This window comes from Trachypithecus francoisi, unplaced genomic scaffold, assembly GCF_009764315.1.
Source record: "Trachypithecus francoisi isolate TF-2019V2 unplaced genomic scaffold, Tfra_2.0 Lachesis_group8, whole genome shotgun sequence".
NCBI classification, from domain to species: domain Eukaryota; kingdom Metazoa; phylum Chordata; class Mammalia; order Primates; family Cercopithecidae; genus Trachypithecus; species Trachypithecus francoisi.
In genome coordinates this window covers 49,399,852-49,544,030 of record NW_022681473.1, presented here as the reverse complement: position 1 = coordinate 49,544,030, position 144,179 = coordinate 49,399,852, and the positions used below count along the sequence as shown (strand labels likewise).

Here is a 144,179-nt window from a genome sequence, read left to right as displayed (position 1 = left end):
TGGAGTGGGCTGGTAGGCCTCAAGACTTCCTGCTCACAGGCAGTGAGAATGCAGCTCAGCCAGGAAGGAATGGTCAGCAGTAGAGAGCCGGTGTCTGTTTGGATTGCCCACATGTCTGCCTGGACAGCAGGTCTCCAGGTTTATACCTCCCTTAATGTCAAAAGGCTAATGCAGATCATGAAACAAATCTCACTCTCTATCCTGCTGAGCACAGTATAATGGCAGAGCTGTCAGAGAAGACACTTGGCAGACTGCATCCTTCTACTCGGCATGATATAATTTGCACCACCTCTACAAACTTTTCCTAACTCTTTCCTAAAAATAGTGCTTCAATTAGAAAGTGACACAACTTCTGTTGGGGAAAGTGTGAACAGCCACAAAATGCTCCATAAAGGAAGGAACAGGTGAGACCCCAGTAGATCATCAAATGCCAAATGATATACTATAATGTATGGTAATTGGTTATTATTAAAATAGTCTATTGCTTATCACACAGTAGCTAAATGGCCTTTCAGTTGCTCTATAATTACCTAGTGATGGGTGATCTGTTTTCTTCTTTGGGAGCTGAGTAGCAAGGATATCAGAGCAGCATCTGTCACAACACAGGAAGAGAGCACAGAGAGGGGAGGGTTTCTGCCAAGGTGGGGTTGCTCCGGGTTCTTTCAGAAATCCCCCACAGGGCCAAATGCTCTTAGGAGTTTTCACAGGGCCAGGGAGCAGAGAATGAGGCTCCGTCTCTGCAGGCCTTCCTCTACCTTGCATCACTTCTTCCTATCCTTGAAGCTACCTCTTTAGAAGTTTTCTAAAAGTTTTTGCTGCTGGTGGAGAAAAGACACATTTGTGTAGGGTGAGGCGGGGCTGGGAGATGCCGTTCCCTTATTCTGCTCCTTTAGTGAAGGCGTAGGGAAGCCTGGGCCTCATGGGACATTGCTAATGCTCAGACTCTGAGGCTAAGACGTGAGATTCAGTGATCTCAGGGAGACCTAGATCAGATCCCTAGGAAGGTGGAGAGAACAGTGGTATCTGAGACAAAGACTCAGCCCAGGAAAACATGAGGGAGAAGAAGGCAGGGCCAAAGGGATCCAAGAACTGGAAGGCACATAGCAATCTGTGGGGGGCTGATCTTCCATTCCTCAGATGGGGAAGAAGGGCTTAGAGAGGGAGCGGCCCCTCCAGAGCCACATACTGTGATGACAACCAGAGCTTGGGTGAGAGGTCTGGTCTTCCAAATTCATCCAGCAGGCCCTGAAGGGAGCACGCTGCTGAGGCCATTTGTGCTGAAGCTAGGAAAACAGGAAGATGGGGAAACGCAGGGCCCCAATTCCTCTTCTCCATCACCTCACTGTACTTCAAAGGGCCTCACTCCGGCCTTGGGGCAAGATGAGAGGAGGGGGCAGTTTTATAGAAAGATGAGGTATTCCAAAGTCCAGCTGGTTACAAGATACACAAGAAATACCTGTGACTTCTGGGCTGGTTTGTTTGCTCCTGAGTGGGTAACAGGAGCTATGGTTGGAGTGGAGTCTCACCTTAGCAAATGAGAAATACATGAATCAGGAGGGAATGTCTCAAGAAAAGCCTCTGTCACCTCTTACTTATGGTTCTCTCTTTTTTTTTTTTTAAGAGAAAGGGTCTTGCTGTTGCCCAGGCCAGAGTACAGTGACACAAACATTGCTCATTATAGCCTCGAATTCCTGGACTCAAATGATCCTCTCACCTCAGCCTCCCAAAATGCTAGGATTACCAACATGAGCTACCACACCCAATGATTGTCTTTTATGTCAATGGTATTTGTAGTTATTTTTTTCAACCCAACTAAATCCAAAGCTTTGTACACTCTAGGGTAGCTAATGAATGTTTGTTGAATGAATTAATGAATGAATGGAAAGATGTATGAATACTTACCATTACAAACAATCCATTTATATTTCCATTTTTTTAGAGCTTAAAGTTTTGGCTTTTGTTACTTCCTTGGGGAAATCTGGCTGGACCATATCAGAAAGGGGAGGGGTGTGTCCCCACAGCACTGTGTACATGGTACATTGCCATAGTGTATTGGAAGTTCTATTGGGGAACCTCTCTGCCCCATTACACAGTTTTTTTAACCATCGTATCTCCAGTAGTTAGCACAGGCCTGTCATAGAGATGTTCAGAAATGTTTGTTGAATGATTGAGTATTCAAACACACACACACACTCACACATCTGTTCTAAATTATGAAAACATAGATAGAGGATTTTTTTTTGTCTGAAAAGCTTTTATTTTCCATTTCAACCAGATCTCAATTTTTTTTGGAGAAATTAATTTTCCCCTGTTATTTGCAATCTTGGCGGAATGGTAAATCCATTCCTGCTCTCCCACCGTAGAAGTCGAAGGGGTCACTGAGGGCTTATCTGCCAGAACCAGGGGCCAGCTGGTGCTCTCTCTGAGGAGTCTGATTTCGGAGCAAATAATACAAAGATGAATAATACAAAGAGGTGATCAGAGTTCATTTATTCCCACAGCTCCATGATCTGACTACTCCTGCTATAAAAATATACCTGTAGCTCCTCATTCTGCATTATTTGGTTCCAGCCCACTTCTAAGCCTGGTTCTCCAACTCTTCCAATGATTCATTAAGCTCCTGTTATCTTTCCAATAAATTCCCTTATACTTACATCAGCCAGAGTTAATTTTGCTGCTCACAGTGAGAAACTTCTTACTGACATAGTCACAAATTAATCTCTGAGCATGAATACACACTCAGCTGAGGGCCTGGCCCTTCTGTGGAATAAATGAATTATGTCTAGTAGATCCTCACTTATGGCTGCCCCTCAGAAATGTTCACTGAAAATACTTATTTTTCACAAATATCATAGAAGCTCAAGGGTTTGAAAGCAAATCCAGATTTCTCTCTTGGCATCTCCCAGATTAGGAGGAATGAAATATAAGTTCTGCAACTTGCCAGAGATATTTGAGTGGACATTTCAACTCTGGGGTGCCTAGGCCCTGCCAACTTAGATGGCCTCTTCTGCCTTTGCTAAGGGAAGGATGCCAGGCTGCTCAAACAGACCTGCCTGTGATCAGCACCTCTTCCCCAGCATGGGTTTTGGTGACAAGGAAAGTGGTGAGTGAGGAGGTGCTCACCTCTATACATACCCAGGAAAAGAAAAGGAACCTGAGCCTAGAAATTTTCCTTAAGCCAGACACACTTAATTTTCCAGCCAAGCACTAACCATAAAGGAGCTTGGAAACATATCTTTTCCAAGAGAATATCTGCCGTGGCCTCCACTGTGGGTGTGGTATGGTGGCTGTTATCAGCACTAATAGAAGATCCAGGGAAACACATTTTTTGTTTGTTTTTAAAAATTTTAAATATGTTAGACAGAAGCATCTCATCCTTTCTGTGAAAAAGACAATACCCAAATCAGATGAGCATAGAGACAACATTGCTGAAGGGGCCAGCATGGTCTTTGTGCCACATGCTGTAACCCACAGGGCTGATGCTGGGATTTGGGTATCAAGTGCTGGATGATCACCAGGGCTCTGGGTGGAGGTTGGCTCTCCGTGCCCCCTCAAAGGCATTACTGGAAGCCAATTGTTCAGGGAAAAGCAAGTTAGCTTGGAACAGTGGAAGGAAATTATCTCATCTAGTATACCACAACCCTATGGAGTAATAACAATGATTATCCTGCTCTGTGCCATAAAATCTCTATTCAGCTCATTAAATATAACAGTCTGCAAGACATGTATTCTTATACTCTTTCAACAGAAGTAGAAGCCAAGGTCCAGAGAGCTTTAGGGATTTGCCCAAAGTCATAATTGGTTAGTAGGGTAGCTTAAATTTGAGGATTTCTTCTCTGAGTCCAAATCCTCTGCTCTAAGACATACCATGCTGATTCCCTGTGCTTTTGTTTTTGTTTCTGGACCTCCATAGCCTCCTCAGTACAATGCAGAAATTGGTTCAATCATCTCTAATATCCCTCTCTACTAAAGTTACATCTCTTTGGGGTTGAAGATCCAGGATCATTGTACCCATAAAATACAAAGCAATCACATCTGGAAAAGCCAGCCTTTGACTTACCAATGGACAAAAGGTGGTCTGTCTGTACTCCCCCAAGAAGTAGAAAGGTGCACAGATACTAGTCCAAAAGGCCCAGCAGTCTCTGATAGGTATTGCCACAAGGAATTTATGGGAGAAAGAAGATTAATTCTGGGAAGATTGCATGAGGGATAGAAATGAAATGTAGAATTTTAGCTGGCTCTTAAAATGATGGGTAGAAATTAGAAAAGGAAATTAAATTTAGCATTTTAGGCATTGATAATAATAACAACTAAAATTGAACAATCAATCATCTAAGACTTTTGCGTATGCTAATAACATTTAATTATCACAGCAGTCCTCTAAAAGATATAATACTATTGGCCGGGCACAGTGGCTGAAGCCTGTAATCCCAGCACTTTGGGAGGATGGGGTGGGCAGATCACAAGGTCAGGAGATCAAGACCATCCTGGCTAACACAGTGAAACCCTATCTCTACTAAAAATAAAAAACTTAGCCTGGCATGGTGGCACGCGCCTATAATCCCAGCTACTCAGGAGGCTGAGGCAGGAGAATTGCTTGAACACAGGAGGCAGAGGTTGCAATAAGCCAACATGGTACCACTGCACTCCAGCCTGGGTGACAGAGTGAGACTCCATCTCAAACAAAACAAAACAAAACAAAACAAAAGATATAATACTATTATTTCCATTTTACAGATGGAGAAACCAAGTCTTTGAAATCTTGAGAAACTTGCTCACAGTATATATAGATGTTAAGTGGCAAGTTTGGTGATTGAATCCACAATGATGTTCCAAGCTTATGCTCAATATTTGAATGATACAGGGGACAAGTGAAGAGGAGGGAGGCAGGTCATACACCCCAGGCCGTAAAGGAGGGGAGTGGAATCAAGGAAAGTGTAGCAGAAAAGATGACTTTGAAGGCACTTAAAAGTTAAGACTTTGAAGGAACTTAGGGAGCTTGGATGGTGGAACCATGAGAAGAGCACAGAGAAGTTGGTGAGGATAATTCCGCCCCTTCTCCATAGTCTAGAGCTGACAACTCCAGCTTGTGTCAGGGTTATCAAAAGAAGAGACAATTTAGTGCAGCTCCTACCATGTGCCAAACATGCACCTACCTAATACCCTAGGGGCGTTAACTCTTAATCTTTGCAACAGCCCTGTAAGGTAGCTACAGTTACAAGTCCCAGTTTAGAGGAGGAAACTGAGAAACATAGAGGGCAAGTAGCTTACCCAAGGTCTTCAAGCCAATTGAGTGGGTATCCAGCTCCAGGGTTTGTGGCATGAGCATGCTGTAAACTTCCTGGGCTGGCTGAGGAAGTGAAAGGGACATGAGCCTGTGTCCAAATTCAAGCTTCATTACTTCCTCCATGGGGGTCCTCTTTGAGTCTCAATTTCCTTGTCTGCAAAGTGGGGATGACACCATCTCCTGTCAAGGGTTTATGTGAGGATTACGTTAGATGACTAAAGGTAAGGCCAGTCGTGGGGGATTTGAGGTAAAATGCCTCCCAGCCTTCAATTCCTTCTTCTTACTCCCCAGATGGTCTCCTCCCTGAGGAATCTTTGGATTTCAAGAGTCTCCTTTCCCGGAAAGGAAACACCTTTCTTTCTGGGACTGTTGATATAGAGCTATGTGAGGCATTCCAACCTAAATTTCTCTTCCCCAAACAGGCCTGATTGACATTTTCTTTCCCCACTCAGCTCAAAGACAGAGCATTGAGCAAACATCTGGGATTTTTGCATGTTGCCATGTCTTTTAAAGAACATCCCTAAAATGTACTGGAGACTCCAAGGCTTAAAATAGGTCCCTGCAAATTCACCCATGCCTATAATTGAATAGCAGTTTGAGAGAAAAATAGCTTCAATAATGTTGCATTTTAAAATTATGGTACATATTAATTGCGCCTGCGTCTCCATTTTCATTTAAGAAAGTGGCCTCCTCATAAGTAAAGTGAGAAAGATACAAAAAAGAAAACCAAAAATAAGTCACTTTTTTTCTTCCCCCAAACCACTGAAGTGCAAGGCACAGTCTGTTCCCAGGCAGAGTTTCTGAGGGAGGGATACCTTCCCCCTTTTTGCCTAGGGAGAGGAAGAGATCTTATTGCAATTATTCTTATTTTATGTAGAACAGAAGCACAGAGGAAAAAAAAAGACCCTTCCAAGACCATAAATATACCCAATTGTCCTATGAGGCCCTCCAGCCCACTGATTTTAATTGTTCCAGCTCAGGTATCTCCTATTTTACAGATGAGGAAATTGAGGCCGAGGAAAGGAGTCACCCAGGATCCTCCTAACTAGATAAACTTGAGTTTGAGTTTGGGGGAATTGACGTGCCATGGGCTTGAAACCCTGCCTGTTGACCAAGGTCACTCTGGAAAATGGCCACAGGCTATCCTGAAGGCCACCTGTAGTCACCATCTGTTGCTAGTACTTAGGACTTCCCATTTATCCTGCTGGTATACAGTATGTTCACAGATATCTGGCTTACTGTCAGGTCCATGGTTAGACATGTGGGTAGCAGATGTGCACAGCATTGCATCCAGCTGTACTTTTGCCAGCTGCAAGATACTGTATGCCAATTTCTTACCCATCAGACATCTGGAGAATGGGGCCCACATGAGAAGAAGCTCCTAGACATGGTATCCCTCTGGGTGAGAGTCATAATGACTTCAACACTCATCATGAGCCTAAGAAAAAGCTTGAAACAGAATTCTGGCCAACACATTCAGGAAATAATTAATGAGTGCTAACTCTGTGAAAGGCACCATCCTAGATGCTAGAGAACTGGTGGAAACAAGACAGAAGAAAGGACTCCACTGTGGAGGAAGGGGGAAACTGTGATTCCCAAAGCAGCCAGGATGATCCTTTAGGAAACTCAATAGAGTCATGGAATTGCCCACTCAAAGTAAAAGCCACAGTCTCTACTATGGCTTTACATGAACTGCCTTCCTCTTCCTTTTTAACCTCAACTCCTAACACTCTTCCTCTTGCCCTACCCATTCCAGCCACACGGGCCATCTTGCATTCCTAGAACCCACTAAGCATATTTCTACCTCAGGGCCTTTGCACTTGCTATTTTTCTTTACTGTTGGGCACGCAACAGGGATTCTTAGTTCTTGGTGCCCTTTCTTTTCCTATTGTTCCCTTCCCTTCCTACCCCCACCAAATATTTAAAAAATTCAGGAGCTAGTCATCACAGGCGGTTAAAGAAGAAACCATGTTCTTCCACAGGCTGTCCTGGAATGCCCTACCAGTATCAATGACTAGGTCCTCTTCCCTGGCCCTGAAGGAGTGGGCCACTTTCCAGACACATCCCAGGCAGCAGGCCTGCTCCGTGACACTGTCAAGAAGTGAGGAGCCTCAGGAAAAGTCACAGACATAAACAAGATAAAGCCTGTGACCTTCTAGGACACTTTGGCCTGTGGACTAGAGAACTGTCAATGGCCCAGCCCTTGCTCTGATAAGGGAGGGCAGGAACATTCCAGGAGATGCATTTGTCTCAAGCCCTCAAAGGCTGAGCATCCTAGAGAATCTGGCAGGGAGAGAGGACGGGGGAGGCTGGTGGGAGGATCTCTCCAGGGCGTGGAGCCAGCCCCATTGCCCTTGCTAACCCTTCAGCCCAGATATGGAGCAAGAAATTCAGGCCAACTCAGCAAACATGTACCTGGAAGCTCTTTCCTGCCTGGCACTGCTAGGGTCAGAGTGCTAGAGGATGTGGAAGGGCAGGGATCCCAGGTTGCGGGAACTCAGAAAGGTAGAGGAGGATGTGGATATCAATTGCCTGTGTGGAAAATGAGAGAGGACAAAGGACAGGCTTTAGTGCTCTGAGGAAGGAGGCAGTCATTCTGTCTGAGGTTGTGGGAGTCAAGGAATATTTATTTCCTAGAGAACGAGGCCCCTAAGTAGGCCGTAAAGTCAACCATGACTTTGACAGGTGGAGGAGTCAGAGGAGAGCATTCCTGGTACAGATTGGTGTGTTCAAAAGCATGGAGGAAGACAATGCAGATGTGTTTCAGTTCATGCGAAGGCCCAGAAGGTTACAATGGAAGATGAAGCTAGAAAGACAGATCAGGGCTGCAGTAGGAGGGGCCGTGACTCCCTGGGAAAGGGTGTGGATCTATCCTATAGGAATAGAAGCCAGGGCTGCCTCTCTGGTAGGGCAGAAACAGGACCAGCTGGGCTTCACATGGAGGAAGGAGAGGTGGAAGGGGAGCAGACAGGGCCAGTAGAGGGGATGTAATATTCCAAGTAGGAGGTGGTGAGGCCTGAATTCTAGTAGCAACCATGGGATTTCTGGAAAAAGTTGCAGATTGTTTTCTTGTTCCTCTTTTAAGACAGTTATTAGCAGCTGTGGGCCACCTGACTGTGTACTGAGCACTTGGGAAACAGGTCCTGAGCCAGAAAGAGTGCCCAGGTACAAGTCTACATCCCATACCTCGTCAGGCAGAAGTTAGTAGGAAAGCCTGCAGCCCAGCCAGATAAAGGCCTGGCTTCCAGAATGCCCTGGAACTGCCTGGGTGATCCTTTTAAAACATTAATATAAACATGTCCTCATCCTCCTTAAAACCCTTCGCTGGTTCCACGTCACTCTCAGAATGAAGTCCAAGCTGTTTGGCTTGGTGTTTAAAGCTTCATCAAGCCTGTGCTTACACCTCTCTCATCCCATCTCTACAGTGTAGGTCAGTGGTCCAAAAACTTGTCTGTGCATTCAAATTCACCTGGAGATCTTTTAGAATGTCTAAAGCACAGCCCAGCACCCAGACCAATTAAATCACCATTTCTGGAATGGGACCTAATTGCTCAGGTGACACCAAACTAGAAACCCAGGTATAGGGCCTACATCCTAAGCTCCAGCCATACCAGATGTATTAGCTAGGTGTTTCCATCACAGACCACTTCAAATTCTTGGTGGCTTACAAAAAAATATTTATTACCATGCTCACAGAAATGCAGATCAACTGTGATTTGTCAGGTAAATGTTGGTGGCAGTTCTGCTTCCGGCTTCAGGGTCAGCTGGCTTTGTCTCTAGGCTGACTATAGACATTGCATTCTAGACATTGCATTGAGGGAATTCTACAAATTTCTCATATTTCTGGGAGCAAAATCTTTCCCTGCAATGAATTTTCAAGGTGTTGATAGAAGTGCAAGTGCCCCTTAAGATCTTAGATTTTAGCTGGCAACCCCTCACTTAACTCACATCCAATTGGTCAAAATAAGTCTCATAGTCAAGGCCAACAGTGATGGGGCAGGAAAACAGACTGTTCACACTCCTCTTCTGCAAGTCACATGGCAGGAAGGAGTGAGGAACTGAGAATAATCCACTCCATCTCACAGGTAATCTTGTGACCTCGGGTCACTTCTATGAACCCCAGTTTCCTTACCTGGAGAATGAAATAGTTGCCCTGGATGCCCACATACATGACCGCCCCTCCCAGCTCTTCTCATCCACAAAGACCTTTGCACATGTATGCACAGGCACCCTCTTGTGTCCATACTACATACTTTAATCATGACTATTATTTTTAAATACTTGATGATTTTCAAAATGCTTCACATACTCACATAGGCCATATACTCATCTGCAGATACACATCCTTGCATTCCCAGTCCTACACATACATATATACTTACTTTTCAAACACACGCTTTTATGTGCACATGTTCCCACATTTATACAAATGCACACAGTGGCACCTATGTGCCTGTGTGCACTCGCTCAGCCATACTCACACATGTCACATGAATTCTCAGACATGCTTCGTTACAAACAGTCTGCCCCACCCTGCTCACCCTCACACACTGGCTCACTCACACATATATTCTATACTTCTCTGCACAGCTGTTTAATCAGAATCAGGGCCTGCTGATGAGGCTGTTGTCTGGCGCTCAGGGAGCTGCTTTAACTCTTTGCTGCCCCCATAAAGGCTGGCTGTACTGTGTGCCCTCCATCTGAAGATCCCGGGGAAGAAAAGGGCCACAGAGGAGTCAGGCAGAGCTGCTTAATCTGTAGGCCTGGAGCTTATCTGGTGCCACAGGGCCAGGGAGAGGGTACAGGAGACACAAGGACAGCACTCTGGACCCTCTGATTTCACTCTCTGCTTTCTCCTCCTGGCTGCATCTCTCTCCTCATCTCCCAGGTATCTTCAATAGGATAACCAAAAAAAAAAAAAAAAAAAAAGAATCATCCAAACCAAGACAGTTCTGAGAGTGAAAGGGACATTAACAACAATTACACTGAATTACCTGAGATCGTCACAGGCAAGCAGCAATGCATGGTCCCTACTCATGAGAGACCAGATCTTGTGGACTTGCCCTGAGCTCCTGTTTCAGCCCAACTCAAGGACAGTCCCAGTTGAAAGGAACTTTCAGGTAGAATCGCCTCATTTTGCAGTTGAAGGCCCAGAGAGAAGCTGGGACTTGCCTAAGGACACACAACAAGCTAGTAACAAAACAGGGTGTAGAACAAAGTTTTTCAGTCTTCCAGGTCAGAGTTCTCCCTGGTCTTAGGTGCAGCTCCTGGGAAGCTGGCCGAGACTGAGATTAGCATGCAAGGGTTCACTGAGGAGTACTTGAGGAAAGAAAGCAGGACAGAGCAGAGGGACAGTGGCCTCAGCAGAGCTCATGGGGAGCTCTGGAGCTGAGAGGGTCCTTCAAGGTTGTCCCAAAAGAATACATGGGCCGACGCTTTGTGCCTCCAGCAAGAAGACATGATGTTGGGTGGGGCAGTACCCTGCAGCTGAGAGCAACCCCCAGGGAGGGATGCAGCAGCCTGTCAACTAAGGGAGACAGTGCCTTGGTCCTCCAGGGGAGGTGGGCAGCACACCGTGGCGTCCACCACATCCTGCGGCTCCAGCCCCCTGGAGACCTGCTTGTGCCTGGGAAGCAGTTGTATTGGCATTCATTTCACTGGCTCCACAGGCGGTCCTGGAAAGAAATTGCTGGGGAGGAGGCAGCCTGGCTGAGGCTGCTCCTGAGACTGACCAGTGAGTTCCTTGTGGAGCCCGAGCTTCCTACCAGCCCCAGCATGGCCATCTCTGCAGCTTTGCAGCTGCATTCTTCACACCCATCAGAAGTCACTGTTGCTTACTTTATTTTTCCACTTCTTCGATCCTTCTACATCTGGTCCAAGGGAGTTTCCTGTCTAACTCAGCCAGGGAACAGGGGCAGTTACTGGAGAGCCAAAAGGTGGCACCTGGGCATGAGTTAAGAGGACAACTGTGGCAAGCCCATTACACAGCTAAAGAGAACAATCTCAATGAGAAGTCAGGCTTCTCTATGAAGGAGGGACACATTTCCCATGGGCTGTGGAGTCCAGCAATCCTGACTTCCAGGCTTAGCTCTGCTGCCTACCTACAGAGGCACTTTACACACACTTCCAGGTGTGAAAAAAATTTTTTCAGCAAATTAAATATAACAAAGTTTAGTTGAGCCAAGAATAATTCACAAATCGAGCCCCCTCAGAACCAAGAAATGGAAGTGAGGCACAACAACAGTTTCACTGGTTACAGCTCAGCATTGGCCTTATTTGGATGTGGTGTGATGAGTTGACTGCCCGTGATTGGCTGAGCCTCAGCGTCTGTTATTGGCTGAAACACAGCTACTTGTCACAAAAAGTACATACTCCTAAATTAGGCTTTCATTCTGTTTATATACTAAGTTAGGTACAGTTTGTTATGTAAATACTCAAGGTACAGAGGCATCTTCAGGCCAAGTTTAGTTAAATTTAACACAAGCTACCTAGAACTTAGAGATGGCTCTGTATATACAATAGCCCATTGTGAGAATGTAATGAAGTAACCTGGGAATAGGAAAAGGATCTGCAACGTGCCGGCACTCTGCTAAGCATGCAGCAGCCACAGCCTCCCTTATCCTGATCGCAAACCTGCAAGGTGAGTACCCAGGATCCCATTTTACAGATAAATAAGCTTGCCCCAGGGCCAAGATCCAAGCTCAACCTGACACTGTATGATTGGTTGCCAGCATTCTCTGCAGATTAGTCTTGACAAGGGCCAGTTTCTTACTCCAGTAAAGCAGGAATTAAAAAGAAAAAAATAAAAAGAAAACACTGGAGCAGTGCTTGCCATTTCACTGTGTTTCGATCATATTGGATGCAGGCATCAAGAAGAGCAAAAATCTTCCTCCTTAAAAACCCAGGAATTTCAGTGCCAAAAAAATGACTGTGGAGTTTTTCCATAAACACACACACACACGCGCGCACACACACACACACACACATACCGTGTTAGAGTTTTTTCCTGAGGATCCTGCAGAATTGCTTTTCACAAAAGAGGGCTAACAGCACAGGGCTCCTCTGGAGAGCAGATTAAATGAATTGTCCAGTTTTGGGTGGAGGCCTGTCCGACTTTCCCAATCATCAGTGGAATGCTGGCTGGGTTGATGTGGGGGTTACTCAGGGGTTATTGACAACTCCCCAGATGAGTCTAGCAAGTTCATATGTGCCAGGCTCCACCAGGTCGCTCACAGTCTCCTGGGGAGAATGGACATAAAAACAGGAAATGACAACATGCAAGTAATATTTTAACAAGAGGTAATAGAATCAAATACAAAGTCCCCAGATAACTTGGAGGTGGTATCAGCTCTGTTGTGGAGGCTCAAGGAAGATTTGCTGAAAGAAGTATCAACAAATCTAGGTTTTGAAGGATGAACAGGAGTTTTTAGGAACTACCATCTACTTTTGATGATTTCTTTTTCTATTTAGAGAGTGGAGAAAAGAAAGAAGAAGGGTACTTGTATGTACTACATGCTACTTGCCAGGCTGCATTCGACACTTTGCACATTTGCACATTTCATTCTCATGATAACCCTCTCAGATGGGGTTTTCAGAGGGAGGAAACTTAGGATCAAAAAGGGTAAGCTGAGCAATTTACTCAAGGTCACACAGCTACCAAGTGCTGGGGTCAGAAATCCATCCCAATTTTTTTGGCTCCAACTCCCTGGCTGTTTCCCTGCTGCTGGTTTCTGTAGCCCATAGGAGCTGCACATTCATGGAGTTATTTGTGGCATACTGTGCAGTTTTTGAGTTGGTTAGAATGATGTAAAATTATTAGAAACTGATTTAGCAATGGGTTTTATCTACAGTCAACCCTACAAAATTCCCTCATCTGTTCACAGAAACTGCAAGTCTTCAAAGTGCTATCCCATCTACCCATTCCTCAGCCCAGCCCTGCAACTTGAGCAGGAAGGTCCCTTGCCTGGTAAGTCAAGGGCAGAGCCAGGGGGACCAGAATCTCAATTTCTTGGTTCCAACTGCAGGGCTCTGTGAGTGACACTATGTAATACACATCTTGTGCCTTTCATATCTCTGGTGCTGTAAGGAAGTACCTTAAGGTCCTCTAGATCCTGGGTACCTTCTGCATTCTCCTTAACATAAAATGTCACTTAACACAGAACTGAGATTGAGTGTATTTCTTTCCATAAAGAGGTGTGGCTTGAATTCCTGTGCTGACCACTCCTGACTTGTGTGACCTTGAGCCAAGTTACCTAACCCTTTAGACTTTAAGTCATCTGAGAAATAGGGGCATAAGGTTGGAGAAGTTCTACCTCACATGACCTTTGTACAAAATAACTGGGGCGATGTTTCGGCACTTACTAGATATACAAAATACCTGGTATTTACTAGGTGTGCAATAGATGTGAGTTTACTTTCCTTTATCCTTTGAAGAGCTGTACCTCCTGTGTCCAGGGTTAATCTCACTCCATCAGGACCTAAACATCCCTACAAAATTAGGGATTTTATTTCCCTGTGCAGTAATTAACTATACATTGTACATTCTGGATCCAGAGTCACAGAGCAGATCCACAGTTCTCAAACTGGGTTCGAAGAAGCACTGAGGTCCTGTGGGGCGGTTCAAGGGTGATGGATGTCAGTGGTCAGGCCCTCAGGCCACCCCCTCCCAATTCAACAAAAGTAGAATCTCTTTTATATCTTTTATATATTGGGCTTTCAAGTAGAATTTCATTTTAAGAATGAAATTGAGTGTTGAAAATAGAAAATTGCAAACCTCTGTTGGAGAGTAATAGAAAGTTTAATGTATGATCTTTGCATTGCAAACCAGGTTGCTTTCTCTGTTATACCTCTTCCCTCCTGGTCTTTTTTTTTTTTTTTTTTTTTTTTTTTTTTGAGAAGGAGTCTTGAGTCTTGCTCTGTCACCTAGGCTGGAGTACAGTGGCACCATCTTGGCTCACTGCAACCTCCACCTCCCAGGTTCAAGCAATTCTCCTGCCTCAGCCTCCTGAGTAGCTGAGATTACAGGCACATGCCACCATGCTCATCTAATTTTTGTATTTTAAGTAGAGATGGGGTGTCACCATGTTGGTCAGGCTGATCTTGAACTCCTGACCTTGTGATCTGCCCACCTCGGCCTCCCAAAGGGCTGGGATTACAGGTGTGAGCCACCACGCCCAGCAGCTCCTGGTCTCCTTAATGACAAAAGCCCAGCTCCTACCTGCTCACTGCCCCACCCCCGCCCTGCAGATCAGTCATAAGTAGGAAAACCAGTTAATAAGGGCCTGGAAAAGCTACAACGTACTTGGGCTTCCAGTCTTTAAATGGACCGTTTCTGTCTCAACCTGGCTATGAAGTCTTGGCTGATGTGGGCTAGAGACAGGAAAGCAAGGTTATTTGGGGCCTAAAATGACAAAATGAGGGCAGAGAAAAAAGTATTGAAAATGAATGACTGTGGGAAGGAAAGAAATCTTCTGAGATGCTCCTCTTCCTACCTGACACCCAGTGAGATGGAGAACACGTTGACTTTGGAGCCAAGAAAGCTGAGTTCAAATTCTAAGCCTGCCCACTGTGTAACTATGTGATCTTGAACAAACCATTAACTCCTTCCAGTCTTATTTCCTCATCTACAGAATGGGAATAGTATTGCTGTCACAGGATTAATATGAGTGTGTATCACATGTATGTAAAAAGCATATGTGAGATATTGAATGAAAAACAATTGGTGCCTGCTAGCTGTCACTGAATAAACATCAGTCCTCCTTCTCCATCCAGCTACCATATTTTCCAGACCATACATTGAGACACTGGGTTGTGGTAAAGATTGAATAAAATGATGTAAATCAAATTCCTAATGCAACTCCTGGCACACAATAGGTGTTTAATAAGTGCTATCTTCTCCACAAGCTTCCCTCCTTCTGCACAGCATATTTGCAGCAACTGCCATCCTGATCACCTCATGTTTGGGTTACTAACTCAGCCACCCCTAGTGGGGTCCCCTGTCCCAGAGCCCTGTTACTGTCTCCCTGGCATGTGCAGTCACCCTAATCTTCCCCTAAACAAATGAACGAAGCAAGACAAATGGCAAAGCTCCACTAACAACAAGCTATTCAGTTCCAGCATTATCTGATTTAATTCTCCATTTTCATTTCACACCAATCTGTAAGGTCCGTGTTAATAGCTCTCCCTCCCCCTTGTAATGATAATCTCAGGCTCAAAGAAATAAGCAATTTCAACTCCTCACCTTGGTGGAGGCATAGCTGAGGTATGAGATCCCATCAGATCTGTCTGCAACCAAAGACTCTTCTGCAACATTAACTATTCTCTGAAGTGGTCTGACTGGGCACTGAGAGTGGAGAGACCTGGATTCTAGCACTGGCTCACCATTGGTTCATGGCGCATGAACCCATTTCCTCCTCTGAAAATGAGGTGAGTCCCTTCCCTTCTTACCCCATATGTCTGCACTCAGGTTTCAGGGCCAATTCCAGATGGGCCATATGCTCTCTGTCCTCTGTACCTTTGCCCAAGCTGTCCCCTCTTCCTCAATCACCTCCCTCATTGCCCTGTGTTAACCTGGTTAAGAATTAAGCCCTTAGATTCTACTCAATCATCCCTCACCTCCTTCAGAAAGCCTTCCTAGATGACCCCAGGCAGAATCAGGTGTTCCCTCCTCTGGGCTTTCATAGCCCTGCATCTAAACCACAACTATGACCTTTTTTTTCTGGTATATACATTTGATTATAGGACTGTCCCCTAGTAGATAGACTGTGAGCTCTCATACATTTATCTTTATACCCATGTCTGTCAGAGAATAATTGCTCAGATAATACTTATGGAATGAATACATTAATGAATGAATGAAGAGAGAGAGCAAGGGAGATCGAAAGAGCATCACTGAATGAGTTCAGGGTTTTGTTTGGTCCCAGCTTCAGAGTCCATGACTTAAGAATAATTCATCCTTACAGTTCTTCCACTGCTGACTTTGTGCCTCCATGGGGGTCAATAGCCCTATGCCCTAGCATCTTATCCCTATACCACGTAATCTGTGTCTGATGCTGGAATTTGGGCTTAGAGCTTGGCTCCAAGTCTCTGTGACAGGGCTCTTCCCTGCCTCCAGCCCCCGTCCAGGATGTGGGCCCTCTCTTACCCTGGCCAGCTTGTTCCAGGCCAAGGAACTCCATTCCTCTCCCCAGCTCCTGTCCTCTCCCTCTCACCTGCTTCCCTGACTGGTGACAGGGCCTGCCTCCTGCCTATCAGGGCTTCTTAGATTACAACTATCATCCTAGTTTCCCCACTTCTGTGTCCCACCCACTTACTACATCAGCCTTCCCATTATGGCTGGGAGAGGCTGACATCTTCATGTGCCAGGCTTTACCTGATATCGGGAGCCCGTCATGTTAGCTCCTATCCCTGGGTCAGATGCCCTAACATATGCCCAGTCCTTCAGACAGCTCCAGGTCAAAGTCCAATCCCTTTCTGCCTGCCAGGGAGCATCTGGGCATGCCTAGCCAAATCCTGAGATGGGCTGGGAGAAGGCAGTCAGCCCTGGAGATCATTTCCAGTGAAGGCCCAGCCTGCAGGTGAGCACACGTGGTGGGTGTTCAGATTTGACGAGGCCATGGAAAATGAAAGGTCACATGTGGTGCAAACCTCAGACTATGTGCCTTTGGACAACTCATTTTATCTCTCTGTGCCAAAGAGTTTTCATTTGCAAATTGGAGATAAGAACACATAATGGCTACCTCAGAGGACTGTTGTGAAGAATAAATAGGATAATGCATATCAACCTCAGGGCCTGGTACATGATGAGCCCTCAATAAACGTGAGCCTTTTTCCATGTCACTATAGCTGTTGTAATTATTGCTCTTGTTGCTGCTATTGTCATTAAGAAGAGTGGGCTGCATCCTCAGGTACATCTTCCGTGCTGTTTCTTTTCCTCAAACCACTCATTAATATTCTGAAGACTAAGTCAGGGAGGCAGTAGCAACACACCAGGCTTAAAATTAATCAAGTTCCCTTCAGTCCAAATGAACTTTTCTCACCGATTCTCAGATCTTCGGCATCTTGCTACTGGGTGCATTTTTTCTACATAATGAAGTTTGGGCGGTGCTGGCTGGCCATTGCTGGCTCCTGCCTAGTCCCTGACTGTGACCTCCATGCAGTCACAGCTGTTCTCAGGCTCTGAGCTTCAAGTCCCCCACTCCCCATCGTCTGGCTGCCTTCTTATCTGGGGTGATGTGACCCCAGCAGATTAACATGATGTCCTTGTAATTCTGCATCTAAGACATATGTCACTTTCCTTCAACACATTTGGAAGGAGGGCAAGTTCTGCTTTGTAAGGACCGCCACTTATTTTGAACTGGAAGAAAATAATTTATTTGGTCAAAAGGTGTTGTGCTTTTCCATTAAGGGCACATATTCCCCTTTTGTAATGGGAAATGGGGCCTTTTAGATCCCACATAGTCTAATCTCCAAAGTCATTCCAGCACAGGGTTTTCTTCTTCATTTGATTTCAATCAATCAATGAATCCAACAACTAAGGAAATGTATTCAAAAATTAACCATGCCAAGTGAAAGCAGAGGAAGGTATGTTAGCAGGAATCTCCCATCTTAGGTGCTTCTATAAGAACCATTAAAATACCCCTTATCTGAGTGGAAATTCAGTTTTTTCTACTATGGGAAAACTCCAAGACACTCCTTCTAAGACTTGGGCCTGGCTCTATATGCAGAATCCCTGCTGAACTTTGCAGTGTCACCTGCCACCCAACTAAGAGGGTCTCCCAGGATTGTTTTCTAGTTCCCAGCCTGGGCTGTCTGACATGGCACCCCAACCTGGGTACACGTCTTAGAGGCTCAGCTTTTCGTCAGTGGCAAACTGGAAATTTCACCACTTGAATGGAACCACGAAATCTTAGGCCTTGGGAGGGTATGTCTGCAGGGCCATCTTGGTGTGCACGACACTCTTCGCACCTCTCACTAACGATTTTCAACAGACACCAAATTTTTGGATCTGGGAGGGGTGGCCCTAGGCCCCATTTTCAAGCTGTGTAAATGGTGAGCTTAAAGGCCAAAGAAAACTGCTTCAGATTTTGATACCTTATCAATAGGACTCAAAGAGAAGAGAGAGGTTAAGTAACTTGCTCAGAATCACATAGGTAGTAACTAGAAAATTTCACTTTGAATCCAGGTTTGCATGACTTTATATTATGCCTTTCTGCAATGTTGCTACCTGGAAGGCAGGCTTAGTGCTGCTGAGATGCTGCTAGATATCTGATTTCCCCAAAGTGGTGAACTTTGCAGGCTACTGCCAGATCTGTGCCATCTGCTCACTTACGAGGAGCTTCTTCAAATCCCACCAGGTGACCTTAATGTCCCAAAATATTGTTGACACTGAAGCACTCACTTGCAAAGAAAAGCTGGACCCCAACCCCTGTATTGGACAGACCCTACAGGAAGTTTCTTTAACAGCCTAAGAAGCAGAGACAGAAAATGAAAAATGACTAAGGTAGTGGTAGGCTTACATCCCAGGGAGTGAGCGCCATGGCGCACACCTCCTGCATGGGCTGGGGTTTGCATTTGTGTTTAATAACAACTTTGATCTCTCTGCCAGCGGCAGCGGTCATTGAGAAATCCTGACATAAAGAAGGTATCTGGGAGATAAAGTTCTGCAAGCGATGATTACTAGCACTTAAGTTCTCTTTTTGTTGAAAGGAAGAATCCCAGATTGAACAGTGCATTGAATGATATGACAAGCAAGTACTTGATCCCTGTCCAGCTGGAGGGGGGATTGTACCCATCAGCAGCTTTTTAGCTAAGGACGTCTTTATATTTCCCTTCTTTGTCTGGGCCTCTCTAGTTCCTCCTTTTACTTCATGTCAGCACTATATAGTAGGTATGCCAAGTGGTTTTGAAATTTAAATTACAGTCTCTTTTTCAGATGTTATTGGAAAGAACATGTAATTTATAACCACGTGTTAGGAGTACAGGATGTTCATGGTCCACTGCCAATTTTTCTTTTGTAAAGTTAATAAAACTTTCATAAAACACTTATACACTTGTATATTTCATGGTAAAGATTTTTTTATCTCATAGGCTAATGTAAAGATTTATTAAAACCATTTTTTTGTTAAGAGGAGTGTCAATAGTTTGCAGCTGAGTGTAATTTTGAATCCGTGGAAGATGACGGTCTGATGGAAAATGACAGTAACAGCTTTGTTGATTTAGCACTAAAAATAAAGGAGCCTTTCAAATGAGAGAATGCTCTAATATCCAGAGTGGGCTAGGACGCACTCGGGCCAATGGAGGCAAGCTGGAGGAGCCGGCCACCAGCACTCCAGCCCCTGGCAAGAGCAGAGCAGGATTGGATGGAGCCCAGGTGGGAGGGTGAGCAGAGCCCCAGGGGTGAGTGGGAAAGAAGGCTCTTCTTGCAGGGGAAGAAGGGAGGGGCCAGGAGTGGCGTCTGAGTTTACTTCTTGTGGCAGAAAACTCTGGAATCTGCCTGCCCCCACAGACACTCTTAGCCCTTTCTAGCCTTTAGTGGATTCAGTTTTTCCTGAATATAATGAGCGGGTTAGATCTGGCACACCTCCCTTGCCCCACTCTCTGTCACCTCTACCAATCCACATCTACCCCAAACTGGTTCCCATTGAAGAATCCTTTCAAGGAAACTCACTTAACTTTTTTTCTGAGTGTAAACCCCAGCTTTTTTTTTTTTTTTTTTTTTCTGTAGCTGGTAAATTGGTGTGTTCTGTGTAGAGATGAAGAGTAGATGGGTTATAGATTCGATGATTTGGAGGAGTAAATAGACCTTTCTGAGCTTCTGTTTTCTTCTCCAGGAAATGCAGATGATAACTCCTACCTCCAGACCCCTTTCTGAGATGATTCTGAGATGATGCACATAAATGGGCTTTACAAACTGGGGGCAGTAGATGTGAGAACTCTTCATCTTCCAGACAGGATCCAAGGTCCTTTGGAAGGGACAGTGAGAGGATTGCATCCTGCTTGCATGAAGACCCTGATTCCCTCAAATGTTGAAAGAGGCTGAATTTACAAACAGATTAAGAAATTAAGAGCAAATGAAGAGGAAGGAATGGTTATTAACTGTGTGCCATAGATCTTTGCATTAGTAAACCTTATGGTCCTTGTTTTATAGATGATGAAACTGGGACTAAGAGAAGTGAAGTAATTAGCTCAAGATCACAAAACGAACGGGACAGTTAGGTTTCAAACTTAGGTTTATTCTGTTACCAAAGCTTACAATTTTTTTTCCATTCTGGAATGCTAGAAGCGGCGGACACTCTGGGGTGTTCCCACATGCTAAGCACTATGCTCAGTGCTCTGCAAGCATTCTCTCTCTCAATCCTCACACCACACCAGGGCAATCACGATTACCTTCATGTAAGGTGAGAAGTGCTGAAAGTTATAATTCCCTGCAGAGGCGGGATTGAATGTGTTTCCCATTGAAGCCTGCGGCCTAGCAGCACCTTTGGTGGGAGGGAGCAGGAAGGTTTGAGTTCTGCCTGGGGCTACTTCTCCTGCAGTTGAGGATTGAGGGTTGGTTCCTGGAATTTGACTTAGAAATGGGGTTGGTAATTGTCTCATTCCTCTCTACAGGGGTCATCCCCATCTCCCTCACTCTGCCCTCTCCTCCAGCCCTGCTCTCTTTGGTCTCTCTTCTAGTTGTTTTTTCTTCTCTCCATCTGCCCTACTCTTCTATATTCCTTTTTCAACCAAGTGGTCACTCTTTATAGCAGTATTTCTCCTAGTGACCCTCCCTGGTGCCACTGAGGTCAGGGCCAGTCACATGCCTGGCTTACGGTCACTGTTTTCTTTCTAGGAATCCTCTCCAGCCACCCCCCTCCACCCACTTTCTGGCTAACTCCTATTCTTTGCTGAGGTTTCTGCTTAAATGTCACTTCTTCAGACCATGCCTGACACATCTGACTAGATCAAGCCATCTTTGTGTACACTCTCTAATCGTTTTGCATTTCCCCATTACTTTTCACAATTCTAATTAAGTGATTGTTTGTAAAACTTATTTGTTTGCTATCTATTTTGCCTGCTAGACTACAAGCTCCAGAAGGGGAGGAGCCGCATCTGCCTTACTATTGCTGCATCTTCCATGCCTAGCAGAGTGCAGGGTCAGCCCTCTCAACAACCTCACACCATGGCAGTGTTCTTCCCCTTCTAGGCAAAAGGCCAGATAGCCTCCTGACTTCACGCCCTAGTCCCATTTGTAACTGTGCCAAGTATCACCAAGTGTCATACAAGTGTCACAGAGTCTAGTTAGGAGAGATTCTGGTGGCAGCCTTCCCCTTTGCATTTTGGAGAGTGAAGATGCACATTCCCACCTTGTGAGAGGTGAAGAAAGAGCCAACAGCCTAGCCTGCTTCCACCTCTCGACCACCCTGAGATATGGAGGCATAGGAAGCTCTGGGACCCTGGAAGAAAATGTAAAAGAGAAATTGGGACCCCAGGACAAGAAGTCCAAGAGAAATGATAGAAGACCCCTATACAATCTCTGTCACTGCTGTAGGGGCAAAGGCAGAGCAATTGGGACCAATGACCCCAGCCTGGAGTGAGTGAGTATGTGAGTATGTGTGTGTGTGTGTGGTGTGTGTGTGTGTGTGGTGTGTGTGTGTATGTGTGTGTGTGTATAAGTGCATAGGTCTCTTTTTCATCAGTTCTGGGAGAGAGCTGTGGTCCAAATGAGCAAGCCATTTCCAAATATGCAGGCTTGTTCATTGCTGTTGCTGTTGCTTTTGTAGATACTGTTGTTGCTTTTGTAGCTATTGTTGTTTTTAGATGAAGCAACTGTGGTTCAGCAGAAGTTGCAGCCTCTAGAGTCAAAGGGCACAGGCGTGGGTGCTGAGCACCAAGGGGCTGGAGCCCAGGCTATTCACCGAGTCTCCCGAGTGGTAGACAGAGCTCAACCAGGCCAAGGCTCCTCAAGTGGGATCAGCTCTGCTCCTCCCAGAGTTGCCTATTCAGGGGAATGTTGGCCGGGCTAGAGGATCCACCCATTATCCAGCTATCTAGCTTGAGTCAATTCTGCAGAGTGGTTAAGAGTTCAGGTTTTGCAGCCAGACCCTCAGCTTACTAACTTTGTCATCTTGGGGAAGTTATTTTGTATCTCTACATCTCAGTTAAAAGTATAAGCACAGCCTGTTTCATGGGCATGTGACCTGTGTGTTCCTCCAGGGCCCCGTTCTCATAAAGGCCCTGAACTTGGTTTAACACTCTGTTCTTATCATCTTGAAATTCCCAATTATTTTTTTTAAGTAGCTCTGTATTTTCGTTTTGCACTGGACCTTGCAAATTAAGTAGCTGGTTCTTATTATCAAATACCAAATAAATATTTATTACCAGAACATATACTCAGGGTGAGGAACAGTGAGATAAGGCAGGTCTGTACTTGGCACACATTGAGGGTCTGACATTAAGGGACATTATTATTATTGCCTCCTGTGTTACCTACCAAGAACTAGACGCCTCCCCAGCATTCCAGCAGCCAGTTGGTTAGAAAGGACAGCTCTAGTCTTCCACAACAGTCAAAAACAAGGCCCCAGGCCGGGCACGGTGGCTCACGCCTGTAATCCCAGCACTTTGGGAGGCTGAGGCGGGTAGATCACGAGGTCAGAATATCGAGACCATCCTGGCTAACACAGTGAAACCCCGTCTCTACTAAAAATACAAAAAATTAGCCGGGCGTGGTGGCGGGCGCCTGTAATCTCAGCTACTTGGGAGGCTGAGGCAGGAGAATGGAGTGAACCTGGGAGGCGGAGCTTGCAGTGAGCCGAGATCACACCACTATACTCCAGCCTGGGCGACAGAGTGAGACTCCGTCTCAAAAAAAAAAAAAACGAGGCCCCTATAATGCTTGAATAAGACTTAGACTGAATAAAGAATCAAGATCTTGGATGGCTTCATGGCACATTTTTCCAGAAAGCCCATGGGGTGTGAAGTAGGATCTACATGTGGTAGACTGCAGAGAGGTGACCAGGGGTGACCGGTTGCCCTACAGTCAAGTTCACCTTCTCCTCTCCTTAGTGACCCAATCCCCAGTAGCAATGCCACTCTGCTATCCCAAAGAGGTTAACATTTCTGATGCTGGTCTGATTTGGTCAGGCCAGTTGCTCATCAGTATTCTCCCACGTCCCAACCAGTGACTAGTTATGCTTCCAAGCTAGGCACATGCAAGGTAACAGACACAGGCAACAGAAAAGTTGGCTGCTCTTCATTCACCCGATGAATACACTAGATTGGCTCTATCTCTGTCCAGACCTCTTCGATCACCTCTGGCTCTTCTAACACATACAGCCATGGCCATTGCTGACACCTTCCTTTACTCTCCCCATCTCTCCTCTACTCATTCCTTTACCTCTGTCTTCATCCAAGTGCTGGAATACCTTTGTCCATCTGGTTATAAAAATATTATCACCATCCCATCCCTTTGACGTGTCCTCTAGAGAACCAAACCCCCTTGCTAAAAGGAAACATTTTCTATTATATTTGACCAAAATCTATTTTTGAATCTTTATTTGCAATAGCTGGCAGCATAGTGCAGCCCCTAAAGCTTCTCATACACTCCAGATATTATGCAATAGGGGAATAGACCAGGAAAAGCAGGAGGTCTCCTTAACCCTGGAGTATCTGAGGAGCCAGGGAGGCATAGCAGGTATCTGCAAAGTGAAGCTTTGAAATAGTGTCTCTGAAATTCAGCCCAGTGCTCTTTCTTCCTGCTGTGTGATGTTGTCTCTATTGAAAGATTCTCTTTCCCCAAACATAGAGTACAACAATCCCATTGAATGCATTGCCAACGATAAACTATGTATGGACAAATAACAACAGTGACAAAACCGCGTACAGAGACAAGGCAGTCTGTGTCGGGGAAGAAAGAAAAAAAATAAATGAAATTAACAGTGGGAGACAAAAACAGAGGAAAACCCAGCAATTAGATTAATCATAGACTTCCAGGAAATTGGCCCAAATTTCTTTAAAATCTTGTTGATTGTTATTCAGATTGAAGGGTTCCCTGCAAGATTAGCCAGAGCCCACTAAGCTTGCATACCAATCTGCTACATCCCGCGTGCGAGCTGCTCAGAGCCGAGGGCTGTGCTCTTGCTCTAGTGGATCACCTGTGTAGCGGTGAGGTCCAGTAGACAAGAGCCCAGGACTGGGGGTCAGGGAGTGGCATTTCTAGTCCAGCCTCTCAGCCAACTCACTTTGAGACTTTGAACAAATCATGTAACTTTCTGGACCTCAGTTTCCTCATCTGTTAAATAGGCAATTCTGCCAGCCTTTCTTAAGTCAGTGGATTTTGAGAGGTTGAAGAGAAAATATAGATGTGGAAATCCTTGGATAGGCTGAAAACGCAATGCAAGCATAACATAACTTTTTGAGTATGTTCAGGGTCAGAAACGAAGTAGGCTGTTGCTCAAGGTTCACATATCCCCACTCCGAATACCGGAGTAGAGAAAATGCAGTGGAGCCCTAGTCGTTGCTCACAAAATGTTCCAAAGCCTTCAGATTCAGGAAAAAAGTCAGTACATCTTTACCCAAATATTCCCCCCTCTTTTATGATCTGGATTTAAAAGAAAATTGAATGACCTATCTCTGGATTTATTAATGCTTAAATCATTAGTATCTTGGCTTCAGAATGCTCCTGGGTTGCCAGCAGGATGTCAGAGCTTTCAAATGCCTGGAAGTTGCCCCTCACCCAGGGTGAAATAATCCAAGCATAAAATGGCTTGGGTTTGGTTTGAAGGATTGAATGCCTGAGTTCCTCTTAGAACTGAACTTTTCAAATATGACCATTTTTGGCTCAAGGTTAAACAAAGTTACTGGCTGCCTAGTAGGTGCTAGGCTCTATGCTAAGGGCTTTACATGCATTATTTAACTTAATCACTACAACAACCTAGTGTGGTAAGTTCTATTAACATTCCTATTTTAGGGATGTAAAAAGCAGGACCCCCCTTCAAGTATTATGGAAAAGATTTTGAACAATTTTTCTCTTGGCTTCTGTCTTTGAATCTGCGAATCATATGAAAAGAATAAGTCATCTGAGAGCTGAAGTAAGCCACAACAACCACCTAGTATTACATTTCCCAAAATATGTCTGCTAGATTTGCTAGGTGTTAGCATTTGGGCATCAACTAAGCTTGAGGACAAGAATTAAGCAGGCTTCTTTGCTGCAAGATTTCTCAGGGTCTTTAAAATGGATGTTCATTGTGACTCTCAAAGAAGAGGATGATGCAGGCAGCATTTTCCAAACTTACTTGGTGACAGATCTTTTTCCATAGGATCCTAATACTCTTCAGAAAATTATTTTAAAAGATGAGATAGATTGTCATATTATTTTATAAAGGAAGACACCAAGTCCCAGTCAGGGAGAGCAGCTTGTTCCCAAGTCCCAGGATGTTAATAGCAGAGACAACAACCCAGTTGTGCTGAGTTCAGACGTAGGCCAGATTCCATGTTTCACTACAACAAAGGAAAGTGTGGTAAGAGGGCCAACGTGGGCTTTCCACAGATCACAGGGACCACACCTGGGATCACAGATCATAAACCACACATTTGTAGAATCAAATGGTCATGGGTGCTTTAAGCTAGAAGAGAGGGTTTTATTTTAGTCAACTCCTTTATGCTTGAAGGAGCCGTATTAGTCAGGATTCTCCAAAGAAACAGAGGCAATAGGATGTGAAAGCAGAAAGACAAAGTGAGTTAAGGAATTGGCTTATGAGATTGTGGGGGCTGGCAAGTGCAAAATGTTCAGGGTAGACCAGCAGGCTGGAAACCTAGGGAAGAGCTGATATTGCAGTCTTGAGTCCAAGCAGTCTGGATACATAATTCTTTTTTCCTCAGGGGACCTCAGTTTGTTTTCTGTTAATGCCTTCAACTGATTGAACAAGGCCCACCCATATCATAGAGGGTAATCTACTTTACTCAAAGTCCATTGATTTGATGTTAATCTCATCTTTAAAAACCTTCACAAGAACATTCAGACTTGTGTTTGATCAAATATCTGGGTATTGTGGCCTAGCCAAGTCCACACATAAGATTAGCTATCCCTGGGTCCATGTTCCTTCCTTCTCTTAAAATGCTATTGACATTTCTCTACATTTTCTTCCTCAGCCATAGAATGGGAGAAGCATGTTCAGAGATCACTCACTGCTCTGAGTTTCAACCTGCACCTTCTGTGGCACCATGGAAGTGCCTTGTGAGTTCCCTCATCAGTGAATGAGGCTAGAGGCAGGGGTGAGGGAAGAGGGCTGAGCTGGATAGATTCAAGGTTCTACCACACTCCCCTCCTTCAACCAAAACAATTCAATTTCTATCTGTTACATGTGAGACTTCCCTTTAAACTGATGCTAAAATCTGCTGTAAATTCTCCTGGTCTACACAAGAACACTAGCCACTCCAACACTTTTCTACTCAAAGTGCATTCTCCGGACTGACAGCATCAGCACCATGCAGGACTCAGTTAAAAACGCAGAATCTCAAGTCCCACTCTTGACATATTGAATCGGAGTCTGTATTTTCACAAGATCCTCAGATGATTAGTAAACATTTTCAGGACTGAGGAGCCGTGCTCTGGAGCTCAAGCTTCTAGAGCACCGACCAGCACATTGCCAGACACATCATAGAAAGTTAAGAATTGATTTTTTTCCTGAATGATGGCTTAACTTAAAAAACTGAGGCCCAGAGGGAGAAAAGATGACATAATTAATTACTAGAGTATTAGTTAAATCTTATTAACAGAAAATAAGATTCTCTGATCATACATGTGTTCTTTGTACAAGAATATGCCTCTTTTCTGGAAAGCCCAAGTCATCATTGAAAATTCTGAAGTTTCCAGTCTGAGCATTTCAGAATTCAAGAGGTTCCACAGAACCATCTAAGTTATTTGTGTTTATAGGACAATTTTTTACAAGGAGTTTTGTTCATCAAACAAAATCACTTTGCCGGAATCAGCAAGCTCTCCTGAGAGGTCCCATCGGAGTGGATAAAAACTGAACTATGTGTTTATCTGAAGGTACATTCAAGGATAAAAGTCTCTTCAAGATAAATCTATTCAAGATAAAAATCTCCTCCTATGCAATCTAAGGTTCGTTTCAGCTGCCTTTTCTAAAAGGATCTGAAAAATTCTGAGCAAATGATCAGTCAAGGAGTTAATTTGCTGTTGTGCTAAACTACTAGCACTGAGGCTGTCATAGGGGAGAAAGAGAAGCAAGTGGAGAAATCTTTGATCCTCAGTTCAGTCAACTTCTTCCAGAAAGTGGAATGGGAGATCAAACAGGAACAGCAGTGTGGGCTCTGGGCTCTGTCCAGAGCTATAGGAATCCAATATTACAATAATCATCCAACTTCGACAGAAGTCATCCCAGGAAGCTTGCCAAGAAAAAAGCTTGATGAAGAAGACAGCTGAAACTATGACAAACGAGGGAAAGGGAGTGAAGGCTGCAGACGTCCTTGGGTTGTCTTCATTGGAAAACTCCTTCTGTGCATCTCCTCCCGTATGCAAACAAAGATGAAGCTGAATAATCATCTGCATCCTTTCTTACAGAACCCAAAACAAACAAAGATGAAGCTGAATAATCATCTGCATTTCTATACTCGCCTAAAAGTTCAAGGGTTCGGTCTTGGTTTTTCTGGGCTAAAGATTCACACAATCTCCGCCCAGCAGAGGAACTTACTGTTCAAATAGAACTGTGTACCAAGGGTCTTGCCAGCACTTCTGTTCAGATCCTGTGTGATATTCGTCATAAAGGCTCTCACATCTGTGTAACACCTTGTTACAGAGTGTTACAAAGCACTGTTACATTCATTAATTCATTTGTCCCGAGGTGGGGTCTGTGTGCTCTGGGATACAGGACTGATTGCTGGCTGCTTCCTCATCCCATTTTCTCTCCAAGAATCCTGGTCATAAGTGATGCACAGGACAACTTGACCAAAGTCCAGCAAATCTGACAAGTGTAGTCACTTGCAGCTACTACAAATGCAAAATCTCATTACAGTCACTGGAATATAGCCCATTACACTGATATTTGGCAGAAGGTTTAGCAGATAGAGCAGCACCCCTCATAATTTTCTGAGTGCCCAGACTATTACCACCTTACCTTGACTCATGGCATGGAGCAGATACTATGTAAAAGCTGTACCTTAGGACATAATCCCTACTCACAGGCTTGGTCTTGAACCACACCCTTCAGCTCACCTAGCTTTCAAATGCCGTGACCACCTGCTGCAACTGATTCCCCCTTTCCTTCCTCCCCACAAAATACTCCCCCTCATCCAGCCAAGATGTGCCTTTAGAACCCTGAACTCCTAATATCAACCACAACCTCACTACCCTGTACTTCAGTGTTATTGTCTTCTTATTCGACATAGCCCAAAGGACACTGGGTACCAAAGGATAAGCAAGTCAGTCTTTTGGGGAAAAAAACAAAAAATCTGAGAAAAGCTTCATAAATTCACACTGTGCTATAGTTCACTGCAGAGTCGCCCAGTAAAGGATGCTGCAATCTGGAGAAGAGAAACTAGCAGAACCCAGTGGATCCTAGAGCTGTTAAGTGTGGTAGGCTACAGTTCACCCATCATCAAGTGAGTTGATAGAACTAATACTTATGGGTAATAAAACACAGTCCCTTCCCTCAAGAGGTTTAGAATTCATCAAGCAAGACAGACATGAAACATGCAATTACAGTTCTGGAGGATGTTGTTGTGATCCAGATTTCCCAAATGTTATCGGAAGAAGTTACTGGTAACTGCTGCAACCAACAATTTCAGGGGGGTATATTCACATTAGGGATAGCTAACAAAATCCACTGATCTGGAGAAGCTTTTGACATTAATTCTATAGAAGCTGACCACATTATTAATGTTTATAATACGTGATTGCCTCTGACAAAGATTGAGATTTTATCCTTTCATAGTGAGGCTTCTCAGCTCAGCAAGGGCCCCCAAGTCTCTCAAACCCAGGGTAGCTGCAGGGTGATTCATAGAAAGCAATAGTGATCCAACATCTGAAGGAAGTGGTCTTTGCACCACAGGCACAGCTTGGAATTTATCTGATAATCAATTATCAGATCATTCCAAAAATAATATTGAGCAACTATTATTATCTGCTTAAATCAAATCATTCTTATATATAGATGAAGTATAATTGTCCAGTAGTTTTCTCACCCATGAAACAAGGATAATAATTCTGATCCTTGAGAATGGGTGTGAGGTTTAAATTAGACACTATACGTAAAGTATCAATAGCTCTGTTATGTTTTAAGCCTTGTTTAAGGTTTCAGCCTGCTTGAACAAGAGAAGGAAAACAATTAAATTGCATTTGTTCTATCTAGTATTCTAAAACTCCAAATTATTTAGAGTGGATAGCCTAAATGTGTTCAGAAGTCTTACCAGAATCCTTTTAGAATATCTAAAGACGTCAGAGATAGGGAAACCTTTCCTTTTGCACCAGGTGATGAAGGGCTAGATGTCTCAGAACTAAGGTGCAGGCCACTGGGTATCTATTCCATCTTTCCCTGCCCACCCTAATGGGAAGAGGATACCTCAGGAGTCTATTCAGAAAGAGACAGAACAGATGGGAGGGGGCCAGAATGTTCAGTTTATGAAAACTTTGCCTTCTAAGTCAAGTTTAAACTGGCACTTTATCTGAGTTCCATGGCAAGAACCTCTTGAGATCCTATCTGTTAACAGTTTACATTTCACTTTAACTTCCTCCGGGGGGTAGAGCCATAACTACTAGTGAGATGGTTTCGTATGATAGCCTGGAATTCTTACAATTATTATTGTTGGCAACAGTGTTGTTTTCATGGCAGTAGGCTTTGCTGGTTGCCTGATATCAGTAGATAGAAAGACATCTTTGACTTCCACATATTAATGTTATGATTAATTAGTTCTTTCTGCATATCAAGTGTAACCGACCCCTTAACAAACATCCCAGATAGGAACTAGAGGTCCAGAAAGATAGGTCTGAATTAAAATCCTGTAGTTGCCACTCACAAGCCATGTAACCTTGGCCAGTCTATTTGGGCTTCTGTTTTATCTGCTGAATGAGAGGCAAAATTTCAGAAGGTTCTTCAAAGGTTTAAATGAGAAAATGTTTCTGGCACATTATGGGACTAGAAATGCATCTTATCCTTCCCATTGTCAAAAGCAGACACTCTGGAGTGAGTCTGGTTTATATCCCAACTTCTTGACTATCTAAATATAGAATCTTAAATCCCCTTCCACTTTGTAAAACAGGATAACAATAGTACTTACTTCGTGGGGTTGGCTAACCCCCATAACATAAAATGGATGAATAAGTACAAGTTATTAATATATGTAAAGCACTTAGAATAGCACCTGACATATAGTAAGTTCTGTTGTAATAGTTAGCTATTTTTGTGATTTCTTTCCTTCCTTCTTCTCTCTCTCTCTAGTTTCTTCTCTTCCACTGCACTAATATGACAGAAGAGCTCTTCCTGAAAACAGAATCCATTTGGAATCATCAATTTTCAGACCACTGATCTCCTTTCAGCATCAAAAGAGTTAAGATTCTTTCAAAACCAGATGCCTGAGCCACATACTGCTCCCTCTCCTTTATAGAGGCTAAGGCCTTGATCATTTCTTAATGTAACTACTTCAGGAAATTTGTTGCACTAATAATGTTAATATGCCTTATTTCTACACTGCTCACGCCCTGAGCTCTCAATCACTTCAAAACACAGTGATTGAAAATTTTCAAAAGTCTTTGATTTCGAAGTTGTTATGTAGAACACCAGTCAAGTATAAATATGGCAGAGTGATTTAAGGCGGTTGGAGCAATCCAAATGTTTAAGCTTGTTTCAAATAATTATCAATCTTTCTGCTCTGCATTTTCAATACCTCCCTTCATTTCAAGGAGTGGCCCTCAGTGAGGCCTGGAGCATGCTGTTGAGGCTGCTGAGTGCCTCTCTGTTTCCCACACTATGTCACCTTGTCATAATCATGTTATTAAACCCTTAATGGCTTGTGCCGCTCCTGGTGTTTGATTCGGGTCACAGAGAGAACTGGTCACCTTGGAATCAAACACTCACTCCATGACTGGATTCATCCAGGCATAGTCCTTTTAGGCCACAGCTTTGAACATTGTGCAGCCTAAGGGATAGTGCCTCTGATGGCCTTAATCAGTCAGTTCAGATGCCCACAGGGAGGCAGGCTCTGGTGAACATTTACCTTGAAGTCATGAACTCCAGATGGACCAGATGATTCTCTTATGGCCCAGGACATCTCCTGTGCACTGCTGCTTATCTGCTCAATCCCACTTCTTGTTCTATTCCAGCCCCTCCCACCTCTACCAGTTCTGCTTGGAACTTGACCAGATTCTCCCCAGGGTTACCTGACAGAGCTTTCTTCACCTGGGTACACATCATGTACTCCCTCTCCCGTCTTGGGGCTTCTCTGATTGAAGGGGAGAAGTAACCATGCGCCCTGCTTACCCATATGCATGTGCAACTGTAAATGCAGGCAAGTAAATTACCCAAGGGCTACCCTTGACCAAAGGAAGTGATAGATAGATATGTTCTCCCTTCATACTCCTAGTTGACAGTTTCAAGACACATTTCATGCAGCTTCTCCAAAGGCCCTGTGAGATGAGCATCAGTTGCTCGCAGCAGCAGCCAATTCCCCACCATATACCTGCACTAGCCTTCTCTCCTATGCTATTCTACTCTGTCACCTCTCTTTCTGTCACTTCTCTATTCTACTCTATCACTGCTCTTTCAAGTGTCCTCCATTCCTAAATAAAATATCTACATGCAATTGCATTTGCTTCAGACTCTTGTTTCCAGGGAAACTCCGGAATTACCCGCATCCAGAAGCAAGGGGCACAGAAACATTCCAGGCCCAGCAACATTGACTTGGAGGACCAGAGCACATGAATTCCTGAGAACAAAGGGAACGAAGCCAGGGATGCCTTCATGCAGAAGGACGAGGTGACCCAGTTGCCCAAGCACAGACTAACCAGGGGGCAGAGCTATCTCAGCACAAAGTGTGTGCTTGACACTTTATTTTTTCAGTGCCAAAGAACCAGTGGACAGGATTACTTTAGTAAAATTAGTACAGATGACAGTTACCATAGCACAGAGGGCTAGGGGCCCGGGCACAATAAGACCAATGAACACAATTACTTAAGATAGAAGCTTCAGGTATAGACTGCAGTTGCCTCCGTGTAGATGGACCAAGGCCTGGGGTTTGCTTGGCACAGAGTAACAGAGCCCCACGTGGCTGGGGTGGAGACTGGCCAGCCTTTTCCCTTCTGCCTTCTGCACCCCCACACATGGTAGCACCAACCATTGCTTCCACTGTTACTTGTGGAGTGTGCATGAAGAAGAGCATGAGATTTAGGCTCAGAGGATGGGAGTTAAGGCCCCTCTCTGCTCCTTCACTGCTTGTGTGACTTGGGCGATTCACTAAAACTGTCCAAGAAACACCTTCCTTCTTTATAGATGTGAAATAATAAATATGAGAGGATGGCTATTGAAGTCCTCTGCAAAACTGTAAAATATACACTTAATGTTGATAATACCATTCAGTATGAAATATCTGTTTTACAGAGGCTAGCAGGAATGTAAATTGATGATTATCGTTATCATTAAATAATATTTGCTTTTGCACAGCTCTGCTTTACAAAGTGTTTTCACTTGATCCTGTCCAAAACCTGCCCTGCAAGTTGTGTCATTATGCCTCATTCTACAGAGGAGGAAACTGCCACTCAGAAAGCGCGACTCTCCCAAAACACTCAGGCAATGAGTGGCAGACATGGGGAAAAAAGCAGACTTCTGGGCCCAAGTTCTTTGCTGTGTTTCTACACTGACATGCCAGAAAGGAGAGTTGGGCACCATGGTTCCATGTTTTCCAGCTTTAATTGGAAAGATGCTGGGAGATAACTCCGCTTAAGAAAGCTGAGACGATAGTGTTCTGTCTCCCTCTTCCCTGGGGCCATTCCTGGATAGCACTCACATCACACTGTCGTGTAGAGAAGCTTCTCAGGCCTATATTTAAGTAATAAGACATGACAGGCTGTGTATTTCTGGGACATTATTACATGCCTGGGGTGGTGGTGGGAGGCTGAGGCTAAGGAAATTTCTCTGAGTGTTGCTTTGGCTATTATAAAATATCATGTATAAATCAAGATGGGGTGAGGGCTAGTCAAAGAGGCCGACAGCCACTAACAGGCGGTGCTGGCATGGCTGTTACATCACTGCCAGCCAATCCCACTGCTCCTCTTTCTTGCCATATCCCCCAAGTGATTTGATAATATGAGACCTACAAAGCATTCAGGTTCAAAGTTATCCTCAGGATTCTGAGATTGTCAGGGTTAGTGGAGCTAAGGGGTCAATCATCCCATAGGTGTCCATCTCTGTTCAGTGAAGGGTGATCCAAGTGAATCTGGATGTAGAGGTTCTGTAAGAGAGAGCCCTCCAGCAAACCCATACTTGCCATTGGGTAATTGCTGGATTTGCACGTCTCAAAGTCTTATGGGTTGTGGTTGTGGTTTTACACTCTATTTGGGGGATAGGCCTTTACTCTCTGCCAGTCTAAATGACTAGCAGGCATTAAAGATGGCTGCCAGGCTGATCAGAAACAGACTTCTAGGTTGTTTTGCAACTAGATCCCTGAGCTCTGATGTTTCAGCCAAGGTTAGGCAAATCCAGTCCGCACGCCTGGTTTCTGTGGGGCCTTCTCGTGTGGGGTGACCAGGCTGTGATTAGGAACAGCAATATTTTCCAGATATTTTGCCCTCAGGGAACTGACAATCTGGAAGAAGGTATAAAACAAATATACTCAGATAAATCCAGTATGGGTGATAAAAAAATTACTAAGACCAAGTCATATTTAGCTATATCCTTAGTGCATGACACGTTGAAGATAATAGTCTCTCAGGCAATGCTTGCTGAAGGGATGAAAGTGCCCTAAGAACCCAAAGTGCTAAAGATGTCCAACTGCTCTAAGCTTTAGTTTTTTAGGCTGAATGTAAAGAAAAGTGAGGCTTTCTTTCTCAGCCTTGCTTGCAGGGTTAGAATGAGAATTAAAATATGAGGCTTTTATTGTAATCTTTAAAGCACTACCCAGTTTTAAGTGAATGCAATGTAGGATGTGATCACACATCTGTCTAGCAGTAAGAGAGACAACTCAAAGAAAGAACGCTGGATGGTTTGGGGGAACATAAACATATCCAGCCTCTTTCTCCTATTCCGTCTCTATCAGTGAATTGGACGACACCTAGGCTGCAAAGAGGCTTCATCTATTGATCTTTTGGAAATATCTGTCTCATATGCTAAGTTGAATAGGATGGTGAGATTTCACCTGGATCCAGATGGATCCATGATCCAGTGGGGCAGTGCCATGATCAATTAACAATATCTACCATGGACTTGGTTCAAGAAATAGCAGCATGTGTGCATTTGTTTTGCCATTTTTCACCTGGACCCTCATTTTCTCATTCCAGATAACAGCCTCCTAGTTGGTCTTCATCTTCCATTGTCACACATTTCAATCCATTCTTACTTCTGCCACTTAAGTGGTCTCCTTCCAAAACATAAATCTGACCATGATATTCCCCAACTGAAATCACTCAGGGATTTTCTCCTTGTTCCACAGAATGTAGCCGAACTCCTCAGCAAAGCCAGTAAAGCCCACAGTAACTTGATCCTTACCCTGCTAAATCATCTCTGGCCTGGAAGCCCAAACCTTACCCTCTAACAATACCAGGAAGGCATGCCAGCTTTCTCCCCAGCACACTCTGAGCAACTTACCAGCCTGAAATCTTCTACTCAACCTTACTCCTTAGTGCATTTATTTTCACCTCTGTGAAGTCTTCCTTTATCACCTTCAAGTAGAATTGATCTCTTCTCTTTCATCCCTGTAGCACACTATACAGATATCTATTACAGCATTTATCCTGTGTAAAAGGTATTTATTTGCTTGTTTCCCTCCCTCACTAGACTGTGAACCTTGTAATACAGGAGATTATGTCTTGTGTATACATCTTTGTATTTATTCTAGGTACTGTGCTTGGCATAAATATATGCTCAATAAATATTTGAAGAACAAATAAATGAGATGATGAATGTACCAAACTGGACTGCCGTACACAGAGCTCTTTCTATGGGCTCCTTCCTCGTAAGTCATCAGCCTTGGATCTAATTGAATCTAGGGAGGGCACAGACCCAAGACAGCTATTCTGGAAGCTGGATTGCACCTCGTGAACTGCATATGAGAGAACTTTGATAAACAGAGCTCACTAACGTGTTAGTCATGAGCAAACAAATATCTGAACTTGAGATACGGAAAGTCAGTTAATAGCAGAAGGTAAAAGACACAAGGAGAAGGCCACTTGGTCACCATGAGACATTAGAAGTTCTGAGTAAACAGAAACGAGCAAGACAAAGATGAAATTTGCATGGAGTGTAAATAGGGTGATTAGATGGCAGCAGCAAGAGGGTAGAAGCAATCAACTCTGGTCTCTGAGGGATGGTCTCTAGAGCCATCTTGGATCCCGAACAACTTTCTGGTTTTCACACTTATTGCATTGTTTATTACACCAAAACAACAGAATGTGCTTCTGCTAAATCTAGAGGATCTATTTGGGATGGTCTAATTTAAAATACAAAGTACACTATTTAATCAATGGTGCACAAAGGATTCAAAGGCCAGAGCCCTTTCTATTCAACAGTTGGACCTCAGAACTAACCAATGTTGGTCAAGAATGAAGCCCACTGGCTTTGGCCCAGAGTAAGGCCCACAGCAGCAGCAGCAGGGGTCAAATATTGGTAGAGACAGAACTACTGCCCAATCTGTAAAACCAGCTTCTCCAAGTGCCGGGCCCAAGCCTCACTCATGCAGAACTCCTCCAATATGTAGACATTGTTTTCTACCTGGAGGTTCCACCTCATCACCAAATTGGCCTGGAGAAGAAAAGATTAACCTCAAAAAGCTGAGTAGCTATTCAAATAACTGAAAAGCTGCTCTTTATGAAATAAAGAGCAGACATACAGTCCATCAGTACTTCTGAAACTTAAATGGGCACACAAATCACCTGCAAAGCTTATTGAAATTCAGATTCTAATTGAGGGGAAATGGGATGGGCCCTGAGATTCCTTATTTCTAACAAGCCTCCAGGTGATGCGATATGCTGGTCTGAGGACCACACTTTGTGCAGCTAAGCTGTAAGTAGTCCTTGAGGGAAGAAAGAGAGCCCTTTGGAGGACACTAAAGTACAGGAGTCCTAGCTAAAGAACTTTCCACCTGTTCAGAGTTGTGTGGAAAAGAATATGATGGTTCAGTATCATGACAGACCAAGCAAAAATTAGGCAACAATTTGGCAATTGTACATTATAGAGGACATTTTTGCTCTGCATGGCAGACAGACTATCACAGTAAACTTCAAAGTTTTTCGTTTATGTATGCCCTAAAATATTTTGACAACTATGTACCTACTTGACCATTTCTGCATCACATGTTTAAAAGTACTTATTTATTAATAAAAGATAGAAACAGTGTATTTAAAATGAAATGAAGATTGACTAATTTAAACAAATGCTGCATTAGCACCAGCGGGTAAGCTCCAGAAGTCAGGGAATTATTTTGCCTGTATTGTTCACTGACGTGTAGCCAACAGGTAATAGGTACTTGATCAATGTTTGTTGAATGAATGAAGATATCCCAAATCTGAAAGCAGACATGTGAAAATTTTATCCATGAGACTTATCTATAGTATCTCAAAATTTGGCAGCCCCACAAAATATTCCAGTTATATTTAAAACATGATTTTCTAAAAAAAAAAAAAAAAGTATCTTGACCTATACTGCTCGGTGCATCCCAATCTTGGTCAAAATACCAATGTTTTAATGTGAAGTTTCATATAATACATAACAGAATGATGATCAAGGCAAAAAAAAAAAAAGAAAGAAAAAGATTTTTAAAAACCTAGAAATGTAAATTGTTTTGCTTACTTTCTTTTTTTAATAACAACTTTTATGTAGACAGCATTAGACATCTCAGGGCTGCCTCCCTGATCAAAATCTGTCTGAATCTCCTTCATCGTGTTCCATTTACACATCAGAACATTCTAGGGCCTGGGTTAGGACCCCAAGTGCCAACTACATCTCTGAAATACCATAGAGTGCCTATTTTCATACTTTCTGGATGCCACATTTTGCCCACCAGTGGAATTTCTGCTGGTGTCCATTCTATCTACAGTGGACAGACGAATCCCAGCTCTCATAACAACCAGCACTTTTCTTCCAGGATGGGCAGGGCTTTGACCAGTGACTGGTATCAACATGAGGCCACGTCGCCTGGCCCTTCCAACACAGCAGCTTTTTACTGCCCTCTGACATCTCTCAAGCTCTTAACCTCCCCTTTTAGGCCATCACTCTTTGGTAATCACTCTTCCCTTGACACTGGCTTTCTGAACCCTGACTCTTTGGCCAATAGACCTATAGGTGGGATCTGCCCAAGTGGTCCTCTTCCTGCCTCCAACCTGCACCCACTTCCAGCTCCTGTCCTATTTACATTACAGTGCAAACCCACAGCTCCAGAGCTTCCTTCACACTCTCCTCCCCTCCCATTCTGATGGAGACCCCGCCTTTGTCCTCTCTCTCCCCAGCCTTCTCTAAAGACAGAGTTCCAGAAAAGCATCAGGAGCTTCCTGGACCCAGCATGCTCATTGCAGTGTTGTTAGACGGGAGATCCAGCCAGCCCATCACTGCTTTTCTTTTCCTCATTTGTAGCCCATTTATCCAGGCAACAGTTCAGACTAAGACCCTGATGGAGTGTTCCTCTGATCGAGGGAAATGGGACTGATACTGAACCTTGGCCAAACAAAAAATATTTTGACTGTGCTTAAAAAATTTTTTTATGTATGCCATAACTCATCAGCCTAAAGGAAAGTGGTGATATTCCAGTATCCGATAAGCACATTAGACCAGCCCACAGATCATGGGAACCAAAAGAAAATGGCACTGCAGGGTTACATGAGCCTCGGATGTGTTCCCGGACAGAACAAGTGTTATTGTGGGATGACACAGACCAGACCTCAAAGCAGATGCTAGTTAGTCCTGTTCTCAGAGGAAAAGCTGGCTGGAAATGGCGCTTTGAGACAGGGTCAAAAGCAGCAATGCTCTTTCTGGCTGGCAGCCCTCATCCCAGCCTTGTCTCCACAGAATCTCACTGGGAAAAAGACAGAACCCAGAAACATCTATGTGACTGTCTTTAGATTTAATCATGATTGATATTTGTCCAAGGAAGTGAATGGATCCAGGACGGGGAGAGAGATGTCTGATCGGAAGACTGAGTAGGATGTTTCCCAAATTTGCTTTCTGGCCCATTAAAATCTCATCAGGATAAATCTTTTGGGAGACCTAAGACAGTCACCCTGGAAGCATTTGGAACAGCAGATAACTGGGCAAGAAAGAGGGTGTCAATTTAGATGTCTTCCACTGGATGAGGATAGTGGCAAGAACAGGACAAACAGAATCATCAGAGCTGATAAGAACCAAGAGGTCATCAAATTCAGCTTCTTGATTTTAGCGAGAAGGGGAGTGGGGCACAGAGGGAAAGGGGGGCATGCCAAGGTCACACTGCCACAAGGCGTGGAGGAAGGTGAACAAGGACCAGCACTCAGCTCGCCTGGTGTCCAACCCGGGTGTTTTTCCTTGCATTGAGCCTTGAAGGACAGCCCAGGAATTGGCGAGGACGCTGCTTCCCTTTGCTGCTGCTCTGGAGCTGGGGAGAAATGGGCCAGGTCCTAAATGCAGCTTTTAGGGAAGTCTCTAGCAGGTTGTCAAGTGCTCCTGCCAGTGCTGAGCTGGCAAAGGAGGGTGGGGAGAAGTGCTTAGAAATCCTGAGCACTGAAAGGTGGCCTGTAATTGTAAAATTCCATTTCCTTTCAATTAGCAGCTGATTGCATTTGATGAGCTGCAACATTGTTTCCTCCGTGTAGATTAGGAGTCAGAGCAGTCAATGAGCTGTGAAATTCTCTCCCTGCTGAAACAATAGACAGTGATTAAAGCGCAGCTAATCCGATCATTATAGCCAGAGCCCACTGATCATTAGCTGCTAACCAGATCCCAGAGAGCAGCTTCAGCCCAGCCAAGGCGGACTGGATGCAGCAGGTAAACGCTACCAATATGCTGCTTCCCTCCTCCCCATGCCCAGAAGTCCCTGGTGGACCCAAGGGTTGGGGCAAAAAACTTGATGCCACAGTGGATACAGGGAATGAGACTGCCAAGGGGCAGCTTGATATCAGAGAGACAGCCAGGACTTCGGAGGTAGAGGTAACAGGTTTGGGATCATGTCTCAGCCCACCCCTCACTCCCACCCCCCAATGTGTGTTTTAACCCTGCAGCTGGCATCAGTTATTTACCCCAAATCCTTTATAATGCCTTCCTTGTGTGGCTGTTCTGAGGATTAATACTACAGCCTAGGTAAGATCACTGGCATAATGCTAAAAGTCGGTAATAACACTAACTAACATTTTCAAGTGTTTGCTACGTGCCCAGCACTGTTCTAAGGGCTTTGTATAGATTAACTTCTCTAATCCTCATAACAGCCCTGTTACAGTAGATACTATTATTATCCCTATTTTTTCAATGAGGAACACCTAAGTTCAGTAACTTGCACAAGATCACTTAGCCGTAAGAGACAGAGCTGGGATTTGAACAAGGCAAGCCAGCTCAGAGGCCCTGCTATAAACCACCCCACTTAGCTGCTTAAAAAAAAAAAAAAATGCTAACACTCATTGTCTCCCTTTGCTAGCCCTGTAGTTTTCAAACTTTACTGTGCAGAAGAATTAGCCAGAGAGATTGTTAAAAATGAGGATCACCTGGCTTAAGCCCCAGAGATTTGGATTCAGTAGGTTAAGGAAAGGACCCAGGAAGCTGTGTGTTAATCAGCACCATATGCAATGCTGATATGGTGACCCAGGACTTATCTGGAGAAGTGCTCTAGGTTCTGGAGAGCAGTCATATATCGTCCAGGACCCACATCCTCCTACCTCACCCAGGGCTACTGCCGAACACCTGATGAGGAAAGCCACAATTGCACTCACAGAGGAAGAGAAAGAGGCAAAAAGCAGAGATTCTGGAACCACATGAAGTAGGATTTGAAAATCTGTTCCTTTTCTTACAGGAGTGGCCATATAAATCATCATCCAAAGCAGGACACTTCTGAGAGTAAAAGGGAAATGAATAATTATTCTCAGACAATAGACATAAACTGAGACTGTCCAGGCAAACTGGATGTGGGATCATTGTAGCAGATGCTGATGGTGACCTTGGTTCTCTGGTGCTGAAATCTGCTTATAGCAAGCACCTGTGGAGCATGAGCAGCCTGAGCACAGAACAAGCAGGAAGGGTGGAGGGTTAATGTCCCTGAAGCAGCATCAACCAGTGGCAGATAAGGGATCTATAGATTAACACCATAGTGTTCTTGCCTCTAGGATGGAATAGTAACTCTTAAGAGTGTTTTACTCTATCTCAGAGAGTTCCCCAGCAAGACAGAGCCCCAGTTGCTCATCATGGTAAGTAGCTGGATAACTCAACGTTTATCTTCTTTCCATTCTGTATTTCATGTTTCTCATCTTTACTGGTTATTTCATGAAGTCACCTCGCAAATGAATTGACACCCAGATCCTTTGCTCAGAGTCTTCTTCTGCACTCAGAACAGTCGCCTTACCACTTAGGAGCCATGTGACCTTGGACAAGTACTTAAATTTCAGCTTTCTTAAGAGTAGAATGGAAATAACAGTAGAGAATGCATGTAAAGCATGGCATATGGCAAACACTTGATAAATGTCCAGTTCTGGTGTTATTATTATTGAATTGTTACTGCTCTGACTCATGTCAGAAGCATTTTTTCTCTACTCTCTTGCTGTTGCCTCTTCATCTCTCCTCCAGGTTGTTGCAATCCTCTCTCATCCGAGGTGGCTTCCGCACCATGGCCAGGGTGCTGACCCCTTATTTCACTGCTACCATTGGCTTGCTGTATATCAGGCAAGTGCCAGGCTTTAAGAAATGGTAATATTGTGTTTTTTTAATTTGTTTTGAAAAATGATTCACGATGGCTACTTCTAAAAGAGAACACATAACTTATTTACCAAATGCAGAAGTCCAACACTTATATTGAAGAGCAACACACACTTAGAGAGTCCTGAGCTGACCGTCACTCCTCCTTTCAAATACCTTCCTTTGCCTGACACAGAACGAAGTTCAAACGTAGCATTCAAGGACACGTCATAACCTTCATCCTCCTGGCAGGTAGGCTGACACTGCTTGTGCTCAGAGGCCTGTCCCTACAGGGAAAATGCCACGGAAACCCCTTCTACCTAGGTCCCCTTTCTTCCTACTTTTCTTTCAAATAAAACAAATGTGAGGTATGATTACCTACTCCTTTTAATTTTTTGCCAAGCACAGTTGAACAGCTGATTTTAGTCATTTCTACCTATGGTTTCCTCCTTAGAGCTAATTAGTTTCTTTTCAAGTAATTGCAAATAGTACATTTTCCAGGCCCGTGGAGTAGAGGCTGACAACTAGCTGGCTGGAGTGGGCTCTTATCAATAGCTCACGGAAATTAGACACACAAACATCACACTGGGGCCCTGAGGGTTGTTCTAAGTTGTTTAGAAGAAATAGCTCATGAAAGTCCCAGGGTTCTTTAATGAATGGACTCGCTGATACAAAATCTCTGGGATGTGGTGGGCAACAGGATAGTCGGAAGCTTTTCCTAAGCATCAAAATGGGCTCAGCTCTACACGAGATCTCGATTCACTGTGCCCCTGGTGCTGTGCTTGGTGCTGCGAGTGAGTCAGGAACAAGGGTTGAGGCTAGAGACAAGAGGGAGAGAAGAGAAGTAGGAAGGGCTCTCTCTGCAGGTTTAAAGAGGTGGACAATGATGTTCACTGGAGGGGGAGACAGGCACAGGCTTCGTGGGATTATCATCATTATTATCAATCATTCCCCTGCACCAGAAAGCCAGTCCCAGGACCTCATCCTCCAAGAACCAACAAAGAGATCATGCTTATGAGGTTCTTACTTTGGTCTTTAGAACACAATGAATACTTACTTTCAGGTACGTGGTTTTCCATGGAATCTGGTTTTATATTTTGAGAGTGTTTCTTTTCTTGTTCTCTCCCTTCAATTTGAATATTGTTGTTGTTGTTGCTGCTGCTGCTGTTGTTGTTTTGAATCTTAGATGAGGAGAGCTGAGTCATTCAGACTCCTCGGTTCATGGCATGTTGGTTACCCCATCAGTCCATGTGACTCCCTCTACCCTTGTATGAGTTTCCCATTGCTTCTGTAACAAATTACAACAAACTGAGTGGCTCAAAGCAACACAAACATATTACTTTACAGTTTTATAGATGGGAAGTCCAACTCAAATCTCATTGGGATAAGATGAAGGTATTGGCAGGGTGCACTCCTCTGTGGAGGCTCTAGGAGATGATCTGGGGTAAGGTGACGGTATTGGCAGTGTGCATTCCTTCTGTGGAGGCTGTAGGAGACGATCTGTTTCTTTGCCTTTTCCAGATTCTAGAAACTTCCCACTTTCTTTAGCTCATGGCTCCTTCCTCCAACTTCAAAGTCAGTAACTTCGGGCCTAGTCCCACTTACACTGCCTTCTCTTAGTCGTATCTTCCTTTGACTCCTGTTTCCCTCTTTCATTTGTAAGGACATTTGTGATTACATTGAACTCATCTGGATAACCCAGGATATGCTCTCTGTCTGCTGATTAGCAACTTTAATCCCATCTGTAACCTTAATTCCCACTCGTCATGTAACAAAACAGATTCACAGGTTCTGGGAATTAAGATGTGGACATCTTTGGAGGAAGGCTGTTATTCTTCCTACCATAATCCCTAATTCTACACCTATTCCCTATCCTCATTGACATCTACTCTAATGTGCTTGACATATGCCCTGAAATATGCACGTTTCCTTGTAAATATGCCATTAGTGTATATGTTTTTAATTGACATATTCGTATGATTCTATGTTTAATCTATAATGTTCTCATATGCTTTTCTTTCAACGCTATGTTTTTAAAGTCTCCCATGCTGTTCTGTACATACAGAGTTTGATGCTTCTAGTAACTGCATATTATTTCATAACATCTATTTCATTTTATGTATCCAGTTTTCCACTGATGGACTCTTGTATTGTCTTCACTCTGCTCTGAGCTTTATCATGACAGACATCCTTGTTCAGGGTCCCAGTTAGACCCACATAAGAATTTTTCTAAAAAATGAACTAAGGCTAGGATTTCTGGGTAACAGGGTAAAGACTAGGATTGCTGGATCACAGGATATATCCCTACTTAGTTTCACTAAGCTCTCTTGACTGGTTGTACTAGTTATACTTGGACTAGTAGAGTTGTTAAATCTCATTACTGTGATGGTGATGTGGTGTCTCCTTCTGTCAAACCTCTTGCCTGGGAGCAGAGCTGAAAGCCTTTTCTGGATCTCTCGCCTGTATATTTTTGCTTCCTAGACAAGCTTCAGAGGCACTAAATACACTTTCCTCCAGCTAGCACTTGTATCCCCCTCCACTCCTCTTTTCTATGTGTTAGCACCGTGCTGGGCACAAGCCTCCATCAGAGGAGTCTGTTCTTTGGCTATGCAGGCTCAGAGTTTTATTTCCGTTCTTTCTCCTCCATCCTCATGCCTCTGGACTCTGGTTTTATTAATTTAACAAGGATTTATGGAGCACTTACTGGCTCATATACATTACCCCCTTATCCCCACCCTAGATATTAGGGATATCAAAAGAATAACAAAGGGGCTTACATTCTGGTGTCCTGTCAACTCAACTGCAAAAACTTAGCCAGGATCCATTCACTTCTCCCCAAAACCAACCTAGTACAAGCAAACAGCATTTTTCATCTGGACATTTGCATTTGTCTCCTACTTGGTCCACCTGCTTCCACTCTTACCCTTCTAGTCCTTTTCCCACACAGCAGCCAGAATAAACATTTAAAAATATAAATCAAATCCCATCAGTCCTTCATATCTGCTAATAATCCGTTGCCTATAGAATGAAATCCACATCCCTCAGCCTGGCTTACTAAGCCCCATGGCAGCTGGCTGCTCTCAGTCTCTCTGACCTCATCCCATGTCACTCTTTCCTTCATTCATCCTATTTCAGCCACATTGGCCTTTTTCCATTCCTGGGATAGGTTAGGCCTGTTTGTGCCTCTTAGCCTTTGCAATAGCTGTTCCCTCTGCCCAGAATACTCTTCCCTCCAAGTTGCTCAGGACTGGCTCCATCCCATCATGCAAACATTGGTCCTGTTTTAATTCTCTGGATGACACTTATTTATTTGCTAGCACTATTTATTTATTAGTGAGCACATTGCCTGTATTACCCTGCAGTGTGTGAACTTCAGGAGAATGCTATTATCTCTCTTGTTCACTGCTCTATCAGTACCTAGTATACTGCCTAGCACAGGGGTGGAGTTCAAAAATGTGTGGGGTTTTTTGAGGAATAAGTGAACAAATGAGTCTAAAGCAGTGGTTCTTGCTCTTGACTACCCATTAGAATCATTTACACAAAGCCAAACTCCACATAGACCAATTGAATCAGAATCTCTGGGCACAGGGTTCAGGTATTGGCACTTTTTAAAGCATCCAGATAAACATTCACCTAAGGCTCTGAAGCAACCCTTTGAAGATGAGAGTCCATCTCAAGCAGGGCAACTTAGAAACCTTCTTTGGGATTTAGTATGCAAACTTTAGAAAGAAAAATTTTCTTTTCTTTCTGGTGTTGGCCGAGGTGCTGTAAGCCTCCAGCTGTCTTCAGCCATGTTAGCCGACACCACCACCATTCCTGGCTACAAGGAGGAAGCCAAGCTGTAGGAGGAAAGAATAGGACCAACTCACAGAGGAGCTGAGCCAATTCAAAGGGGGAGGGAAGGCATGGCAGGGAAGGGTAGGAAAAGTGCTGATGGTGTTGTGGGAGACCCTGGAGTCTCTGAGTCTAGCCCCACTTAAATTCTCTTCCCTGCTCAAGTTGGCAGGGGTTAGGTTTCTGTCATTTGCAACTAAGAGTATCCTGACCAATACTTGATCAAAGCAAATAATTGTGGGTCAAGAAAAGATGATTTAAATGGAATCCAGAAGACAGAATATTAAGGCAGTGCCTTTATCAATAAATCCATAATTCCAAATATAGCCGTTGCTAAACTAGAAGGAATCCTTTGCTTCTCTTATTTCAGCCAGTTAGTCTGTTTACAAAGCGTCACAGTTAAGGACTTCCACAGCCACATGAAAAGTATTAGATCACTTACTCTTCTCAATAAAGGGAACAAATTTGTGATGGACTGCACTGTGCATTTACCATGGGACACTGCATATGCCAAGCTTTCGGTCCTGAGGGGCTCCTCCCCCAGCCGGGATACTGAGAGAACTCAGCAAAAATGGTTGAATGCTGAGACCTCTATGATTTCCCTGCCCACCCCAATTCTAATCACAGGGCTCCTTTTGAGCCTTCACAAGGATGCTGAAAGGGTAGAAACTTTGGCTACAGAGGCCCTGACAACCCTGTAAGGTTCCACCTCAAGCAATGGAGAAATAGATCAGTAGGAAATTGCCCAAGATGCCAGTCTTCAAGGAGTACCAAATGGAATGCTAAAAAGTTTTGAGAAATGGAGGGAAATCAAGAAAATTGTATTGGAGAGAAGTCCTCTCAAAGAGAGTACTATGTATGATTGAAAGGCACAAAGCTATACAGAGAAGATATGAGGCCTAGCACACACTCTTGGAAGTGCATACCTAAACTCTTTAAGACTTCAAGACTGACAAGCCCTGCTCCACAAAATCCCCCATGCCAAGATGCTTTATTTCTGCAATCTTTCTGCATTTCCCCAAAGATAAGCTATATAAAAAAGAGAAATAAATGGTAACATTCCCAGGAAGATTTCCTGCTGGCTTTGACTTTGCATGGAGGCACTGAACAGGGATGGGGCACATAGAATCACACAGGAAAAGTAAGTAAACCGGGTCTCTAAGCTGGAGGAAACACCTATATTCTATTACCATTTTGTTAGGCTCCTGCCACAGGTAGCCACTGTGTTGTTTAATAGAGTAAGCCCTAGCATTAGCCCAAGTTAGAAGGCAACTGTAGCTGATTTCTCAGACTTCTGAGGCTTCCATCTTTCTAGGGCAATAGGTCAGTGGCTGTGTTGTACTCTAGAGAGCTGTTGAATTGGATAGCAATCTGCAGGGGGCAGCAGTGAGACAGATATACCTTAGGATACCTCCAAAACAAAATATTTAATAAGCCTCTCAGTAAAGTATAGGACCTTTCCCAAAGACCTGTGCTGAATAGCATCCTGAGAATAGTGGGTTTGGTTAGCTGGGGGGCTTCATTTTGCTAAGGGAGGTATGCACATTTGCGGCTAGGCGGAATAGTTCAGTGTGGTAGAGGAGAAGCAGAGCCCCACCCCTGGTAGTCTTCACTCTTCACTCTTCACTGTTTACCCTGTAGTGATTAGCTTCCCTAGTAAGTAAGTGTTGAATGAATATTTCAAGTCTATAGGCTTGAAGGAAAGCCCCATAATTTGTTCTGTCCTGCTCACAGACATTCAGCAGCTTCCTCACACCTGAAGCCTGGAGTAGAAGGGAAGGGAAGGTGCACTGTCATTCTTCCCAGGACAGACACAATGAAGAAAACTGTACCTCAGCATATCCAATTGTCTCTTTTTTGCTTTTTTATATCCTATATTTGAACCTGAAATTATTCCTTGTCTATTACCACTGCCTTCCTGTAGGTTTTCTATTAAAAAAAAGTGCTTGTTTTGTCAGAGTTAAAACCTGGGTAAGACTGTCCACCATTAACCAAAGCCCTAAAACTAATCTCATATAGGCCTCTTAATTTGATAAGCTCTCCCATACCTAAACCCACATCATATATTCTATGATCAATGAACTGTAAATTCCAAATAAACCCCTCCCCGTGGAGCACCAGCCTTCCAGTTTGGAAAGTAGTGATCTAGTGGTTTCATCATTCTCTATCATTAGCAGAGGATGCTGTGGCTCACTTCCCACATCCTGACACCATATCTTATGCTCACTCCCTTGTTTAACATTAGATCTCTAATGTGTACATATACACATACACTTGCATGTATAAATCAATACAGATAAAGATCTATACAAAACAAAACTATAAAACAACTAAAGAATATGAAATTATTGTTTAAAAATCATGGGCATGTGATATATATTTCCCTCTTTTCCCAGTGGGATCTAAATATCCTCTACCCCAGGTCTCTGGGGTTGGCCCTGTTACTTGCTTTCCAGTAGAATGTTAGTAGGCATGACATGAGCAAATACATAAAGCATTTTGTGCATCAACAGTCACGATGAAGATAACATGCCCAGCTAGTTCACTGATCCCAGGAGGACAAGGGCCACCCGGAGCAGAACTGATCCCAAGCTACAGCTTAAAGCAAAGCCCAGCCAAGCCCAAGTGTATCAGCTAAAACTCAATCCTCAGACATATAGAAGACAGAAGGATATTTTCTGAAGCGAGTTATCAAAGTTCAAAGTCAGAAGAGAAAATGCTGACAGAGGTGACCATGTCTATTTTTAAAGCTGTATGTGGATGTTTAAGAAAACAGCACCATAAATAAGCTTAAAAATTAATCTGAGCCAATAATTTTAAAAATATCTTTAGCAGATAAGGGTGAGATGGAGGAATGAGCAAAGAACAGGATGTATAAAATATATCTGTAGTAATGACCTTTGTCCCTTTCATTTGTGGAACACTGTGTCGCTGGTCAAAGGAATGAAGTCAGTCATTCAGGAGTCACCATGGAAAGATGTTCATGCTGAATAGAAATGTCAGGACATGTGATTAGTAAGACAGTATCTTGAAAAGGGATTTGGAGGGAAGTCCACTATATTTGTTGCCCCTAGGGACTGGAACTGGGGGAAAGACAGAATGGGGACTTTCAATTTGGCTATGTCTGTATCTTCTCATTCTATTCTAATGACCATGTTTTAGGTAGGTGTTTGGTCTCAGATATCCTTTTGCCTAAAAGCTCAATATTGTAATAGCACCATTATTATATGGCGATCCAGCCATATGTATAGGATCTCTGACAGGGACAAGAAGCCTACTACCCTCTGACATAGACCATAAGGTGGATTTATTTTCTAGAAAGCACCTCCAAGTATTTTCATATATTTACATAAAATCTGCTGCTCTTTCTCCTAACTTCACTTTAGCTTTCCTAAGATAGAGACTACATCTCATTTTTTCTTTATTTTCAACAAGTCAGGTATAGTTGAGAATATTTACTGGAATGTACAGATAGGAGTGTGGATACCTTCACTCTATAATTGTTGACTCTCAGAGGTTCAAGGGAGATCACAGACCATCCCATTAAATTCCAGTGCCAACTATTTTACAGACAAGGAAAATGAAGCCCCAGGGACAATATCTCACCAGCGGTCTCTGAGCTGTGAGACCAGAATCAGGACTCAGAAGAACTGAGCCAAATTGCAGCCCAGTCTTCTTTTCTTTCTTCTACCAGCTAGCGCCATAGTCCAATTCTTTTTTTTTTTTTTTGAGACAGAGTCTCACTCTGTTGCCCAGGCTGGAGTGCACAGACATGATCTTGGCTCACTGCAACCTCCGCCTCCTGGGTTCAAGTGATTCTCCTGCCTCAGCCTCCCAAGTAGCTGGGACTACAGGCACACGCCACCATGCCTAGTTAATTTTGGTATTTTTAGTAGAGACGGGGTTTCGCCATGTTGGCCAGCATGGCTGGTCTCAAACTCCTGACCTTAGGTGATCCGCCTACCACAGCCTCACAAAGTGCTAGGATTACTGGTGTGAGCCACCGCACCCAGCCAGTTCTAAAGACTGGTTGGTCTGGGATCTGAGAAGGCAGCAAAATAGCAGGATATGATGACAAGAGCATGAGCTTTGGAATTAGACAAACATGGGTTCAAATCTCAGTTCTGGGATTTGCATAAACTGTGCCATTGGCCAGGTTGCTTAACATTTCTGAGTCTCTATGCTTTCGCTTATAAAACGGGAGGGTAATAGCTATCAAACAGAGTTATTGTGAAAAAAAAATGACATAAGGTTTACAAAGCACTCAGCTCAGTGCCTGGCAGAGAGTAGGAGCTAATTAAATGTGAATGCCATTCCCTTCTCTGCGGAATATCTCCGTAGCTAAAACACTTCTTTATGCATCAAGGAATTAACACCACTGTTCCACTGTTATGAGATTAATTCACAGCAATGCACATGAAAACAGTGATTCAGATCATGGCAAAAAAACTATAATTAAAGTATCGTATTGTTTGATTACAGGGTTGGCTTCACTGACTTTAGCACTTTGTGGGCAGAGAGCAGGCAGCTGAGAGGCAAAGCATGGCTTTATTTTCTGGGAGGTTTCTGACCACTTCCCAGGTCAGAGTGGGGATTATTCTTCTGATCCTTGTTTTGCACTGAAGAGTCTAAGCCTTAATAGGGTGACATAGAGAGGGGAACTTACATTTACTAAACATCTACTATGTGCCAGGCCCTTTAAATACTCATTCTCACTTTATTTTCCCAGAAATCCTAAAAGGCCAATATATACAACTACATTTGATAACCAAGAATGCTGAGGCTCATTGGTAAATTCAATAAGTTGTTTACGATGTCATCCCCAGTTAGGCATGGAGGTAGAGTTTAATTCAAGTCTGCTGAACTCCAAAGGCTGTGTTCAATTCAATACAGAGGCTACCTCCTATTTCAGGCACAAATTTACAGCTAAGTATGTAACAGGCACTGTTTTAAGTACTTTGAGTGGTACAGCTAAGACTGCTAGTTAACTCTCCACTTCCATTCTCCCCTTCTTTACAAACAAAATCCCAAGTTTTAACTGAGTAGAGAATGTCTAACCATAGATCAGCATTTCCCAATTTCCTTGGTAGTTAAGGAGGACCCAAAAGATCTAAGGAAGTGTTGGTTGGAACTACCAGGAAATGTCCTGAAATAACCATGTGAGAGATATGACTTCATGTCCTCTGTCCCTCCACCATTCTTTCTGCATCTGGTCTAGAATGTGGACTAAGAGTTGGTATCTGGCAGTCATTTTGAACCATGAGGTGCATGAGGTGACCTTGAGAATGAAAGCCAGTGCTAAAAATGGTGCAGTAGAAAAGTAGAGGTAGCCCTAGACTCCTGACAACTGTGGAACTGCCTTGTCAATACTGGATTGCCAATCTTTAAAATTATTTTAAATGAGGGAGGAATAAGCCTCTACTAATTTAAGTTACTTTTCTGTTGCTTTTGTAATTATACTTGAATATAATCTTAATTGCTACACCTATAATTTCTTATTTAATCCTACAATAGTTTTATGTGGTATTATTTTTTAATCCTAGGTTTTTCAGGTGAGATCATTGAAACACAGAGAGGTTAAGCAACATGCCCTAGATCACTGAGCTAGTATATAAAAGAGACTGGGTTTGAACCCATTCCAACTTCTGCAACACTCATGCTCTTAATAATCATATTAGACTGCCGAGTCAGACTAGACATCAAAGACTATTTTCCCCAAGCTGAAGAACTTTCATGTCTCAGTGGAATTTTCCTTCAGAATCAAACTTTATTTCTGATGGCTTGAGCCCTATTTGCATCTGGCATGAGGTTAGTTTTTCACTTTGTAAGAAATAACATTCTAATGGGTTTTTAAGGGCCCAGAAGACTTGTTAGCCATTCCCTGGCTGCCGCAGGACAAACTCATTAAAAACATCTGAACAAAACCAACAGAACTTGAAGGGCAACAACAAAATGAAGACACTGTGGGGGTGGGGTTAGAGAATACATAAGGTAAATCACAGATCTTAAAGGGTCCACTCACTCAACTGGTGGTGGAACTCTGTGACCAAGACATTTCACCTGTTTACATTACAGGATCTCACAGGTTGGTAACAAGAATTGCAGTCACTTACTCATCTTATCAGAATTTCTGTCAAGAAAACAATTTGGATATCCCTAGAGTTTTCTATTAATGGGATTTTACCTCTGTGGAAAAGGGTTTGCTAAGTAAATGAATGAAGCAAACAAAATTGTTGGAAAAATGTTTACTGAGCTAAATTATTTTGCAACCCTGGAAAAGTACCAATTACAGGAAAATACAGTTTATCCAGAGTTCTATCAATTGAGGTATATTATTAATTTGATCTGTAAAATGGGGATATCACACTGATGTCTCAAGGTGGTGGCAAGGAACATGCTAACTAATACACCATGCGGGGGTGTCCTAGCACAGCGACTGCCATAGTGATAAAAATATGTTGAGATATGCTTGTATTCTTTTATGGGGCTCTGAGGACCAAGGACTGGCCACTGTGTTTTCTCTTCTGGCCTTTGGGGAGCAGTCTTTAGAACATACAGAGACCATTTAAAAAACAATGAACAGAAAAAAGCAATAAACTCTCCATTGCCCTAAGCAAACCAGGCGCAGAGCAGGAAGCATTGGCTCCAGTATCTGCAAATAACCTTACAGATTTTCTGACTACCTGGTTTTCAGAAGCCCACCTAAGTAAATCTCCTAACCCCAGGATCACTGTCAAGAGGCAGCACAGCACAGAAGTGAACATCTTGGCTCCAATGCCAGTTGACCTGGGTTTAAATTTTTGCTCTCTATTTACTGGGCCATTTTAGTTAAATATTTGTAAAATGGGGTTAGTAATACCTATAGTTGACCGTGGTGAGGGTTCAATCAGATAATACACGTAGGAGGCTAGAAGAATATCTAGCACATAGTTAGTGGTTAATAATTAGAGGTCAGTGTTAGTGATTATAATTATTAGTGCAGAGTATGGCATAATTTCCTTCTTCCCCCTCCTTCTGTGACAGCTCCATCACGGTGGGTCCCAGTCTTGTGTGGTGATAGCAAAGTAGGCTTCATAAGGAAGTCAGGAGCACAGCCCATAGGTTCTATGGAGATAAAGGCCCTGAAGAAAGATCTGGTAGGCTTCCCTTAAAAGATTAGAGCGTAAACTTTGGAACTAGGCCTACTTGGGTTTAAATTCTGATTTCTCTGATGACCAGCTGGCTCTGTGACCTTCAGCAAGATCTCAGGACCTCAGAATAGACATGTACTGTCATGTATTGAATAAGCGCAGTTTGGTCAGTGATGAATCACATATACAATGCTGGTCCCATGAGATTAGAGTACTGTGTTTTTTACTATACCTTTTCTATGTTTAGATATATTTAGGTACACAAAACTTACCATTGTGTTACAATTGCTTATAGTATTCAGTATGGTAACAGGCTCTACAGGTTTGTAGCCCAGGAGCATAGGCCATACCGTATAGCCTAGGTATGTAGTAGGCTATACCATTTAGGTTTGTCTAAGTACATTCTATGATATTCCTACCATGATAAAATCACCTACTGATGCATTTCTCAGAATATATCCTTGTTGTTAAATGATGCATTTAACATGGTTGTTAAATTTTTACTAACTGAAGAGTAAAAGCTCAAGTAAAAGAACTCTTCCTTGTTTAGCTTTAAACTTTGTGACCAGTGGTTTTGTCAATTACAAGGTTGTTCTGAGCTGACAGGCTAGTAAGAGAAATGGTCCATATGCTTTTATTTGGAGGAGGACTGCATAAAAAACCATCCCAAACTTTAGTGGCTTAAACTAACAACCATTTATTTAGCTTAAACCAATAACCATTTATTTAGCTGATGACTCTGAGGGTTGCTAATTTGGTCTGGGCTCAGCTGGGCAGTTCTTCTGCTAGTCTCAAATGGGTTCACTCAAGTGTCTACAGTTAACTGCCAGTCAGTGAGGTGGCTCTGTTTCTGGGGATTAGCTGGCTATTGGTGGGGCCACGGAGCAACATTCATCAAGCTAGAGCAGGCAGTCATGGGGTTATGGGAGAAGTAAGAAAGGATGTCTCAATGCACAAACACATCTCAAGTTTCCTCTTGCATCACAATGGCCGAAGCAAGTCACATAGCCACCAGAATAGTATAAAGGGCACTTCCCAAGGGTGTATAGGATGATGTGAACAATTCAAATCCATTACTGCAACAATCTACCACAATCACCATAATTCATTTCTGAAATAGGCATCTTGTACATACATATGAAGCCAAAGTGCCTTTCCTCTTAATATATTCTAAGGAGAAATTATTCAGTACAACACTCTGGACAAAGGCTGAATAAAGAATTTTCCACTTACCAACCAATTGAAATGCTTCTCTCACATAGAGATTTCCTGATTTCTTGTGAATTAAAGACCCAGAATAGGGGGTTTCTAAGTCTCTTTAAACTCTCACATTCTATGAATCTATACTTTTCCATTCCAATTTGAGAAGAGCTGAAGCCCAGGACAAGAAAGCTCTGTTTCTTGTCCAATGAGGCAGTCAGGAAAAATCAGCCCAATGCAAAGAGCAACTGATCAACCATGAAGACTGTGTGACATAGCCATGGATTAAAATGTCTCAAGAAGTAGTGACCTCCCTGTTACTGAAGGTGATCAAGCACAGACTGGACAGACATTTTAAAAAATAATCAAAACCTGTAGTTCTAATTCTGTTTGTGTAAGGAGACATCAGAATGTTTGTATCGCTTCCAAGAATTCCGATGCCCTCCCCAAGACAGGCCATACAGAAAAGTGGAATCTGTCCCTGTATTAGGTAAAAAAAAAAAATATATATATATATATACATATGTATATATATATGTATATATATATGCATTTAACAAGTGAGCACTTACTATAAACAAATTAAAGTACTTTCACAACTTATACCTTCCTTTACTCTAGTGCCAGTAACTCCTTTTTACAAAGGGAAAACTAAGGCTTACAGATTTTGCTCAAAGTCACTCCCAACTAGTAAGTGGCTGAGTGTTTCTTTCACTTTCAGCTCAGGGGTTCTTTTCATGTTCTTGGCGACCTTCCTTCTTTCCTCCCATCATTCATTCATTTGTTCAGTCTGTCTGTCATTTGATCTTCATCCTTAATGAAATCTCTGTTAAATGTGGGGAAGGATAGGCATGTACTAGCCCCAGGACATGTGTGCATCTCATCTTACAGACCTTAAGATTGGGTGAGAATTAAATTAGATAATATATGTAAAATTCTTAGAGCAGCATCAGGTACCTGGAAAACACTCCATGAAGGCTAGTTAATATTATTATATTGGGAGAAAAGGCATGAAGCTTTTGAAATTGAGTTTGAGTTCAGAGAATCTGAGATGTCTGGTCATAAAGAAACATGTAAAGAGTGAGAGGGCAATGACCACAGCCCCACATCCTTGAATCCTGTGGTTGTTTTAGGAATCCCGAGGAGCATGAGGACATCTTGAGCAGAGGCCACCTCAGGGGAGCTGAAGGAGCAGGAGAACAGCCCTGGCACACCCTGCCCAGGCTCACCTCCTCCCCTAGAACTAAGCCAGGGCTGAGAAGTTCCTTGAAAGAGGCTACTCTTTGGAAGCCTTGTACATTTCTGAAGGCTGCCAAGAGAGTATGCGGCTGAAACCAGGGTGGGGACCCATGCTTCCTTGAGGTGGAGCCCAGGGTAAGCATGAGATAGAGAAGTTAATCCTTTCTTCCTGCTTTGTGCTCCCACACCCACTCCTGATGACCCTCTTGGGCAAGAGCTAAAACAGCCCAACACAGACTGTCTCTCATGAGTGGCTGACATCTGGTCTCTAGAAAATACTCAAGTAATACTTGTCTGGCAAACTCCTGGAGTACAGGTCACACCCAGCAGCTGACCACTTTCTCCTTGGCTCTGAGGCCATGACAGCTAGCCAGTCTAGGGTGGGCTCATTTGAATTCTAAGTGTGTCAGCCCTGGCCACCCTACAGCAGGGGAAGGAGAGCAGGCTCTTCACATGATCTTCAGACCCCTCTCACTTGCCTTGCATGCGTGTCCTCATGGAAAGATGTGCTCTGTGAGCACGTCGGGGATGGGTGGGGTGGGAGAAAATGGAATATTTTCTGAAAGAAGATCCTTTTCAGCAATTGTTTTAAAGTTGAGCCAGGCATGGTGGCTTACGTCTGTAGTCCCAGCACTTTGGGAGCAGAAGATTATTTGAGGTCAAGAGTTTGAGACCAGCCTGGGCAACATAGCGAGGCACTGTTTCAAAAAAGAAAAAGAAAAAGAAAAAGGAAGGAAGGAAGGAAGGAAGGAAGGAAACTTAGCTGAGCATGGTGGTATGTGCCTATAGTCTCTGCTACTTGGGAGGCTGAGGCAGGAGGGTCACTTAAGTCCAGGAGTTCTAGGCTGCAGTGAGCCATGATCACCACATTGTACTCCAGCCACAGTGAAAGATAGAGACTCTGTCTCTAAAGATAAATAAATTAGTTAATTAAAGTACTATGCAGATAAGGTAATTCTTAACACAATACTAAAAACAGATTAGCGGTAGTGAAATGACTCATATGTCCAGGCCCAGGCCAGGAGAGAAGCATCTGCTGGAGTTTCCCCTGAACCTCTGCACTTGGCCACCTTGGAACCACTGCTATTACAGAGGCAGTTTTAAGGACCCCATAAAAAAATTTGACAGAAAGGGAAGAAGCATCAGCATCCACAGTTGAGCCTGTGCTTCCCAGGGTGCCAAGGGCTTTTTATAAAGAATTTCGTTCCAATAGGAAGGCAAAAAAGACAATTTCATGCCATCCTCAGTGCAGCTTGGTGTCTTACTTCACCAGATAATATTTTTTGCTCTTCTCTCTCCATTGTTCTCTCTGCCTTGAATGTCCTTTCCCTGGATTTCCATGTTTCAAACCCCACTGTCCATACAGACTCAATCCAAACCCTACCCTTTCCATAAAGCCTTCTGTGGTTCCTCCTCCACCACTGCTACCAGCCACAGTCAGAAATAACTTCATCATATACTTATTCAGTCGGTGCCATAGCTTTCTCATCTGTAAGATGGGCATAATAATAACACCTATTCCATAAGATTATTGTGGGAATTAGGAAGAGCACTTAGAATTAAGCTTAGCATATAAACAAAGTTTAATAATGATAATGATAATAGTAATAATTGTAGTTGTTGTCAATGGATATAATTTATCTCCTTTGCTACACTGTGGGATTTTGGAGGCAGGGCATGAATGAGGTCTTATTCATCTCTGAACCCAGAGGCTAGCAGTGAGCCTTGATTCCCAACAGATACTCAGGCTCAGTGTGTTTGATGAATGAGAGTGGAGGAGTGTCAGAGGCCAGCAACAAGAGCGATCTTTGAGCCAACAGACTCCCCACTCATTAACCCTCCATCTGCCTGACCATCTTTATGGACCACCTATCACTACGTGGCTATTGTTTAAAGCCGGCCAAACTATCCTGGTGCTGGCTGCTGGCAGCCTCGGTTTCAAGCAGCCGCCAGAAAGGCTGCTGCGTAGGCTTACAGCATCATCGAAGCTGCCTTTAGGGCTCTGCTTCTCGGAGGCTGGTACAGATGAAACCTGTGCCCCTGGCAAAGTGGGGGCCTGGTCTTTCTGCAATCCCAGCCCTGCTTGGACACCCATTACAGCAATGAGCACAGCGCATTTGACTTTCTGCCTTGTCTCTCACGCTTCTCAACACGGACGGTTCGTAATGGATGTCAGACTTTGAATTTCTTATCATGTTGTTTATATCTAATAAGTGAATTGCCCTGTTTTTTTAAAAGTCAGCTTTTAAAAATACTGTGTTTGAACATCTGTCAAGGGCTGGGGATTAGCTGAATAGGCACTGGATGCCAGGATATTATATTCTCTCTTATCCTTTATACTGTAATTATCTTGATCCTCAAACAACTCAGCACCAGTTACAACCACTTTCGCAGACTTGTTGTTGCTGCAAATTCAAAAAATTATTTTATTTGAATCTAAATTAAACTGATATGTAACAAGGTTTTTTTTTCATGCTAAGTCTCAAAAAACAGTATCTGCAGATGATTAAAAAACAGTAAAACACGGACAATTTCAAAGTTTATTTCAAGAATAAACTCATGAAAATTCATCTAATTATGCAGCAGTGTACCAAAAATAATCTTTTCCAAACCTAAATTTGTTTAACAAAACACACAGTCAGCTAAGCCAAATGAAAGCAAACGTGTGTTTATGCCATAGCCACCCCCTCCCCCTGGCTGCTCGAGTGGGCACGAGGGCTTGGCAGGGTCCTGAAGCCTGTTGGCGGCTTCTGAGTCCTGACACTTTGCTTGCTGTTGTTTCCAACGAGCGGGCCATTGGCTCCACTGGTCACAGAAATGGACCCTGTTGCTGCTTGTGTAAGTGGTCTCTGTTTCTGGAATGTGGGGAGCTGAAGCGGGGAGGACAGAGTATTTTACTCTCAACAACTCAGGGGGAAAAGAAACTACTAAAGCACCGTGCACATAACTGCAGGCAGAGTGGTGCTGTGTCTGCCAATGATTAATAGTAATAGTGAGAATAGCTACTGTTTATTGAGCCCTTGCGCTGCACCAGGTATTCATTTAAGAGTCTCACATTCTTCATATTTTCAACTGACCCATGTAACAAAATAACTAGGAGCCGGTTGTCATGATCCCTACTTTACAGATGTAGAAACTGAGGTTTAAAGGGAAACAGCCTATCTAAGATCACACAAGTAATTAGCTGGGCTGAGATTTGAATCTGTCTGACTTCAAAAGCCATGTGTTTAAACTGCCATAGCATACTGTGTTGGCTCAGCCCTGGGGCAGCTTCTGGGAAGCAGAAATCCAGGAATCTGTGGGAATCCCAGCTCTCCCCTTCTAGACAAGTTCCTGGTTACTTTCTGGATCTCAATGTACTCATCTGTAAAGTGGAGAACACAATACTTAAGACATAGTAAAAATTCAAAAAGTCATAAAATGTGATTATTCAGTTAGATGATACACCGTCAGAGGACAGGAAGTATGTTTATTGTATTCGTAATTGTAACCCTAGTACCCCCCATAATAATACCTCACAGTGTTTGGCATATAAGAGAATAGGAGTGAAATCATAGCTTCCTTCCTATAACTTGTTTACAGCTTATTCGGAAAGAAAAAACTGACAAGTGTGAGCAGATGAGAGAATAACATGTGAACATATCATCACAAAGATGTTAATTAACTGCCAGATTGGTGACCTAGCAATAATGTCATATTGGAATTGTCCCCACCATGCATTAGGAAACCGGGTTCTGGCCCCAGTGCCACAACTTCCTAACTGTGCAGGGTTTTGAACTTCTCTGAACTTCTCTAGGAGAGGAATCATAATGATCTAACTTTTCTTTTCTCCTGTACCATTGTCAAGTCCAGAAAATACTGTCACATGCTTTATGAAACGTCATGACCATCATCATTTTTGGCAAGGAGAGCAGGGAAATGAGGCTGAACTCACTGGAGGAAATGGCTGAAGGTCCCAGCTATGAATGAGGAGCCACATATTGCTATAGATTAGAATGTATTCCAGAGGGAAAACTAAAATCAAGGATCTATGTCAAGTTCAACTCCTGTTTCCAGAGGCCTCCAGCATCCTGGGGATTCTCACTCACTATCACTTGCCAGTAGCAATATTAGGCACTCACTAAATATTTTTAAAGTCAAGTTCCTTTGTCCTAATTGGAATAATGGAATTGAATTGTATTGAATTGTATTGCAATGGTTTCGAAAAGCCCTATTAAAATCCACCTGCCACCCAATCACATAAAATCACCAAAACAACTTTCTTCACTAAGTTCCACAGTCTGTGCTTCTGCTGTATCTTTTCTCTGACTGAGGCAGAGTGCATGAGGAAGGCATGGCTTCTGGAAGGGAATGGTAGGAGGGCACATGTATGGATATTAGGAAGAATTTTTCTCCCCCAGGAGCAAGAACCTGGGATTTCCAGGGAAACAGAAAGGAGGCCTCACATCCCTCAAATTTACTGGCATGTGCTTCCCTAAATTGCCTTAACAAGTGAAGCTCTTTTATCCTCAGCATTCATCTCTTAATTCACCAAACATTTTTGGTCCTTGCTGTGTGCCTGGCACCATGCTCGTCTATGGGTCTTAAGGCTTTTCAGATTTTCTATTTCTGTTACCTTCGGCAAGTCCCTTAAACTTTCCTGTCCTCAGTTCATACATGTGTTAAATAGACATCATCCGTTATGCCTCCCAGAGTTTGCAGGAGGAACAAATAAGATCAACATACTTCACAGGCTATCTGACATTCAACAATTACTTTAAAAGAAATAGTCATTAAAGAACTAAATATGTTTTTAAAAAAGAAATAAAGGTCTCTGGATCTAATAACGTGATGTCATGGAAAGAACTAGTTATTGTTGGAAGTTGAAAGTAATGCATGCACGTGTAAAAAAAAGACCTGATCATGCTAGTCCCCTGCCCGAAAACCATCCACTGCCCATCATCCACTCCCAAGGAGCCCCAACTCCTGAGAGCCTAGCCACCTCTCCATACCCATTCCTCACAGCCCTGCTCCCTGCCCCCAACCCCCAAAATATGCCCTGCTCTTCTGCCACACATGGATTCGATTGGCTAGTTCTTGAAGAGAACATATTCTCTCAGGCCTCCCTGCCTTTGCACAGAGTGTTCCCTCTGCTTGGAGAAGCCCCAGTAATTTGGTAATAGCTCGCTCGATGTCAGCCCCTCTGGGAGACCTCCCAGTCTTGTCTTTTTATCAGGACTGAGTTTTGTTCTCCCCTCTGATCCCTGCAGCACTTGGACGAACAGCTGATAGGAGTTCATTTTGTGAAGCTGTGACCAGTTTTCCAGTAGACCATGAGCTTGCTGAGGACAGGAGCCTGCCTGTCCTTGGTCCTTGTTTCTGTGGGGTCTATCCCAGTGCCTAGCACAGTGGCTTTGGAGATGGAAGGAATAGAGGGAGGTAAGTGGATGGACAGGAGTTCAAGTGCTCTATTCCTAGAGGGGGCATGGGGGTAGGTCTAGGATTGGTCACTATGAATAACCTGGAGAAATTCTAAAAACAAAACACACATATAGTTCCTGCCTTCCAAGATTCTGCTGTCGTGTGGCCCCCAGGCAAAAATAGATTTACCTTGCAGCTAGTGAAGTTTATACATCAAGACGCTTCACTTGCACAGCTCCTCCCAGGGACTTGGGAGAAGATCCAGCAATTCCTTTTTTTTTAGACAGGCTCTTGCTCTCTTGGCCAGCCTGGAGGGCGGTGGCGCGATCTCAGCTCACTGCAACCTCTACCTCCCAGGTTCAAGTGATCCTCCCACCTCAGCTTCCCGAGCAGCTGGGACCATAGGTGGCAATTTCTTATTCATAACTTTATATATATACTTTTAAAAGGACTCTCTAGATGGAATGAATTCAGACCCCACAAAACCTGGATTAACCTCTCGCCCCAGGATTCACAGTTTCAATACGCTTGTCAAGTGATTCTGATACACAGCCAGATTGGGCAATGACTTGCTACTCAATGGGTAATTCACAGACCAGAAGAATCAGCAAACATTATGGGTGGGCAAGTCAGAATGCAAAATCTCAGACCCCATCCCGACCTACTCTCTGTGAATCTGCATTTTAACAAAATATCTGGGCTGATTCATGTGCAAAAATTCATATTCAAAGTTGTGAACCACTGCTGTAATGATTTCTCTGAGAGAAAAACTATTTCCAGCTGTAAAATCACAGAGGCCTTCTTGGAGGAGGTGATCTCTGAACTGAGACCTAAAGTAGAGGCAGTATTTGGGTATGTGAAGTATTCCAGCAGAAGCAGCAAGCAGCATCAGTAGAATCCTGGAGATGGGGAGTATGAGGAGGGGTCGAGTAGACCAGAGTCTTCAGGCTGGAATCAGAGAAGACAACCACAGGCAAGTTGACTCAGGTGGGAGGGAGAGAGGGAGGGAGGCTGGGGAAGAGCCCACGTGCTGGGTTAAGGCCTTTGGATTCTAATTAAGTAAGAATGTGGAGGCTTGGAGTTTGGGTTCAGAAGACATGAGAGATCCAGCTGCAAAAGCAAAACATCCCCTGGGAGAGGGAAGCCAGTCACAGTGTTGATTCATGCTCAGGTACATTATTTATGCCCAAGCCTTGCGTAGAAGAAGTCAAAGAAGGGAAGGGTCAGGAAGCCAGAAGCAAGAACTGAGAATTCATGAGGGAGGTACTCATATTTTTTCCGACTCTGCAGGGTTGATGAGAGTCTCAACAGCATTCCCATCCTTGGCACTGTGCAATCAGGATATTCGCTGGCTGTGGCTTACAGAGGGGAAGGAGCTGGGTGTGGTCCAGGTTGAGTCCTGTGAATTCCCATCACACCTGCTCCCTGCAGGCTCTACTTCTGCAGCTTTCTGCGTTCAATTCATTCCCGCAACCCCAACAAAACCTACCTACAGGGTTGTTAGAAGGACTAAAGGGCATAATATAGCAAAGTACGAGAAATATATTGGGACCTGAAAAAATGCATGTAATCCTTTGAACCTTTAGTCAGAACTCATGACTTCCCTATGCTATCATGAGGTTCAATTTCTAACAGATAGTGGATTTTCAGTGAATGCTTAATCATAAAATGCCCAAAATACCAGCTAATAGGAAACTCATCATTTGGCCTTAGAGTGGGTTTTGTCAAGGCTTGAGGTCAAAGACATACTTTAACAATGCACATCAGTGATAATTTAATGAACATTTACTACATGTTGATCACTGTGCTAAGCATCTTACAATGCATCATCTCATTTAGTCCCATAATAAGATGATGAAAGGGAAGCTTGGAGATGTTGAGTGTCTTGCTCAAAGTCCCATTGCTATTAAGAGGCAGAGTAGGAGATAGAAGTCAACACCAGGGTGAGATCAAAACAAGTACTCACCTGTGAAGCCTTGTATGGGTGCCACAGGTGAAACAGGTTTCATTTGGAAATGTACATTTGGCTTATTCCATCCCCTCCCAATCTCATTTCAAATGTTAGGAAAAGTCAACACCCATTTCATATAGATGGAATTGTAGACTCAGAGTCAGAGACAGAAAACATAAGGACTATCTAGTTCAATGCTGCTCCCATACAGATGCAGAAATGGAGGTACAGAGAGGTTGGTTGACTTTCCTATGGTAAAACAGGATGAGAGTGTCTTACCTGTTATAGCTCATACATTAAGATAAAAACAAACATGTAAAAACACAAGATTATCTTGTTTTGTTCTATCCTCACTTCTTCACATCCTGTGCCAGGCATCAGCTCCCTCCTTCTCTTCCTTTTTCTTTACTCATTTATGTATTGGTTCAGCAAATATTTATCGATGCACTATTGTGAAGTTACATTCAGACAAGAGACAGTAATTTAGGAAGAATAATATAGAGCAAGAGAGAAAAAAGAAAAGAGAAGAACAAAAAAAGTAACAGAGAAAGAAGTGGAGAGAGAAATACAGAAAGAGAAGGAAGAAAGGAAGGAAGGAGGGAAGGAAGGAGGGAAGGAAGGAGGGAAGGAAGGAGGGAGAGAAGGAAGGAAGGAAGGAGGGAAGGAAGGTAGGAGGGAGGGAGGAGGGAAGGAAGGTAGAAGGAAGGAAGGAGAGGGAGGAAGGAAGGGAGGGATGAAGAGAGGGAGGGAAGGAAGGAAGGACAACATCAATTGGCCACTTTCTATTGGATAAGCACTTTTCCAAGCATTTTACATGTATTAACTCATTTAATTCATCCAGAAACCCTATAAGGTAGTCACTATTCTTATCTCCAATTTAGGATGAGGAGCCTGTAGCACAGAGACCTGAAATAAATCACCCAAGGTTGGAGGGCTGGAAGGTGGCAAGGCCAATATGCAAACCTGGCAGATCTGGCTCTAGAGGCCTTACTTGGGATCTATGCATGTAATCGTGTTATAATGTCCTCCATTTGCCCCAATGGCCACTGGAAGTGGATTAGAGACTTACGGTAAGAACAGTATTGCTTCTGAGAGACTTTATCATCTTTTCTCCGTGGAGAACCATCACCATGGTTTGTCATGCACCATCAATGCCTAAGGTGTGAAGGGAGAAATGTATTGCACATAGAACCATCAAGCAGAGGAACCTGGAGGGAAAAGGATCATGGAATTTAGAGCCATGGGACCCGGGGTTTATCTGTGTCCCTGCCACTCCCTAGCTATGCCATGGGATGAGTCAATCCATCTCATCAACTGTGTGGCTCCTCATGTGGAGAATGGGAATTATAGTCGATTCAACCCTATCTACTTCAGAAAACCAAATTAAAGTGAAAGTAGTTTACAATATCAAAGGCCAAAACCAGTGTGAAATCAAACACAACCACCAGTCTTTATCTCCTCAATTTTGTGTAGATGTTTATTAAAATAGAAAGAAACTCTGTGGGGTTGGTCAGTGCTGAATTTAGAATGAGGATGATGGAGAAAACCCAAAAAGGAAGGCTTAAGCGATGAGCTTCCAGTGGGTAACGGGAAGAAGGTGGATTATTTGGGAAGAACCAGAAAGGGCCCTGTGGATAGTTAATTGTCTTTGAATAAATGGTTATATTCATTCATTCATTCATTCATTCATTCAATTAGTATTTACTGAGTGCCTCCTATGTACCAATGACAGTGTTAGATACTGGGGTACAGTGGTTTAGAGAACAGATACAGTCCTGGTCCTCATGGAACTTGCAGTCCACAGAAAGTCAGACACTGAACAAAGATGTACAGAATTTAAATGCGTAATAATAAACTGTGACACATGCTATAAGACCAAGGAAAAGAAGAGTTACCTATAAGAGAGAAAAACAGTATTGGGTAGGTGAGGACACACTGAAGGACTCAATGTCCTAATTACTCAATGCCCTAATTATGGGAATCATTCCCATTCTTCCACCCCACCACTCACCAACTGCTATCTGAAAGGTCATAGGTCTCTGCTCCGTACAGGCATGCACTATTTTAATTCAATGAGCAATCTTTTGAGGGCCCAATAAAAGTATGTGGGTATATCCCCAGGTGTCAGGTGTCAGTCAGCCTGCCTTCATAGTCAACCCTGGCTGCAGCCCCCTTTGATGGGATCCCTGCATATCATTTGTAGTCCTATTTTACACGTTTAAAATACGTTCACAATAGTTCAATGATTCATCCAAGACAACACAGCTAGAAAGTCCAGACCAGGGTTTAGGACTTTTGATAGCAAATCAAGGGCTTTTTCTGTTCACACAGAATAAAATCCTGACCCCACCAGGTCCAGCATGTCATGGCTTTGCCTCATCTCTTGCTACCTTCCCTCTTCTTTACCATGCTTCATCCACACAGGCCTTCCCAGGATGCAAAAAGATTTTCCCTGCTTCAGAGGCTAAGCATCAGCTCTTCTTTGCAATGTCTGGAATGCTGTTCCTTGATTTTTTACTTGGCTACCATCTTTTATTTTTAAATCAGCTTTATTGAGGCATAATTATTATTATTATTATTTTTGAGATGGAGTTTCACTCTTATTGCCCAGGCTGGAGTGTAATGGCGTGATCTCAGCTCACTGTAACCTCTGCCTGTCGGGTTCAAGCGATTCTCCTGCCTCAGTCTCCCAAGTAGCTGGGATTACAGGCACACACCACCAGGCCCGTGTACTTTTTGTATTTTCAGTAGAGACTAAGTTTCACCATGTTAACCAGGCTGGTCTTGAACGTCTGACATCAGGTGATCCACCCATGTCGGCCCAAAGTGCTGGGATTATAGGCATGAGCCACTGTGCCCATCCTGAAGCATAATTTCTATGAATAAAATTTGCTCCTTTTCAGGATTCAGTTTGATGAGTTTTGACAACTATATAAATATACTTAGGCAACCACTGTTACATTTCCATCACCTTAGAAAGTTTCCTCCTTTGCAGTCCATCTTTTGCCTATACCCCAGGCATCCACCAGCTTCTTCCTTTTCATTTAAATTTCAGCTTAATTATCACCTCTTCAGAGGCCTTTAGAAGCAATGCCTTCCCTGACCATCCAAAAGCTCTCTTCCACGCTCCTCCTCCATCATCCTCTTTCAAAGAGTCTGGCTGTTCTCTTGCTAGCACTTATTACAAGATGTACCCATTTTATCAACGTAGTTGTTTGCTCTCTTTCTGTCTTCTCCAAACAACATAAGCTCCATGAGTGAAGAGTCTTTGTCTTTATTAATATTTGTAAACCCAGGACATAGTGCTCGGCACTTAGTCGAATAAATATTTATTAAATGCATGAATGAATGCATGGATAACTGGTACTGCAACCTTCTGTGTGCAAGTAGCTGAAGATTCATGGCTGAATCAGAGATGATTTCTGCACTTACGGAGCTCACAATCAAATAGAAGTCTTGCGACAGGCACACAGATAACACTGACACAGATAATCCCTAATGATTGGATAATGCACTACTATGTACGTATAAGGCATTTACTGTGTGCCAGGCCTTGTTCTAATTCCTTTGTGTGTGTGTGTGTATATATATATATATACACCCTCATTTTATCCTCATGACAACCCTATATGGAAGTTACTATTGATATTGCTGGTTTAAAGATGAGGAAAACTAGGCACAAGAAGGCTGAGTCACTTACCTCAGATCAGCCAGCTTGTGAGTGGAGAAGTCAAGATTTGGGATCATGCTTTTACGCAGGGCTGCCTGATCCATGCCCCAAGAGAGGGTCACATAAGACATCCAGAGAATACGGAGAAAGCTGAAGGCAGGCCCAGCTCAGACTCAGGTCAGACTTGCAGGACAGGCGATGTTCTAATCTAGAAACTGGAAACAGGGACAATTGTCTCTGGAAGCCCTACATCAGGTCCAGTTCAAGCAGCCAAAGACAGCCCTCCAAACCCAGGGGCAGGATTTTTAGGCCTCTAAAGGGGACTATAGCCAGATGGGGAGGGAGGCGCTTGCCCTAGTGCTCCTGTGTCCCCAGGGGTCCAGTTACTCCAGTAACAGTGCAAGCCAGAGCATCCGGGCTTCAGGTGGCCAGCTGAGTTGTTCCCACAGGGCTGCAACACGTATCCGTAACACATTGGGAACTGGGGCTCCAGGCCAAGGGGCCCGAGCGCCGCCTGGGGCTCTGGCCCCTCCCGGTGGCAGCTTCCCAGAGGCCTGCCGCGCTCGGTCTGCAGTTCTCCGCTGCGGACAGTAGGTGGCAGTGGGTCGTGAGAAATGGCCCTCGTCCGGCCCTGGCTGCGGAGACCCAGCCTGGAGAAAAACGTGGCTGGGCTTCGGCCGCCGAGCGAGGGAGAACCGCGCCCCCGGGGTGGAGCTTGGGGGCCGCCCTGGGACTTGGTGGCTTCTGCCCGAGCGGAGGTCAGCGAGGACCCAGGAGGCAGCGCCTGGATGGAGCTGGACGGGGAGGGCTCTGCTGGGGCTCCTAGTCCTCATGCGGCTGTGCTGTCATGGGGAGCCCTGGGGACCCTGGCACCCTCGTGAGGGCCCAGCCACCGCCTCCTTAGCCAGAACTTGTGCCCAGCGTGGGAATTTTATTCCTGAGCAAACAACTTTTTTTTTTTTTTTTTTTTTTAACTGAAGAAGAAACTGCCCTTCAGAGAGGTTAAGGGACTTGGCTGTGGCTACATGTCTCGTGTGTGGCTGTGCAGGTATTAAAACCTGGTCCTGTCTGACGAGAATCGTGCTTTTTTTCCACTGTGCCAATACCCAGTGAGGGATTCCCTGGTGTGAGCACCTGGGGACAACGGAGGTGTATTCTAGTCTGCATTTATAGTGAGGAAGTCGGCTCAACCAGGGTGTGGCCATGGGCCCCCACTCCCAGGCACTGTCCAGTGAGGGGGTGGCTGAGACGACCGCTGGATGGCCTTGGAGAGCCCTAATTCCCTGCCCAAGCCCTAACTATCCGGGCCCCCAATCCTGGCAGTCTCTGAGCATTAAGTCTCACCAGAGTTGCCCCTGCAGGGTCTGAACTCTGGATGCCCCCCACCTCTGTCTGCCTCTTCTTATTGTACTAGATCTCAACCCGTCTCCCCACCTCTGACATTTGAAAGCACTTTTACTCTCGGGAATTCGTTAGATCTTTACAACCACCCTGTAAGGCAAAAAAAAAAAAAAAAAAAAAAAAAGCGATGTTTACATTTATAGAAGAGGAAACCGAGGCCTCAGAGAAGTGATTTGCCAAAGGGTACCAAGCAAGCTCGCCGCTGAGCCAGGTCTTGAACCTCAGGTCTTCACAGCTGCCTTCTGCGACAAGGCGGGAGCAGCGCTGGTGCAGAGCTCTGGAGCGGCCGGCAAGCCGAGCAGCGGAGGCCCTTCCATGCCTCTTCGTCTCCCGGAGGCAGGCGGGGAGCGGCCGACAAATTAATTCACGCTGTCTTTACATTATGTATAATGCGGCATGATTTTATTTTGCTTCATTCCCGAAATCTTTTACAGTAATTAGTAGCTGAGTAAAATATAAAAATTAATGCAATATAACACTTTAATGGTAATAATACACCATCCTGTCTAATTAATAAAATCTGTTGTTTCCAAGCACGATTATTTATTTGACAAATTGATAGCACACATCCTGTTCATACCCTCTTTCCTAGCTCCCATCCTTTCAGTTTATCGAATAAAATTGTAGCAGGAAAATAAACAGATTGTCTTCTGACCTGACAAGCAAGTGAGAAATAAACCTCTCACTCATACATCCCTAATTGTTCTCAGCAATATCCTCTAACACATGTCCAGATTGGTTAAAAATGAATATTGATTCCTCCCCACTTTCTTTAAAAAAAAATTGCATCTTCTTATTTTAGAGAAAAGAGACCTTTCCTCCCTTTCCTCTGGGTAGTGTTTATATCGGGGCAGTTGGAGGGATGTAAATTTTGTGACTGTGTTCAGAAATTCTGATGGCCTTGCTAACAGAGTGAAGCGATTGTTCAGGCTATGCCAGAGAGAGAGAGACAGAGAGAGAGAGAGAGAGGAAGAGGGAGAGGAGGTAGGGGCTGCTCTGAGCCGCCACCAGGAACACTGAACCCATCGCGAAGGCTGCAGGAGAGGATCAGCAAGGGAGCAGGGAGCAGTGAGGTTGCAGGACTGTCATGGGGAGTTGGCAAAAACAAAACTGGGAAAGGGGATAGGGCAGGATACCCAGACCTGGCAGTATTTGCAGGTAGTACTAGGGAATAAGGAACAAGGTCCAGCATCATTATGTGTGGAACTTGGGATGAAACAATGATCTAATTACAAACCTGAATGCATGCTATGTTGTGTAATAAGGGGGCATTTTACATGCCAAGTGTTCAAATATGAAAGCATTTTAAGCTATATATAGGGCCTCAGAGACAGAGATACAGAGAGACATGGAGACAGATGGAGAAAAACAGAGTCAGACAGACAGAGCACGCAAGAGCAGGACAGAAAGAGAAAGAGAGAGACTCACCATCTGCAGGTTATTTTGCAGCACTTTTCTCTGAAAGAAAAATTATGTGATGTGATCTGTGTTCAGGGAAAAGCTATGCTATCCCCAGCTTTCAAGCTACATTTACTGTAATAAAAAAGGAAAAAAAATTTCCAAGTATACACAGGTGAAAAAAGTCACCCTCTCATGGAAACCGGCCTCAATACACAAAAGGAGAAACACACACACACACACACACAAACACCTGCTTGCACAACCCATGGATGAGTCTCCAGAGTCCTTCCTTTTGTATAGAAAAGTTCTACAATCCTATGTGCGTTATGTTCAACACACATACACACACACACACATGCACAATGCAGATATGTGCACATACCACCACTGCACGCACACCCTGTGGAGCCCAGACCCTTGAATCAATCCAGTCATGCCCCATTGGTTAGACTCCCCAGGCCACTTCCTGGGCCACCAAAGTAACCTCTACCTTCCACGGAAGTCTCAATACTCTGATTTTATTACCCACCCCCACCTTTTTCTCTTGATCCATCTTCCCATCCCCACCACCATTGTGCTAGTGCATTATTTTAATAATAAAAATAATAATTTAAAATTCTTCTAGGCTGGGCGCAGTGGCTCATGCCTGTTATTCCAGCACTTTGGGAAGCTGAGGCAGGTGCATTGCTTGAGCTCAGGAGTTTAAGAACAGCTTGGGCAACATGGTGAAGCCCCATCTCTACCAAAAATACAAAAGATTAGTCAGATTTGGTGGCGTGTGCCTGTGGTCCCAGCTACTTGGGAGGCTGAGGTGGGAGGATGGCTTGAGCACAGGAAGCAGAGTTTGCAGTAAGCCAAGATAAAAAAAAAAACTTCCATAAAGTAGATGCTGACTCCAGTTTTTGCCAGCACACAAGTATACAGAAGGTGACCAACCAGTTTGAATATTTTACCTTTTTTAAAGTGCTCTCCTATGAATTGTTTAAGGGCAAGGGTTACTAGGCTAACTTTACAGATAAGGAAACAGGTCACTTCTTTCCAAGCGGAAACAATTGGGATGTTCAGTGAAAAATCTTTACTGAACACTTAGGGTGGGTCAGATACTATTTAAATGCTTGACAGGCATTATTTCATTGAATCCTCAAAATAACTGTATGAGATGGGTCCAGTTATTACCCTCAGTATTATAGATGCAGAGTCTGATATTCAGAAGGTTTATGTAACTTGAGAAATTACACAATTATATAGTGCATATGTAATAGCACTGGAGTTTGAACCCACACCTGTCTGGATTTGGTGTTCCTAGAGCCATGTTCTAATTCCAGCTCTGATATTCACTGGCTGTGTTACTTTGAGCAAGTATCATTTCTGAGACTCAGTTCTCTTAACTATAAAATGAAGATGAAAATTCTCACCATTGATATGAAGGTTAAACGTGACATATATATACTGCCTAGCAGAGAGTCTCGGCAGGGATTAGGAGTTTAATCAAGTCTACTCTTCCCTTCAGTTTTACTTTTGTCCATCTTGCATTAGCCGCTCCCCAGAAGTTACCTGAAATATAACTCAGTTTGTTGGGGCTACACCCAGTTGACAGCTTGGGGCTTCAAGCCTTTGTTTCACCATTTTCAAAATAAGGAAATAACAGATATTCATGAGGATAAACTCAGTTAAAGCATAAGCAGCCAGCACAGTGCCTGGCACACGGATGGTGCTAAAATACATATTTGTGAAAGAAAATAAGGGAGGAAGGAAAGAACCAGGATAATGGTGCCCAGGTACTCAAAAAGAACTTGCACCCAAGCAGCTCTTAGGACCCAGGGACTGGTCCCACCAGGCTCTGCCAAAGGGTGAGCAGGAATGTTCCAGCAGACAGTGAATGTCCTATGGACCTGCTCAGTGCCACTGATCAATATGTTTTATGATGGATCTAATTAAGCTCTCTAATGAGGGATCACAAGATAACAATTTATCCCAGAACCATCACTCATTAAAATGCTATTTCAGGAGATGACATCGTTCCAGCCTTAATTGGCGGAGTTCGCGTGACTGGAATCCCTTGGGAGCAGAGATGCCCCTTGTCATTTACTCGTCACCTCTGTGGTGAGGGGGCTTAGAAGGGCCCTGAGAGGCACATGAATTTGTCAGGCATTGCCATAGCCCAGGCTCCACCTACCCTGCTGCAGGTGGCTTTCTGGAGTGGGTGACTCAGCAGGTCACTGACAGGAGCCTGTGGCTGTGCAGAGGCCCGGTTTTGGAATCAGAAACCCAGAACTTTAGTCAGTTCCCAGAATGAGTCAGGAAGCCTTCGGAAGTGACCATTTCCATCAGCCTCAGTTCCCTCTTCTATAAAGAGGCCTTCCCTGCCTGCCTTCTGGGTTGGTGGAAGATTTAAGGAGATCATGGAAAGGCTTATAGAGCAGTGGAAAGAGCACAGACTTGGAGGTGACGTTCTCAAGGTTCAAATCCTTGTTCTACACCCACTGGCTGTGTGACTATAGACAAGCTACTTAGTGTCTCTGAACCTTGATTTCTTCAATAATAGTGCCTAACTCAATAGGATTCTTGGGAGGATTTTAAGAGCTTTATAATCAGCCTGGTTTCTGAGGATCCCAGGGACACAGAGATGGAAAGGCATGGAGGTTTTCTGAGGGAGCCTGTAATGCCTTAATATCAGAATAATATCTGTGTCAGGACAGATTACAAACCCAAAGAGGACCAGAAAAAGCCATGGTGGCTATACCCACAAGGGAGGAGGAGGCATTGAGCTAGATATTGAAATATAAGAACTTTCCTAGTTGCAGAATAGAGGAAAGGGCATCCCAGGATGAGTGAGCCCTCAGCAAAAATAAGCAAAGCACCGGGGTTGGAAAGAGTTCGTGCGTTCAGAATGCAGTAGTGCTCCCTTCTCCGTCTAGAATGCCTGAATCCATGTATAGTACGAAACCCTGTATAAAAGACATTTTTCCTATACATATTCCTATGATAAAGTTTAATTTATATATTAGACACAGTAAGAGTTTAGCAACAACTAATAATAAAATAGAACAATTATAACAATATAATAAAAATTAGGTGAATGTCATCACTCTTTCTCAAAATATCTTATTGCATTGCACTGTAAGTAAAACAAGGGTTATTTCAACACAAGCACTGTGACAATAGGTCTGATAACCCAGAGGGCTACTAAGTGACTGTCGGGCAGGTAGGGTATGCACTGCACAAAGGATGGTTCATGACCTGGGCAGGGCCAAGATTTCATCATGCTGCTCAGAACGGCATGCAATTTAAAACTTGTGAATTATTTCTCTCTGGAATTTTCCATTTAATATTTTCGGACCGCAGTTTACCACGGGTAACTGAACTGTGGAAAGCTGCTGCATCATCCCGTTGCGGAAAGGCAGAAGGGCAAAGCAAGCAGGTGCGGAAGACATCGCGATGCTCCAGAGCTCCCTTTTTACAGCAATCCGTACTTCACTCCCATGGTAATGGCAAGAATCCATTCAGGAGGGCTCCACCCTCATGACCCAATGACCATCTAAAGGCCCCACCTTGCAGCACTGCTGCATTAAGAACTAAGGTTCCAACACATGAACTTTTGGGGGATGTATTCAAATCGGAGCACCTTGCAAAGTACTTGGATTTCATTATAAAGGTCACTGAAACCTCACATTGGGTGAGTTTAATGAAGTCTCATTGTAGAGCTTGGACCTCAGAGGAGGAGAAGGGAGGAAGATTGAGGTGCTTCTGCCAACAAAGGTGGCTTGGAGCCTTCAGAGCAGACCTCATGTTTCCCAAGACCAGGAAGAACAGGGCCCCCATGTCATAAGTGCCATAGACTTGTCAGGAGCACTTGCAGAAACCAAGACGGCAATGGTGCCTTGAATTTTGGACTTCTTCCCTACCAGAGAAGGAGACTGGGTGTGGGGTGGCAGGAATTAAAACTTGTAGAGCTTCTATCATGCATTAGGGGATGCATTAGGGGATGTAGCATTCGAGTCTCACAACACTCGCCATCAGATGTGATTGTCCCCATTTACTAAATGATGAGTTTGAGTCTCAGAAAGGGTTAGTGCCTTCTCCAAGTTAACCAGCTAGTAAGAGCAAAGTCAGGATTTGAGCTATGGTCAGTCGGTCCCAAACCAGTGCTTTTATGACTGCATGCTTTCTCACTAAGCACTGCCACATTTAGGACCTCCATTCCTCAGGTTTGAGATGTGGGTGACTTAGCTCCATCTTTCAGAAGGGTAGCTTGAGACCCAAAGAATTCTTCAAGAAGCACCTTGCCCGTGGACACTCTATATGAGATAATTTTCTGATAGAAAACAGAGATGCAGTTTTGATCTGACAGCAATGGCATTGAGGAATGTTTTTCCTGGAACTCTGGGATGGATTGTATGGCCTGATTCCAATTTACCTTTCCAGAGGCCATTAGCCTCTGCTCATTCCTGACTCCTGGGGCAGATGTGAACACTCCTGGATCTTTAATTTTTGAGAGAATGTAGGAGGGGGCTGATGCTATTTTCCTATTGCATAATAAAATTATTTCCTTAACAAAAAAGGAGGATCCACAGTTTCCAATTCAAATGCTTTTTTAAAAAACAGGGGGAAAAAGTAGCAAAAAATAGTTGAAAGAATGCACCCCTAAATGTGAAATTGTTCAGAAATACATATTTGTAATAGGATTCAAAGTGTTCATGACAGCTACTACTTACAGTGTTTAAAAAGTTGCAATTAGTACCAAAAGGCTTGGATGAAGAAAACATCCTATCATAGGCATATTTATAAAACAACTTCCATCAGCCAAAGGAAAAATGGACAGAACTCTATTACAAGCTTTTTATATTTGAAGAGCAATTTCTAATAATATATCTAGAAGCCATTTCTGAAATTGACTTAGTGTGCATGATCTGGGATTAATGTTTTCTGCAAAATCACATGCTCGTTTGAACGTAAACATTTTGCACTTCCGTTCCACCTCCTGGTTCAGAAGAATGCACCTCTAATGTGTAAAGTGATCTATCAAAATTAATTGTGAATGCCCTAATCCAATCAAGTCCACCTCATTAGGCAAACATTTAAATTATTAAGTTAAATAGTGGGATATTTCAATATAATCTTGTTATGCTATTTTTATGGCAGTACAAATGCTGTCTACAGATGGGCTCTGCTTCCCAGCCTCCTTGCTATTGTTGATGAGCTCACCATCTCTGTTGCTGGATTTCACACGTGTGTAATATTGGTCTAGTCACAATCCTGCATTCCCTCACTACCTCAGCAGTTACTGATGGAGCTCCTACTGTGTGTTAAAATTTGAAGGCTAAAAAAGACCTTCAGAATAATCTAGTCATTACTTTTGCAGATACAGGAACTGAGATTCTGAGAGGTTGGGTGCTTTTTTATGGATCACGGAGCAAATTTGTGGCACAGCTACTGGTAGAACCCTCTCTTCTTGATTCTGCATCCAACCATCTGCTTTTTTCTTCTTTCCTTGTCCATTTCTCTCTCTAATTCAAACATAAAGATGTAAATAAAATGGATCAGATTCATGCTGTTCATATTTTATATCATTAGCATTTTGCAAAATTATTCTTTTTCCCCCCATTTAATAAAAGATATATTCCCAACCTGGTTGCTCTTCACAGAGCTTTAAATAGCTTGTCCTTTCTAAATTCCTCCAGCCAGCAAACAGCTATTCATCATTCCATAGTTCCTTGAAGGCCAGCCCAACAGAGACATGTTTGGAAGAAATAAGATCTTGATGTCTCAGCCTCCAGCCCCTAAATTAGACTCTGGGTATGTGCATATCGGGAGGAGGAAGAACAAAGGAGTAAACAAACAGGAACTAAAGCAGGCTTGAGGTCTAGCCATGACCAGGGTCCGGATACCCATATTGGGATCTTCTTGGGAGCTAGAGAACACAATCCTGTCCTCAGCAGACCCCTTGCCCTGCACCCCAAGGGAGTTATGTCTATGCTGTCTAAAGATTCAGATTTCACACTGACTCCGAAGGTAGGTCTAAGGAACCCTTAGACTTTACCCTACTTTTGGGAACGAGGTGAAATGAAGAACTTCCCAGTGTTCTCCTTTTACTCTCTGGTTCAAATGTAGACAGCATTCTTTATACCCCGAGGCATGGCTGAAACAGGGATAGAACTATCAAAAAGATATTCTGAAGGGGAACTAAACTCAGAAAGTGCCATGAATTCAAATTATCCACTCTGCAGGTGGCTTAGGCCCCAGGGTCACGGTATGACCTTAGTGGGTCCTAGGTACTCTTATTTTCGTGGGTTCTTTCTTCCATTTAGATAAGTAAATAAACAAATTATATTTTATGACTACATTAATATAAATAAGACAATACTAATATTATAAATTTAAGCATTTTCTTTGACCTAAAATGTCCTAAAATTCTCTGATTTTAAGAGAATTAAAACATTTTTGTAGGCCCCCTAAATGTTTGCAGCCCTAGGCACTCAGTCTACTGTGGCTAATGGATAGAGTAGCCATGCCAGACCCAAGGAGAAAGAGCCTCCCATTCTGCCTCCATTTGGCAAATGGATTCTGATCAACACCAACACCCTGGAAATATCTAGCTTCCTCGGATCTGGACAAAAGAGAAGAGGCTTAGCTCCTGTCCTCTTACTTTCCATAGCCTGTCTGGGGACAGATTGAAAACCACTGGTGTAAGAAGTCACCCTTCTTAATACCATTCAAACTTAGGTGCTTCAAGGTTATCACTGGAGAGGAATGAGCTTTGTTCTTTGTTCTCACAGTTTTATTCCTTCTGCCAGCGTTAACACTTGTTCTCTGTGGAACCACATTCTTCATACACTAAAACATGGCTCAGTTAGGATTAGAGCTGTCAAAAAGACCTTCCCAAGGGGAAAGCAAACGCAGAGAATACTGCAAATTCATGATGCAAAATGACCCTTCGGAACAGAGGAAGTGGGTACATAAGGCTCTGCAGAGGAACCTGAGTACTCCTTGTTTCAAAGACTGTAGAAATTGAAACTCTTACACACTACTGGTAGGAGTGTCCGTTGTTACAACCACTTTGGGAAACTGTCAGTATCTATGAAAGTTGCATATGTTATACAAGCCTAATGGCCCAACATTTTTACTCCACAGTATTAGATTGAGCCATATTAAATTGTCAGTGTTTGACTTTTTGATCTACAAAAATGTCAGCTTAATTTGATTCAGTTTTATCTGTAGCCAACAGAAAAACATACATATGCTCATCAAAAGTCATGTATAAGAACGGTATAGCAGCGCTATTTATAATAGTCAAAAGCTGGACACTACCCAAAAGGCCGTCAACCATAAAATGCATAAATAAATTGTGGTTTGTTCCTATAATAGAATAGTACATGCAATGAAAATAAAGAAATTACAACTCCATATAACAACTTGGCTGGATCTCACAAACCATGTTAATTGAAAGAAGCCAAACACAAAAGGATATATATTGTATGATCCCATTTATATAAATTTCCAAGAGCAAATAGTACTAATCCATGATGCTAGGAGTCAGAAAGGGGAATAGGTATGGCCCTAAAAGTCCCATGAGGGGCATTTTCTTGATCTGAGAGCCAGTTTTATGGGTGTGTTCACTTTAGAAAACTCATCAAACTATAACTTACGATTTGCACACTTTTCTATATGTATGTTTTCCTTTCTTAAAAAGTTTACTTAAAAAAAGAAGAAGGCTGCAGAAGAATGCAGGCAATTGTTCAGGCAAAGACAACAGCAGCTGGCTTCAGGAGGGTCTACCCTCCTGCCCTCCAGTTTTTGTTGTGGACTTTTTGATTGCTCACTAATATAGGCTCTCCTTAATCTCACTTACTCCTCAGCCCAACATCAAGGTGGAACCTATTATTGTTCATATCCAGTGGATGGAGAAACTAGGGAAACAGATGCTTTGAGAGTCTAACTCTCCCAAATGCACACAGCCATTGTGTGAGAAGCCACCACCTGACTCCTGAACAGGGTCTCTCCCAAGCTTTCACTGTGCAGGTCCATGATCCAGACTCAAAGTAATTGGGACCATGTGGGACACTCAGAAGTCACAACTCCCTATGATTTGGATGCAGATCCCACCTCTCTGGATCCTGCCCATCTGTAGACAGCATTTGTACTTCTCTAGAAGAAGGTTCCAGTTCTTGTCCCTGCCCACCAGCCTGGCTACCCATGAACCTGGGAAAACTCTTGGTGAGGGCCAGGGCTCTCAGTGACTACAGGTTGCTCACTCAGTCTGGCAAAACCATGATTTTCTCTGTGTTCCCTGACAAGTCTAGGCCCAGCCAGCCTGCTTGGGCCTTGCCATCCCTGTGGCATCTGCCGGGGGCATCCCAGTTCTATCTTCTTGTGCTTACTGCTCTTTCTGACTTCTGTTCTGAATGACCCTGTAAAGGTGTCTGTGTGGATTTATGTGGAGATAGAATATATGGAAAATGATGCAGCCCTAGGCCACAACAAAGGCAAAACTCAGCCTCTGCCTTCTTCTCTGACCACTAACTTGACCTTCCCCAGCCCTAGCTCTTCCCACAGCACTGTTTAAGGTGAGTGTGGGAAGAAGTACCAAGAATAAAAGCAGAAAAGAGTGTTTTCTGAGAGAGCAGTGGGAGTCTGTTCACATGCTCTTCCCCTTTCATGTATACAACACCCCTGGGAATTGGGTATCATCATCCTCATGGTACTGCAAAGGCATCTGGGAGCCCAGGAAAAATAAATGCATGGGCTGCTGTTTTCCTTACATGGGACGATGATGTAGGCAGAGAAAACTGGTGAATACCTAAAGGCATCCAACTTCTCCTCTGTCATGGTTTGCATTCAGTACTCTTGAGTGTGGACACACTCATAGACGGAGCTTGCTATCTACTGATATTGGTTCAGGTCATGGCTGCAATCAGTACCATTAATAAGGCACATGCTGCTTTTCTAGAAGAATGAAGAAGGGAGCCATTACCTTCTGTGACGGGCAAAAGACATTGTATTAGCAGGTGAGAGTTCTGGTTCCAGCTCACCCATTTACTCTGTGAGACTCTGGAAACATTTCTTCCCCTCTCTGTCCCTTAACTTTCTCATGTGTGCAATGAGGGAACGAGATTTGTTGATGTCTGAGGGTCGTCCCACCTCTAGTACTCTGGCATCTTATAAGGAGGTGCTCTTTGATCTGGATCATGAGGTACTGACACCACTGAGGAATCCTCTAACTTTCCCCCAGGACTGAAAAGACCGGAAGGAACTTGTCTCCTTGGCCTCTGACTGGTGGGCATCTGAGTGATGGAGACAGGCACAAGCCTGGTCTAGAAGGAATGAGGGACAGGCAAGTTCACGGGTAGCTGAAAGTTTCTGTCGACCAGGAGCCACCCAAGTCATGGGATGTTAGAAGGACCCAAGAAGGTGGATTCTGAAAGGGGAACTAGAATAGCACTGGATTCATGTCCAAACCATTGCTGTAGCCTCTTATTTTATGTGTACACCTCCTGACCCCCACTCACCCCAACTGTTTCCTATAACTCAGGGTTTCTTAATCTGGAATTCATGCCCTTTGCAGTTGCTTGCAAAATAATATGTGTAGGCGAGTATGAACATTTTCCTGGGCGCAGAAGCTTCCATTTTATTCTCAAAAAGCTTGGACACACACATATACACACAAAGTTAAGAGCCACTCTTCCAATTTAAACACGTCCTTGCTCTATCCCCACACTGATCCAGGCCCTTGTCATGGTGTTTTGGGCTATTGCAACCACTTCCTAACTGGTGTCTGTGCCCCCAGTCTCACATTCCTCCAATCCAGCTTCCACAGAGCCTTCAACATCACTTTCTTCAAACTTTGTCTTAACCAAACCCTTTTTATCAGCTGTAGATAAAGTTCTAAATGTTTAGCCCAGTTGTAAGGTCCTTTGAAATGTGGCCTCTAATTCCTTCTCCCGTCTCACCTCCTGACAACCCCCTTCCTTGTGCAACTTTAACTGTAGCTTCACCCCAGGACATCACGGTTCTATGACTTGCATGTTCTATTCTGTCTGAGAGGAATGGCTTTCCCTCCCCTCATTTGCTAAACTTTTAGGATATAAACACCATGAGAAAAAGACTTTGTTTTGTTTATCATACTATCCAGATACACAAAGTGTGTCTGGTATGTGTAGGTACTCAGTAAATATTTGCTGTGAATGAATAATTGGATAAATGACTCCTTTGGGATTTATACCAAGAGTCTCCACCACTTGAAGAATTCTCTGATGTCATCAGTGGAGGTGGTCATTCTATTGGATCCATGTCTCACTGCATTGCAATTATTTTTTATATTCTATGTGAAATTATTAGGTAACATTATAGGTGTCATTGTTAATATATATCACTGAACTGTAAACTCTAAGTTCACAGACACAGGATTTTTTTAATTAAAAAATAAATCCCCAGCATCTAGACCAGGCTGGCTGGCCAGTTGCACCAAATAAATGTATCTTAAATGGATGAAAAAACAAATGAATGCCTGCTCAAAACTCAAATGCCAAAGTCATCTTTGCCCCATCAAAATATATCCATTCTTCAAGCTCTGACTCAAATTTGACTTCCTTTCATGAATCACTCCCTTCCCTTGTCCCCAATTTAATGTGTTTTCTAGCTTCTCCAAGCCACCCCTGGCATTTTGTTGAACTTTTTGTGGACTAATTTCATTCTCCCCCGAGCGGAGAACTTAGCACGATGCTCTCTCCTATTAGTCTTGCATACTCCTTGAACCCTGGAGACATATCTATTCTGTTCTGTGGCCACTCCCACCCTTGCCTGCTGACCCAGCCCTAGCACAGTGCTCAAAACTGTGATACATGACATGAGATTTTTGTTCAATTGAATGGCTTCCCCACATGCCAATTTTTGGCTAAATCTACAACTTTCTCTCATTAGACATGTTTCAGCTTCAGTTCTTCTTAAAATCTCCCTTTACAAAGAAGAAAGAGAAAGAACCACTGGCCAGTGTGGGAGCTTCTGTGGAAACATTCAGCTCCTTGCATTCTTTCTGTGCACATACCTCAAACCAAGACTGCTCAGAGGAGGGCCAACCAACCCCCGCAGGAAACCCAGCACACTCAGGCATTCACACTTCAGAAAAAATAAAGATGCAAAACAGGAAAAAAAGTCATTATGGGCTGCATCCATTGCACAGTAAGAAGCACTAATTATTCTGTGTAGCCTGAGTTTTTCTTGGTAGGCAAACTCTTTTGAATATTAACAAATATTTATTTAGGAATTAATAATTGACATCTATTAAAGCATAATTTATGGAGAGTGAATTCCTCTTGGTTTGGGTTCCCACTGCTCTACTACATCTGGCTGCTCCAGAAGTGACTCTTTCTTTTGTTAGAAGCAAGACACAGGGGCAGAGCACAAGCCAGGGCCAGGGACGCGCTTCAGTGACTGCATAGAACAAAGCACAGTGGGAGGGCATCGGGTTATATACAATTCAATTGGAAAACTGGCTGTAGACCTGACTCTGCCACTCCTGTTCCTGTGGCCTTGGGAGAGTTTCTTACCCTTCAGAGCCTCCTTTCCAAGGCTAAGAAGCAGACGTCTTCGTGTCTACCTGTATTTAGTTGGACATGCCTGGTTGCAAGTAAATAAACTATTCTGAGTTGGCTTGAGCAATAAGGGGGAATTTGGGGAAGGAGGCCAGGTCATCTTCTGGAGCCCTGACAGGGACAGCGCTAGGCCTCAGGCACCCCTGGAAATCAGGGCTGCTAAGCCCTCTGCACCTTCTCCGCTTCTCATCTCCACTCCTCTCTGTGCCTGCTGTTCTTTTCCTCTGTTTTCAGATTTCCCCTACTTCTTTGGTTCCCTGGCAAAATCACAGCCTCCTCAAAACTCCTGAGCTTTTCTGACACAGGTTTAACCATAGAAGACAGTGGAAATATATTTGTCTCCATTTCCATGTTGCCCCTGTGTGATGCTGACTGTTTAGTGGCGGGATACCAAGCAACCATGGACAGGGTTTCAGGGTCACAGTCAATAAAATGCTTTCTACGCACCACCATGAATTTATGTACTCATTCATTCATTCATTGAAGGACCATTGACTGAGAGCTCACTGCGTGTCAGGCAAGGTTCTGGGTGTTAGATATATGGCAGTGAGTGAGGGAGAAAGGTGTGTGGATCAGAGAGGCCACTCTTAGGACAGGCTGTTCCAAGAGAAGCAGCAATGCCACAGAATCAACAGAAAACCACTGCAAGGCTATGTGAAAAGCACAAGTAAAGTTCGAAGCCTTTGCAAAGTGTAAGAGGTTATTACGATATTAGACATTTTAAGGGAAAACTGTAAGAAGTTTAAAATGGAAAAAAAAGGAGGGAGGGAGAGAAGAAGGAAGAGAAGCAGGTAAGTCCACAGAAACAGAAACAAATGGAAACAACAGGGGGGTCAATGCTGACCCAATATAAGAATTATTTTTTCACTTGGAGGCTTTGAAAAATAAAATGAGCAGTGGTGAGCCCTGTATCATCGGAGAGTATTCAAGCCAAAACTAGATGATCTCCACTCGGGGCCGATGTACCCATAAACCAGGCAAGAGATAGATGTGCCTTCCCATTTCACAGTCCTGAAATCTATTTTCATAGTCAAATTCAAAGGTTTCAGTTGATTCCACACATTTGGCCTTCAAGGGGAGAGGCAGCTTGTTACCTTTCCTGGCCTCCCAAGACAAGAGCTTATACCTCATTTTAACATTAAATAAAGAACAGCATTTCAACTCCTCTGAAATGCAAAACTGTGAATTTGAGTGAAATATGCAGTTTTCATTATGTTAAAAGATCTACTCATTACAATCAGGATAAGAGGATATGAATAAGACAAATTGATCACCACTTTAAATGTATTAATCAGCTTGCAACTCTTGTCACCAGTCAAAACAGAGCAGTCAGACATTTATTCTGTCTCAGTTGTACTGTAGAGCCCATCGAGGAGGTCACAGAGTCAGAGTGCCTCCCTGTGCCGTTTACAGGAAAACAATCACAACACATTGCAAAAGTTCTTGCCTGCTTAGAATTGAACTAAGCAGACACAAGTAAGTATTGTTACTCATGCCACAAATATTTATTGAGCATGTACTATGTGTCAGGCATTGTGTAAGGCACTGGAGATAACAAAGATAAGCCAAAGCTGGCCTTTGCTCTTCACATTCCCATATGGTTTAGTCAGGAAGCAGATGTACAAGCAAATAATGACAATAAAGTATAACTGGAGATAAGTCAGTGGTCTTCGTGCAGTGCTATAGGACTAGGGACCAATCTGGAGATTGTGGTTGCAGTTGGATGGCCGGGTACGGAGGATAATTCATCCAGATGCTATCTAAGCTTTAGGTCTGAGAGAGAACAAAAGCTCTTGTGAGAAGAGAGGCCTGCCCATCTCCGCAGTCAGGACAGTGGGTACAGAGGGCACAAACACTATGCTTGGGAAGAATGTGTCTTCCTCTAGCCTGGTGGGGGAACTTGGGCTGACATCTATGTTGGCTGAACTGCCACACTCAGTCCAAAGGAAAGCCATGAAACTAGACCCAAAATCCTCACAGGAGTTATCTTCCTTCCTCACTGTTTCTGCCATAACAGGGGCTCAGAGTTCTGTAGGGTGAGGGGCACCAAACTAGTTTGGGTCAGGGCTTCGGATAAGCATACAGAGGATGGTTGATGGAAGGATTTATTCAAACAACAGGAATAGACTGGGAGTGGTGGTTCACAATCCCAGCACTTTGGGAGGCTGAGGCAGGTGGATCACCTGAGGCCAGGGGCTTGAGGACAACATGGCAAAACTCTGTCTCTACTAACAGTACAAGAATCAGCCAGATGTTGTGGTGCATGCCTGTAGTCCCAGCTACTTGGGAGGCTAAGGCACAAGAATTACTTGAACCCAGGAGGTGGAGACTGCAGTGAGCCGAGATCACGTCACTGCACTCCAGCCTGGGTGACAGGGTAAGACTCTGTCTCAAAACCAAACAAACAAACAAACATCAGGAATAAGCAACTGTCTTCTGGAAAGTGAGCTTTCACAGGAAAGCAGGGTTTGGGTGGAAGTCCCAGTAGTTGGACTGGTTAAGCCCAGGAAGGATTCCCATCCCGGGGACAGTCTCCATTCTCAGAGGGCACAGTTTTTATTCAATGACTTGAGTGCAGCTGGAGCAGAACCACTTGTCAAGCTTGGGGCACAGAAATAATGAGGCCCATTGTTCAAAACCAGCACCTTCAATCCTCCCTACCTGAGAACAGAAAGGGAAGGATGAGCTGAAATGGGTGGGACAGGGACAGAGAACCTGCTGTATGATTGTCAGCTCTCCCTTCTTTCAGTCAAAGACAAGTCCCAGGAAAGTGTCCAAATCGCGGAGGTAGATTCATAGCAAGCTTGATATCTAACTGAACCGGAACACTTCAGCTTGGGGCTGGGGACTCAGGTGTCAGTGGGCAGACGGGCAGAGTAGACGGACCACCTGGAAAGAGAGAATAACCCAGATTTCTTTCTGTACCTTTTATCCAAACCTCATGGAAGACATGGAGCAGCTCTTTGGGGTCAAGGAAAGGCAGGTGTCTCTGGCATAATCTGCTTTTTCTCCAGGCAACTCATGAGGGCAAACAATCAATCCACTGAGTTGAACTTTACAAGTTACTGATTTGTCTTTTAGCTTCAATTATCTGCTGTTGATGATTCCATTATGGGGAGGGAGAGAAGTGTAAACTTGATCTAGGGTTCTCTGGAACAGAGCATTTATCTGGTTTTATGAGGTTACGAGAACCCATAATGCATGTTTTATGGGCCCATTCTCATTTTTAATCTGCTTTGATAAGATCACTATGCTGGAAGGATATAGATACTCATTGCCAGGCCCAGCCCAAGAGAGACAATGATACCAGCTTGGGAAGGTTTTGCTCCTTCAGGTGATGCCCCTGGGCAGTTTCCTGGATGTGGGCTCCTTAGGATCTGGCTGTCAGGGAATGGTCTTGTCACAATCTCTCAGACATCCTTTCTTTATGAATCATGGGTGGCAAAAGTCACTGGAGGGCACAGACCTCAGACTGTGACAGTAAATTAATTTAACCTCCCCTTTATTTTCCAGTATTTTCCAATGAGAATGCTGAGAGAGACAAACACAGAGAATAGGGGAAAACACAATTTTTTATGCTTAGAAACGGACTAAGTTCCAGGCACAGATTTCTGATCCTAGCTCTTAGAGTCAAAGATCTGACTAGGGTCTAGGGTTCCTGCTCCAACCCCATCATCCTCAGCCTTGACCACCTCATCTCCCACTTGGATCTTCCAGTCCTCTTCCTTGCTTCATCCTTTCACCAGAAGAAGGACAGAGCACGAGCATTTGCTGAGTAGGCACAGACAATGAAGCCTCACAGAATCTCTACGTGCTCCCCTAGCCCTTTGCCTGGCCTCCTTTGCAGCTATGTTGGAATGCTTGCCAGATCAGCAGGCTGGGAGTAGAAGTCATTTGTATTGCCTCCAGTTCAAAGCTGGTAAGAACAGGTGTAAATTCTCCAGTTTCTTGCCAGTGGGAGAAGTGAAGACAGTTGAGATAATCAGAGTTGAAAGATGAAAATAGCCCTGATCCCTGAGTCACTGTTGGAAAGGTGCCTTCAGGGACACTGCCTGACTCATATGGACTCTGTTAAGTCACTGAGATTTTGGAATTGTTTGTTCTTCCCATCTAGTGTAGTCCAGCCTGACAACTGAGCATCTTCTATGTGCCCAGCACTGTATTAGGTTCTTTCCAGTAAATTATCTCAAAACAATCTTATGAATGTCTACTCTAGGAGAGTTTTGGCCTAGTGAAGTTCGAGGGTGTAAAGGATCCCTACATCCCCCAAGACTTAGCTTCTTCCTGTGCATCTCCAGAAGTTATGCCAGAACCCCTGGCCCTTGGCACTCTCAGATTCTGCCCGTTCTCAAGAATTCTTCTAAGAATCTAGCCTTCTTTCTGGACTTGGCATTCATCACGTTTCCCCCTGGACTTGATAGTCTCTGGATACTGGAAAAAACAAAATTTTAATTGAATTCAGTTGACTGGAAGGTGATTGAATAGTGCATAAAATATTAATTTTTAAGCCAGGCAAATCTGAGTTCAGATCTTAGCATGATCACTTTGTTCATTCAGTCTTTCATTCACAGTGCATAAAATGTTATTAATACCCAAATGTATGTCTCCAGCCTGGACTGCTACTCCGAGCTCCAGATTCAAGAATTCCACTGCCTACTTGGCATCTCAAACACAGCTAGAGCCCTTGATCCCCAGATCTCCCTCTAGGCTTCCCCTTTTCAGTAGGTGGAGGCTCCATGAGTCCAGATGCTCATCCCAGAAGCATCCTTAACTCAAACCTCTCTCTTCCCCACCGTAGTCTAATCATCATCAAGTTTTATAGATTCTACTCAAAATATCCCTGGAGTTTTTGTCTCTATTTCCACATCCATCGTGCCAGTCCAAGCTCTTCTTCTCTTTAACCTGGACTAGATCTAGAGCTTCTTTCTTGCACTCCTAATTGCCTTGCTCTATCCATTCACTAACTCACCAGCCACGGTCTACTCAGAAACTATTAAAGTATTTGTATTGACTTTAAAGGGGGAAATTCCAAAATCAGTTGCAGCCTTGAGTGATCAGTGTACCCTCGGTGGACCTCTCGGCCTTCCTCTTCTCTCTGTGCTCCCCTTATGCCAGCCTTCCTTTCATCCCTGGTCAGGTCTTCAGGTGGTCCCATCCTGCCTCTGCCCGGGTGCTCTCTGGCTACTGACTTGGCTACCTTCTGTCATTCTTCTAAACCTAAGCTTAAATTTCACTCTCTCAGGGATGCCTTCCCTAAACTCTCAACTTAGAATTGGTCCCCTAATGTAACTTCTAATCACACTCTCTACTTTTCCTTCATGTCACACTTTGTACTTGCATATTTATTAGTGTGGTTATTTGTTTAATGTTATCTCTTGCACCTGACCACAGGGGCAAAGAGTATGCACAGTGACTAGTACAGAGTATGTGTTCCACATATACCGTTGAACAGATAAATACATGTTTATTGGCAAAACGCCTATGTTGCAAGGGTGAGCAGGAGTCCTAGCTTTGGAATCAACTACAGTGTGCACATATAAGAACTCTACTGTATGAAAAGCTCTGAGAAGTCAGTATTTATAAGATAACAAGATGGGTGTATGGTTGATATAAAAATGGATTTTAACACAAGATTTTCTCCTGGGAACTCTTCAATAGTTAAAATTTATACAGTGTGGCCTGGCGCAGTGGCTCACACCTGTAATCCCAGCACTTTGGGAGGCCGAGGCAGGCTGATCACCTGAGGTCGGGAGTTTAAGACCAGCCTGGCCAACATGGAGAAACCCTGTCTCTACTAAAAATACAAAATTAGCTGGGCTTGATGGCACATGCCTGTAATCCCAGCTATTTGGGAAGCCGAGGCAAGAGAATCACTTGAACCTGGGAGGCGCAGGTTGCAGTGAGCTGAGATGACGCCAATGCACTCCAGCCTGGGCAAAAAGAACGAAACTCCGTCTCAAAAAAATAAAATAAATAAAATAAAATAAAGTAAATTTAAAAAGTGCATACAGTGTGTGCTATGTACCAGGCACTATATATAATTGAATGCACTTAATTCTCAAAGACTCTAGGAGGCAAGTTCTACTTGTGCAAATAAAGAATGTGGGACACAGCGGGGTTTAGTGACTTACCCAGGGTCACACAGCTAGTAAATGGCAGAGCCAAGATTCTAGCCTGGGTTTTCTGCGTGCAACGTCTGTGCTCTTAGCCACTTTGTGCTATGCTAGGAAATGCTCCTTAGTGATCCCTAAGGTGGGACCAATGGGTGACTTTTAAGTCCCCATCTCAGATAGACATCTAAAATGGGAATGTATCACGAAGACTGTCAGAGAGATCCCAAGAGACACCCAGGGCACGGCATTTCCTGGCAATGGTCAGACAGCTGAGTAGACCTGGGTTCTAGTCCTGGCAATCGCCAAGTCACTGTATGGTGTTGAACCAGTCACTTTACTCTCAGAGCGTCTGCTGACTCTTCCTCCATAAAAATAAGAGCTTTGACTAGTTCACCTCTGAAGTTTCTCATATATAATAGTCCAGAATCATGTGCATCTTATGTTTGATAAGATCACTATGCTGGAAGCATATAGAAATTCACTGACAGGCCCAGCCCAGGAGAGGCAATGATACTGGCTTGGGAAGGTTTTGCTCCTTCAGGTGCTGCCCCTGGGAAACCTCCCTCAGTGTAGGCTCCTTAGGGCAATATGAATTAAGTCCTCTCTCCCCTTTCATTCATTCTGAGAAATTAACCAGAAGTGCCCTCTTCTACTTGATCATTTAGGTAAGGAGTGAGAGTTAACAAATGGATCAGAGAGGGGAAGACTGAGACAGAATGGAAGAAAGAGAAAAAGTTAAAAAAAAATGTGAGGAAGAGAAGAGGGGTGAAAAGGACAAAGTGAGCTTGGTGAACAAGGCTGTATCCACTGTGAGTTCCCAAGGAACAAGAAGGCACATCAAAGTTTGCAAATTGACTCAGTTGCCTTTCCCAGTGACTACAGCCGTTAGAGGCTTTTGACTTGCTCTGAGTCAACAGAGAGAAATGAAAAGGATGATTTAAAAGACACAAACACGCAGAGCAGAGATTGCAGATACAGAACAATAAACGTCCTCTTCAAATTGCCGATTGGAGTATCTGTATTAGGCCGTGTTTGTAGTCTCTGCGTGTCGAGCGATGGAGAGCCCAGATTGTGGCCAGGGAAGTCACACAACAATGGGGCTTGATGTTTTGTTTCCACTTTTCAAAGGCGCTCCTTTTTTTCCTTCCAGTGATAAGGCCCAGGAAATGGTTAGTGACATGCTCGTGGGAACCTGTGGAAAAGAATACACACCATATCAATGAAGCAGCCAGCGGCCCGGGAGCAGAGAGGGTGGGTGGGGGAGCCGCAGGCTCCTGGCGTGGGCTGTGGTGGCGAGATAGCATTGAGAGGCCGCCCGAAGCCATGTGCCCCCAGTCTGGGGACCGGGCCTCTTTATCCAGCCAGAATGGGTGGAAGGCCAGACAATGTAGTGCTATATTTGGTTTCACAATAAAGGGCCCTAGAAACATTTGATAGTGCAGGGATGTTCGGGAAGGCGACGCAGGATACAGCACAATACAAGCTTTGCAAAGGTATTTAGCCAGGTCCTTTATGCCAGGGACATGGCAAGGCATGGATGTCATCATGATTTCTAATGACTTTTGTCTGAGCCAGCATTCTATTTGCTAGGGAGGTCCCTAGGTAGGGCTGAGAGCAGAGCCAGGGTGCTCCTGGTGCCACTACACTTCAGGGCCACCTGAAATCACACTCCACGACTGTCAATCCACTCCTTCCCCTGAACCCAGGCTTCAGCAGGCCCAGAGAGCCCCAGGTCAAGGGGAAGGTGTGCAGGAAGAACTGGAGCAGGACATTTTCAGGGAGTAAGCAATCACAGGAGGTGTCCTAACCAGAAAGAAGCAGCTCCAATTCTATTTGGGGCCAGGCATCCCAGCAGGAAGCCACCAGGATGAGGGATGAGGGTGCAGCTTCAGAAGGGTAGAGAGCATTGAATGGCATTGGGTACCAAGCCTGGTGTTTCTGGGAATTTCAGCCAGAAGGAAGGCAATAGGCATGAAAGAAGTCCAGGTCTTGTGTGATAAGGCTGGCAAGAGTCTAAGGAAACTAGCCCCATGATGTGGTGGGGTACAGACAGGACTCCTCCTGTCCTAGATCCTGGGACCTTCCGAGGAGGAGGCAAAGTGAAGACAGTAACCCCAGAAATGTAGGGGAGTAGAGCCACTGGGTCCACTGGGTAGCCTGGCTGTACCAGAGAAGTATTCTGGAAGAGGGGTGTGGAAAGGCAGCTACCACTCAGTAACAATCTTCACACATTTAGGGCTTCATTCCAAGGGGAGGAGCATCAGTGACTATTTTCAACCTCTATTCTGGTTTTTAAAATGTAAAAACCCTTGTTGGACTGCCCCCATACTGGTTCCAAGAAAGGAACGTGGCAACAGGCAAGCTAGGGCTGGGACAGGATGAGAGATGTTCTGCCAGGTGACCTCAGCAGTCATGGGCCGATCAGACCAATCCTCCTGTTGAAGCTAGAGAAGTCCAGAACAATGTACCCTTAATTGGAGGAGTTATCTCTGGTTTGGGGACACTTTTTTCTTATTGACTGCTTTGCACATCAGGATTAACTTTGTGGATCAATTCTGGTGCAGGGGATCTCTCTGAGAAGGTCTGCCAAACTGTCCTCTCTGTTGCCCCCTTATTCTCATCACTGGTGCCATGAAATCCTCCAGATGTGTTCCCTGGGTATTGTCTTTCCTTTTTCAACTTTTATCAGTTCCATCCATCTATCTATGCACCCGTGCAACAGAGCTCTCCTTTACTCCTAGATGCCAAGTTTACCCCAGGTATTAGAAATAGAGTATTGAGCTCCTGCAGCCTCCTTGGAAGTTCTTGGACTAATAAGGAAGATACTTGTCTAAACACATAACTACTACTACAAATTCAGAAAAGCAGTTGTCCAAGCAGTAGCTCCAAGGAGAGTATATCAAATTCCATCCAAGAAAGCTCAAAAGTCTTCATGGAGAAAGTGAAGTTTAGTAAAGACATGAGCACATGAAATGTATCTTTCATAATATAGACCTGGGCTATATTATGGGCTGAATTGTGTCCCCTCCCAAATTCCTATGTTGAAGTCTCCAGACTTGGAGACACTGTCTTTAAGAGACAATTAAGTTAAAATGAGGTTGTTAGGCTCAGTCCTAATCCAATCTGACAGATGTTTTTATAAGAAGGGGAAATTTAAACACAGACAGGGACAGAGGATGCTGTTGAGTCACAGGGGGAAGACCCATCTTCAAATCAAGGAGAGAGACCTGGAGCGGACACTTTCCTCAGGGCCCTCAGTATAAACCAATCCTGCTGTCACCTTAGTCTCAACTTTCCAGCCTCAAGAACTGTGAGAAAATACGTTTCTGTTGTGTAAGCCACTCACTCTGGGTTGCTTCACTAGGCATCACTCCAACCCCAAACACTGTGACATTCTTTGAGGGGGAAGGACCCCTTCTTGAGTATCTGGCACAGTGTTTGACACATAGAAGGTGCTTAATCAAGGCTAAACTGAATGAAACAGAAGGTCACATTTAAATCCAACTCTATCAGCCTCAAGTAGAACATGCACATCAGAGAGAGAATGGCCCCTGTTCCTAAATGTTGCTACATCTTTTATCTCAGCTTATGTTATCTATATATTTTCAGTAAGTCACTCAGTAATTTATGACGTATATATTGAGAACTATGTATTAGGCAGTGGAAATAACAGTGGGAGGAAAGGCCCTTTGGATGAAGAAATTCCTCCTTAGCTGCTCCCATGCAAGGAATGCCTATCACCAGGGTCACATCTCTGTCTGCAATGAGGCCCAGGCTCCAGGACAAGTCTGGCAAATGCTGGCCTGACATCCATGGCTCAGCCTCTCCTTAGTACAGGCTCACTGTAGGACTGAGATAGGCACAGGAGTCTGATGCTTAAGGTGCCAAATAAAGGGTCCAGCTGAAGAGGCACTTAAGATGTGGAGTGACTGAACTCTGTGAATTCCCTCCTGTTGACCCTGGGAGGATTCCTGGCTCTCCAAGTGGCTGACAGGGACAGATATGTGGATCCCCAGGATACTGTCAGGAGTTTCAGCTTCTAATTGGCAGGTGTCCAGATGCTGGGAGAGCCTAGTGATAGGAAGAATGTAGAGCAATTGTGGGTGTTAATGAGGGCTGGGGAATCAGCCAAGAAGCAACATGGTGGCATCTGCCACAACACTTCCTATACCCATAGCTTCGGAGATAAGCACTGTGGGTCAAATCCACATATTCTCACATGCATATGTGTGTAGACACCAGCATATGTGCTCTCATATGCTGCTGGTGGTATTCACATAGATCGCCATGTAAAATATGCATGTTGACGTGATACCTGCACATGTCACACTGAGCAAGAATCACAGATCTGACATACATACAAAGCCATGCACGTTCATGGGCACACACATGCACTTATATTTCTAAGTATGCACTGACTCATAAAAAATTAAGTCCAGTATGGATGGTGAAAGTTATATAAGCACATGAAACGTATCTCTCATTGAAGAGGGTTTGTATCTTCAATGCTTCCGAAAGTCTTCCTGGGACCAAAAGTAATCGTAAGTGTTTTCATTATTTGGATTAGAGCTTCCTGGTCTTCCCTGCACATCTCTGATAAAAAATAGATGGAAGCTGTCCTCAATTCCTTTGGAAGCTGTAAAGTGCCTACCAAGATGTAAGATTAGTACCATTATTTATGAGTTTTAGAAACAGAAAGACAATGTTATGCAAGTAAAAGAGCAAATAACTAGGGATTACAAGATTTAGATTCTCATCCCAATTTTGCCTCTCTCTTGCTAAAGTATTGGTCTGGACCCAGGATGACAACTTTCTTCTCAGCTTCATCTCTGATGGTTCCGTTGAGGAGTGTTCTGAGGCTATGAATAGGCTCAAAAGGGAAGAGTGCCATGTTTGGTTAATAGTGTCTGACTTAAGCCCAGAATAAGTATGTTTCTGACCCTTCAGTTTCCAATAATCTCTAAGTGTATATCATTATACAGAAACTAGAGGAATAGTGCTCAGTCTTCATCAAGTTACTTTTCTGTAGTCCAGTTAACTTATTAGTCAAGACAGGGACCACGCATGCACCTGTTTCTCCTCCTCATCCTATCCCTTTGGCTCTTATTCAGCCATAAAATACCTTGGGGTCATTGATAATATTTTTTGGTGTTGTGACTCTCATGATTCCCATTAAGACTTTACTTATAGGACTGAGTTCATCATCTTTATCTCAAATGGAAAGATGCCTTGAAGGACTCCCCAGAGCTGTGCATTAAGGCTCCAGCCCATGGTTACCCAAAGAGTTCAAAAGCTGCCTGGTATGCCTTTTGCACAGTGTGGCTCCCACTGCAACTCTATGAAGCAGCAGCTGTGCAGTGGCTGTGATTCAGACTGATACAAGGAGTGGGAATAGAAAGACTAGGACCCCTTTACCATTCTAACAATATCCACAGAAAAGCAGAGGAAATGCATTGGAGCAATTCAGAACTAGTTCTTAACTTCTGCCTACTGACATACCAGCTCTTCTTCACTAGGTCAGATGAATTCTCAACAGTAACTGAGATCTTCCAATGTGTCACACACTAGACTAGGCACTTTACATCATGTATCCCATTTAATATGTTCCACATGCCTATTAGATAAATAATATCTGCATTTTCAAAGTGTAAAAGCTGAGGAGGGAGTCTGAATTAGACAGCTAAGAAAAAGTAAACTTGGAATCAGTACCACATTAGCCAGGTCCCACATGCTATGTGGGCAATACCACTATAGACTCACAAATAGTTTACCATTTTCCAGTGCAGAACATACAGTCATCCTTCACAGTCATCCTGGAAGTGGACTCTATCAATCAGAATTCTCCTTGAGGCAGTTCCTCTGACCCTAAACAGAATACCAAAGACTTTAAGAACTGAACTATAGGATAGCCCACCATCCAGATCCGGATAGGTTACTGGGTGGTGCTGCACACACAGGACAGATCCAAATATCATTGCAAGATCTTTAAAAAAAGAACTCATATTGACACAAAAACTCATAAAATCCTGTTTGGAACTTGTGGCCTGAACCCAACCAAGCTGATTGATAAACCTAAAATAAACACTTTCTCCATAGTGTTATTCAAGACCTAGAGTCTCATAACATAATATTCAAAATGAGCAGGATACAATCCAAAACGTTCAATGTATGAATAACTAGGAAAATCTAAAGTCACAGGGGAATAGATAAACAATCCCTTGCTGAGATAACATGGATGTTGAAATAATCAAAGTCTATAAAGCAGCCATTACAAAAATATTCCAAGAATTAAGGGTGAGTACTCTTGAACCAAGTAGAAAGACAAAAATTCTCAGAAAAGAAATAGAAGTCACAAAGAAGAACTGGAAGTTTCAGAACTGAAAATGTGCTAAACAAAATTTAAAAACTCACTAGATGGCATCAATAGCACAAAGAAAAAAAGTCAGTGAGCTTGAAAAATTACCCAACTTGAAAAACAGAGCTAAAAAAGAATGAATTAATTAAAATAAATAGATCCCCAGGGACATGTAAGATTAAAAACAAAGGTTCTGACATGTGTATCATAGCAGAAGGAAGTAGTACAACACTTATAAGTTACTGAGAGAAAGGAACTGTAAGCATAGAGTTCTACATCTAGTGAGAATGTCCATTAGGAATAAAGGAAGAATAAAGACATCTTTAGTTGAATGAAAGCTGAGAGAATTTATTGCCACTCGACTTGCCCTAAAATAATTAATATAAATAGTTCTTTGGACAGAGGATAATGCTACCAGAAGGAAACCTGGAACATCCCAAACAAAGGAAGAGCAACAGTAATGGTAAGTAAATTGTCTTCCTCTTGAATTATTTAAAATACATGATGGTTGAAAACAAAGATCATAAAATTGTCTGATGGGGCTTTCAATGCATGTGGATATAATACATAATAAGTACAACATAAGTGAAAAGGGTAAGGAACTTATATGGTGTCAAGGTTTCCACATCTCGTTTGAAGTAGAAAACATTCAAAGTAGTCTATGGAAAGGTAAGTATGCACATTTAAATTCCTTAATAACTACTAAATAAAAATAGGCAAACTTATATAGTCAAAAATATAAGAAATGAGTTAAATTGGAATAATGAGAACATGTTTCAAATGATTCAAAAGAAGGAGAAAAGGAGGATATAAATCAGAAGGAACAAATAGGAAACAATAATAATATATTAGGCCTAAATCCAAACATATCAATAATTATATCAAATGCAAATTTTCTAAACACACCAATTAAAAGTCAGGGATCATCAGAATGGATTTTTCAAAAATCTACTTTTATGAAAGAGCTCTTCATATAAAGTAATATAGAAAGGTTAAATGTAAAAAGATAGGAAAAGATATATCATATAAATACTTGTCCAAAGGAAGCTGGAATGGCTAAACAGCATCAGAAGAAATAGATTTCAAAGCAAAGAAAATCTTAAGAGATACGGAAAGATATAATACTATGATAAAAGAGTCATTTCACTGAGAAGTTATGATAATCCCCAAAGTGTACAAACCTGACAACAGAGCTTTAAAATACATGAAGCAACAATGAACTAAGCTGAAATTATAGACAAATTCACAATTGTAGTTAGAGACATCAATACTTTTCTTTCAATGATTGATAGAGCAAGTAGATGGAAAATCAGCAAGAGTATGTAAGTGCTAAATAACACCATAGACTAGCTTGATCTAACTGACATTTAGAGAACATTACACCCCACAGCACAAGTGCACAAGGATCTCTTACCAAGATAGACCATATTCTGTGTCATAAAGCAAACCTTCACAAATTTAAAAACACTAAAATCATACAAAGTATATTTTCTGACCAATTGAATTAAACTTGAAATTAATAACGGAAAGATAACAAGACAGTCTCTAAACACTCGGAAATTAAATAATACCCTTCTAAAAGAAACCCATGGGTCAAAAAGGCAGTCTCACGAACAAATGAAAAATATTTTGAGCTGGTTGAAAATGAAAATACAACATATCAAAATTTGTGAGATACAGCTAAAGCATTGCTTAGAGGGTTATCTAGAGCATTGGATGCTTATATTAGCAAAGAAGAAAGATCTTAAGTCAATAATCTAAGCTTCCACTTTAAGAGGCTACTAAAAGAGCAAAAAAAGAAAAAAAAAATCCCCAAGACAAGCAGAAAAACAAAATAAAAAATAAGAACATAAATAAATAAAATTCACACCAGAAAAACAACAGAGGACTTGAAATTCAAACCTTATTCTTTGGAAAGAGCAATAAAATTAATACACCTCTACTCACATTGACAAAAAACATTAAAAGACTACAAGTTATCAACATTAGAAGTAAAAGAGAGGATATCACAACGGACTCTACAGACGCTGAAAGGCTAATAAGTGTATTCTAAAAGCAACTACTCTACCCATATAAATTTGACAACCTAGATAAAATGGACCAATTTCTTGAAAACCATAAATTACCAAAGCTCACCCAAGATGCAATAGATCACTTAAGTAGTCCTATAACTATTAAAAAATATGAATTTACAATAATATCTTTGAAAAAAGAAATCTTCAGGCATATGTGATTTCAATAACACATCTATCAAATATTTAAAGAAAAAATAGTACCAATTCTACATGCTTTTTTCCTCAAAAACAGAAGAGGAGGCTGGATTTACAACTCATTTTGTGAGGCCCATATTACCCTGACATCAAAACCAAAGACATTTCAAGAAAAGAAACTCAAAACTCAAAAACCCCTCATGAACAAAAATGCAAAAATTTTCAACATAAAATTAGCAAACTGAATTCAAATAAATTATTAAACACGACCAATGGAGACTTATCCTGGGAATTCAGGACTGGCACAATATCCAAACCTCAAATAACATAATTCACCATATTAATATTCTAAATAAAAAACCTGTATGATCTATACATTTGACAACATTCAACATCAAGTTATGATAAAATCTCTCAACTAACTAGGAATAGAAGAAAACTCCTTCAACAATATAAAGGACATTTACAAAGAACCTACAGCTACCATCATGCTCGATGGTGAAAGACTAAACACTTTTCCTCAATGATCGAGAACAGAGGAGGGATGTATACTGTCACCACTCTTATTCAGTATCACTTTGGAAGTCTTAACCAGTGAAATAAGGCAATAAAAATAAATAAAAGGCATACAGTTTGGAAAGGAAGAAATAAAGCTATCCTTATTCACAGGTGATATTATCATCTATGTTGAAGATACATAAGCATATCTCCCCCAAAAGGGAAGAAAGAAAGTAAAAGAAAAAGATCTTCTGGAACTCAAGAACTAATATAAGACTTTAACAATCCACAATATACAAGGCAAACCAAAAATCAATCAAATTTTTATACACTGGCAATAAGCAGTGAACAATTATAAATCAAAGTGATAAGGATAATAACATTTTCAATAACTCAAAAAAAGAAAAATTAGGTATAAATCGAGCAATGTATATAGTATCTGTGTGTTTAAAATTACTAAACACTGATGACAGAAATAGAATAAAACATAAGTAAGTAGGAAGGCACACCAAGGTCATGAATTGGGAGAACTCAACATAGTAAGATGTCAATTGTCTCAAAATGGATAAATAGATTTAATGCAATTCCAATAAAAATTCCAATAGGATTTTTTGTAACTATAAGCAAGCTAAGACTAAAATGTATACAGGATGCAAAAGACCTAGAACTGCCAGAACAATTTTGAAACAGAAAAGTGTTAGAGAAATCACACTATCTCTTTTTAAGATTTACTATGAAGCTACAGTAATTAAGATATGTAGTATAGGAACTGACACAAAGATAATTAAGTTGCATAGAGAGTCTAGAGATAGACCCACATAAATATGGGTAATTTATTTTTGACAAAGTTGCAAAAGGTACAATGGAAAAAAGATAGTTTTTCAACAAATTGCATTGAAACAACTTCAAGTCCATTTGCAAATAAATAAACTTACACTTAAACATCACATCTTACAGAAAAATTACCTAAAATTGGATCACAGATGTAAATGCAAAAAAGAAAACTATACAATTTTAGAAGAAAATGTCAAGGAAAATCTGTGTGATTTTGGTTTTGGTGATGAATTTTTAGATATAACCCCAAATATTCATTATATAAAATAAAGATTGTTAATTGAATTTCACCACACTTTTTCTCTGTTAAAGATGCTGTAAAACCACAGACTAGGAAAAAAATTTGCAAATCACATATATGACAAAGGCATTGTAAGTCAATTTTATAAAGAATATTTGAAACTTAACAGAAAATAAAACAAAATATGAAAAACAAAATATAAAGAAAACAAAAGGTGAAAAACAAATGATAAAGAAAACAAAAAACATTAATTCTAAAATGGGCAAACAACCTACACAGGCACTTCATGAAAGAGGATTACAAATGACATGAAAAATATTCAATATCATTATCAGGAAAATGAAAAATTAAAATCATGATGAGTTACCACTGGTAAACCTAATAGAATAGCTAAAATAAAAAATTCTGTCAATGCAAAGTGTTTGTGAAGATTCAGTGCAACTGGAATTGTCATATATCGTTGGTGGGAATCCAAAATGGCATAGCCACACTGGCAAGATTTGGCAGTTTCTTATAAAGTTAAACATGCACTTACCTTATGATCCAGGAGTCCCACTCCTAGTTATTTGCCATGCAAAAAATCATATTTACACACAAATCTATATGTTCGTGTTTATAGCAGTTCTATTTATAATCGCCAAACCTAAAAACAATCCAAATATCCTTCAAGAGGTGACTGGATAAGCAAATTGTGGTACATCACTCAGCAATATAAAGAAATGAACTATTGATACATGAAAAAACTGAGATAAATCTTAAAATTATTATATTGAGTAAAAGAAGTCAGTTTTAGTAGGTTATAGACTGCATTATTTCATTTACATGATAGTCTCTAAAATACAAAGGTATAGTGATGGAGTACAGATCAGTGGTTGTCAGGAGTTGGAAGTCATAGGAGGGTGACTACAAAAAGGAAGCATGAAGGAATTTTGGGGGTGTGTGATGGGACTGTTTAGTGTCTGGTGGTGTGGTGGTTATACAAATCTGTGCGTGTATTAAAACTCATAGAAATGTACAGCAAAAGCATGTTCAATTTTACTATATGTTAATTTTAAAAGAAAAAAATTAAAATCTCTATTAAGAATAAAGATGTAAAAATAATGATCTAAGATTCCTTCTCGAGTATCTAGATAAAGAAGAGCAAATTAAACCCAAAATAAATAGAAGAAAAGAAGTAAAACAATAGAATAAATTGATAAAATAGATAATGTTCAAACAGCAGAAAAATCAACAAACTCTGGTTCTTTGATATAATTGATTGTTCCTTAAGACTACTAAAGAAAAGGTGAGAAAAATCACGAACAATCAATTTCATCAATGAGTGGGGAGATATCCCTACAAATCCTAGAGATCTTAAAGGATAATTAAGGAAGGTTCTGAAAAACTTTATGCCAGTAAATTCAAAATAACACAAACAGAAATGGACACAAGATGAAATAGAAAAATATAAATTGCCCTATATCTATCAAAGTAATTGCTTTCACAAAACAAAAAACAAAACAAAAACCAAAAAACAAAGCAAAACAAAAAAACTTTTCACAAAGTAAACATAAACTCCAGAGGGTTTTACTGGTGAATTCTATGAAATATTTAAGGAATGCAGAAAAACTATTTTGCAAAAATTATTCCAGAGAAGTGAACATTATCAGTTTCTTTCATAAGGCCAGCATTACATAGAGACCCAAACCAAACAAAGATATTACAAGAAAATTTTAAAAAATGTTCCTCATAAGCATAAACACAAACAGTTTAAATAAAATACTACAAATCCAATCCAGCAATATGTGAAAGGCACACTACACTACGATCAAGTGGGATTTATCCTAGGAATTCAAAGTAGAGGTAAAATTCAAAAATAAATTAATATAATTCACCACATAAACAAACTGAAGAAGAAAAACCATATGTTGTCTCCATAGACACAGAAAAAGCATTTGACAAAATTCAACACACATTCATGAAAAAATTCCCAGCAAATTAGAAACAGAAGACAACCTCTTCAATGATAAAATGAGTCTGCAAAACACCTATGGATAGCATCTTAATGGTGAAGCATTGCCCACTTTCACCCTAATATCAAAATCAGAGCAATGATATATGTCTGCTCTCACTACTTCAATTAATATTATCCTGGAAGCCTAACTGATGTAATAAGGCAAGAAGTAAAATAAAAAGTGTAAAGTTTAAAAATAAAAAAGTAAACTTGTTTTTATTTGCGTGTGCAATAATTGCATACATAGAAAACATGAAATCTACAAACAAAACTACTGGAACTAATAAACCTATTTAGCAGAATTACCGGATAAAAAGTTAATATACAAAAATCAATTTTATTTCTATGTATAAGAAGTAAACAAAATGGAATATAATTTTTAAGGTTCACTGTAGCATGGCAAGACATCAAACTTATAGTAATAAATTCAACAAAAGGCATGCAAGACCTCTACACTAAAAACTACAAATAATATTGGACAGATATTTGGCAATAAAATCATAAAAATCTGAATAAATACAGATATATACCATGTTCATAGATTGAAAGATACAATATTGTTAGGAAGCTTAAAGTCCTCATATTGATCTTTCGATTCAATGTAATCTCATTTGAAGTATGAGCAACCTTTTTAAAGGAATTAACAAGGAGACTCTAGCATTTATATGGAAATTCAAAGGCTCTAAAATAGTCAAAAAAGCTTTTAAAAGGAAAAATAAAATTGGGGGACTTAGAGTAGCTGATTTTTAGACTTACGGTAACCCTACAGTAGTTAAGACAGTATGGCCTGGGCAAAATAATAATTTATTTCAGCAAATAGGCCAATGAAACAAAATATATAGTTAAGAAATAAACCCATATTTATATTGTCAATCAATTTTCAACCAAACTACCAAGTAAATTCAATGGGGGAAAGAAAAGTGTCTTTTTGTCTGTTTACAAATGATGCTAGAACAACTAGACATTGATATTGAAAAAAATGAATCTCAACTCCCACTTCAATCCACACACAAAGGCTAACTCTAAATTAATCAGTAACCTAAATTTAAAAGTGAAAATTATTAACATTTTAGAAGAAAATTTAGGAGAAAATATTTAAAATCTTGGGGGTAACAACATTTCTTAGATGAGACACAAAGTGTATGAACTTCAGAAGGAAAACATAACCCAGACTTCATCAATATTAAATGTCTGTTCTTTAAAAAACACTATGAAGAAAATGAAAAGGCAAGCCAGAGACTAGGAGAAAATATTTCTAATACGTATATCTAACAAAGGAATAGATACCCAGGATGTATAAAGAACTCCTACAATGCAAATAATAAAAAATAAATAAACCAGTAAAAATATGGCAAAATATTTAAACATACCTTTACAAAAGATCAATATGGATGGCAAATAAACATACAAAAAGATATTCAACAAATAAAATTGACAAGGCAAACCATAATGTGATTTCACTACATACTCATTAGAATGAATAAAATTTAAAAGACTGACTATGCCAAGCCCTGCTGAGGGTGTGGAGCATCTGGAGTTCTCATACTTTGTTGGAGTATAACATGGTACCACATTGGATCATTGTTTTACAGTCTCTACTGATATGCACAACATAAATTACTCTCAAAAATGTGTTGTGTGAAAGAAGCCAAATGTTAAAAATACATATTGTAGTATTCCTCTGATAAGACATCTAAGAATAAACAAAACTAATCTATAGTGGTAGAAGTCAAAGCAGCAGTTGTCTCTAGTGGAGGCAAGAATTGCCTGGAAAGAACCATGAGGAAACTTTCTGAGATGATCTAATGTTCTATATTTTGCTTTGGGTAGTGGTTACTAACGAGTACACAATTGCCAAAACTTGTCAAACTCAATACTTAGACCTGTATATTTTGTTGTAAATAATTTATAATTTATTACATAAATTATACCTCATAAAATACTTTTTTTAATTTAAAAAATGCTGATGAGGCATAGATTCTGAGATAAATATATATGTACTTAGAGATAAATCTATTTCTGACTGTGCTTCAAAACTAATGTGAAATGCTTGAACTATTCTTGCTTTTGCAACTTCTCTGAATAATTAAAGCTTATACATTCTGAAAATGGAATGTGATTGATCTTCACCCAAGCAATGTTGCTACTGGGTAGGGCTGTGTCCAGCAAACATACTATTTTTGAGTTGGACAAGACTGCCCTTTTCTTGATCTATCAGATTCTCATGCCAGGCTGCAGAAGCACCCTGGGGTGAAGGAGCATGTAGTATTTTAAAGTGAACACACACACACACACACACACACCCAATGCACATTGGTGTGTTTACCTTGTATGCCTCTATGTACTCAAATTCAGTGCATTGGAATTCTGCTGAATCCTATTTTTGTAATGTGCATAAGTGGTTTCCCAAGGGTGCTTCCAACTCTGCAATTTGTTAGCTGGGTAAGGGCTGAGGTAGGAGTGGGAATGCTCAGGCAGTGGATGGGGCTATGCTTACACACCCTTGCACACATACACTCTTCTCTCCTACTGATGTGGTTTGGCTGTGTCACTACCCAAATCTCATCTTGAATTGTAGTTCCCATAGCACCCACATGTTGTGGGAGGGACCAGGTGGAGATAATTGAGTCATAGGGGTGGTTTCCCTCATCCTGTTCTTGTGATAGTGAGTTAGTTCTCATAAGATCTGATAATTTCAAAAGGGGCTTCCCCCTATGCTGGGCACTGGTTTCTCTCTCCTGCTGCCATGTGAAGAAGGACATGTTGGCTTCCCTTTCCACCATGATTATAAGTTTTCTGAGGCCTCTCCAACCCTGCAGAACTGTAAGTCAATTAAACCTCTTTCCTTTATAAATTACCCAGTCTCAGGCAGTTCTTTACAGCAGTGTGAGAACAGACTAATACACCTACACATCTCCCTTTCACATCTTAGGAATGACAGCTAGACATCTGACATCCTCTCCCCATCCACCATTTCCCAGCCTCAGCATAGAAGCCCTCTCCCTGTGCAGATGGGAATCAGAGCACTGCTGAGATGATTCTGAGTGAAAAGTGACAGTTAATCCAATGAAGACACTCCAGCTACATTTACTCTGTACTGGGGACTTTGCTTATCTCTTCAGTGTTTTATTGACTCCTCACAAGCTATAATAATTACTACAAACATCATATTTTATGAATTAAAAAAAGGCTGGAGCCCCAAGAGGTTACTTACCATTTTACCCCAGTTCACTCTGGAAAATGGAGAAACTCAGTTTTGAATGCAGATTGCCTGTGTTTATAACTGCCATGAAAGTCAGCTTCCTAACTGAAAATTAATTGCTCTTTCTTTTTCCAGATAAGCAACTTGTCTTTTAATGTTCATTGATTAGGCCAAGCAGAAGAAGAATATTCATTTAGTGCTTAGTATGTGATAAGTAGTGTGCCAAATATTCCACATCTAATCATGGCAATATCATCTCAATTAGGTTTTTCTTCTAACTTTAGTGATCAATAAACTGAAGTTCAAGGAAGTTGAGAAACTTGCATGAAAGTTTCAGGCAGCAAGAAAATTTCAACCTAGGCCTGGCCCTGCTACCAAATCAGCTGTTATCCTAGAATATTTTGCTGTCAGTTGGCTGGAGAGTAATTCAAAGCATCTGTAGAATCCTTGCCTGCAACCTGCAAAATTCATTAACTTTCTCCCATGTGCTCCCCCATTGTCACTAACTCCCTGTCATCTCTACAACTTTGCTCACACTGGCTTCCCAACCACCAAACTGCCTCCCTCTGCCATGCTTCTCCTACTACCACCAATGTCCTCCCTATTTTTGTTAGCCTGTTTTGCATTGCTACAGAGAAATACCCGAGACTGGGTAATTTATAAAGAAGTTATTTGGCTCACAGTTCTGCAGGCTATACAAGCATGGCACTAGCATCTGAGGCTTCTAATGAGGCCTCAGGAAGCTTCTATTCATGACTAAAGGAAAGGGGAGCAGATGTGTCAAACAGTGAGAAAGGAGGCAAAAGAGAGTCCAGGCCCTTTTAAACAATAAGATCTCAAGGTAACTAATAGAGTGAGAACACTCGCATTACCACAAGCAGGGTAATAAGCTATTTATGAGGGATTTGTCCCCATGACCAAAACAACTCCCACTAGGTTCCACCTCCAACACTGGGGATCACATTTCAACATGAGATTTGGAGGGGACAAACATCCAAACTATCCTACTCCTTTCTGTCTCGTCAATGACCTTATCCATCACTGAACTACAAAGCACTGTCTCCTCCAGGAAGCTTTTCCTGATCTGTCTAAGGTAATTACTTCTCCTTTGAGCTCTAAGTTCTTAAAGGATGCCTGCCTCATTCTCTCAACTTGTGAAAAATCCCCTTTGAATTGATTTTTTTTTTTTTTTGAGATGTAGTCTTGCTCTGTTGCCCCGGCTGGAGTCCGGTGGCATGATCTCGGCTCACTGCAACCTCCCAGGGTCAAGCGAGTCTCCTGCCTCAGCCTACCGAGTAACTGGGACTACAGACATGCACCACCATGCCTGGCTCATTTTTGTATGTTTAGTAGAGATGGGGTTTCACCATGCTGGGCAGGCTAGTTTCGAACTCCTCACCTCATGATCCACCCGCCTCGGCCTCCTGAAGTGTTCAGATTACAGGCATAAGCCACCGCACTGGGTCTTGAATTGTTAATTAACCTTTGTCTTTTCATTTTTTAAAACTGAAATACCTTGTTTCCAAAAGTATTGAAATTTCCAAATGACAGAGACAGTGTATGCACCACATGCTACTGCAATCCTATGTGCATGTATGTGATGACTCAGCATGCCACCTCTTCAGAGAGGACTTTCCTGATAATCCCATCTAACATAGTAGCTTCCATTACTCTTTGCCTTCTTGTCCTGCCCCATTTTCCTAGCTGGCATTCTCTAATGTCACTCTTTGTAAATTTGTTTATCGTCAGTTTTCCTCACCAGAATGTAAGCACCATGAGAGCAGGCACTTGGTTCTATTCACTGCTGGATCCCAAGAATCTAAAATAGGGCCTGGCTCACAATTGGTGCTAAATTTTTTTTGAACAAATGACTAAATGGATGAGTAAGCAACAATCCGTAAAGTAGCAGCCAAAGAACCACAGCTACTGTTATAGAAGTGGGTAACCCCAGAAGATTCTGGTAATAGTGTGAGTTGATGGGAGCAGGTTCCTCAGAAGCATCAAGACTAGAAACCGAGCACCATAAGATTCAAGAACAGCATATATCCTGGGTAGTTTTGCCCCTCTCCACCCTTTTCTACCCTCCTCTACATTCTGAAAAGATGGGCTTTATAGAGACATTCATTATTCAGATTACTTTTTCTTTTGGCTTCTGGTTGAGTTCAGTCAGTGGGGTGCTTCATCAGCAGATCAGAGGTGGAAAGGGAGAAGTCTGAATACTTATTCTTCCAGCTCCCTCCTTGCCATGTTTCTTTACTGATGCCCTCACCCCTATCAGTAAATGCTCTCCTACAGCCATAGCTTAGCCCAGGACTGGTAAGTGCATCTGTCCTTTACCCCTTCAGACCTAAGGGGTAGTGGCAGGATCCCACAGCTGCCAGCCTCAGGGTGCTTACCATCTCTTGTGAGTTGCCTCAACCCTGCTCACTTCACTGTAAATAGTCCCTTCATTAAATTATTTCAATCATTCTTAGACAGGAAAAAACCTTGCCAGACACAGCTCAAAAAATTATCGGGCTAGCATCGATAATAAGAGATCAAGGAATTAGAGCCAGAAAGAAAAGAAATCATGGCATAGTGATGCTTCTGCCTCTAAATCCATTATGAAAAGGGGTCAGGCCAATTTCACATGAAGGGGCAGGGCCACAGAACCTCTTTGAGTAACAACACTGCCAAGTCCGATTCCCAAAGAAGATTCCAACTCCATCTTTGAGGTCTTTCCCACCTCCTGCATGTTGGGAAGGATGCACACCCCAGTGAAAATGCGGATTGGCAGAGGCAGCCTTGGGAGAATGTGTCATGCGCTGCTTCCTCCTTGGACCTTTCAGCCAAGCCCACCCACGCTACAGCAACACAAAGGCTTCTTTGTGGTCAGTGTCCAGCATTGACCAGCTCCTCTTTGCTGCCAACCATGTTCTGCTTTCAGTTTGTCCTATTCTTGACCCTTGCTTTTTAGTTGTTTTTTTGTTTTTTGTTTTTTTCCTTCTTGGCCTTGATCCTTCCTTTTGGATTTAGTGGCTAAACATAGTTTCCCTGTTGATCTTCAATTCTCTCTAGGGACTTTGGCTCACATTCACCACTCTATTTTCACTCCTGGATGCGTATACAGAATGCATTGACCCAATAGCATCTGGCCGCTTACACAGTACCCTGGGATATGAATGTGCATGTGAGTGCATGTGTTTAAATGTGTGTATATATGAATGCACATATGTGAGTGCACATGGCAGGAAAATATCAAACTGCCTGAGTCTCAACCTTGGCTCCACCACTCACTAGATGCATGGTTTAGGACAAGTTACATATCCTCTCTGTTCCTCAGTTTCCTCATCTGTAAATCTATTAGCAATGTTTTTAAAAGTACCTACCTTATAAGGTTTATAACATAGTAGGATTATACCCACTATGTTAAAAAGGGGGTGACCCCTTTGTGAGCAGGAAGGGTCATGCGATTATTTCTGGCCAGTAGGTTGTGAGCAGAAGTCATCTGTGCCACTTACCTGATGATGTGAGGTCCTCTAGAACTTTCCCTCTGCCACTAAGGCCATCCATGTTCCAGATACTGGCTGCTTGAGTTCCAGATTGAGAACTTTGGAACACAGACCCCAGCAGTCCACCATGAACAGGGAACAAAGAGAGAAATTAGTCTTGTCATGGTAAACCATATGTTGAAATTGTTTGTTAACACAGCCTAACCCAGCCTGTACTGACTAAAACAACTGTTGTAAGGACTGAGATAATTCATATGAAAAGCTCTTAGTACATTATCCAACCCATCAAAAACACTCAATAAACATTAGTTATTATCATTTGTATGACTGGGACTATTTTTATCATTATAGTTCACCCTTGAACAACATGGGTTTGAACTGCCTAGGTCCTCTCATAGGTGGATTTTCTTCCACCTCTGCCACCCTGAGACAGCAAGACCAATTCCTTCTCATCCTTCTCCTCCTCAGCCTACTCAACATGAAGATGACAAGGATTAAGACTTTTATGATGACCCACTTCCAGTTAATTAATAGCAAATAGATTTTCTCTTCCTTATGATCTTCTTAATGACATTTCTTTTTCTTTAGCTTGCCTTATTGTAAGAACACAATTTAACATACAAAATGCGTCTTAATCAACTATTTATCTTATCAGTAAGGCTTCCAGTCAAGAGTATATTATTAGTATTAAGGTTCTGGGGAATCAAAAGTTATACACAGATTTTTTGACTGTATGGGGGTCAGCACTCCCAACTCCTTCACTGTTTGAGAGGCAACTGTATTTGTGTGGGTAGGGATGTGTGTATATAAGAGTGTTGCCTTTGTTAGATCAAACTGTTTCAACAACCTTCTGTTCTCAGCACTTGAGAATTCAGGTGAGCCATAATCCAAACTCTCAGTACAGTTTAAAGGTAGAGTTTCCTGACCTGAGGGATTCCTAAGAGGGTGTTCTGACATCAGCGTCACACACAGACAGTGAACATGCCCCAAAAACTGTAATAGGCAAGTCATATTATGGATTTAACTTCCTTGATGTAGGCTAAAGTGGTAGCAAAACCAGAGATGGTTCCTTTGGACATGGATTAGAGACAGGAGAGAGGCTGTATTGGATCCTCGCCTTTCTGTACAGTCTGAATGATTGTTGGTCTGCGGGGACCACAGAAGACCTCCAATTAATTATTACTGGAGAACATGAAATCATAAACAAAATTCCTTGTAATAAATTTTTCAAATGAGATTGCATGTTTTATTTACAGTACTGGCCCATTTTGGGCTTTAAATCTATGAACAAAAACAAACATGCTTTTTTATCAAACAGACGGGGAATAAAAGTATTCAATATCCTTTCTTTCTCTCCTTGCCAAGGAGGACATGCACTCTGTGCTACAGAGGAAGGCAGGCCCAGGCTTTGTTGGCTGGTAGAATAAATGGACTCATTTTGCTTTGCAGAGGAAGGTTTAAGCTATAAAGATCCTTCCACATGGTGGGGAGGTGGAGGGGGATGGGTAGCAGGGAAGAAAGGAAAAGCGAAAACAAAGGGTCTTGCTGAGGTTCAGATGTTTTACTTCTTAATTCAGCATGGTATCTGAGTTTAAAATAGAACATATACAAAGTGTAAACTTCTAAAACTGAAACAGCTATCATCAGGCATGTTTCTATAGCTAAAAAATCAGAAACCCACTTGATCTGAGCATTCTACAGAAAAAGTGAACCAAGTAGAAGATAGATTCTGGCCCAAGGTCTCATTTGCCCTTTGTCTGCCTGTAGCCTAGCAAGGTCATTCTGAACCTTGGGGGAGAGGCATCTTATATAAATTCATATTAGTCCTCATAGCCTCAGATCTGGTGGGCTCAGAAATGTTGTTGCCAAAATGTCTATAAAGATGTATTTTCTCACAAATATTGGTGATGAATCAGTGAATACAGGTCTACTGGAATAATGGAACAGCCCATTAAACACTTAGCTAGGCACCAGTTTGGAGTAAAACCCTGAAGGGCAAGGTTGTTGTTTTCCAGTGTGTGGTATAAGCATAAATCAAACAGCAATATATTGTGCTGTGTTTCTGTATTAGCTTCCCGCAGCTGCTGTAAAAACTTGCCATAAACTTGGTGACTTAGAAATTTATTCTCTCACAGTTCTGGAGGCCAGAAGTCTGAAATCAGTATCACTGAGTCAAAGTCAAGGTGTTGGCAAGACCATGCCTCTCCCAGAAGCTCTAGAAGCAAATCCATTTCCTGCCTCTCTCATCTTCCTGGTTCCTGCCACCTGTTCTTGGTTTGTGGCCATATCTTTCCAACGTTTGCCACGAGCTTCTCATTGCCTTCTCTTCTGTCTGCATCTCTGCTCTCACTGCCTCTCTAAGGATGCTTTGATTACATTTAGAATCCATTCAGATAATCCAGGGTAATCTCTCCATCTCAAAATCCTTAACTTAATCCACATCTACAAAGACACTTTTTCCATATAAGATTACATTTTCTGATTCCAGAGATGAAAACTTGATATCTTTTAGGGCCATGACTGAGCCCACTATTGGTTCCTGTAGTCCAGGAACCAAATGTGAAAGTAGAATGGTCCTCTCTCACTCTCATGACCCACCTGCAGTATTTGTGTTTCCCATCTTCATAACCTTAATTTCTGCTGGATTAATAGCTCTGTTTCCCGGGGAAAGAGCATTTTCACCAGGGAACACAATAAGTATTCCACTAAAGTTGAAACTATGATTCCTACCAGGTCACTTTGGGCTCCTCATCAGGTAGAGCAGGAAGTAAAGGAATGGGACCTGCTGGAGGCATTTAGGTTACTGCTATAAAGTGAGGGCAAAGAGGAAAGTGACCAGAACTCAGAAAGTTCAAAGGGAGTCTTTTGGTTCTTCTACAACTAGTGGAAATCGTGAATCAAAAATGGCAGCACTCAAGGCCTAACCAGAGCAAGACCACTAAGACTCAGACTCCTCTGAGATGAAAGTCTAGATCACCAAAATCACTCAGTCTAGATCGCTCAGGGCAAACAACCTGAGGTGTTTACCAAGGGTGAGGAAAATCTAGAATGGGTGGAAGAAGAGAGAGATGATCACAGTTATTTAAAAATCCCCAATAAGTTTATTCAACCAAGCCTCCTGTATTGAGTCTGGAGATGCCTTTGGTGTCTGCAGTGGATTCTGTGGGCACCAACTGGGTCCCTGCTTCATGACTAAAGCTCTTATTTCTCCAGCTGCTGAGAGTGTCACATGCTGATGGCTTCTGCTGAGCTTCTCTCCTTGGAATTACTTTTTGTAGAAGGGGAAATCTAATTTATGCCCCCTCCCTACAGCAAGACACATTCAATGACTGGTTGGTGTGAGGGTACGAAAGTGAAGTTACCCTGTCTTGACTTGGAACATCTCTGAAGGACCATCCCAGCTCCAGGGATCCTTCTGGAATTGGCAGATCCCCTGTTGCAAGTGCATTACCATTTAACTTCTGCCTCTGTCCAACTCTGCTTCCCTTATCCTCTGAGTTATTCTTCACAACGCTGTCAATATCACCTACAGTCTGTTTCCAGGAACCTTGACCTAAGACAGGGCTCCACATCACCTCCTCTGAGCTCACCTCTGAGTTTAGGGACAGCTTCAGCGAATACCACCATGCAAGCTCAGACTTACCTCACACTGACCAGACCCCACCTCAACCATGGGCTGCACATCTATTCACTTTTGTGAGGATCTAGGGCCCTCACCCGCTCCGTGAGAAGCCACTTGGTCTTTACATATGCAGAGCCTGGAAACGCAGATAACTATTGACCTCAAGTGAGCAAACCTAAACTGAGGGGGTATGGGAACTGAGAGGTAAATCATCCAGCTTCCTGTCCCTCAGATGAATCATCCTGGGATGTGGTCTAGACACCACTCAGAAGCCTGCAGCAGAATATAGCCCCTGAGGCCCAAAGCGGCAACCTCAATAATATACCTTTATATTGACTTTTCCTCCCCAATCTCTGCTGACTGGGATTATCTCCTTATAACTAAGTTCTTCTCTCAGGCTTTGCTTAGGGAGAGACCAGACATCCAGGTACCACATTAGCTAGGTGGCTGTTGCTATTCCCTACAGCTTTATCTTTCTCAAAGCAGAGAAATTTGGGGGAAGTGGGCAGCTCACAAATTCCCTTTGATGGGTATATAATGAAAAGGAAAATGTCATATGTCAAAACCTACTGTGTGCTAGAACCTATGTCAGGGATACAGCAATGAGTAAACTGAAATCTTTTCCCAGAGGAAGCTTGCATTCAGTAAGTGTGGATGGCCAGGATAAGAAGTAGGAATGAGATACACATTGAAAGGTGAAGTGGGAAGAGACCAAGGAAAGAATGGTTCCCTCTCATTAGAAAAATCAACAGAAATCAACCGGGGGGCCAGGCATGGTGACTCACACCTGTAATCCCAGCACTCTGGGAGGCCGAGGTGGGTGGATCATCTGAGGTCAGGAGTTTAAGAGCAGCCTGGCCAACATGGTGAAATCCCGTCTCCACTAAAAATACAAAAATTAGCTGGGCGTGGTGGTGGGTGCCTGTAGTGCCAGCTAGTTGGGAGGCTGATGCAGGAGAATTGCTTGAACTGGGAGGTGGAGGTTGCAGTGAGTCAAGGTCGCACCATTGCCCTCCAGCCTGGGTGACAGAGCGAGTCTCTGTCAAAAAAAAAAAAAAAAAGAAAAAGAGAAAAGAAAGAAAGTGAAAAAGAAAAATCAACAGGGGCTTCATAGAAGAGGTGGAATTTGAGAAAAGCAAAGTGAGGTGAGGAGAGCCCAGAGACAAGAAAGGGCAGGGCTGGCTAGGATCACTGGGAAAAGCCCAGTTGGGATGTGGCGTCAGGTGTGGCAATGAAGGTCACTGAAGATACAGCTGGAGGTGAGGACTGTGTTGGGAACTCTTGGGTGCCAGAAAGTGGATCCTGGGCATTGTTCTTCTTTGAGACATGGTCTATTGAGCTGCTGGAAGTGATATAGCCTTCAGGATACACTATGGCCCACTTAACAGGAAGTGGGAAAAAGTGTTTTGACATATGAACCAGCAGGTTTTTCGTTGGTTCCAGGAGAAAGTGTGTGGTAGCTGGCAGGCAACTAATCAAAAGAGCTAGCATTTATTGAACAGTTATTATATACCAAACAGTGATCTTTATATGTATTATATAATGTAATCCTCATAGCAACCTTATGAGGTTGATCCTTATAATATCTCTATTTTACAGGCAAGGAAACAGAGATTGAAAAAGGCCAAGTAACTCCCCCCACTTATCCCAGGTCTTAGCCTTATAGCTTTAATGTGATCCATGCAGACTGACACGTCCATGCCTAGAATTTAACCATGATGCTGGCTGGGTGAGGTGAGGGCTAGGCAAGACTAGCATCAGCCAGAGCTTTTGAGCATGGTCCAACACCCAGAGGCCCTTTGTTCATCACAGGGTGTTGTGATGGGGGAGGGGTTAAGAATAGGAAGTGGAAGTGAGGTCTGACCCCTAATTTCAGGATTAGGGATGGGGGTAGCATCATTTTAACATTACTCAAAAGAGTCTTCCTAACCTTCTCTAGGTTTGAGCTACTTGATGGCTACATATTTCACCCCTCTGTTTTCAAGCCTGCAAGCAGGGTAGGAATTCTCCATTCTGAACTGGGATTTCATAGTTCACCTTTATAACTCCTTGCAACCATTGCTGCCACTGGCTTTGAATCTCTCAGTTTCCATCTCTTCAAATACCTGTATCTTTAAGTAGCCCCTTTAAGATACTAATAATTTATTTATGAAGCATTATTCAAGCATAGATCCATCTGCTCCACGATGTTCACTCATTAATAATAATAACAATAGCTAACACAAATACCTACATGCATCTTATTAAATTCTCATAACAAACTTCCTTGTGAGGTAAGTGTAGTATTACTATCTCCATATTTCAAACAAGGAAGCTGAGATACAAAAAGGCAAGATAATAAGTGCAAAGTCACTCAGTTGTAGAGAGTTGAAGAAATTGATGGAGCCATTTCACTAAGTCTACTTGAAAGCACCATTAAGCTGCTGAAAACTCAGCTGGGGCGATTGGGTGCTCTCTGGGCTCTCATCTCTGGAACTCTCTCACGACAGGTATTGTTCCTGCCAGCAAGATCATACAGATATGCTTGTTTACTGAGTGCCTCTTATGAGCCCAGACCCTTGTCACACATTGTGTCATTTCACCCTTACAATGTCCTGTCAAGAAGGTATGGCTAACATTATCCCCATTTGATAGATTAAGAACCTGAGAGTCAGACAGAATTATTAACTTAAGTTCACACAATTGTTCTCAAAGGGCTCATAGTCTAGACAGGGGATAAACACATTCTTTAAAATAAATAGATACAGTACAGCATGGTCAGCTGATCATTAAGAGCTGTGAGAGCACCCAGGAGGAAACAATGGTCTCAGCGTGGCCATAGCAGGAGATGGCGGGAGGATATAGGAGAAGAGTCTGGAAAGGTGTCCCGAGGTGACATTTTTGCTGAGTTCCTAGGGAGAGGAAGCATATTCTAGGGGAGGAAGTGGGAGAACAGCATTCCAAGGAGTCCAGGGAACAACTGTCCAGTGAGCTAGTGGCAGGTAAAAGTTGGTATATTCTGGAAGGATGAGTTTGGCATAACAAGAGCACTAGATGCAATGAGGAGATGTAACTGTGGAGAATAAAGCCAGGGTAAGATCCTGGAGGACCCTACAAGTGATTCAAGGGAGCTTGGATGGTATCCTGGAAATAACGGGAAACTTTTCAAGTCCTGGAGGAATGTGAGAAGATTTCAATAGGCATCATCCAGAGTGGAAATGGGAATGCAAATGGAGAAGAAGGGAAAACAGAAGAAACATTTAAGGGGTCTTGGGGCTTTTGGTGTCCCAAGACATCAAAATGGCTTGGGATGGGTGTGTAATGACTATGAGCAAGGACTTTACCAGTGACCCTCCAGTTTCCATATCTGGAGATTGGATGGATGGATGGTGGCATTCATTGAATTAAGAAGGAACAGCATGAGGGAGAGTGATATTGGAATGGTGTGTATCAGCTGAACTTGAGGAGCCATGACATTCCAAGGGAAAGCTGTCTGGGAGGTCAGTGGACCTGAGAAGCAGGAGAGATAGATTGAGTTAATCTGCTCAGCAGATTAGGGAGTGTTTACTAGGTGCCAAGCCCTGTGCTTAATGTTGTTGATTTAGAGTGGGATGGTTCAAGATCCCACTCTGGGAGCTCATAATCTATAAGGAAAGTGGACCAGGAAGTGTCCTGCCATGTCATAGAAGCCAAGGCATGTCCTGGGTCTAAGACAGAAGCATAAAAGAAGTAATGTCTAACTCTACTGTGCAGGGAATAGTTAAAAAAAAGATAAAAGAAAAAAGAAGGTTTTAGGCTTTATGTGGGAAGGACCTGAGATCTGAGTCTTGAAGGAACAGAAGGAGTTCACAGCCAGACAATGGAGGAAAGGGCGTTCTAGGTAGAGGGCACAAGCACATAAAGGTGCATGGAGCCTGCATTCTCAGTATGCTTGGCAGTGGGTGTGGGAGGTAGGAACAGGAAGGGTTATGAGTTACAACACTGAAGAGATCAGCAGAGGACAGATGGCAGAGAGTCTCAAATGCTATGTTAAGTGGTTTGGAATATTCTCTGGAAAGGGGAATCCACTAGGGGAATTTAAGCAGGAAAGTGGCATGATTGAATTTGGGATTTGGGATTTTGGAGTTAGAGAATAGCAGTCAAAATTATAGGAGTAGATCTGATCTTTCAGACAAATAAATAAATAAATCAAAGATTGAAGATTTATTCTGGAGATAGTCAAAGAACTTCATACCTTCTGGCCCAGGTTGACCTCGTATCAAGTCATTATCATTATTAAAAACTAACTTCTATGAAGCACTTATTCAGTGCCAGACACTATTCTAAGCACTTTATATATATTTGCTCATTTACTCCTCATAATAACCCCATGAGATAAGTGAACTGGCAAACGATTGGGCCAGGACCTGGAGCTGTGATTTGAACCCAAGTCAGGGCTTCAGAGCTGATAAGACTTCTCCACTCAAATATGCAGGCCCCCTGAAATAATAACAGATAACATTTGTGAAGTCTTAATAGGTATCAGGCGCCTTATTTGCACTATCTAATTTGGTCTTCATAACAACCTCATAACAGATGAGAAAATGGAGACACAGAGGGGCACATGCAAGTTATTTAACTCGCCCAAGTTGGAACAACTAATAAGTGGCCAAATTTAATCCAAGCATTCTGACTTGAAAGGCTGTGCATGTAATAACTTGTCAGCTCTGCTGACTCTGTAAGTTTTCCATAAATACTAGCTGAATTGATAGATGGGTGGTTGCAAGAACAATATTTCTAAGAATTGGCTTCTGCAGCCCCAAGATCCAAGCATCACCAGGCCAAACACCCAGATGGTGATTTTCCACGAAGCTGAGGAGCAGAGTGTAGTGCGGCTGGCTCCTACTCCAACTAGCCTGCTTCTGTAGCCTGATCCTTGCAGGGCAGGTGGGCATCAAAGGCTGCGGGGACTGGGTGGGATCAGCCTACAGCCCCCTCATTGGCCTGGCCTCATCAAAGACACCTGTGCCAGACTCTGCTCCATTCCAAGCCTGGGCAGATCAAAGGGCCCCGTACAGAAGTTGGGTTTCTGGGCAGCTCCAGTTCTGATCATCGATTGTCACTTTGGCAATGACAGCAGAGTCCAACATGACAAGACTGCCACAGCGAAGGCTCCTGGGGCAGACATCAGAGCACAGCTCCAAAGGCTGGGAAGCTGTCTGAGACCCCTCTGGGCCTGCACCCTTGGTGGGAAGAGAAGGAGGAACTAGAGAGGCCCCTAAGGAAAATGTTTGGAGCAAGATCACTAGAGTAAAGTTGATACAGGCAAGAAACCTGACCTTGGCATTTATATTCTTGCCATGGAACCATGAGATCTGATTACTTCATGTGTCTGGAAAGAACTGTTGACATGCCCACATGTTTTTATTCTCATGCACACACATGCACAAACCTCAATATATACACACACCTGAATCACTTGCCCAGACATACATACGTTATAAACGTGTCCCTACACATGAAGATTCTCACACAAACACAAGCAAAAATATTCATATACACATTCTCCTAATACTAATCATACTTGCCTACATACACGTGTATGCATATATACACACAGCACTATACATACTTACAGATGCAAACACGTATCCACACACATACACATGCCTGCTCATTCATGGGGCACACATTTTATAATATATTCTGCCAGTTGCCGGGGTCTAACTCTAACATTTTTCTCTCAAATGATGGGAATCATCCAAATAAAAAGACTTTAAGTGCAGGAATAGCCTATCGCATAGATCCGGCTGCTAGCCATTCTCCAACTCCTCTGCAGAAAAATCTAGAGGAAATGTCCCAAATTGTACCAAACAGGATTTATGTTAGCTCTTGGAAGGGATTTCCTGCCAATAAGAGCTAATAAAAATATCAGCATGTTAGAATTCTGTTTATTGAGGAATATTTGGTTGCCAGAAATTTGAACAATTGGAATATCAATTTTGCCTCAGTTGTATGCTCTGAATCAACAGATTTTAAAAATAGTTATATGTTTTGAATCAATACATTTTTTAAAAAAATATAATGGCCTAGCTGTAAATCAGAGGGATTTATTATAATTTGGGGAGCTGAAAATGCTTTAGTTTAAAAGGCAATTAACATCAGAGTTCAGTTTCATTGAAGATTTAACACATGAGCATAATTAGGGTATTTGAGTTAGGATAGTGTTTAAGCACCTTCTTGCTCATAATAAAATCACATAACTGAGAAAAGTAGCATGGGATGCTTTGAAACCAGCCTAGGTATCATCTCCTCCAGGAAGTCCTCCCTGACTCTTCCCTGCCTAGACTGGAGTGGGCATTTGTAGTTCACAGTGTGTGTGTGGTGTGGCACCTAGGCATCTTTCAGGACATAAGTTCTCACCCTCTGGGCTGCTGATAGGATTGGGTGCTAAGAAGTCACAGGAGAATCTCTCTCCAGCACTCGCTCTCAGCAAAAAGAAGCCACCTCACCCATGGTTATGCCCCATCCCTGGGGCAGTGTGCCATTAATAATGACTGGTTGATGTGGGGCTACAAAGTTCTGGCCCTTTTGCTTAAATGAGACAATAAGAAAGGGTTATCCCAATTCCCAAGCTTCCTGTAGGATCAGCTGCAGCCTCTGTTGTGACTGCATCACAGCACAACTTCTTCCTCTCTGGACTGCATTCGCTCCTTCAAAGGTGTTGTTTCTGAGAATGTACCCCAATAAACCTCCTGCACCCAAAGCTTAAAAGACTTAGAAACTGTCTCCCACCTAACTTGACCAACAGCAGCATCTTTCCTCAGTGTGCCCATGTTTTTGTGTATTCCCTCTCCTTTTCTCACAGCCAATACCCAAACGTCAGTAAATGTGTTACAGAAATATCCCTAATCTCATCTCTCATTGCCTCCTTGGCTACCGCTCTGGTACCAGGCACCATGACCTCTCCCCTGGCCCATTTGCAACAATCTCCTAACTGGCTGCTCTACTTCTGCTCTTGACCTTCACAGTCTATTCACAGCACAGTTACAGGGTAACCCTGTCAAAACATCATTTAGTCATGTCAATTCTTTGCTCAAAATCTTTTTTTGAAAAATATCCAAAGTCCTTACCATGCCTGCTGGACCTCCACTCTCCATGACCTGGCCCTCTTCTCCTTCTATGCCTTCCTCTGCTCCTTTGTCTTCCTTCATTCATTCCCCTCCAGGCCAGCTGCCTTTCCTGCTGTTCCTTCAACACACGAGACCCGCTCCTGCCTCAGGATCTTTGCACTTGATGGTCCCCCTTCCCAGACTCCTGGGACTTATTCCTTCAGTGCGTTTAATTCTCCCCCAAATGCCACCTTATCTGAGAGGCCTTCTCTAGCTTATCTAAAATGCCACAGTTCCACACCTGCCACACTCTGTCGCCTTTCCTACCTGACATTTCTTCATAGGACTTATCACCACCTAACATATTATATAATCATTTATTATCTGTGTCTCCCAAAAAGGAGAGCATGGACTTTGACCTACTTGTTGCTATGTTCCCAGTGCCAGACATCGAGTAAGATCTCAATAAATATTTGTTGAATAAATTAATTGGTTTATAATGTTCTTTTGTGTGTCTGTATCCTTCACTAGACTGTGAGCAGCTGGGCTCAGTACTGGATCTTGTTTCTTTCATCATAGTAAGTACCAAGCCCAGAGCCTGGAACATGGTAGGCTAGGCAAGCAATAATATTTGAGATGAATGAATGAACAAATGGATAAGACCAATGACGTGGCCTGCAACAAGCAACATTGGTCCTCTTTGACCTCACTGTTCTATGTTAAATAAAAATGATACTACCATACACCCTATCTACCTCAAGAGGTTTTTGTTAAAAGTTAATAATATACTCTACCAACCTCAAAGGCACTTCTAAATAGCCAAGGGTGCCATATCCATGCAAAAGTTCCTAATTCGTCTTTGTGTAATGGCATCCATGGCAAATTGGTTCCAGGCCCCCCCGCAGACACTGAAATTTGTTCATGCTCAAGTTCCTTATATAAAATGGTATAGTATTTGCATATAACTCCCACACATTCTCTCATATACTTTAAATCACCTATAGATTACTTATAATACCTAATGCAATGTAAATGCTATGTAAATAGTTGTATTGTCTTTTTATGTGTATTATTATTTATTGTTATATTATTATTTTTTCAAATGTTTTCGATCCAGGGTTGGTTGTGGAACTTATAGCTGTGGAAAGCCAACTTATTGGGCCTGAAGGAAGATAAATCAGTAATTCAAACAGGACTTCTAGATCCCATGAGGACTCCATGATGGAAGATTTAGCCAACATCTCCAGGCTACTTTGAACTATAGACATTAGGCCTTTACGATACTATCTTTATAAAGCAATGGCTTTGTATGCTTGCTGCCTAATAATTTCAGATCTTCTCTTTAATCAGCCTGTGAATGTTTTCACTGTAAGAGATAGTATACCAATGACAATAAAAACAAGTAATAAAATGAGAAGAAAAAGCCCTCTAATAAATTCCAGAACCAAAGCAGATTTCAGAAACTAGCTTTTATTAGTCAAGCCCTATAGACAAGTAACTGACATAGAAATCTGGGCTTGGAACAATTCAACAGTGCTCTGAAACAGGGATAGTGGTGGTGGTACAAATCATACCATGTACAAAGCAGAGTACCTTGAGCTCTCTGCCCATTTACGCCAGTGCTCCAAAGATCTCCTACTTTGTGGCATGCTGGCTTGTTCCTAAGAAGACTGCTTTATGGGATTTCATACATACATGCACATACTCAACACAATCAAATAAAGTTTTATAAGCAAGAAAGAAGCCCCTCCTCCCAATTTCTGCCTTTCACTTTACTAGCCCTGGTTGATGGAATTTGTAGTTAGTTACTGAATCCAGTTCTATGTGTCACTGTTGCAGCCTGGGATCATCATCAAAGGTATGAAGGCTGACATGATCCTCATCTCACTGTCAATGATTTAAGATAAACATGGCTCCCATGAATGGATTTCAGTTGTTACCCTGCATCTCAGTCTTCTCCCCATCTTGGGGACTGTGATGTGCCTGAAATTCACCACCTTGGCTTCTGTGACAAGCCCCCCAGGCACTTGTTCTTCTGAGATTCCAGTGGAGGTCCAAATGTGGGGATCTAGATTCCCCTAAGTAGAACAAACACTTTACTATGTCCACCATTTTAAGATTTGGGTTCATTTCCATAACAGTTTCCTTGCTATACTTAGAGCTGTCTTTTCCTCTTCCAGGCTGTCATGAGTTCCAACTGAGCAGCAGTCCTACTACAGGATTGATCATGCAAGGGCTTGGATGTGAGCTGATCTGTTTCACTTCCCTACTCCATTGTTGGGGTCCTCTAGCATCCTAGCCTTGAAATGGACTCTGGGTTGAGTCATCTTGATTTCCATGAAATTCCCTAGCAGGCTTTAGTGTCTAGTAATTTCAGAAAAAGTCAGGGGCCTAAGTAAATAACAAAAGGAGGCCAGATATCAGGTAAGTCCACAATAATTTGGTACCCTTGATTCGGTTCTACATGACATGGCCTAGCCACAGCCTACCCTGTCAGATAGTGGTTGATTCTAGATAAGGTGATAAAATTCATGTGAAGCTAAACAACACCTGAAAGAGATACAGAAAACATCTCTCTTCCTTATCCTCCAGACTTTACCAATCGCCGAAACATTTGGATTCTGATCCTCAAAGCTCTCTTTAATCTACTCCCTCATTGCCTCCCCTACTGCCACTGCCATGATCCAGACCTTCAGATATCCTGTATGTATAACAGAATAGTAATTTGAAATATTAACTCCAGTGCTTTTGTTCCCATTATTATTTCTACACATCCATGGTCTTTCCTCCATTAAAACTAGAACATAAAGCCTGAGCATCCATTGCCTCAGAGAAAGGTAGCTATAACAGAAATACAAAGAGCAAATTAATTACGGATGCAGCAGCCAGAATCCTAGCCTGAACAATAGACTAGAAAGAACACTTACAGAAAGCATAACGTTTAAAGAGCTGGTAGAATTGGCAGATAGTCAGAAGATTAATCAAGTGAATACCTGTTTGGACCCCTGAGAGGGGTCTCTGTGTCCTGCATGCCTAGTCTGAGCCCAATGGTGGAAAGCAGAAAATAGTGCTCCCTTTTATTTCAAGGATCTGAGGACAAAGAGAGCCTGTGCTCCCCTGCCCATCTTCTGCCTGGAAAGATGGCAACCTCCAGAATTCTCCCGTTAGCTATCAGGGAACAGAACAGTAAGGTTAGGTGTAGTTGCTTCAGACATCTAGGTTTAGGATCTAATTCAGACTCATTATATTCCCCACAAAGCATAGCTGGAGAGTCCTCAAAAAAGTAGTGTCTAGACCTCCCTGTCTAGAAAATGAAAAGGTCACATGATGATCTTAGTGAAAAAGTGACCAGGAAGGCCCTGGATGTCAAAGTGTAAATAGATGATAGCCCTTGCCAACTCCCAACTGTAACTCTCATTCATCCTCATTCCATGACTTGATGCTATACAATCCCTTCCTCATGTGGAACTTAGATGCTACCACAAGGAGAAGGAAGAGATGGAGAAATCCCTGAACTAAGATTAAATATCTGCCAACACTGGACTTGGGTTCAAGTTTATAGAAAATTCGCTTCAGTTTTGCACACCTGATCTTGTGGGTTAGGAAACTATACCAGCTACCTGAAACTATTGCAATACAGTCCTAACTGGTTCCTCAGACACTACTTCTAGCTCCTCCAGTCTACCCCCAGCAACCAGAGGGAACTTTCGAAAACATGGATATAACCACACCTTTATGGGTGAGAAGCCAGGTTTTCAAGTAGGCAGATCTGTGTTCAGATTCCAGCTCTGCTGTATGTCAATTGCATGACCTCAGGCAAGTTATCAACCTCTGTGAGTCTCATTTCTCTCATTCCATTATGAAATGGAAGAATCCCAAGGCTGCTTCATTTAATGCCACTGGGATTCCATGAGATGATGGAGGTCCTGGCACAGATTAGAAATTCAGTTAATATTGGCTGGTCCTTACTGTATCATGTTGTTAATCACCTCCTTAGCTTTGTGCATGTGCTCCTCCTCTCCCTCCTCCCAAAAGAAAACCAGAAACCATCTCCTCTATCAATTTATTCCCTGAGACATATGCTGGGCTGCCTTCCTCTGTGCCCCACAGGGTAGGTTTAGGGATTTTTCAGTGGTATACCTTCAGTCTTCCAAGCCCAGCTTAATCACAGCATTCATCACATATCATCTGGTGACTTCTCCATATTCTTCAAAGGCCAGAAATAATGCTTGATCTCTGGGCCCCCTTTTACCCTTGAGCATCCCTTACCCCAGAGAGTGCCCAAGAGATAGGAGAAAGCTCTTCTTAAAGGCAATGGGTAAGGGAGAGGTCAGGGGGCAGATTGAGGAAGAAGTGAGCTTGCAAGGTTGCCCATGGTTCCTATGAAAGTCCTCCAGCCTGGAATGGCGTAAACCCAGGAGGCGGAGCTTGCAGTGAGCTGAGATCCGGCCACTGTGCTCCAGCCTGGGCGACAGAGCAAGACTCCGTCTCAAAAAAAAAAAAAAAAAAGAAAGTCCTCCAGCCTGAGCCATGGGCCTAAGGCGGACTGGATCCCAGCAGGTTGGGACACAGGGTTTCCAGGTCAACTTTTATTTTCCCACATGGTATTTGTCCCTTTGATCCTTGAGCAGATCAAACAAAGCTCACTAATCAATGGCTTCCCTCCCTGCCTTTCAGAGCAGATCCTCAAACATAGCCTGCATCTCTCCCTGCTTCCCTCCCACTCTCCAGTTTTCCAGCCAGAGGCATTTGCTCTAAGGCCCAGGCTGTGGCCCACCTATCACCGCTACCCCAGTAGTAGAGGTATGATTATCTGTTTAATTTCTTTAATTCAAATTGCACAAGATAAATTTCAGGACTCACTCACTGATACATCATGGTTACTTACCTCTTGTCTAGGCCCTTGGGCAAGGATGTACTGATGCATCTACTATGATTGCCTGGTTATCTTGGTCTTGGAAGCACCTAGTAATGAAAGAACCCAGAGAAAAGATAAACAGGGCCAAGGGAGCCAAGATGAATCTTTCTGAGCCTATTTCTTCCTTTATGTAACTGGAATATTGTTTCTTGCCCCACCTACCTCACGAGGCTGAAGTGAGGATTAAGCAAGTTATGACTGTCAAAGTCCACTGGGAAGGATGGAGTTCTAGATACATATTGAGTTCCTCTAGTCCTTACATATTGCAAAAGACTTGGGTAAAGTTTCTACAAGAGTTAGGCTGACCAATCTTCCTAGCTTACCCAGGACTGAGGGATTCCTTGGGATGCCGGAATTTCTGTACTAAAACCAAGAAAATCCAAGGCAAATCTGGTTGAGGTTGAGTTGGTCACCCTACACAGAGGTAGCACTTAACGAGTGTCTGTCCCGGGCTATAATGGTGTCCCTCAAAACTCATATGTTGAAGCACCAGTACTTTAGAATGTGACTGTATTCAAAGATGGGGCTTTGAAAGAGGTGATTAAGTTAAAAGGAAGCCTTCAGGGTGGGCTCTATTCCAATCTGACTGGTGTCCTTACAGGAAGAGGAAATTTGAAGAGGAAAAGAAGGACCGGGAATGGGAACACACCGAGAAAAGACCATGTGAAGACATGGAGAGAAGACAGCCAGCTGCAAGCCAAAGAGCGAGGCCTCAGAAGAAACCAACCCTGTCGACACCTTGACCTTGGACTTCCAGTCTCCAAAATTATGCGAAAATAAATTCCTGTTGTTTAAGCCACCCAGTCTGTAGTTTGTTATGGCAGCCTTGAGCAAACTAATACAATATCCTTGAAGAAAGAAGAATTATAAAACCTAACAGTTATGGGGCAGTAAATTGACATATTAATAACTCATTTAGTCTTCTCTTCACAGAAACTCTCTATGGGAGATATTATCATTTATCATTGTTTTACAGAGGAGAAAACTGAGGCACAAGAGGTCAAGTAACCTGCTTCAAAGTCATAACTAGTAAGTGAGTGACAGAGGCAGTTTCTTCACTCTCAGTCCGCTAGAAAGCAAAGTCCAAGGTTAAAGTGTTGACATTTAGGAGAAGCAAAACCAGGGCCTTGAGGGTAAGGCCCAGGGTGAGAATGAGTTGAAAAGGGAAATGAGGCAAGAAAAGATGCAATGTGATGCACAGCAGCTGGCCACCACCTCCCCAGGATCTTCCCTGAGACACAGCAGCTTGCTGGGTAGGTAAGTTGCAGCACTTGGAATTCCTCTAGATCATCTGCAAGGAGAAACCACCTCTAAGGGTAATGGAGAAGGGAAGGAGAGAGAAGGGAAGGAGTTGCTGAATTAAGTTTGCTTACAGCTGCCTCCATACATATTATAAGTTTGGCCTAAAGGTTTCTCCATACACAGTGAACCATAAACTAACTTAATATGTAAACAGACTGTAACCTACTCTTGTAACAAGTACCAGAGTCTCAGCCAACCGCAGGCAGCTGACTGTTCAAAGCAGGTTCAAATAAGGCAAAGGCCCAGCTGTAACCAATCCAGCTGTTTCTGTACCTCACTTCTGGTTTCGCTAGGTCACTTTCTTTTTCTGTCCATAAATATTCGACCATGTGGAGTAGCTCTGAACCTATTCTGGTTCTGGGGGCTGGTCGATTTGCAAATCGTTCTTTGCCCAGTTAAACTGTGTAAAGTTTAATTTGTCTAAAGCTTTTTCTTTTAACTGGGTATTTATGCATTTGTCTCCTTCTTTTTCCCTTTCCCTTTTCTCACTGGTCCGAGGGATCCCCCCCATGGGAAGCTAACTCCCCTGCACTTCCATCATCCAAGGCCCATCCCTAACGTTTATGGCACCTAGAGCAAGGATACCAAGGCAGGCTGCTGCAGACTAAGCTGTGTTCCCCAGAAGTCATATGTTTATTCCTTTACCCCTAATGTGATGGTATTTGGAAGCAGGGCTTTTGGGAGGTAATTAGGTTATGAGGATGCATCCCTCATATTGGGATTAGCATCCTTGTAAAAAGAGACTCCCCTCTTGCCCCCTGCCATGTGAGGACACTGCAAAAGTGTGGCCACAGCAAGGAGAGCTCTCACCAAAAACCAAATTAGCCAGCACCTTGATCTTGAACTTCACAGCCTCCAGAACCATAAGGAATAAATTTGTATTGTTTATAAATTACTCCATCTATGATATTTTGTTGTGGCAGCCAAAACTTACTAAAATGCAGCCCAAGCTAACTAGAGACTCAAGCACCATACATCTAAATATTTAAGTGTTACATGTCAAGAAAGCAAACTTGACAAATAGAATATTTTCACTCTTTCATATTATCAAATACATCTTTGTAATGACCTGAAAGGTCATATTACCTGGTGGTAACCTGGAGATGGGCACCCTGGGGTGTCCATGAGGGGCACTTCTCAAGACTTTGAACTTAGCCATCCCTCCTGCCTGCTGGATTGTGTCTTCACTCCTCAGAGCAGGGCCTTGTCTTTTTCTTAGGAAAATAATCATAAAAGTAATAAATAAATGCTCCATGTTTATCCCATTAAAGAAAGAAAGGTGAACACACACCAAAGAAAGCATTTTCATATAAGACATACTCAGAAATATTATCAGCTTAAGCTGAAGAATAAGAAAACTGAGGCTCAAAGAAGGGAATGATACGGTGGAGGTGACAGAGCTCAGGGTTTGACTCCAGAATCCAAGTGTATTTTAATTATGGCACATTGAGGCTATCCATAGTGGCACTAAATTATGTCCGTTCATTTGGACAGGCATTTATTAAGAGTGTTTCTGTGCCAGGCATCGATTAGCTGCCAGGATACACACGTGGACAAGATCCATCTCTGCTGGAGTTGCTCACAGGCCACAGGGGAGATGGGCCGGTGAAAGTAGCAGTTGAGCAGTGCCAGCAATAAAGGCTGCAGGGCATGTAGTGAGGACTCAGAGGATGGTCACCAGGAGGTGATGACACTTGACCTTCAAGGCTGAGTGGGAAGCAACAAAGATCAGAAGAAAGAAGGCCCTAACAAGCAGGAGAAACAGAGCGTGAGCAGGTCAGGAGATGTGAGAGGCAGCATAATCCTGGAGCTGCTTGAATTCCCCTGAACTTGGAGCATGGGTAAAGGCTTAAGGGTGTCATTATCATGCCTATGAAAGCCTCTTAGATATAAGAGGAGCCCTGTCGGATTTTGAGCCAGGAAATGACCAGATTAGAGCTGTGCTATAAATCTGTATCATGCACCTTTCACTTTGTACTAAAATAACCTCTTCCCTTGTCTCTGTTCCCAGACCCTGTCTTGGAGCTCCTTGGGGAAACATTGTATTCACGTTATTGCCCCAGTGCCTTGCATACTGCCTGGTAATCATTTGCTCAATGAGTGAATGAATAAATGAATGAATGAACAAACTCTGCTACCTGGTTGTATTCTGCTATTTTGGCTTCCCTCTTTTTTCCTGCACTGTTCCTGATTTTAGTTGAGGATTAAACATGGGCTCTGCACACAGGCCCTAAGGCTGTGAGTCTGTGTGTGTATGTTTTACATCAGCCAAACCAAATAAACAAACACATGGCAGAACCCCAGGCGTGTGGCTCCCTCACTTGGCACAGCCAGCTGGCACGTGGCTGCCCCTCCCCAGCTTCCCAGCACCTCCTCCTAGAGTCAGGATGCTGCCTAGAGGCTTGGCTGTGGATTTGAGAACCCCTCCCTACTTCCTCTGCAGCAGCAGCAGGACTTTAGGCACATGCTGATAGCCTCCATCTTAATTAGCGAGAATTTGAAATCACTTCTGTCTTCAAACTCTTCTGAGAATTGGTTGGTAGCCCCTACGACAATGGGGGCCCTTCTAACAGGGCAATGACCACGAGTACCGGAGAGAAGGCAGGAAGATGACCCTACCCTCACCCTCCAACTGTGTTTCCTACTCCACTATATTCATTCCAACTGGACTAACTGTCCATTCTTACTGACTGATCCAAATAACCCCTAGGGTTTCCTTCTGGGGGTGCACTCTGGGAAACTCTAGGGGGGGGGGTTACCTAGATCTCTAGGGATTACCTGAATCAGTCAGTGCTCAGCTCTTTAAGCGTTCCAAATCAAAGTCAGTGCTCTCAGTACTCATCTCTACCTCACCTGCTGAGGTCTTCCTGAAATTCCCCAAATCAATCAGTGACAGCTCCATTTCAGAGGGCACCAATCACAAAGGGAGCCTAATTCTAGACTCCTTCTTTTTCCTCACCCCGGCGATATTCACACGGCATTGACTAGTTCACTACCAAACTGCTTTACCAATCTGCATCTACCCTCCCATCCTATCTGCTACTGTCCTATTTCATCTCATCTATCTAGACTTTTGTGAAACTGCCTCCTACTGGTCTGCTTGACTCCAGTATCTTCTTTCTCTAATGTCTTATTCCTTCCAGCCACCATATTGATTTTTCTATACTATTGATTTAATCTGTCCACTCTATTGCCAAAAAACAAAGAAAAAAACCATAAGTGGTTACTATAGCAGACATTGTGTGTTGTTCTTCAATCACCATTCTTCAATGGTAATAAAACTCCCACATTTTCGGTGGCTATTAACAACAAAAACTGTATCTTCCAACCTCTTCTAAGCAAGGTGTGACCATGTGACTTCATCCTATTACAATCAATGGGATTTACATAAAAATGGAATGTGCAACTTTAAGCAGTGTCCTTGAAGAGTGATAATGTGCTCTTTACCTTCTTTCTTCCTTTCTGCAGGATGGAATACAGATGTGATGGCTGGAGCTGGAGTAATCATCTTGGACCATAAAAGACCTTAGCAGTGGAGGTCATGCACAGCAAGATAGAAACAAACCATGGAACACCATGCAAACCTTGGCTGTTTCTTTCAGACTTTCGATGAGAAAGAAAGAAACTTTGATTCTTATTAAGCCACTGCTATTTCAGGATGTCCTAACACTCCAGCTGATCCTAATTTTAATTAATTATCACCTACAGCAAGGGCTAGAACACAAATGCCACCAGGAGCCAGATAGGCAACATAATTTAGTGATGCCTACAGAGAGTCAGAGTCTAGGAATGTGTTTATTTATTCATTCATTTTTACTTATTTAGTCATTCATTTTTTCATTTAACAAGTATTTACAAAGCTCCATTATGTACCAGGCACTCTTAGGCATTGAGAAGGAAAAGATAAATAGACTCAGTCCTTTCTTAGAGAAGATCTGGGTCTGGCTGGGGAAGACAACATTTTAAATAGATAAATATAGTAAAGTGCTATGAGACTGTAGTAGCTGACCTTACAAATAGCAATAGAAGCAAAAAAGAGAGTGAAGTCCATTCTAAAATCTGAAAACCAAAACTTCACGAAAGAGGTGACCTCCTTCTCAGAAAATACATAAAGAAGGAAATTCCGGATAAGCAAAGATTAGGAGGATTTGATTCCCTGCTATTGCAATTCCTTTCCCTTTTAGATAATTGCAAAAAATTATTTAGAATAATAATTCTTAATTATATTCTATATAATTTATATATTCTATATAGTCTATATAATTAAATATAGAATTTAATTATATTCTATATAAATAATAACCCCAATTGGGCTTCTCCTCCATTCTCCCTCCCGCCCAATACTTCCTGCCCTCCAGAAGACAATAGGGCGGTGGCATTATTGCAGCCTAAGGAGCACTAGGACTTGGTTGCGGTTAGTTCTCCAACCTTTTTTCTCACCGAGTTCTTTACTGGATCTGATAATACTGGGAAATCATAGCTCCTTCTTGACAGCACCACACCTAGCAGACCTGATGTTTGGGGACTGCAGACATGTCTAAGAGTCTGACACATAGTAGGTGCTTAGTTGAATTTTGATGAAAAGAAGTCTTCCTGAGGGTTTCTGTCTCTCTGCTCCAAAACCCCAAGTAAAAAGTCCTAGAATTTTGAGTGATATTCAAAATATTTAACAACCCAGTATTGCACAGGACTGACTAATCAGGTCAGAAATGGAGTAAACAACCATTTGGTATGTGGACCCACCATATATCAGTCCTGCCTGGAGGAGGGTCTTGGAAATGACAACATAAAAGTGACTGACTTACCTGTGTTTTTTTATTACCATTAAAAGGGAAAGGTTCAAAGCAGGAATTACAAAAGCACAAGGCACAGGTGGTCACTCTCACTATCTTTCACTTTGCATTCTTTGCTACTTAATCTTGGAATGCATCCCTACTCAAATTTTACTGGAGTCTAAGGGTGTCAGAGTTCCCAGGGGCCAGGCATGGGGTGAATTTGAGCCTGCTGCAGATCAAGCCACCATGGGCCTCCCTGGATTCCCAACAGGGCTCAGAGCCCAACTCCTGGCACAGTGGCTCTTTACATTCTTCAAAAGGAGCAGCAAATCCCTGCTGCAGACTCAGCATGAGTCTTCTGTCCCCATTCTCTTTCCATCTTTTACAATGTCTTACACTCCTAACTGTCCTAAACATGTGTTCCACTAGGAACACGTACCTGGTGTATTTTCTCCTCTGAAGCACTTTCCTCATGGGAAAACTCTCTTCAAAGAACGTCTTAAGAGAATAGAAAACAACAAGGCTGAGCGGCATTTGTCAGCCGATAAGGGCCTTCGAAATAACTCCTCCAGCTGTTCATTTCTAAAAGTGGAAAGCTGAGACCCAGAAAACTGGAGTGGTTTGCCTAAAAACACACAGAACACTTTCACAAAATTCTTCAGCAGTTTGAAGTGTGTGTACTTACCAATCCTTTTCTCTGCCTATACCCTGTGAACATATTTTGAACAGATGGAACAGTTATCCACCACAGTTAACCCCAGGCAAACACGTAGTCATCCTGGTATGGGGACTATTTAGGGGTCAGAGCCTTCTGGGAGCCTCTTTGGACTAAGTGTGTCAGGAGGCCTGAGTGGCTCTAGCAAGCCATGTGGAAGGGGAAGCTGGAGAGTGGTCCTAGAAGCTGCAGAGAGCCCAGGTGATACGAGGGGGCTGGGCTTTTCCTCCAGGGTTTGAAGCTTTGAACCTCTTGGGCCCAGTAGGTGGTCAGCAGGGTTGGGAGCATTAGCATTTGTTTTTTCACTTTGATCCTTTGTCTTTTAAGTGTTGTGGAAGATCTGGCTGGCAGGAGCCTGACTCCTCCAAGAAGAAGGAGGGGGACACCTTGATTGATCTGAAGAAGAAAATGAGCATGAAAATGTGTCTTCAATAATAGGAAGCCCAGTCTCCTCTTAAAGCCCATTAATTGACTCGTTCTTGACCCCACGCAAGTCATTTCCTTACTTTTCCTGCCTCTCAATTTTCTTCATCTACAAAGTGGGAAGGCTGGACCAGTTCAGTGATTTTTCAAACTTTAGCATAAAGAACTTCATCTTTTTTCTTTATTCGTATGCAGAAGCCCAATACTCAAAGCAAAGCACAGCTGCTCTGACTGAAGCTGGAGACAGGGATCTCAGCCTATTTGGCCCCCATCCTGAGGGCAGCTGACCCCCAAGACCCCAAAGAAGCCCTGGCAACACAGTTTAAAAACCTGTGGACTAGATGATATTTAAGGGCCCTTTCTTCACCTTTGTAATTCTAGATTTATCAAACAGAAAATTGATCCATGTGTAGCTGTTTATTCCATGTATCTGTAGGAAGAGAGAAAATATGGAGCCTCCTATTCCACCATCTGGCTGATATTGTCTCCCTTTATAATTCTAAAATTGCCAGGCAAGGTGACTCATGCCAGAAACCCCAGTGCTTCAGCAGACCAAGGAGGGAGGATCACTGAAGGCCAGGGATTTGAGACCAGCCTGGGCAACATAGTGAGACTTTGTCTCTAAAAAAATTAAAATAAATTCTAAAGCTAAGCCCTAGGAATCAGGGAAGGCAGGGACTCTAGTCCAGTTATATAAATGAACTGATTAAAAGTTAGAAATGGAAAATGATTTACCCAAGATGTAGGGCAGACTCTGTTTATCTTCCTTTTAAATCTTGTCTCCTGGCTGGGCACGGTGGCTCACGCCTGTAATCCCAGCACTTTGGGAGGCGGAGGCTGGTGAATCACTTGAGGTCAGGAGTTCAAGACCAGCCTGGCCAACATGATGAAACCCTGTCTCTATTAAAAATACAAAAACAATTATCCGGGCATGGTGGCACTTGCCTGTAATCCCAGCTACTCAGGAGGCTGAGGCAGGAGTATTGCTTGAACCCGGGAGGCAGAGGTTGCACTGAGCCGAGATCAAGCCACTGTACTCTAGCCTGGGCGACAGAGTGAGATTCCATCTCAAAAAACAAGAAAAAAAACTTGTCTCCTGTTTTGCCTTCATGTAGAGATCATGCACTCTAGACAAATAGAGATACTTCAAGCTCCCCAAATGCGCCATTTTCTATTATTCCTCCATGCCCATGTAAATGCTCTTCCCTCTACCTGCCTTTTAATAATTTATATTATCATCAGACTGTTGAAAATGGACATTTATTTTTAAACTGGACTCAAGGGTGTCAGGCCTCTGAGCCCAAGCTAAGCCATCATATCCCCTGTGACCTGCAGGTATACATCCAGATGGCCTGAAGTAACTGAACAATCACAAAAGAAGTGAAAATGGCCTGTTTCTGCCTACACTGATGACATTACCTTGTGAAATTCCTTCTCCTGGCTCATCCTGGCTCAAAACTCCCCCACTGAGTGCCTTGTGCCCCCCACCCCTGCCAGTGTCTGCCAGAGAATAACCCCTTCGACTGTAATTTTCCACTACCTACTCAAATCCTATAAAACAGCCACACCCCTATCTCCCTTCAATGACTCTCTTTTCGGACTCAGCCCGCCTGCACCTAGGTGAAATAAACAGCTTTGTTGCTCACACAAAGCCTGTTTGGTGGTCTCTTTACACGGACATGAGTGAAAAAGGGCACCTGTCCTCTGAAGACTGTACACAATTCTACACCCTTTTATTTCTGCCTGCATAATGTTGTAGAGATGCTTGCATCATAATCCATCACCCAGAGGGCCATAGTCCATTTTGGCTGTAACAATAAAGTACCTTAAGCTGGGTAATTTATAAACAACAGAATTTTTTGCTCACATTTCTGGATGCTGGGAAGTCCAAGATCAAGGTGCCAGCCAATTCGGAGTCTGGTAAAGGCCTGTTCCTCATATATGGTGCCTGCTATGTGCCTCACATGGTGGAAGGGGCAAACAAGCAACCCTGGGCCTCTTTTATAAGGGCACTAATCCCATGATGTGGTTCAGATATCAAATCTCAGATTGAAATACGGTCTCCAATGTTGGAGGTGGAAGTCTGGTGGGAGGTATTTGGGTCATGGAGGCAAATCCCTCATGAAATGCACTGCCTATAGTAATGAGTTCTCACTTTCATAGTTCACACAAGAGCGGGTTGGACACACTTGCTCCCCCTTCAGCTTCCACCATGACTAAAAGCTTCCTGAGGTCTCTGTCAGGCCTCTGAGCCCAAGCTAAGCCATCAGATCCCCAGTGACCTGCACGTGTACATCTAGATGGCCTGAAGCAACTGAAGATTCACAGAAGTGAAAATAGCCTTAACTGATGACATTCCACCATTATGATTTGTTTCTGCCCCACCCTAACTGATCAATGTACTTTGTAATCTCCCACACCCTTAAGAAGGTTCTTTTTTTTTTTTTTTTGAGTTTCTTCTTTTTTTTTTATTTTTTTTATTTTTATTTTTTTTATTTTTTATTATACTTTAAGTTCTAGGGTACATGTGCATAACGTTTATATCATGTATAACTCCCCAATGCAATCCCTCCCTCCTCCCCCCTCCCCATGATAGGCCCCAGTGTGTGATGTTCCCCTTCCCGAGTCCAAGTGATCTCATTGTTGTCCATCTGTGACAGACTGGATTAAGAAAATGTGGCACATATACACCATGGAATACTATGCAGCCATCAAAAAGGATGAGTTTGCGTCCTTTGTAGGGACATGGATGCACCTGGAAACCATCATTCTTAGCAAACTATCACAAGAACAGAAAACCAAACACCGCATGTTCTCACTCATAGGTGGGAACTGAACAAGAAGGTTCTTTATCATCTCCCCTACTCTTGAGAATGTACTTTGTGAGATCCACCCCCTGCCCCCAAAACATGGCTCTTAACTCCACCCCTATCCCAAAACCCATAAGAACTAATAATAATCCACCACCCTTTGCTGACTCTTTTCGGACTCAGCCCGCCTATACACAGGTGAAATAAACAGCCATGTTGCTCACACAAAGCCTGTTTGGTGGTGTCTTCATGCGGACACGTGAGACATTCTCACCAGCAGCAGATGCTAGTGCTGTGCTTGTACAGCATGTAGAACTGCAAGCCAAATAAGCCCCCTTTCTTTAGAAATTACTCAGTCTAATAGCCAATTTCTACTATATATATTATAGGAATTGGGTTAGGGAGATAGATATGAAAAGTCTTCCCTTTCCTCCCCATTCGAGGTGAACTTGATAGAACTAGAAGATCTAAGAAGGAAATTTTTTTAAAAAATTGAGGGGTGTTTTTTGCACAATCTTTGGTAATTCCTGATGGCTTGGGAGCAAGGCATACTCTTTTTTTCTTTTTTTTTTTGAGATGGAGTCTCACTCTGTTGTCCAGGCTGGAGTGCAGTGGCACAACCTCGACTCACTGCAACCTTGCCTCCCGGGTTCAAACGATTCTCCTGCCTCAGCCTCCCGAGTAGCTGGAACTACAGGCATGTGCCACCACGTCCAGCTAATTGTTTGTATTTTCAGTAGAGACGGTGTTTCACCATGTTAGCCAGGATGGTCTCCATCTCCTGATCTTGTGATCCGCCCACCTTGGCCTCCCAAAGTGCTGGGATTACAGGCGTGAGCCACCACACCCGGCCCCAGTGCATACTCTTTCTGGTAATGAATTGAAAGCTTGTACCATTCACTGGTCACAGCCTCATGTAATTCCCATGGCAGCCTTCAAAGTCACATCCCCACAATTTAGCACTACTCAGAGCACAAGAGGCCTTTGCTCAATGGCCTCTTGACATCTGCCTGCTTCCTGCAGACCGAGATCTTGGGCCAGATATGAGGGGCAGGTACAGGGATAGAGAAAAGATTATATTCAGATATTAAAGGAGAGAACTGAAGAGTAGTTACTTACCCTAGGTCTCCTTGGGATGATGGTGCTTCCACCACTGAGATCTCTAACAGAGAGGAACAGAAAGAGGCATTGTCTGTGGAAACTTGGTCAAGAGGTTGATACATTTCCTTAAGCTTCTTTCCACCCTATGATAGGCCAGAGTTCAGGTCTTTAAAGAATGTTGAGTTTGCACTATTTGCCAAGCATCATGCTAGGCTCTGGGGCATCAAAAGTGAACAATCACATTCCTGCTCTCAAGGGTCTGCGGGCCCAGATATACTGCACAGGATCCCTGAGACCTAAGTGCTTCCTCACCAGAATTATCAATGGAATTCTGAACCAAAAGTGGCAGAGAGGGAATCAGTCTTTCTGGCTCCTTCATTCTTTTGTTCGCATTCTTTGTTGTTCACTGATCCGGTCATGTTTTTATTTGAGAACTGAAACTATTTGCAGTGCATTCTCAGTCTTTCATCGGCAATTGCTCAGTTTTACTGACTTCATCAGCTGTGCTTACAATACTCAATTGTATTTACATTGCTTGAGCCTCTTTTGTCCCCGTTTGCCACTGAACCAGCACATAAAAATGCAACTCTAGTACAATAGAAATAGATTATGATTCTCTTCAATGATATCTCTCATTAATAACTGTGGACCAAAGGAAGAATCAATTAAATGAAATAATAAATACAACATTTTAATACTGTGTCAGGCATATAGGAGGCACCCAATATATCAGTCATTATCATTAGAAATATATACATATCTTTCAAATCCACAGTTACCTGGAAGAAGTCCCATTATTCAAAGTCCTTCTTGGCTCTCAACATCAAGTGGCCTCTTGACTATAGCAGCTGGGGTTTGGGCCACCTGCTTCCGACTGCTGTTGGCTTCTCTGATTAGCATTTTCATTCCCACCTCGAGTGGGTCATGTCTGCTCTTCACTCATTACCCCACCCTTACCTTGAACTGTCAATGGAGGTAGAAAAATGTGCATTGCCCATTAAATTTTAATCATACATTGAGAACAATGTAAGGCCATTCCATTCAACAAATGTTATGAGCACTTACTGTGTGCTGTAAGCTATGCTCAGTGTTGAAGCTATAGAGATAAATGAATCACAGTGTCGGTCTTTCAGACACTCCAATATGTAAACAAAGTGAAGAATATTAACTACATTCAGGTGTGAATAAAATGTCCCCTTGCATTATGGTGAGTGTTTCTGGACACTCCTATTAAAATGGAACCATCTCAACTACAAAGAAGACTTGGCAACATCCCCGATTTTTTCCACAATCAAAACAAAATAGTATTGCATAGTATTTAAGGCAGGTAAGAGAATTGTTAAACAACTATTTTAACCCACTCCCTCTATCACCTTCTATTGGAAAAGTGCTCTTTTGCCCCCATTCATCTTGGGCATGGGACATGATTCTGTACTGGTAGAAGTAACAGTGTCTAAGTTCTGAGCCTAGAATTTGAGTAACATTGTATGTTTCCACTTACTCCTCTAAGAGCTTCCAACCTGCTCCATGAGAAGAACATACCCCAGAAAACTGCTACCAGATAGCCTGGGCCCACAGTAAGATATGTGGGACAGAGCTGAACTTGACCTCAAGCCTGAAACACCCATCCCAGCCCCTTGTGAATGCATGTGCTAGACATCAATGCTAGCTTTTTTGTGTCCTGAAATCCTGTGGTTGCTTGCTACACAGCAAAAACTACCTAACACTGTGTTCAAGATCCCTTGCACTTCACCTACTCCCTCTAGCCTCATCTCTTTTTAGCCATACCAAACAACTCACCTCTTCCCAAGCCCACTGTGTTCTTTCAAATTTCCATGATATTCCTTGTGGCGTTTCCTCTGTCTGGACTTGTCTTCTTCATGTACTCAATGTTCAAAGGCAGGATAAAATTCACAAATTTCACCTTTTGCAATGATGCTTTTCTCTATCCATCCTTCTCTGAACCAAAACACACACAAAAAAGGAAAAACTAATAACAGATTGTTAATTCATTCATGAGCATATGGTCAGGGGCCTGTTCTATAGCATGTTTATGGGCTTCTTCCTCTACGTGACTCCCAAGCTCTTTATCCAAATCCCTTATAAGCCCTTGTCACTTTGCACTGCAATTGGCTGTTTAGAAGGCCTGCTCCCCACTAGGCGTTGTCTCTTCTAGTGCAGAGGCTGTCTGTTTTATCACTAGGTCTGGGTGTGAGGACACGCACAAAGTAAATGTCAATTGAATTCAATCTCCCTAAAACCTTACCAGTTGACTGGTAAAAATAGCCAGTTCTCTGGTAGAGAGAAAAAGAGGTCAGAAGGACCCACAGCTGGGGCTGATGTTGCTTCCACCTGCAGGCCTGGCCCTGCCCCAGTTCCAAACCAGATCTGACTAAGGCAGGAAGTCCTCAAGCATCTTCAAAATCCAGTCCAATGGGGCTTAATGTTGAGTCTCTCTGTTTATTAGCTTCATCTGTGAGTCATTTCCCAGGCACTGAGTTCAGGATTCCACTGTTTTTCCTAAGTTGCCTCTCCATTGGTCTGGCCTGGGGGTGGTTTGTGTTAACCACCAAGTTTCTGTGCTGCCCTCCCCATCACCTCCAATTAGCTAGGGCACCTCTAGATAGCTCAGGTTATGAGCTAAGACTTTTTACTAGGTGCTTTCTGGTATAGGACTAGCCTGTTTGGTCCCAAGTTCTGGTGGCTTCTCTAGCCACCAATTTCCTCTAAGGGGCAAGAGGGACCTGCTTTGTTCCTGTCAACCCCTTTCCAGTTAGTGAGGTTCTGCTCCTGATCACTCAAGAAATAGCTCTGACTGTCTCAGTGCAGATTCAATCAGCTGCTGAGGAGTCCCCAGCTCCAGGAGTTGCAGGGCTGGCAGTACGTCCCTGGGAAACAAAGTCGTGGAAGAAGAGTGCCTTTGGAACTCTTGTAAATCACCTAATCTCAGAATCATGAGGACTACAAGGGCCAGAGAAAAATTGCAATCTAGCTAATCCCCTAAAACATTTCTGATAGAAGGTCTTTTTATTTCAGAACACCTCGGTCAACAGAGACCTCTCTACTTCCCAAAACCATACACAATGTCTTCACACATTTTGCTCTTTCTTAAATTGAGCTGAAGCCTGCTTCCATGTCAGATAAAGTGTTAGATGATCTCTCAATTCCTCCATCTAAACTCCCATGATGCCCACAGCATCCCCAGATAGTCTAATAATCCCCAGTTTACTACATTTTTCTAAAATGATCAGGATCCTATTACTCTTTAAATGCCCCTTTGGGGCTAAGAAGAATGTCTAATAAGAAGATAAAGTTGTGAGTTCAGAAGCCCATTTTAGGTCATTAAAACACTCTGATGTCTTCAAGGAATTTATTTACACCCCAGCCAAAGGGGAAACATCATCCTAGCCTAAGTTTGCCAGTTCCCCCCAGTTCTGGGTCAGTGCAAAGGACAGCCCCCACCCCACAATGCTCCCGTTTCCCCCTCCTCCACAACTTCACGCCTGCACACACTTCTCATCTCTAACACCCCTTTGCCACTGGGGCTGTCTTTTGTTACATGCAAATTTCACATAAAATCCTTCAAATGAAAACAGGTACTTTTCATTTTGCTCCCATAAACAGACACTTTCTAAATATTTAGACATCTGTATATAATGCCCTTAAACTGTTTGTTCTGAAGCATAAATAGGTATCTCCGTGTTTGAGTTAGTGTCTGATATGTTTCTCATTTAAGGAGAAAACATAAAAAATAATTGGAATAACTACAGCCAGGAACAATGCTTACACAGCATGTCAGTGTCTTTTATTGTATCTTAAAGTAAAAGCTTCAGTTGTAAGAGTCTTTCTCCCCCATCAAACAGAAGCATAGCTCTTGTCTGCTAACCCTCCACAGGACTCAGCCGCCTCAGGACAAGGGGGGCCAGCAAGCAGCCCCCACTTTAGAGCCTGGTGTGCTGTCTTGTTGCATTTGTGGTGCCTAGAACAGTACACTGACTCCCCATTCCCCATTCTCAACTATTCATTGCAGGGAACAAATTTCTATTTTAGTTTCAAGGTAGGGAAATTGTGACCCCTTCCTCAGCCCATGAATTGCTCCCCACAAAGCAGATGAGGAAGAAGGACACCAACACATGTGAATCTGCCCTTCAAGTTTTCTCTCATTAGAGTCTTTATCAGAAAGGTCTGGGACTGCCCATCCATCATAAATGGGTCAAGAAGTTCGGTTGGTGGGGACTGGAATTAGGGAGCCAGCTGGGATAGAGATCCAAGCCATTTTCTCCCATCAGCTTTTTACAAATTTTTATCTCCACCTCTCTGACTCCAGCAGCTTTCTCAAATGGTCTGACCTACAGTATGAAGAGGTATGGGATAAGTGTATTACCCCCAAGACCTTACTACCAAACAGGATGTTCCCAATCCCTGAAGCTCACCTCTGAATACACAGATGAAATGTTATATTTTTACTGCATCCTTAAACTGAAGCTTACGCAGATCCTCATTAATGAATGCTGCTCCAGGAGACCTAACTCAACACTCCCTGTATCATCTTTAATAGCCCTGCCAAATTGTTACCTAGCCTCTGCTTGGACTGTCTGATGATGGGGAGTTCTCTACCTTAGAAGGCAGCCTTTTCCATTGTTGGACAGCTCTGGCTGTTATAAATTTTTTCCAGTAGGCTCAAATGTCCTGTAATGGTTGCCCATTGGCCCTATACATTAATGAATAGGGCCAGTTATGAAGCACATAATGAAACCATAGTTGTATAAGACACTTTGTGTTTGAAATTAAAGTAATAATAAGGAAGCTTCTATTTCCAAGATCAGTTAGGAAGACAGACAGAAATGTCAGTTATTTCAGCTTAGTATGCAGTTTAGTATGTAGTTTAGTATGTAGTTTCAGTTTAGTATGCCTGTGATACAGGCAGCAAGAATCCAGCAGAGGTATCTGCTGGAGTTTGAGAAAGGGCCAGCAGTTGAGTCTGTAGAGAATAAGGGCAAACTATGCAATGTGGCTTCCATAGGTAGGGAACAGACCATCCCTGCAGATGAAGTCTGGCCCCAGGGACCCCGAGCCTGAGGAAACCCCAGAATTCCATGAGAGTCCAAAAGCTTGCAGTGAAGGAGTGGCCCTTCCTCTCTGATTGGGGAACATCTCCAGGATGGACGGTGATGCCTATGACTCATGCACTTCTGCCATCTGTCTCAACACAGCAGCTGGAAGGATACTTCTAAAACATTAGATCATGTCACTCCCCATTCTATTACCCTCTACAGGCTCCAGAGCACACAGAGGAAAAGCCAAAGAGCTAACAGAGGCCAGTGTGGACTACATGATCCTGCGGTTGTTACCTTTCTGCTTGTTCTCTTAATCTTCTGATTGCCCCTCTCCTCTCAGCCAGGTTAGCTTCCTTACTAGAATGCTCCCAACATGCTCCCACCTTAGGGCCTTGACACTGGCTGTTCCTGCTGCCTGAGACACTTTTCCCTGGATATCTGTGTGGTGCATACCCTCCCCTCTTTCAAGTGTCTGCTCAATGTCATCTTAATGAACCCTCCCTGACTATGCCTTTTAATACAAAAAATTCCCACACCATATCCCTGATTCCCAGCTCTATTTTTGTTTTCTCTTGACAGTTCTTGTTTTCTAAAATATCTCATTGGATTTGTTTATTATGTCTATTTTTAATGTTGTGTCTCTCCTCTGCTCCATGCATACATGCTAGAATGTAAGTTCCTGAGTGTAGAGACTTTTCTTTGTCTTATTCACTGATACATTTCAATCATCTAGAGCTGCACCTGACACAGAGTAGGTACTTTAATAAAGATTTTGTCAAATGAATGAATGTTATCGGGGGAGAGCTCAAACCAAATACTGCTTTGATATTAAATTTGTTCTTGATTTATCTCACAGTTTGTGGAGAACCAGAGTTAGACCAATAATTCACACACATCCACATATATAGCAAACCTCTTACTCATTTAAACTCAAGTAGATTTATCCATTCATTCAGTATTTTATTTAAAATTATTTATTTCATTCTAACAGATAAGCCTACTAAATTTTGCCCCAACTTGGTTTGCTTTTTTGTATACTTATTGCCTCTTATAAGGGCTTTGACTTATGCTACTATGACGTAAAAGGAACCAAATACAATCTCTTTCTGGACAGGCAGGATGACAACTATTGGGTCCAAAAGCCAAGGAAGCCCATGTCTTTATTACCCAGGGTGCCCTGATGCCTGTAATAATTCCATTAGCCACTTCTAAGGCATAAAGGCCTTAGAAACCTCTTATGAAGATACTATATGCGAACTTGAAGGATCTCATGGGACAAGTCCCATATAAGCAAAAGAGTACGTGAGTGTGAGTCTTTCTTTTTCTTCTCTGAACTTCATGTTTTTCGTCTGTTGTGTTAGTCAATTTCTGCTGCTGCAACAAAATGCCTAAGACAAAATACTCGAGGTAGTTTATAAACAACAGAATTTCTTTTTCTTTTCTCACAGTTCTAGAGGCTGGTAAGTCCAAGATCAAGGCAAGTGTCTGAAGAGGGCTTGTGTTCTGCGTCTGAAATGGCACCCTATTGCCGCATCCTCTAGAGAGAACAGATGCAGTGTCCTCACAGTATGGAAGGGACAGAAGAGCTGACTAGTCCACTTGAGCCTTATAAAAAAGAACACCAATCTCATTCATAATCATCTCCAAAGGGCCCCACCACTTAATACTATCACCTTGGAGGTTAAGCTCCAACTAATGAATTCTGTAGAGACACATGCATTTAAATCATAGCATCCATACAGTGGAAACCAGAAGCATACCTACCCCATAGACTTGTTGTGAGCATTAAGTGAGATCACCTACAGTGTGTACTTAGCAGAGTGTCTGGCTGATAATAAGGCTACTTGTTAGTAGCTCTGATCAGAAGGAGTCAATATAGCACCTGGAAATATCTTAGTTCCGTCAATTCAAAGTTTAGTCCACCTGCATCCTGGCAGCTCAGAGGGAATATTTGCAACATATACCCCTCTCAGCCCAGAAGCCCTGGACTTCAGCAGTTAGCACTCTGAAACATAATCTCCAGCCCTGGGCTTACATGGTTTCTATGCATGAAACTCTGAACAATGTGAGATGGTGAATCTGTGTGCATTTGCTCCTTTCTGTTTCTGTCTTCTGAGCCTTGCACATATACATTTACTGAGAATTCCACTCCACACCCAAAGTTGCCCAGCTGCTGAGCCAGCCTCTTGGGCTTGGAATGAGTCATGCCATCATAGACTTGGCGTCCTCTCTTCCTGAGAGGAACCCTGGCTCTACTTTCCCACCAATCTGTACATTTATTTAAACCCCAACTGGTATTTGTTGTAGGTTGAATTCCCAAGAAAGCAGACTCTAAGACAGAGTCTAAGACATAGGGTGTTTATTGAGAAGTGGCCTTGGGGTCCACACCTGTGAAAGGGAGGGGCAGAGGGAGAAGTCTAGCTGTGATGCAGTCCCAGGACAGCCTCAGACCACCCTCTGGAAGCTATGGAGATAGGAGGGCCCTTTAGGGTTGTCCTAGTCGGGTCAAGACAGCCAGGACTTTATACTCCTTCACTGATCAATCACTGAATGTGGGATCCATGGGCAGGGTGCGATCCTGGGTACCTTGCGCAGTCTGTGAGAGGACCAACAACTGAAGTCCCTTCCGCTAGCAAAACTTTCAGCAGCTGAGGCAACAAGTTCTTCACCTAGAGGAAACTATCTACCCAGTATGCTGTCAATCTTACTGGGCTTTGGCCTCGGATTTTATTCAGTGTACTGGTTATTTAAGCCTACCTCAAACACCAGCTTATTTGGCTATGGGCCAACAACTGTCCAGTTCTTTCTGACCTTTCTCTTTGGGAAACAGAATCACCATCCTGGCTCATTGGCTGGTGTCAGGCTCTGACTGGAATGATCACTTCAGACCTCAATGCCAGTACCTGCTGGATTTTGGTCATTACTGGCTGCTTAGAAAGTACAGCTCGCTTTGTCAGCTGGGACCTCCTTGCACACTGACCCTAGCTAGGATAAAGCTTAATTTCCATACCCATGGACTGCATGCACTGGGCCCCACTCATGTCACAAGGACTCCATAACCAAGTCAAAATCTTTGAGCTTTGTCTCTGGTCAAAGGGACTGAGTTTAGGTTCCTTTCACCCTCAATATTTTTACAAAATAACAATATAAATTATAATAATATCAACACCTCTCGTTTTTATGATACCTTATAATTTGCAAAGTACTTTTTAACCCATGCTTTCAGTTTCATGCAGAACGCTCCTGGAAGATAGGCATTATTCCTGTTCCCCTTCTCCAGCTGAAGTTCAGGTTGACAGAGTGACTTGGAGCGTTGCCTCATAAGTGAAGTTGGGGACTAAATTCAAGGACTTTGAATCCCAATTCTTCTTGCCCTGCCTACTTCCTGCCGCTTCAGTCACCTCAGCTTTGTGTCTTACCCACCCTCTCCTCTCCTTTACTCTTTCATTTGCTCTGCTCAATCTCCTTTCTTCTCAGTCTAGCCGCAGGCAGAAACTCTTCTGAAGATGCCAGGTTAAATAAAAGAACAGCTTTATTAATTAAGTTCAGCAAAGAGGAGCGGAGGGGAGGGATGTCAATGGTCATGTGCATTTAACAAGAAAGCCTATAGAGGTGCTTATTTAACACAAAGACTTCACAGTTGTAAGAAAAAGGCCAAGAAGCCCCTCCACATCCCCTCAAGCAGGTGACCAAGCAGCATGACTAGGCAGGGTCAGGCTGGGCATTCCAGTCCAGGAAGACTTAGGTTCAAATACAATCCACTCTCCTTACTTAGGTTTTGTGACTTCTCTGAACTTCAGTTTTCTCATTTGTTAAGTGAGGTTAATATTCCAGATAATGTATGCAAAGCACCGAGCACATTGCCTCCTATGCATCTGTAGCTTAGAAAACGGACATTCCTCCCCCTTCTTCCTCTGCCTCCCCTTCCTGCAGCCCTAGCAGGGAGTGATGAGAAGAGGACTTGAACTAGGTAGAAAGAGCAGAACATTCTCAGACCTTGGCATGCTTGTTAGGCTTGTGAGAGGAGCAGAAAAGGGAGAGGGGGGCACGTGTTATGAGGAGAGGTGGGGAACACAAAACGAGGTAGCCATTAGGCAGATGCTGGGTCACACTAGGATCTTTGTAGGACACAGCTTGGTTTTTATTTTAAGTATAAGGAGAAGCCACTAGAGGGTTGAGAATAGGGAAGCAATGTGATCCAGCTGTCACTGTAAGATCGTTCTGACTATTGGTGGAAATGTTTACAAATCAAGCCTCCCTTCTTATTATATCAGCTCTTCCAGGGCAGGAAATAGGATTTTTAACTTTTTTTTCTTAGTTTGTTAGCATATTAGTTTTCAAGAACTGCTGCACTAAAATACCCTAGGCTGGGTAGCTTAAGTAATGGAAATTTATTTTCTCATAATTCTAGAGACTAGAAATTCAAGATCAAGGTGTCGGCAGGTTTGGTTTCTTCTGAAACCCCTCTCCTTGACTTGGAGATAGCCAGCTTCTTGCTATATCCTCACATGGTCATCCCTCTGTCCTAAACTCCTCTTGCTATAAGGACACCAGTTATATTGAATTAGGCCCCTTCCCGACGACTTCATTTTAACTTAATTACCATTTTAAAGGTCCTATTTCCAAACACAGTCACATTCTAAGGTCATAGAGGTAGGACTTTAACATGTGAATTTTGGGGGTCATAATTCAGCCCATAACAATTACCGAGTTAGTTAGTCGATTATTCAGTCATTTAGTAGGCTGAATAACAAAGCTAAAATAAACTACATTTGTGAATATTGGCTGGTGTCAGGCTCTGACTGGAATGATCACTTCCATATTGTGTAATGCAGTGTTAGGCACAAATCAGGAACTCCCTAAAGGTTTGTTGAATAAATTCAGGTGTTTGGCATAGCCATATAAAAACATAAAGGAAAGCTCCTTTTGATCCATATACTTTGGTACTGTATACATAATGAGTGTGTCCTGAGACCAAGGATAGACTATCATCCAAAAAGTTTCAGGTACCTACAAAACTTCAAGGTCAGTCAAAAATTCCTACCTGCTGTAAGAGGCTGCTTCACTGGATCCCTGACTGGAAGCCCACAGCCATTGCTTGAATAGCACCAGGGATGAAATCCATCACCTCAATGGGTAGCCCATTCCCTCCAGCTCTGGGCACAAAAAGAGAAGGGATAGCAAATGTAAACACCCAGGACTCAGGGAAGAAAAATCACTTGAGTGAAAGGATTGAGGCAGTGGGGTAATAGAAGGGGAAGACATCTATAGTTTTTTAAGGGTAGCAGGGATCACTCATCTCCAGCTAATATTCTCCATGAAGAAACATGTGGCCCTGTAATCAGACTTCCCAATTTATCCAAAGGACCCAGAAATCTAGGTTTTAATGTGAAACTTCCTGAACTTTATAAAATCTGACTAGTTTGAACTAAAAACAAAAACAACAGTGATATATATATATATATATATATATATATACCAACAAAGAATATCTAGAGTCCAGATATTTTCGTGGGTCACCGTTTGGAGATTTCAATTCAGAACCTTTTCTAGACTATATGGTACTTCTGTGCAAATCTAAAAAAAAGGTGTCACCTCTAAGCAAATGCATGGCTGAGGAATAAAATAAGGCTGAGATTCCAGTTCTCAATCATCCCTCAGTTGGAACTTCGTGAAACACAAAAACTGTCCAATAATATGATTCTCTTTGGGTTATGATGTTGAAACCAACATCCCTATAGTTACTATCTATTGGTCCTAATTCTGACAGATTATAAAACCACACAGTGCCCTTGCCTCTCCCCTTTTTATTACCAATTACACTTCAAATCACTCATTCAAAGTTCATCTTTCTAATTAGATCAGAAGCTCAAGGCAGGTAGGAAATCTCCAGTTCCCTAGTTCATCCTCAGTAATAAACACAGCATCTGGCACAGCAAAGGCATCCAACAAATATTTATTCAGTAACTAAGAAAAAATAAAGACAGAACAAGTCATCCCCCTTTTCAGATTTGAGTGAATCACAGATTTGAAGTCAGTTATTACAGCACCCTGGTCTTCTGTACACCAAATGTGCCCAGTTGTTTTACTTATTCTTTATAGGACCTGGGTTCCAGACGTCTCACCATCCTGGGTGGTTTCTTCAGGACTCAGCCTAGTTCCTCAGTGGTATTTCAAAAATGTGGCTCAACACTTCAGTCTGTGACTCTAGTTGCCAAAGGAATGGGAATTCAGGTTTACTGTGTTAGGCATCTGATACTTTCTTCAATCTATGAAACAACCCTCAGGTAGAAATCATTATACCATTTTCTCAAGAAGAAATGAAGGCATCTGAAAGTTAAGTAACTTGTCTAACCAAAGTCACATTGTTTGTAAGCAGAGGCACTGGGACTCAAACTTAGATTGTCTGACTCCCCAAAGCCATGGTCTTTCTACTATGCCAGGCTTCACTGTTCCATCAAATTATATTTAACTGCCAAGTGAGAGACTGTCTTGGGTCCAAATATCTCAAGCATGAATGAGCTGAAATTTTCCAGGCATGAAGGGTCAGACCAGGTAGTTGGGTCCATTGAGAGCGCTGCAGCAGGCCACTCCATTGAGAACCAGGTGTCAGCCTCAGAAAGGGAAAGATGTCTTGGGCTAGGACAGCTGAAAGGATGTTTATGGGAAGAAAACCTGGCGGAGATTAAGTCCTGTGCACCCACAACCCCCGTGATCTCAGACTGCTGTTTATGGCCAGAACAGCAAAAAGCCAAACAGAAACTTTTTTTCTTTTTCCTGGTAATAGCTTTTGGGATTTATCTTAGGACAAAGAATAAAGGTTCCTGACCTGGGCTAACTGCCACCCTCCTACCCCTCATCCTCTCAAAAAATAAATAAAAAGTCAACTTAACCCCAAAATGAGGGCAGACAAAGGCCAAAGACATCACATTTTCAACCTCAGCTTAGTTTCCACCTTGGGTTCCTCAGGGGTTGTCAATGACTTAATGAAATATTTAAATTTGGAGGTGATTGTTGTCATTCTATCTTGTTATGAAGGATGTTTCAAAACAGCTTGGAAATAAGAGGGAGGCCAGAATTATTCTTTTTCGTGGTCCAGTCATCTTTGAACAAGGTCCCAAAACCTCAGCTGGAAAAAAATCAAGATAAAGTTTGCAAAGCCAAAGAACGTATCTTCTGTTGTTTCCAGTCTTATTTTTATCTATGAAAAATTTACAGTTAAAACAAGCACATTAAAAAGAGACAAATTTTGCAGGAGCAAATTAAAAAACGGAATAGACAAACTACTTCTGATACCATCGTTCTTA

General features: G+C 42.8%; 1 protein-coding gene across 1 annotated transcript; it reads left to right on the top strand.

Annotated features, from left to right (window-relative positions):
- Positions 1 to 59,998: 59,998 nt before the first annotated feature.
- Positions 59,999 to 121,484, top strand: LOC117080346. The gene is made up of 3 exons (XM_033205329.1): positions 59,999 to 60,149; positions 120,449 to 120,574; positions 121,291 to 121,484. The coding sequence occupies exons 1-3, from the start codon at positions 60,044 to 60,046 to the stop codon at positions 121,467 to 121,469; spliced, it is 411 nt and encodes a 136-aa protein (XP_033061220.1). The 5' UTR covers positions 59,999 to 60,043; the 3' UTR covers positions 121,470 to 121,484.
- The last annotated feature ends 22,695 nt before the right edge of the window (positions 121,485 to 144,179 follow it).

Coding starts and splice junctions, on each gene's coding strand:
- LOC117080346 (XM_033205329.1), top strand. CDS start 60,044: ATGAGCTTGCTGAGGACAGGAGCCTGCCTGTCCTTGGTCCTTGTTTCT. Junction 60,150..120,448: donor GATGGAAGGAATAGAGGGAG/GTAAGTGGATGG, acceptor CCTGCCTTTCAG/AGCAGATCCTCAAACATAGC. Junction 120,575..121,290: donor CCGCTACCCCAGTAGTAGAG/GTATGATTATCT, acceptor GTGTCCTTACAG/GAAGAGGAAATTTGAAGAGG.